We start from the raw sequence: 144,179 nt of genomic DNA, 5'->3' as shown, positions 1-144,179 counted from the left end.
TAGTCTCAGCATCTACAGATCTTTAAGGGGGTTCTTTAGGGTTAGAGAAACATGGCTGCATACTTCTAAAAACAGCGCCACTCCTGAGCCTGCTATTTAAAGCTCGGTTTCATTGATTACAAGAGTTGTGAAAACGCTTGAGATTTGTCGGAGCATGGACAGAAGCAAAGTTGCGGAACTTAATCACAAGATGGAGTCATTGGACCTTGCTCCATGGTGCATCATAAATAGTCACATGACCTAGGAGGACTTATGTGAGGCTCCTCCTCAGTAAGAAGATTATGATAGGAACACCTTCAGCCCTTGATATTTAAATAATTCCCATAATGCACTGCCTGAGTTTCTCCTTAAGTTGAATCAACGGTGCTCTGAGGTTGTCCCTGTGAGGATGCTGGCTCCTCCATGCAGAGTGTGTTGCACACTCACTGTGGGCTTTCCACGGCTGCTGTGCGTGGCCTTCGGCTTTCTATCGATAGAGGCCTGGTGCCCCTGCTGTGCCTGGCACCTGGCTGCCTACCGGTAGAGGCCTGGTGCCCCCGCTGTGCCTGGCACCTGGCTGCCTACCGGTAGAGGCCTGGAGCCCCTGCTGGGCGTGGCCTGTGGCTGCCAGTAGTGCGTATTCAGCAATGGCTGTTTAAATTACAAAGAAAAAAAAAAACCCTTTTATTAAAACCTAGACTAAAATTTTTGCTTTTCTGTTTGGAATCCCTCAAAATTTCAGCTGCTGGAATCCTGACCTAGCAGCCACGCTTGGACCAAACCAGCAGGCTCTGCCCACCCCACAGATGAGAATTACACATTTTTTTTTTTTTTTTTTTGACATTTTCCTTCATTTGATTTATTCTTTTCACTATTCACTAAGCTTAGGGAGAGTTCCAGCAAAGGATTATGGGTAATTATGCAAATTCTCAAGTTCCTATTGGTCAATTTTTCAAAATGGCTGCCAGGTAGGCGGTCCATGTCAGAAGGCAAGCACCAGCAGCATCATCCTCTGTCATACACAGGCTGCCCCTTGCTGGCCATCATCCGCTTCTCGGCTGCTAATGGTCGCACAGATCACTCATCCTAGGGATCACTTGAAAGGACACTAGAGATGACCCAATAGTATTCAATCGAATACCTGGCTGCCATAGGAATGCGTGTTAGCGGCCCAGAACTAAGGGGTTAAGGCTTAACCCTTTGGTCTTCGGCCGCTAACACGCATTCCTATGGCAGCCACGTATTACATCAAATACTATTCGCTCATCTCTAAAGGACACCTCTTGTTAGATTAGTCTCAGCATCTACAGATCTTTAAGGGGGTTCTTTAGGGTTAGAGAAACATGGCTGCATACTTCTAAAAACAGCGCCACTCCTGAGCCTGCTATTTAAAGCTCGGTTTCATTGATTACAAGAGTTGTGAAAACGCTTGAGATTTGTCGGAGCATGGACAGAAGCAAAGTTGCGGAACTTAATCACAAGATGGAGTCATTGGACCTTGCTCCATGGTGCATCATAAATAGTCACATGACCTAGGAGGACTTATGTGAGGCTCCTCCTCAGTAAGAAGATTATGATAGGAACACCTTCAGCCCTTGATATTTAAATAATTCCCATAATGCACTGCCTGAGTTTCTCCTTAAGTTGAATCAACGGTGCTCTGAGGTTGTCCCTGTGAGGATGCTGGCTCCTCCATGCAGAGTGTGTTGCACACTCACTGTGGGCTTTCCACGGCTGCTGTGCGTGGCCTTCGGCTTTCTATCGATAGAGGCCTGGTGCCCCTGCTGTGCCTGGCACCTGGCTGCCTACCGGTAGAGGCCTGGTGCCCCCGCTGTGCCTGGCACCTGGCTGCCTACCGGTAGAGGCCTGGAGCCCCTGCTGGGCGTGGCCTGTGGCTGCCAGTAGTGCGTATTCAGCAATGGCTGTTTAAATTACAAAGAAAAAAAAAAACCCTTTTATTAAAACCTAGACTAAAATTTTTGCTTTTCTGTTTGGAATCCCTCAAAATTTCAGCTGCTGGAATCCTGACCTAGCAGCCACGCTTGGACCAAACCAGCAGGCTCTGCCCACCCCACAGATGAGAATTACACATTTTTTTTTTTTTTTTTTTGACATTTTCCTTCATTTGATTTATTCTTTTCACTATTCACTAAGCTTAGGGAGAGTTCCAGCAAAGGATTATGGGTAATTATGCAAATTCTCAAGTTCCTATTGGTCAATTTTTCAAAATGGCTGCCAGGTAGGCGGTCCATGTCAGAAGGCAAGCACCAGCAGCATCATCCTCTGTCATACACAGGCTGCCCCTTGCTGGCCATCATCCGCTTCTCGGCTGCTAATGGTCGCACAGATCACTCATCCTAGGGATCACTTGAAAGGACACTAGAGATGACCCAATAGTATTCAATCGAATACCTGGCTGCCATAGGAATGCGTGTTAGCGGCCCAGAACTAAGGGGTTAAGGCTTAACCCCTTGGTCTTCGGCCGCTAACACGCATTCCTATGGCAGCCATGTATTACATCAAATACTATTCGCTCATCTCTAAAGGACACCTCTTGTTAGATTTTTCTCAGCATCTACAGATCTTTAAGGGGGTTCTTTAGGGTGAGAGAAACATGGCTGCATACTTCTAAAAACAGCGCCACTCCTGAGCCTGCTAATTGAAGCTCGGTTTGATTGATTACAAGAGTTGTGAAAACGCTTGAGATTTGTCGGAGCATGGACAGAAGCAAAGTTACGGAACTTAATCACAAGATGGAGTCATTGGACCTTGCTCCATGGTGCATCATAAATAGTCACATGACCTAGGAGGACTTATGTGAGGCTCCTCCTCAGTAAGAAGATTATGATAGGAACACCTTCAGCCCTTGATATTTAAATAATTCCCATAATGCACTGCCTGAGTTTCTCCTTAAGTTGAATCAACGGTGCTCTGAGGTTGTCCCTGTGAGGATGCTGACTCTTCCATGAAGAGTGTGTTGCACACTCACTGTGGGCTGTCTACGGCTGCTGTGTGGCCCGTGGCTGCCTACTGGTAGAGGTCTGGTGCCACTGCTGTGCGTGGCCTTCGGCTTTCTATCGGTAGAGGCCTGGTGCCCCTGCTGTGCTTGGCCTTTGGCTTTCTATCGGTAGAGGCCTGGTGCCCCTGCTGTACCTTGCTGCCTACTGGTAGAGGCCTGGAGCCCCTGCTGGGTGTGGCCTGTGGCTGCCAGTAGTGCATATTAAGCAATGGCTGTTTAAGTTACAAAGAAAAAAAAACCCTTTTATTAAAACCTAGACTAAAATTTTTGCTTTTCTGTTTGGAATGCCTCAAAATTTCAGCTGCTGGAATCCTGACCTAGCAGCCACGCTTGGACCAAACCAGCAGGCTCCGCCCACCCCACAGATGAGAATTACACACATTTTTTTTGACATTTTCCTTCATTTGATTTATTCTTTTCACTATTCACTAAGCTTAGGGAGAGTTCCAGCAAAGGATTATGGGTAATTATGCAAATTCTCAAGTTCCTATTGGTCAATTTTTCAAAATGGCTGCCAGGTAGGCGGTCCATGTCAGAAGGCAAGCACCAGCAGCATCATCCTCTGTCATACACAGGCTGCCCCTTGCTGGCCATCATCCGCTTCTCGGCTGCTAATGGTCGCACAGATCACTCATCCTAGGGATCACTTGAAAGGACACTAGAGATGACCCAATAGTATTCAATCGAATACCTGGCTGCCATAGGAATGCGTGTTAGCGGCCCAGAACTAAGGGGTTAAGGCTTAACCCCTTGGTCTTCGGCCGCTAACACGCATTCCTATGGCAGCCACGTATTACATCAAATACTATTCGCTCATCTCTAAAGGACACCTCTTGTTAGATTAGTCTCAGCATCTACAGATCTTTAAGGGGGTTCTTTAGGGTGAGAGAAACATGGCTGCATACTTCTAAAAACAGCGCCACTCCTGAGCCTGCTAATTGAAGCTCGGTTTGATTGATTACAAGAGTTGTGAAAACGCTTGAGATTTGTCGGAGCATGGACAGAAGCAAAGTTACGGAACTTAATCACAAGATGGAGTCATTGGACCTTGCTCCATGGTGCATCATAAATAGTCACATGACCTAGGAGGACTTATGTGAGGCTCCTCCTCAGTAAGAAGATTATGATAGGAACACCTTCAGCCCTTGATATTTAAATAATTCCCATAATGCACTGCCTGAGTTTCTCCTTAAGTTGAATCAACGGTGCTCTGAGGTTGTCCCTGTGAGGATGCTGGCTCCTCCATGAAGAGTGTGTTGCACACTCACTGTGGGCTGTCTACTGGTAGAGGCCTGGTGCCCCTGCTGTGCGTGGCCTTCGGCTTTCTATCGGTAGAGGCCTGGTGCCCCTGCTGTGCTTGGCCTTCGGCTTTCTATCGGTAGAGGCCTGGTGCCCCTGCTGTGCTTGGCCTTCGGCTTTCTATCGGTAGAGGCCTGGTGCCCCTGCTGTACCTTGCTGCCTACTGGTAGAGGCCTGGAGCCCCTGCTGTGCGTGGCCTTCGGCTTTCTATCGATAGAGGCCTGGTGCCCCCGCTGTGCCTGGCACCTGGCTGCCTACCGGTAGAGGCCTGGTGCCCCTGCTGTGCCTGGCACCTGGCTGCCTACCGGTAGAGGCCTGGAGCCCCTGCTGGGCGTGGCCTGTGGCTGCCAGTAGTGCGTATTCAGCAATGGCTGTTTAAATTACAAAGAAAAAAAAAAAACCCTTTTATTAAAACCTAGACTAAAATTTTTGCTTTTCTGTTTGGAATGCCTCAAAATTTCAGCTGCTGGAATCCTGACCTAGCAGCCACGCTTGGACCAAACCAGCAGGCTCTGCCCACCCCACAGATGAGAATTACACACTTTTTTTTTTTTTGACATTTTCCTTCATTTGATTTATTCTTTTCACTATTCACTAAGCTTAGGGAGAGTTCCAGCAAAGGATTATGGGTAATTATGCAAATTCTCAAGTTCCTATTGGTCAATTTTTCAAAATGGCTGCCAGGTAGGCGGTCCATGTCAGAAGGCAAGCACCAGCAGCATCATCGTATGTCATACACAGGCTGCCCCTTGCTGGCCATCATCCGCTTCTCGGCTGCTAATGGTCGCACAGATCACTCATCCTAGGGATCACTTGAAAGGACACTAGAGATGACCCAATAGTATTCAATCGAATACCTGGCTGCCATAGGAATGCGTGTTAGCGGCCCAGAACTAAGGGGTTAAGGCTTAACCCCTTGGTCTTCGGCCGCTAACACGCATTCCTATGGCAGCCACGTATTACATCAAATACTATTCGCTCATCTCTAAAGGACACCTCTTGTTAGATTAGTCTCAGCATCTACAGATCTTTAAGGGGGTTCTTTAGGGTGAGAGAAACATGGCTGCATACTTCTAAAAACAGCGCCACTCCTGAGCCTGCTAATTGAAGCTCGGTTTGATTGATTACAAGAGTTGTGAAAACGCTTGAGATTTGTCGGAGCATGGACAGAAGCAAAGTTACGGAACTTAATCACAAGATGGAGTCATTGGACCTTGCTCCATGGTGCATCATAAATAGTCACATGACCTAGGAGGACTTATGTGAGGCTCCTCCTCAGTAAGAAGATTATGATAGGAACACCTTCAGCCCTTGATATTTAAATAATTCCCATAATGCACTGCCTGAGTTTCTCCTTAAGTTGAATCAACGGTGCTCTGAGGTTGTCCCTGTGAGGATGCTGGCTCCTCCATGTAGAGTGTGTTGCACACTCACTGTGGGCTGTCTACGGCTGCTGTGTGGCCCGTGGCTGCCTGCTGGTAGAGATCTGGTGCCACTGCTGTGCGTGGCCTTCGGCTTTCTATCGGTAGAGGCCTGGTGCCCCTGCTGTGCTTGGCCTTCGGCTTTCTATCGGTAGAGGCCTGGTGCCCCTGCTGTGCTTGGCCTTCGGCTTTCTATCGGTAGAGGCCTGGTGCCCCTGCTGTACCTTGCTGCCTACTGGTAGAGGCCTGGAGCCCCTGCTGGGCGTGGCCTGTGGCTGCCAGTAGTGCATATTCAGCAATGGCTGTTTAAATTACAAAGAAAAAAAAACCCTTTTATTAAAACCTAGACTAAAATTTTTGCTTTTCTGTTTGGAATGCCTCAAAATTTCAGCTGCTGGAATCCTGACCTAGCAGCCACGCTTGGACCAAACCAGCAGGCTCCGCCCACCCCACAGATGAGAATTACACACATTTTTTTTTGACATTTTCCTTCATTTGATTTATTCTTTTCACTATTCACTAAGCTTAGGGAGAGTTCCAGCAAAGGATTATGGGTAATTATGCAAATTCTCAAGTTCCTATTGGTCAATTTTTCAAAATGGCTGCCAGGTAGGCGGTCCATGTCAGAAGGCAAGCACCAGCAGCATCATCCTCTGTCATACACAGGCTGCCCCTTGCTGGCCATCATCCGCTTCTCAGCTGCTAATGGTCGCACAGATCACTCATCCTAGGGATCACTTGAAAGGACACTAGAGATGACCCAATAGTATTCAATCGAATACCTGGCTGCCATAGGAATGCGTGTTAGCGGCCCAGCACTAAGGGGTTAAGGCTTAACCCTTTGGTCTTCGGCCGCTAACACGCATTCCTATGGCAGCCACGTATTACATCAAATACTATTCGCTCATCTCTAAAGGACACCTCTTGTTAGATTAGTCTCAGCATCTACAGATCTTTAAGGGGGTTCTTTAGGGTTAGAGAAACATGGCTGCATACTTCTAAAAACAGCGCCACTCCTGAGCCTGCTATTTAAAGCTCGGTTTCATTGATTACAAGAGTTGTGAAAACGCTTGAGATTTGTCGGAGCATGGACAGAAGCAAAGTTGCGGAACTTAATCACAAGATGGAGTCATTGGACCTTGCTCCATGGTGCATCATAAATAGTCACATGACCTAGGAGGACATATGTGAGGCTCCTCCTCAGTAAGAAGATTATGATAGGAACACCTTCAGCCCTTGATATTTAAATAATTCCCATAATGCACTGCCTGAGTTTCTCCTTAAGTTGAATCAACGGTGCTCTGAGGTTGTCCCTGTGAGGATGCTGGCTCCTCCATGTAGAGTGTGTTGCACACTCACTGTGGGCTGTCCACGGCTGCTGTGTGGCACGTGGCTGCCTACTGGTAGAGGCCTGGTGCCACTGCTGTGCGTGGCCTTAGGCTTTCTATCGGTAGAGGCCTGGTGCCCCCGCTGTACCTGGATGCCTACTGGTGGAGGCCTGGTGCCCCCGCTGTGCCTGGCACCCCCGCTGTGCCTGGCACCTGGCTGCTTACCGGTAGAGGCCTGGAGCCCCTGCTGGGCGTGGCCTGTGGCTGCCAGTAGTGCATATTCAGCAATGGCTGTTTAAATTACAAAGAAAAAAAACCATATTATTAAAACCTAGACTAAAATTTTTGCTTTTCTGTTTGGAATCCCTCAAAATTTCAGCTGCTGGAATCCTGACCTAGCAGCCACGCTTGGACCAAACCAGCAGGCTCCGCCCACCCCACAGATGAGAATTACACACTTTTTTTTGCCATTTTTCTTCATTTGATTTATTCTTTTCACTATTCACTAAGCTTAGGGAGAGTTCCAGCAAAGGATTATGGGTAATTATGCAAATTCTCAAGTTCCTATTGGTCAATTTTTCAAAATGGCTGCCAGGTAGGCGGTCCATGTCAGAAGGCAAGCACCAGCAGCATCATCCTCTGTCATACACAGGCTGCCCCTTGCTGGCCATCATCCGCTTCTCGGCTGCTAATGGTCGCACAGATCACTTATCCTAGGGATCACTTGAAAGGACACTAGAGATGACCCAATAGTATTCAATCGAATACCTGGCTGCCATCAGAATGCGTTAGCGGCCCAGCACTAAGGGGTTAAGGCTTAACCCCTTGGTCTTCGGCCGCTAACACGCATTCCTATGGCAGCCACGTATTACATCAAATACTATTCGCTCATCTCTAAAGGACACCTCTTGTTAGATTAGTCTCAGCATCTACAGATCTTTAAGGGGGTTCTTTAGGGTGAGAGAAACATGGCTGCATACTTCTAAAAACAGCGCCACTCCTGAGCCTGCTAATTGAAGCTCGGTTTGATTGATTACAAGAGTTGTGAAAACGCTTGAGATTTGTCGGAGCATGGACAGAAGCAAAGTTACGGAACTTAATCACAAGATGGAGTCATTGGACCTTGCTCCATGGTGCATCATAAATAGTCACATGACCTAGGAGGACTTATGTGAGGCTCCTCCTCAGTAAGAAGATTATGATAGGAACACCTTCAGCCCTTGATATTTAAATAATTCCCATAATGCACTGCCTGAGTTTCTCCTTAAGTTGAATCAACGGTGCTCTGAGGTTGTCCCTGTGAGGATGCTGGCTCCTCCATGTAGAGTGTGTTGCACACTCACTGTGGGCTGTCTACGGCTGCTGTGTGGCCCGTGGCTGCCTACTGGTAGAGGTCTGGTGCCACTGCTGTGCGTGGCCTTCGGCTTTCTATCGGTAGAGGCCTGGTGCCCCTGCTGTGCTTGGCCTTCGGCTTTCTATCGGTAGAGGCCTGGTGCCCCTGCTGTACCTTGCTGCCTACTGGTAGAGGCCTGGAGCCCCTGCTGGGCGTGGCCTGTGGCTGCCAGTAGTGCATATTCAGCAATGGCTGTTTAAATTACAAAGAAAAAAAAACCCTTTTATTAAAACCTAGACTAAAATTTTTGCTTTTCTGTTTGGAATGCCTCAAAATTTCAGCTGCTGGAATCCTGACCTAGCAGCCACGCTTGGACCAAACCAGCAGGCTCCGCCCACCCCACAGATGAGAATTACACACTTTTTTTTTTTTTGACATTTTCCTTCATTTGATTTATTCTTTTCACTATTCACTAAGCTTAGGGAGAGTTCCAGCAAAGGATTATGGGTAATTATGCAAATTCTCAAGTTCCTATTGGTCAATTTTTCAAAATGGCTGCCAGGTAGGCGGTCCATGTCAGAAGGCAAGCACCAGCAGCATCATCCTCTGTCATACACAGGCTGCCCCTTGCTGGCCATCATCCGCTTCTCAGCTGCTAATGGTCGCACAGATCACTCATCCTAGGGATCACTTGAAAGGACACTAGAGATGACCCAATAGTATTCAATCGAATACCTGGCTGCCATAGGAATGCGTGTTAGCGGCCCAGCACTAAGGGGTTAAGGCTTAACCCTTTGGTCTTCGGCCGCTAACACGCATTCCTATGGCAGCCACGTATTACATCAAATACTATTCGCTCATCTCTAAAGGACACCTCTTGTTAGATTAGTCTCAGCATCTACAGATCTTTAAGGGGGTTCTTTAGGGTTAGAGAAACATGGCTGCATACTTCTAAAAACAGCGCCACTCCTGAGCCTGCTATTTAAAGCTCGGTTTCATTGATTACAAGAGTTGTGAAAACGCTTGAGATTTGTCGGAGCATGGACAGAAGCAAAGTTGCGGAACTTAATCACAAGATGGAGTCATTGGACCTTGCTCCATGGTGCATCATAAATAGTCACATGACCTAGGAGGACTTATGTGAGGCTCCTCCTCAGTAAGAAGATTATGATAGGAACACCTTCAGCCCTTGATATTTAAATAATTCCCATAATGCACTGCCTGAGTTTCTCCTTAAGTTGAATCAACGGTGCTCTGAGGTTGTCCCTGTGAGGATGCTGGCTCCTCCATGCAGAGTGTGTTGCACACTCACTGTGGGCTTTCCACGGCTGCTGTGCGTGGCCTTCGGCTTTCTATCGATAGAGGCCTGGTGCCCCTGCTGTGCCTGGCACCTGGCTGCCTACCGGTAGAGGCCTGGTGCCCCCGCTGTGCCTGGCACCTGGCTGCCTACCGGTAGAGGCCTGGAGCCCCTGCTGGGCGTGGCCTGTGGCTGCCAGTAGTGCGTATTCAGCAATGGCTGTTTAAATTACAAAGAAAAAAAAAAACCCTTTTATTAAAACCTAGACTAAAATTTTTGCTTTTCTGTTTGGAATCCTTCAAAATTTCAGCTGCTGGAATCCTGACCTAGCAGCCACGCTTGGACCAAACCAGCAGGCTCTGCCCACCCCACAGATGAGAATTACACATTTTTTTTTTTTTTTTTTTTGACATTTTCCTTCATTTGATTTATTCTTTTCACTATTCACTAAGCTTAGGGAGAGTTCCAGCAAAGGATTATGGGTAATTATGCAAATTCTCAAGTTCCTATTGGTCAATTTTTCAAAATGGCTGCCAGGTAGGCGGTCCATGTCAGAAGGCAAGCACCAGCAGCATCATCCTCTGTCATACACAGGCTGCCCCTTGCTGGCCATCATCCGCTTCTCGGCTGCTAATGGTCGCACAGATCACTCATCCTAGGGATCACTTGAAAGGACACTAGAGATGACCCAATAGTATTCAATCGAATACCTGGCTGCCATAGGAATGCGTGTTAGCGGCCCAGAACTAAGGGGTTAAGGCTTAACCCCTTGGTCTTCGGCCGCTAACACGCATTCCTATGGCAGCCATGTATTACATCAAATACTATTCGCTCATCTCTAAAGGACACCTCTTGTTAGATTTTTCTCAGCATCTACAGATCTTTAAGGGGGTTCTTTAGGGTGAGAGAAACATGGCTGCATACTTCTAAAAACAGCGCCACTCCTGAGCCTGCTAATTGAAGCTCGGTTTGATTGATTACAAGAGTTGTGAAAACGCTTGAGATTTGTCGGAGCATGGACAGAAGCAAAGTTACGGAACTTAATCACAAGATGGAGTCATTGGACCTTGCTCCATGGTGCATCATAAATAGTCACATGACCTAGGAGGACTTATGTGAGGCTCCTCCTCAGTAAGAAGATTATGATAGGAACACCTTCAGCCCTTGATATTTAAATAATTCCCATAATGCACTGCCTGAGTTTCTCCTTAAGTTGAATCAACGGTGCTCTGAGGTTGTCCCTGTGAGGATGCTGACTCTTCCATGAAGAGTGTGTTGCACACTCACTGTGGGCTGTCTACGGCTGCTGTGTGGCCCGTGGCTGCCTACTGGTAGAGGTCTGGTGCCACTGCTGTGCGTGGCCTTCGGCTTTCTATCGGTAGAGGCCTGGTGCCCCTGCTGTGCTTGGCCTTTGGCTTTCTATCGGTAGAGGCCTGGTGCCCCTGCTGTACCTTGCTGCCTACTGGTAGAGGCCTGGAGCCCCTGCTGGGTGTGGCCTGTGGCTGCCAGTAGTGCATATTAAGCAATGGCTGTTTAAGTTACAAAGAAAAAAAAACCCTTTTATTAAAACCTAGACTAAAATTTTTGCTTTTCTGTTTGGAATGCCTCAAAATTTCAGCTGCTGGAATCCTGACCTAGCAGCCACGCTTGGACCAAACCAGCAGGCTCCGCCCACCCCACAGATGAGAATTACACACATTTTTTTTGACATTTTCCTTCATTTGATTTATTCTTTTCACTATTCACTAAGCTTAGGGAGAGTTCCAGCAAAGGATTATGGGTAATTATGCAAATTCTCAAGTTCCTATTGGTCAATTTTTCAAAATGGCTGCCAGGTAGGCGGTCCATGTCAGAAGGCAAGCACCAGCAGCATCATCCTCTGTCATACACAGGCTGCCCCTTGCTGGCCATCATCCGCTTCTCGGCTGCTAATGGTCGCACAGATCACTCATCCTAGGGATCACTTGAAAGGACACTAGAGATGACCCAATAGTATTCAATCGAATACCTGGCTGCCATAGGAATGCGTGTTAGCGGCCCAGAACTAAGGGGTTAAGGCTTAACCCCTTGGTCTTCGGCCGCTAACACGCATTCCTATGGCAGCCACGTATTACATCAAATACTATTCGCTCATCTCTAAAGGACACCTCTTGTTAGATTAGTCTCAGCATCTACAGATCTTTAAGGGGGTTCTTTAGGGTGAGAGAAACATGGCTGCATACTTCTAAAAACAGCGCCACTCCTGAGCCTGCTAATTGAAGCTCGGTTTGATTGATTACAAGAGTTGTGAAAACGCTTGAGATTTGTCGGAGCATGGACAGAAGCAAAGTTACGGAACTTAATCACAAGATGGAGTCATTGGACCTTGCTCCATGGTGCATCATAAATAGTCACATGACCTAGGAGGACTTATGTGAGGCTCCTCCTCAGTAAGAAGATTATGATAGGAACACCTTCAGCCCTTGATATTTAAATAATTCCCATAATGCACTGCCTGAGTTTCTCCTTAAGTTGAATCAACGGTGCTCTGAGGTTGTCCCTGTGAGGATGCTGGCTCCTCCATGAAGAGTGTGTTGCACACTCACTGTGGGCTGTCTACGGCTGCTGTGTGGCCCGTGGCTGCCTACTGGTAGAGGCATGGTGCCCCTGCTGTGCTTGGCCTTCGGCTTTCTATCGGTAGAGGCCTGGTGCCCCTGCTGTGCTTGGCCTTCGGCTTTCTATCGGTAGAGGCCTGGTGCCCCTGCTGTACCTTGCTGCCTACTGGTAGAGGCCTGGAGCCCCTGCTGTGCGTGGCCTTCGGCTTTCTATCGATAGAGGCCTGGTGCCCCCGCTGTGCCTGGCACCTGGCTGCCTACTGGTAGAGGCCTGGTGCCCCCGCTGTGCCTGGCACCTGGCTGCCTACCGGTAGAGGCCTGGAGCCCCTGCTGGGCGTGGCCTGTGGCTGCCAGTAGTGCGTATTCAGCAATGGCTGTTTAAATTACAAAGAAAAAAAAAAAACCCTTTTATTAAAACCTAGACTAAAATTTTTGCTTTTCTGTTTGGAATGCCTCAAAATTTCAGCTGCTGGAATCCTGACCTAGCAGCCACGCTTGGACCAAACCAGCAGGCTCTGCCCACCCCACAGATGAGAATTACACACTTTGTTTTTTTTTTGACATTTTCCTTCATTTGATTTATTCTTTTCACTATTCACTAAGCTTAGGGAGAGTTCCAGCAAAGGATTATGGGTAATTATGCAAATTCTCAAGTTCCTATTGGTCAATTTTTCAAAATGGCTGCCAGGTAGGCGGTCCATGTCAGAAGGCAAGCACCAGCAGCATCATCCTCTGTCATACACAGGCTGCCCCTTGCTGGCCATCATCCGCTTCTCGGCTGCTAATGGTCGCACAGATCACTCATCCTAGGGATCACTTGAAAGGACACTAGAGATGACCCAATAGTATTCAATCGAATACCTGGCTGCCATAGGAATGCGTGTTAGCGGCCCAGAACTAAGGGGTTAAGGCTTAACCCCTTGGTCTTCGGCCGCTAACACGCATTCCTATGGCAGCCACGTATTACATCAAATACTATTCGCTCATCTCTAAAGGACACCTCTTGTTAGATTAGTCTCAGCATCTACAGATCTTTAAGGGGGTTCTTTAGGGTGAGAGAAACATGGCTGCATACTTCTAAAAACAGCGCCACTCCTGAGCCTGCTAATTGAAGCTCGGTTTGATTGATTACAAGAGTTGTGAAAACGCTTGAGATTTGTCGGAGCATGGACAGAAGCAAAGTTACGGAACTTAATCACAAGATGGAGTCATTGGACCTTGCTCCATGGTGCATCATAAATAGTCACATGACCTAGGAGGACTTATGTGAGGCTCCTCCTCAGTAAGAAGATTATGATAGGAACACCTTCAGCCCTTGATATTTAAATAATTCCCATAATGCACTGCCTGAGTTTCTCCTTAAGTTGAATCAACGGTGCTCTGAGGTTGTCCCTGTGAGGATGCTGGCTCCTCCATGAAGAGTGTGTTGCACACTCACTGTGGGCTGTCTACGGCTGCTGTGTGGCCCGTGGCTGCCTACTGGTAGAGGCCTGGTGCCCCTGCTGTGCGTGGCCTTCGGCTTTCTATCGGTAGAGGCCTGGTGCCCCTGCTGTGCTTGGCCTTCGGCTTTCTATCGGTAGAGGCCTGGTGCCCCTGCTGTGCTTGGCCTTCGGCTTTCTATCGGTAGAGGCCTGGTGCCCCTGCTGTACCTTGCTGCCTACTGGTAGAGGCCTGGAGCCCCTGCTGGGCGTGGCCTGTGGCTGCCAGTAGTGCATATTCAGCAATGGCTGTTTAAATTACAAAGAAAAAAAAACCCTTTTATTAAAACCTAGACTAAAATTTTTGCTTTTCTGTTTGGAATGCCTCAAAATTTCAGCTGCTGGAATCCTGACCTAGCAGCCACGCTTGGACCAAACCAGCAGGCTCCGCCCACCCCACAGATGAGAATTACACACATTTTTTTTTGACATTTTCCTTCATTTGATTTATTCTTTTCACTATTCACTAAGCTTAGGGAGAGTTCCAGCAAAGGATTATGGGTAATTATGCAAATTCTCAAGTTCCTATTGGTCAATTTTTCAAAATGGCTGCCAGGTAGGCGGTCCATGTCAGAAGGCAAGCACCAGCAGCATCATCCTCTGTCATACACAGGCTGCCCCTTGCTGGCCATCATCCGCTTCTCAGCTGCTAATGGTCGCACAGATCACTCATCCTAGGGATCACTTGAAAGGACACTAGAGATGACCCAATAGTATTCAATCGAATACCTGGCTGCCATAGGAATGCGTGTTAGCGGCCCAGCACTAAGGGGTTAAGGCTTAACCCTTTGGTCTTCGGCCGCTAACACGCATTCCTATGGCAGCCACGTATTACATCAAATACTATTTGCTCATCTCTAAAGGACACCTCTTGTTAGATTAGTCTCAGCATCTACAGATCTTTAAGGGGGTTCTTTAGGGTTAGAGAAACATGGCTGCATACTTCTAAAAACAGCGCCACTCCTGAGCCTGCTATTTAAAGCTCGGTTTCATTGATTACAAGAGTTGTGAAAACGCTTGAGATTTGTCGGAGCATGGACAGAAGCAAAGTTGCGGAACTTAATCACAAGATGGAGTCATTGGACCTTGCTCCATGGTGCATCATAAATAGTCACATGACCTAGGAGGACATATGTGAGGCTCCTCCTCAGTAAGAAGATTATGATAGGAACACCTTCAGCCCTTGATATTTAAATAATTCCCATAATGCACTGCCTGAGTTTCTCCTTAAGTTGAATCAACGGTGCTCTGAGGTTGTCCCTGTGAGGATGCTGGCTCCTCCATGTAGAGTGTGTTGCACACTCACTGTGGGCTGTCCACGGTTGCTGTGTGGCCCGTGGCTGCCTACTGGTAGAGGCCTGGTGCCACTGCTGTGCGTGGCCTTAGGCTTTCTATCGGTAGAGGCCTGGTGCCCCCGCTGTACCTGGATGCCTACTGGTGGAGGCCTGGTGCCCCCGCTGTGCCTGGCACCTGGCTGCTTACCGGTAGAGGCCTGGAGCCCCTGCTGGGCGTGGCCTGTGGCTGCCAGTAGTGCATATTCAGCAATGGCTGTTTAAATTACAAAGAAAAAAAACCATATTATTAAAACCTAGACTAAAATTTTTGCTTTTCTGTTTGGAATCCCTCAAAATTTCAGCTGCTGGAATCCTGACCTAGCAGCCACGCTTGGACCAAACCAGCAGGCTCCGCCCACCCCACAGATGAGAATTACACACTTTTTTTTGCCATTTTTCTTCATTTGATTTATTCTTTTCACTATTCACTAAGCTTAGGGAGAGTTCCAGCAAAGGATTATGGGTAATTATGCAAATTCTCAAGTTCCTATTGGTCAATTTTTCAAAATGGCTGCCAGGTAGGCGGTCCATGTCAGAAGGCAAGCACCAGCAGCATCATCCTCTGTCATACACAGGCTGCCCCTTGCTGGCCATCATCCGCTTCTCGGCTGCTAATGGTCGCACAGATCACTTATCCTAGGGATCACTTGAAAGGACACTAGAGATGACCCAATAGTATTCAATCGAATACCTGGCTGCCATCAGAATGCGTGTTAGCGGCCCAGCACTAAGGGGTTAAGGCTTAACCCCTTGGTCTTCGGCCGCTAACACGCATTCCTATGGCAGCCACGTATTACATCAAATACTATTCGCTCATCTCTAAAGGACACTTCTTGTTAGATTAGTCTCAGCATCTACAGATCTTTAAGGGGGTTCTTTAGGGTGAGAGAAACATGGCTGCATACTTCTAAAAACAGCGCCACTCCTGAGCCTGCTATTTGAAGCTCGGTTTCATTGATTACAAGAGTTGTGAAAACGCTTGAGATTTGTCGGAGCATGGACAGAAGCAAAGTTACGGAACTTAATCACAAGATGGAGTCATTGGACCTTGCTCCATGGTGCATCATAAATAGTCACATGACCTAGGAGGACTTATGTGAGGCTCCTCCTCAGTAAGAAGATTATGATAGGAACACCTTCAGCCCTTGATATTTAAATAATTCCCATAATGCACTGCCTGAGTTTCTCCTTAAGTTGAATCAACGGTGCTCTGAGGTTGTCCCTGTGAGGATGCTGGCTCCTCCATGTAGAGTGTGTTGCACACTCACTGTGGGCTGTGGCTGCCTACTGGTAGAGGCCTGGTTCCACTGCTGTGCGTGGCCTTAGGCTTTCTACCGGTGGAGGCCTGGTGCCCCCGCTGTGCCTGGCACCTGGCTGCCTACCGGTGGAGGCCTGGTGCCCCCGCTGTGCCTGGCACTTGGCTGCCTACCGGTGGTGGCCTGTGGCTGCCAGTAGTGCATATTCAGCAATGGCTGTTTAAATTACAAAGAAAAAGAAACCCTTTTATTAAAACCTAGACTAAAATTTTTGCTTTTCTGTTTGGAATCCCTCAAAATTTCAGCTGCTGGAATCCTGACCTAGCAGCCACGCTTGGACCAAACCAGCAGGCTCCGCCCACCCCACAGATGAGAATTACACACATTTTTTTGACATTTTCCTTCATTTGATTTATTCTTTTCACTATTCACTAAGCTTAGGGAGAGTTCCAGCAAAGGATTATGGGTAATTATGCAAATTCTCAAGTTCCTATTGGTCAATTTTTCAAAATGGCTGCCAGGTAGGCGGTCCATGTCAGAAGGCAAGCACCAGCAGCATCATCCTCTGTCATACACAGGCTGCCCCTTGCTGTCAATCATCCGCTTCTCGGCTGCTAATGGTCGCACAGATGACTCATCCTAGGAATCACTTGAAAGGACACTAGAGATGACCCAATAGTATTCAATCGAATACCTGGCTGCCATAGGAATGCGTGTTAGCGGCCCAGAACTAAGGGGTTAAGGCTTAACCCCTTGGTCTTCGGCCGCTAACACGCATTCCTATGGCAGCCACGTATTACATCAAATACTATTCGCTCATCTCTAAAGGACACCTCTTGTTAGATTAGTCTCAGCATCTACAGATCTTTAAGGGGGTTCTTTAGGGTGAGAGAAACATGGCTGCATACTTCTAAAAACAGCGCCACTCCTGAGCCTGCTATTTGAAGCTCGGTTTCATTGATTACAAGAGTTGTGAAAACGCTTGAGATTTGTCGGAGCATGGACAGAAGCAAAGTTACGGAACTTAATCACAAGATGGAGTCATTGGACCTTGCTCCATGGTGCATCATAAATAGTCACATGACCTAGGAGGACTTATGTGAGGCTCCTCCTCAGTAAGAAGATTATGATAGGAACACCTTCAGCCCTTGATATTTAAATAATTCCCATAATGCACTGCCTGTTTCTCCTTAAGTTGAATCAACGGTGCTCTGAGGTTGTCCCTGTGAGGATGCTGGCTCCTCCATGTAGAGTGTGTTGCACACTCACTGTGGGCTGTCCATGGCTGCTGTGTGGCCCGTGGCTGCCTACTGGTAGAGGTCTGGTGCCACTGCTGTGCGTGGCCTTCGGCTTTCTATCGGTAGAGGCCTGGTGCCCCCGCTGTGCCTGGCACCTGGCTGCCTACCGGTGGAGGCCTGGTGCCCCCGCTGTGCTTGGCATCTGGCTGCCTACCGGTGGAGGCTTGGAGCCCCTGCTGTGCCTGGCATCTGGATGCCTACCGATGGAGGCCTGCAGCCCTCGCTGTGGCTGCCTACCGGTGGAGGCCTGGAGCTCCCGCTGTGCCTGGCACCTGGCTGCCTACCGGTAGAGGCCTGGAGCTCCTGCTGGGCGTGGCCTGTGGCTGCCAGTAGTGCATCTTCGGCAATGGCTGTTTAAATTACAAAGAAAAAAAACCCTTTTATTAAAACCTAGACTAAAATTGTTGCTTTTCTGTTTGGAATCCCTCAAAATTTCAGCTGCTGGAATCCTAACTTAGCAGCCACGCTTGGACCAAACCAGCAGGCTCCGCCCACCCCACAGATGAGAATTACACACATTTTTTTTGATATTTTCCTTCATTTGATTTATTCTTTTCACTATTCACTAAGCTTAGGGAGAGTTCCAGCAAAGGATTATGGGTAATTATGCAAATTCTCAAGTTCCTATTGGTCAATTTTTCAAAAAGGCTGCCAGGTAGGCGGTTCATGTCAGAAGGTAAGCTCCAGATGCATGATCCCCTGTGATACTGGTTGGACATCACTCAGCTCTTGGCTGCTAATGGTAGCACAGATCAGTGATCACCGGGATCACCTAAAAAGACACCTTTGTCAGAGCACCTCTATATCTTTAAGAGGTTTTTTTAGGTTTAGAGAAACAGAACAGAACAGAACAAAACAAAACCCAGCATCACTCCTATCTACAGGTCATGATTGGTATTGCAACTCAGGTTTATTTTTTGCAACAGTAGTGAAAATGGGTTATTCTTTCCACTATTCAGTAAGCTTAGAGAGAGATAGTTCCAGCAAAGGATTCTGGGAAATTATGCAAGTTCCTTAAGTTTCTATTGGTCAACTTTCCAAAATGGCTGCCAGGTAGGCGTTCCATGTCAGAAGGTAAGCTCCAGAGGCATGGTCTTCTGTGATACACAGGCTGCCCCTTGCTGGCCATCATATGGTAATGGTAGCACAGATCAGTGAGATCACTTAAAGGGACACCTTTGTCAGAGCTTAGTCTGAGCATTAATAGACCTTTACAGGGTTGTTTAGGTTTAGAGAAACATGGTTGCATACTTCAAAAAACAGTGCCACTCTTGTCCATAGGATTTGCTTGATATTGCAGCTCAATTCCATTTATTACAAGAGTTGAGAAAATGCTTGAGATTTGCCTGAACATGGATAGAAGCAAAGTTAAGGAACTTAAGCACAAGAAGACTGATGGAGTCATTGGGCCTTGCTTCATGGTGCACTATAAATAGTGAGATGACCTGGGAGGACTTATGTGAGACTCCTCCTCAGTAATAAGTTTATAATAACAACACCTTCAGCTCTTTATATTAACAAATATTCCTAGAATGCACTGCCTTCTTCTGCTTAAGTTCCTTAACTTTGCTTCTGTCCATACTCAAGCATTTTCACAACTCTCGTAATAAATGAAACTGAGCTTCAAATATCAGGCACAGGAGTGGCGCTGTTTCTCTAACCCAAAGCAACCACCTTAAAGATTTGTAGATGTTCAGACTAATCTATCAAGAGGTGTTCCATGGGTGACCATGGGTGGGCCACTGAGCTTAAGCCTGCTCCTGGTACACAGCATCCTTTTTCAAAGAGAAGGTCCAAGGCAACATAACGCTTTATAAAAATCATTTAAGTAATACCGTGTCATCTTTAGGCACAGGCAGCAAGCTTGTATAAGTAAGGAAACAATCCCCCATCAAAGGCTTCAATCTTACGTCCACCGGATAGACTTTTACAGGTTTGGCATGTAAACACCAAGCCACTCAGCCACAGCACTCTCTTCTCAGGATCTTTGCGCTATTTGAATTGATTTCTGCTGAAAGTCCGGTTGCGCACCTTTCACAAAGCGAAAAATTTGAGCACCTAGAGCAGCCTAAAAACTTGCGTGGATGGCAGTTTAGGTTCTCTGAGCTTGTACTAACGTAACTTCTGTCCGCCGTGGGTTCAAATCCCAATGGAGGCCTCCTGGTGGCCTCAGGCGGCTCCTCCCATGTGCCCCACCCATGGAGCATTGGATTGTAATGACGGTGACTGAGTGATAAGATTTCTGCTGGAGTATGAAGTATTCCCTGTCATCCCACCAGCGGCACAATATGGGGTATTTTCTGCCCCTGTGTGCTGGTAGGACAGGTGGAATTTTAATTAGCCAAGTTGAACATCTGGCTGGTCCCTATAAGAGAGCACCAAACCCCTCCCCCTGCGTGTTTTTTTCTGTCCTGTGTGAGGACTTGGTGTCCTCCTATAGGGACCTGGAACTGGGACTGACCTGGTTCCTGATGTCCTTTATTTTGCTTCAGCGTCTCCCATGGCTCCTCTCCATCTGCAAGGAGAAAAGAGATGGGAACGATGTTTCTTTCCCCCCACGCCTTTCCCCTCCGCAGCTCAGCGTCTCCTACCTGGTTGCAGCACGGTGGTATGTCTGTCCCAGCTGTAGGCGTTACCAGCTTAGCAGTCAGCTGTCAGGTGCGGGCGGCCGGCAGGCGGAACCTGTGTTCAGGTTCCTAGTTGCGGAGAGGATAGAATTTGCGGCCACACACTTCATGTGCGGCCTCCAATTCCAGTCGGAGGTAATGAATTTCTCAAAAAATTTCAGGATTAATGGGGGGGGGGGTGGATGTTAAGGAGGTGGTGAGGAGCTGATTCACCCCCCCCCCCTTTTTTCCCTCTCCCGCCTCTCTCCAGCTGTCAAAGTTGGGAGTGACGGGAGGAGTTGGGGGGCGGGTCTGATGTCCCCGCACCCTTACCTTGCAGCAGATTTAAAGGGAGGACAGGGCTTAGTTCCCTGCCTTCCTGGTTTCACTGGTGGGGCTCCTGGTCTTTGGCGTTCCACAAGACTACTGTTTACAAATACTGTTGTTCGTGCTGCCATTGCTGAGGTTGAAAACGCTTCATCCTGGTAAGACATTTCTTTGTTATTCAAAGTGTGTTTTCATTACTCCTTATTGCCCAGTAATTTGGCTTAGGTGAACTTGTAGCGGTCGCTGCTATTCCGCCTCCATGTCATCCTCCACCACTCCTCTGGGTGATCGGGAGAGAAGGAAGTAAAGAGAAAGCATTTTTCTTGCCGAGAGTGTGACATTCCCCTGTCGGATGGTAAGCGTATACAAGAGTGTAGACTGTACGGTCCTTCCCAGTTGGGATTCTGAAAGACCTTATGTGTTCCTAGGATATGATTGGGCTCGCTGCCGCTCCTGCAGAGGCCCGCCTCCTGAGGAAACTCCCTCTAGAGACATGGTGGTTTGGGTAAAGGAGTATATGGTGAGTACGGTACAGAATAATAAGTGGAAAAGTGGTTTCCTCACTTCTGGTAAGCATCCTCCTCCTTTCTCTTAGGATGAGTCTCTAAAAGACATCCGTAGCTCCATCGCCCAGCTCTCCAAGAGGAAACGCACCGAGAGGCGCTCTGCTTCTCTTCCCTCCCTGGACAGGTTGCAGGTTGAGGATAACTCCTGCCTATCTGAGGAGCAGTCGAGTGTTACCAGCAAGCCCATATTTCATTAGGATAAAACATCAGTCTTGCTGAAGTCCATCCGGTCAAGGGACCAGGACGGAATGGGGGAAGCCTCTGCGTCTACCTCTGGCAGAGGTAGGCAGAGGGCCTTTGATGTAGACACTGCTCTATCTGGTATCATGGAGCAGGAACGGAAATTTCCAGAAAAGGCGCATGTTGCTTCCAGGGTATTCAAATATATGTTCCCTGTTGATTCGGGCCAACTTGACCACTGGGGTCCTCCACCAAAGGTGGATCTTGCAGTTGCAAAGCTGTCCCGGCGTACCATTGTTCCCCTGGAGGATGGGTCCAACCTTCATGAGACAACGGCCGCAAGAAGACCCTTATGGCTCAGACCATGGAGAGCAAATCTGCCCTCTAAATATGCGCTCTGTGGTTTGCCTTTCCAACCTGGCAAGGTTGTTGGGCGCGGCTGGACGACCTCATGGAGGGTCTGGCGGAGGATAAAGGGAGATCCTTACCTCAAGCCTCCAGGAATAGAAGACCTCCCCCGATTAGGGCTCGAGGGCCCTCTCTCAGAGCCCAACCTCACAGACGAGCCAGATTCCGCTCTAGAGGTGCAGGCCGGGGGCATGCTAGGGAGGAGCCGAAAAAGAAGCCAACCTTTTGAAGGTGCGTCGCTCTCTGTGGTTGAACATCCTGTGGGAGGCAGTCTTACCCACTTTGCCTAGCCTAGCCTAGTGTGGAGTCAACACATAGAAGACCCTTGGGTTTTGTGGGTGGTGAATCAGGGCTACGCCCTGGAGTTCAATCATTACCCCCATGACCGGTTTATTTCAACCTGCATCTTACCAGCAGAACATACTAGAGGCAGCCGTCCTGGAGTATATGTCAAAAGGGGCCCTGGAAAGGGTACCCTCTCAAGAAAGAAGCCACAGTGTCTATTCCCCAGTCTTCCTCGTCCCCAAACCATCAGGGACTGGAGGATAATAATAGACTTAAGGTTTCTCAACCGGCTCCTAAAAAGAAGACCTTTTCGAATGGAAACCATAGACTCCGTGACAGCCTTCATTCAACAGGACGAGGTAATGGTAACCCTGGATCTCAAGGACGCTTACCTACACCTGCCTATATTTCCTCCACACAGAAGATATCTAAGAATAGCCATCCAGATATCTGGCCACAGAGAGCACTTTCAGTTCACCGCCCTTCCTTTCGGCATCCCATCAACCGCATACGTTTTTTCCAAAACGGTCGCCCCCGTCGTCGCTGCTCTGAGACTAGAAGGCCTTTTCGTGGTTCCTTATTTGGACGACTGGCTCATAAAAGCACAGTCTACTTCAGTGCTTCAACATCATCTTCAGATCGCCGTATCCCTCCTGCAGAAGTTAGGTTGGGTGGTCCTGGGAGAAGTCTGAAGTAGTGCCAGCCACTCAAAGAAAATTCCTCGGTTTTATTCTGGATTCCCAGAACATACAGATCTTTCTTTCCAGCCCAAGGAAACTGAAGATAGAGGCGGCCGCCCGGTTCCTCCTCAAAACTCGGCGTGTTACCATCCGGATTGCCATGAGGGTTCTAGGCCTGATGTCATCCTCGGCCAGGGCGGTCCCTTGGGCTTTATGGTATTTGCGTCCCCTGCAGAAGGAAGTGTTGAGCGCCTGGAACAGGTCTCCACGGGGACTGCAGAAGAAGATCTGCCTCTCTCACAGTACCTGTCTCTCCCTCAGATGGTGGATACACTGAAAGATGGAAAGTCCACGGTTCCACCAGAGTGGATCCTGCTGACCACAGATGCATCCCACTGGGGATGGGGAGCCCACCTGAACGACAAGACTATGCACGGATACTGGACACATCCAGAGGAAGGATCTTCCAACCTGAAGGAACTTCAGGCAATGTATCTTGCCTTGTGTCACTTCACATTATTAAGGAATAGCGGACTCTCAAGAGCCGTCCTGAAGACGTTGTCGTGTGCCCGAGCGGAATCAACTAATAAAAATTACCGAAGGATCGGTAACATATTCAATTCCTGGTGCTGGAAACACGAGGTGGACTCCTTGGATCCCCCAGTGGAGGCAATCCTGGACTTCCTTCAGGACAGCCTAGACAGGGGGCTCTTGATCGCTACCCTAAAGGTACACGTAGCCGCCCTTATTTTGTGCTTATTTTTACGGCCGTAAAAAGACGTTTCCATTGAGTTCTATAGTAAAATACGCCTGTATTTTTATGTCCGTATTTTTACGTCCGTAATTTTACGTCCGTTATTTTACGGACGTAAAAATACAGGCGTATTTTACTATAGAACTCAATGGAAACGTCTTTTTACGGCCGTAAAAATAAGCACAAAAAACGCCTCGCGTTACGCCGTGTGAATGGACCCTTATAGTGTTAAGCTCGTTTGAGCGGCAAAACCCACCCCATATTGTGCTGCTGGTGGGACGACAGGGAATGGTTGGTATGTAGATAACCTGTTTTCCCTTAGTCCCAACAGCGGCACAAGTCTCCCTCTCTAAGTGTAATTGGAGGAGAGCAGGGGAAAAAAAAAAGTATATACATGTATAATAACAACAATATCGTGTGTATATGTATATACTTATGTGTAAAGCTATCGGGCTATACTACTTTGTATTAACACGCAGGGGTAGGGGGTTTGATGCCTTCTTATAGGGACCAGCCAGGTGTTCAACTTGGCTAATTAAAATTCCGCCTGTCCTATAAGCACACAGGGGCAGAAAATACCCCATATTGTGCTGCTGTTGGGACTAAGGGAAAACAGGTTATCTACATAACCAACCATTCTAATACATAAATTCAGCTGTCTCATAACGAGACAGCTGATCCAGGGGCGTAACTACCGTGGTAGTAGTGGAGACAGCTTCCACAGGGCCCGGGACACTAGGGGGGCCAGTGACAGCTGCTACCGCTGCAGATTTATTTATTTTTTTTAACTAGGCCGTTACCTTTTGGAGTAACTCCAGCATGTAACGGGCCCTATTTACTGCAGCGCCGGGGGCTGCCTGCAGATGGAGAGGAGCTGCCTTCTCCACAGTCCAACTTTTAACAGTAGTAAAGGCAGTAATTGCTGCCTTTACTACTGCACCCAAGCAGGGGCCACCTGCTGTCTGGGCCCTGTACAGCCTGTACACCTATATACCCCTACTACTCACATTCTGCACCCTCCATTCTGCTCTATGTGAGCAAGAGGAGGGAATGGGTGGTGTAGGTTGTGTGTGAGAAGAGCAGTACATGGGCATGTAGGCTGTATGTGAGAAAGAGGGTGACCTGGGGGCACAGGCTGTGTGTGAGAAAGAAGGGGGAATGGGGGTTCAGGCTGTGGGTGAGCAAGAGTGTGGTGGAATGGGGGGTTCCCCCCTCCAGATCACCCTCTTGCTCGCACACAGCTTGCACCCCCATTTCCCCTCTTGCTTATGCACACCCTGCACCCCACGTCACCCTCTTATTCACAAACATCCTGCACACAGGGGGCCACACGGTGGCTCAGTGGTTAGCACTGCAGCCTTGCAGCGCTGGGGTCCTGGGTTCAAATCCCACCAAGGGAAAAAGCCATCTGCAAGGAGTTTGTATGTTCTCCCCGTGTTTGCATGGATTTCCATCCCATATTCCAAAAAAAAGACATACTGATAGGGAAAAATGTACATTGTGAGCTCTATGTGGGGCTCACAATCTACATTTAAAAAAAAAAGAAAAAAAACAGCCTGCACGCCTATGTACCCCTCTTGTATGGGGCCCCATGTCAAAAGTTCGCCATGTGGCCCCGCCATTCCTAGTTATGCCACTAAGCTGATCCATAAGTAACTTCCATTCTTTCTCTCTCACGCTGCAACATTTTCACCTCCCCCCCACAAACTGCATAAATAGCAGTTTCTACCCGCTTATGGCATTAAATACATTTATCCTGAGTACAAAAGTGTCATACATTTGGTATAAACTTCAGTTTGGGCACACAGCAGGGTACAGAGATTTTTGGGGGGTTTGTCTTTACATCGTGCAAGCTATTTAGTTTTCCTTCTGGTGATGAAGCCATATGAGGGCTGCTTTTTGTCGGATGTGATACATTTTATAATGATACAATTTTTGGGTACCCATAACTTATTGACTAAATTAACTCTTTCTTGGTGGATTTAAGAAAAAAAAAAAAAAAAAAAAGCAATTCAGAAACAGCATTATACTTTTCAATTTTTTTTTTGCCATACTGAGTACAGCATAAGTAACGTGACCTTTATTCTGCAGGTGGATACTATTACGGCGATATCTCATTTATATATAAATCAATTATTTATGCATCATTCAGTTTTATTGTCCTAATTGGGTTATGAACAGAGTGATACCAAATATATATTATTTTTATGAATTTTTAGGGTTTTGTTTGTGAGTTTGGATGTTTGTGGGTTTGTGTGTTTGGATGTTTGTTCCTCAATCATGCAAAACCCGCTCCACCGATTTGGCTGAAATTTTCCACAAACATAGTTACTACACAGGATTGCGCAATAGGCTACTTTTCGTCACAATAGCGCACATACGTTTTTCCCAGGACCCCCCAAAAAAACCAAACTCACATCACCATCTCTTCAATCTCACACACTTTGGACCATAGCAAGCCACAAAATTCATATTACCTACAGTCTAGCCCCTAACCCCACACAATCACATTTACACATACTTTACCATTTACACCCTCACCATAACGATACTCCAGGAGGCTACCTCTTTAACCCTCCGGAGCAGCCATGTTTGCCGACCCCCATCGCTCTGACGATCCGCGACACCGCCCACCCAGCCACTCCACTGTGTTGCCAGGAGCATGCACATCTTAGCCACCTACAGAAGGTATTTCCAGCACTCCACCATTTTGCGCCTCCACCATAGGCCGCAGCACCCGAACTACTCTCTCCAGCCCGCCACACTCCCCGACGGCACTCTCACCTCACTGCTGTTTCCTCCTCACGATCCATCTACCTTCCCTAGGTCTCCGCGCCAACGCCACTAGTAAGTTCCGATAGCATGTTTGCATTGGGACTACTTCTGGCCTGTATACTCCGATGTACCCTTTCAACACACCACGGACATGTAACAGTCGATAATAATGTCACCAGTCTGCCTTACTGCCCACCTTAGAATTACCCGGCGTCCCTTCACATAAACTACAACTCAAGATTGGCGTCCCTGTTCTACTCATGCATAATCTCGATGGACCCTGATTGTGTCATGGCACGAGGCTACGTGTCACACAACTAGGAACAAATATCATTGAAGCCACTATTCTTACAGGAGCAGCTAAAGGTGACAGTGTGTTAACCCCACGCATTCCAATTATACCAAATAATTTCCCATTTCAATTAAAACGACTACAATTTCCCCTTAAGTTGGCTTTTACAATGACCATTAATAAATCCCAAGGACAAACTCTGAAAGTAGCAGGAATACATTTGACCACACCAGGCTTCTCACATGGACAACTTTATGTTGCTTGCTCAAGAGTATCCTGTGCCCAAAACTTACATGTACTGGTGGAAAATAACAAATCATACAATGTCGTATATCGAAGTATATTAACTTGAAATACCTCTGTCCCAAAGACACTATGTACAGTTTCTCACAACACCGTATAGCAGCTGAAATACAAATTATGTTCAACACAAAAGTCTCATGTATTCTCAGAATTACAGCAAAAACAAGATACAAAGTTACATTTCATATCCCATACCTTTTACACACTACTAAAACCTTACCTGCACCTGTATTTACCCACTTCTACAATCACCGCAGACGAAGTCGCGGGTACTAGCTAGTACATTTTATATAGGATGCTCTGATAATTGATTCAGTACTAGAGGAAATCAGCCTATGCATCAACCAGGTAGTGGGACTGCAAGCAGCCCAGGGTCACTGGCCAGACTCCGGGCTGCAAAAAATAGATAGCACCCCCTCAATCTCGTCGCAGGGGTTGCGGAGGGGGTCATCTACATGGCGGAATCGCAACATCCAAGGGGTTAAAAAAGCACCAATCACAGCTCATCTCTAATCGGAGATTAATGGAGTGGGTGTTAGGTGTCAGTTACAGCTAACACCAACTCCCCATGCCACCCTCTCCTATAGAGAGTGGGCAGCCTGCCGGTGACGTACTATTACATTCATTTGCGCCAAGTACCAGGTGCCCAGGACGAGGGTTGGGCCGATCTTGAGATTTCAGGATCGTTTTCAAAATCCAATTTTTGATCATTTTCCAGTCAATACCGATCGCAATCATGAAATTTGCTCGATCGCCAATCGGGATCCGATTTTTCCTGATCCCGATTGCTCAACCCTACCCAGGACATAATAGTACATCATATGTCACTAAGGGGTTAAACACAAAACTTATTGACCAAAATTTACCACTAAGACGAAGTACAAAGTGTTTTGAAAAAAAACAAACATTCTTAACATCAGTTTGGTAAGCGTTCCAAAGTTTGAAATGTCGAACTCTTGTCTGGAAGTCAAAAACTGGCTGCAGCAAGATTCAACAAGAAACTTAAATATTTCTAGAAGTTTTCATTGCTTTTGGATACCCTGATTAGATATCTAAATAGATCAAAAATGAATGTGAAGAAATAAAAAAAATATTCAAATGTAGTCGTTCGAAGTCATACGAGAAAACAAAACAAAAGAATACTGACATCTTGTGTCTAATGTTTGTAACTACATTCAGCAGTAGAGCATCTACATTTGGCAAGAAAGGGTCAGATCAAGTCTAAATAGCTACTTACCTTGTCTAAAAACAATTCTTCATAGTACATCCTGGAAGGAGGCTGCAAGCCCCTATTCAGATGGTACCTACTTTATAATGATGTGTACAGAATTGTGTCTACTGGCCATAATGTGAGTTTGTACACTATTCCTCTGAGCCGACTGCGCATGCCTAGAAGTTTGAAGCCAGCGCCGGAAGAAGACACAGGGAGAGGTTGATCCAGAAGAAGATAGAGGCGGCGTAATCGCGCACCGTAAAAAAACGCGGCGTACACGCGCCGTAAACGCGCCACATTGCGCGGCGCATTTACTCCATGTGAACGAGCCCTAAGACCAACAGAGTTCGTGATTTTTTTCACCACCTTGAGCTTCCCAATGCATTCGATGAGGAAGCATTCAATATCATTCGCCTTCACATAGGGGTTATACATAGACACAATGATTACAAGCTCTCTATATGAAGTAATAGAAAAGTGAGCTAGGGCTACAACGAAATTTTGACTGTGACTCCTGTTGAGTGAACAAAAATCACCAGGTCCCTCATGAAGTAAATGGCGATACGTTGCAACTTCTAGTGTGTTCTAAAAAAAGGAGGATAATATTTAAGGAAGCTGTGGTCGCAGCACTATCAGGTTCACAATGTGCGAACAAGGCGACCCAGCAATCTTTGGTCGCACGACAGGAATTGCAGCCAAAATCGTAACATAGTCCTAGCCTTAATCCATCTAACTCAGGCAGATCCCACTTAAGTTTCAGGTGTCCTTGAAATTTTTGGCACGCAAAACTATTCACCCGTACCTTCCTCTCCAAGACTCATGTAAGCACAGAACATCCTTCAGGTTCACTAGCAGAACCTTACATAGAAATATAAACACAATTTTCCAGGTGGAACTTCTACAATAATATTTCACCCATATTCCTCACTCTGATTTCATTACTGTAACTAATTCAGTCTTCATAGCCAATTTCCTTTCTAAAAAACAGCTCTTTGGCTGACCAAGCTCCTACCTGTGATCCTTCCCCTCATCAGGGTACATGCAGGGTACATTTTGGCTGGGTCAGAAGTCATTCCTGGCTGAACGTAATGAAATTTTTCCAGAATTTAACTGCATGATGTGCCCAAATTGTTCCAACAGAGACACAAATAGTGTGATGACACGAGCTGAGCAGAACATATTGAAAAATTATACTTCTTGAAAAATTGTGGTTTTCACTTTTCATCAGCTGCATTTCTAGAAAATATATTACTGCAACCCTCAAGAGGGAAAAATGTTCTGCAAATGACACGGCACCCAAAACTATTATAAAATATGCCGTCAAAAAGTCAAACAGTGCTCTTTCACTTCTGAGCCCCAAATGTGACCATAAAACTGTTTACAACCACAAATGAGTAGAGATGAGCGAACAGTAAAATGTTCGAGATTCAATATTCGTTTCGAGTAGCCCCTCAATATTCGACTACTCGAATTAAATATCGAACCCCATTATACTCTATGGGGAGAAAATGCTCGTTTCAGAGCTAGGCAACATTCGAACAAATTATACTTACCAAGTCCACGAGTGAGGGTCGGGCTTTATCCTCCGAGAAGTCTTCTCCTTGCAGCGTCCCCGCGGCATCTTCTGGCTCTGAATTCACTCTGCCAGGGATCGGGCCTGGGCAGAGCCGACTGCGCATGCCCGCACTACAAGCATTCGGCCAATCAATGCTGGTTCTGCATCGAACTTTTCCATTCAAATAGTGAGTGGTACTTGATCGAGTACGAGTATTTCGAATACCGTAGTATTCGATCGAATACCTACTAAATCGAATACTACTCGCTCATCTCTACAAATGAGGTATTGCAATATTCAGGAGAAATTGCATAACAAATTATGGGGTGTGTTCAATTGTGAAATTGAAAAATGTGCCCAAAAACATTTTTTGGGGCACATTTGCAGGTTACAGGCACAACACTAGGGGTTCTGCTGTCCGCACAAAGGGTTACCCACCACTTTTTAGCACTTAGGACCAGTGCAGGTTTGTTCTCCAGTGCTCCTCTGTAATGGTACAGTGATGCAACATTTTCCTGTTAATGTTTTGTGAGAGTCCTGACCTTCTTCCAGCTTCACCTCAGACACTGGTATATCCAGGTTCAGCTATCAGACCATCTCATATGGAATGAGTTCTCATCTCCATTGTATCATCTCAGCTCTCTGAGCTGTTGAGTTCTGCACCATTGACCAGTCTCCAATTTGCAAAGGCAGTTCTTTGAGCTTCCGAATAGCCATCAGGCCCATCCTCCAGGCAAACTGTTCTTACATCTCTTGTACTTGCCTCTTTGATGCACAGGTTGTGGCATGCAGGCTTCGTTCTCCTCATCAACTGGCATCATCCTCCTAAGGTTCATCTTGCATCCCTTTCAAACAAAGCATGAAGAGGGAAGTATTTGGTGGTCGAATGCACAGTAGCAAAAAAGGAAAAATAGTGAAAACTCAACTTTTATTGACTATTTGTCACCTAAAATATTTAAGATGTACGTGTCACTTCACACTATATACTTTTTTTCTTCACTGGAATCTAGAAAAATATGTATGGTGAGGACACTAGCAATACACAGACACAGCAAGTGCCACACTTTAACCTGTTACTGTGGATACACCTGGTATAATAAGGTGTACAGTATAGTGTCTTATAACAGTCCCTAAAGATGCAGGGGACTATAATTATTTGAATGTTGGACAATCCCCCAAGTTATTCTGATAGGATATCCACCCTATAACAAAACCCAATGGTTCAAAAGTATACCCAGTGGATATTATTATAAACTCCACTCTACACTTATAGGGGAATATATAGTCAGATCTGAGGTCCAATTCACACCTCCTATCAATAGTGATCCGACAGTTAAATGAGGGTGGCGGTAGGCACCTATAATTTAAAGTCACAGAGCGATAGGGTAAGGCAAATATAGGAGCATGAGTAATGCCTATACCTCAGGTAGCCCGCTACTGGCGTGGCAAACTGCTCTCTGTTGAAATAATAATGGACGGCTGTTATATGTGCACTATGTACACTCCACGGATGCGCTGCCGTGCATACAACAGATAGATGAGTGCCCAACGCCCCCTTGCTGTTTATTCCTTCTCAACGCGTTTCCCCCAGAATAAAACGCTACCCTGGGTTCATCAGGAGAATGTTCAGTCGATGTAATTGCTCCCCAAAAAACAAAGAAGTGCGGTTATAACCGCAATTCCCGACACCCTGATGGTGGGTGCCGGTACTCGCAATGTTAAGCCATCGGGCCGGCGCACATATGTGCATTATATGGAGGTATAGAACCCCTGCTGGCCAAGTTCTCAAGTTCAGCATCACTGTGGACCATTTTTAAATTCTAAGCAAGAATATAAGAATCAGTCCAGATTTTGTACAAAAGCAATTTTTTATTCAACAAAAGCCAATGGAGAAAAATATACCCTAGAATGGCTTGTGTACTCTCCCTCAAAAGGCCGCGTTTTTTGATTTGTTTGTAAACTCTTACCAAATATTGCATCTTCTGCAACAGCATTAACTTCTGAATAGAGATGAGCGAGTACTGTTCGGATCAGCCGATCCGAACAGCACGCTCCATAGAAATGAATGGATGCACCTGGTACTTCCGCTTTGACGGCGGCCGGCCGCTTAACCCCCCGCGTGCCGGCTACGTCCATTCATTTCTATGCGAGCGTGCTGTTCGGATCGGCTGATCCGAACAGTACTCGCTCATCTCTACTTCTGAAGGGTTTAAGGATTGGAAAAACCCTGCTATCATTCATACTCATGAAAATTCGGAAAATCATAGGAATGTTATGTTACCGTACTTAACAAGAGCAAAAGGGAAAACTTTAACTTCAAAGCTAGAGGAAGAAATAAGAAAAGAGCAGCAATACTGGCGTTACGTTATAGAAAGAGTTTTCGCTGTAATTCGCACTCTTGCAGAGCGAGGCTTACCATTTAGAGGAGACAATGAAAAGTTTGGAATTCCAAATAACGGCAATTACTTTGGTCTTCTAGAACTAGTAGAATTTATTTATTATCAGTGTCACATTTAAGGTATGTATGATGCCATGGGACTGGGGGTGGGGTGCTATCAGTGGGCAGGATAGCTTAGTGTAGTTTATCTAGGGAGACAGGGAGGGGGGTGTAACACAGTGAGAGACAAGGGGGAGCAGTGACAGGGAGGTAGCGTGACAGGTACACTGGAAGTTACATAGTAGGAAGCTACACAAGTAAAAAAAAATGCAGAACATACCACAGACACCTAGAAATCACTCAACGCACTGCACTTTTAACCCATAAATAACACTAACAGATCTTAAAAAAAAAAAAAAATCCCAGAAAACCCCTCTAAGAATAATGGATTTTTGATGCTGCTGGTGACATTATGACAATGAAGTGGACCAAACTGCGCTTCACAAGTGCGGCACAAATGATTTTTGTGAAAATGGTTCTGACATGGATCTGTGCGTGTTTTATACACATCTTCGGCTGACGCCAGTGATTTGTTCTGACACGGCCTCTCCGTATCATGTTTCATTTGCTATACTGCTAATGCTGCCTGCTATCCCTATATAGCCAGACATCATTTATTGCGATTTGCTCAGTCACGTTCTATTCCTTACTGTACTGCTGCTCCTATTGCCACAGCCACCATGTCAAACGTAACCTTTGGTCTAGTCCATCATGTTCCTTTTCCGCTAGTGGTGGCGCCACAGTATTGGAGAAAAAAAAAAAAAAACTATATTAAGTAGCTTTATTGCTTCTTCCAATACTAAAATCATGTTGGTGAGGGGCTCTGTTTTGAAGCGCCGCGCTCAGACACGTGTATACGTGTCTAAATGAGCGGCGCGCTTAAGCCGTGAGAAGGGGCCCTTAGATAGAATTCTACGAGGACACTCTGTTTTAAGTCATAGCCATTTTTCCTTTTTTTGTTTTTCATTTTTTATTCTCTGCCAACCCATGATGCATCTTGAGACTAAAATACTCAAACCCAAAACAAATCTTCAGAGGATTCCCCAGCTAGTCATTCTGTATAGGCAGATTTTATATCTGTTGTGATTGCAGGCAAAACTTGTCAATGAAGGAGCAGTGAGATCCTGGCGATGATGTACTTCAGGTTTGGGGGCTACTTACCGTATTTTTCGGACTATAAGACGCACTAGACTATTTAGAGGAGAAAAATAGGGGAAAAAAATTTTCAGGCAAAAAATGGTAAAATATTTAATGTGTGGGAGTTGTAGTTTTGGAACAGCTGCAAGGCCACATTGACAGGTGACCCTGCAGCTGTACGGGGATGTATAGGGCGTTTTTTTTTTGTGGGGCCAGGTGTACTTTTTAGTTATACCATTTTGGGAAATGTTTATTGCTTAGATCACCTTTTATTTAAATCAGAGGCAAAATGGTGAGAAAAAAAAATATTAGTAGACCGGGCATTTTCAGACACAGGGATAACTAATGTATATGTTTCACAGTAATGTTATACTTTTATATGTATTCTAGGGAAAGGAGGTGAACTTGTATTTATTTTATTTTTTATTATATTTTTTTAAGTGTTTTTTTTTTTTTTTACTATTTTATTATCCCCCGCTTAGGGGGCTTGAACCTGCAATCATTTGATTGCAAGTCCCATAGACGGCAATACAAGTGTATTGGCGTCTATGGGAGATTCTATACATTACTATCGCGGAGTGTCATAGACCAGCCGCGATAGTAATTAGAGATGAGCGAACACTAAAATGTTCGAGGTTCGAAATTCGATTCGAACAGCCGCTCACTGTTCGAGTGTTCGAATGGGTTTCGAACCCCATTATAGTCTATGGGGAACATAAACTCGTTAAGGGGGAAACCCAAATTCGTGTCTGGAGGGTCACCAAGTCCACTATGACACCCCAGGAAATGATACCAACACCCTGGAATGACACTGGGACAGCAGGGGAAGCATGTCTGGGGGCATAAAAGTCACTTTATTTCATGGAAATCCCTGTCAGTTTGCGATTTTCGCAAGCTAACTTTTCCCCATAGAAATGCATTGGCCAGTGCTGATTGGCCAGAGTACGGAACTCGACCAATCAGCGCTGGCTCTGCTGGAGGAGGCGGAGTCTAAGATAGCTCCACACCAGTCTCCATTCAGGTCCGACCTTAGACTCCGCCTCCTCCGGCAGAGCCAGCGCTGATTGGCCGAAGGCTGGCCAATGCATTCCTATGCGAATGCAGACTTAGCAGTGCTGAGTCAGTTTTGCTCAACTACACATCTGATGCACACTCGGCACTGCTACATCAGATGTAGCAATCTGATGTAGCAGAGCCGAGGGTGCACTAGAACCCCTGTGCAAACTCAGTTCACGCTAATAGAATGCATTGGCCAGCGCTGATTGGCCAATGCATTCTATTAGCCCGATGAAGTAGAGCTGAATGTGTGTGCTAAGCACACACATTCAGCACTGCTTCATCAAGCCAATACAATGCATTAGCCAGTGCTGATTGGCCAGAGTACGGAATTCGGCCAATCAGCGCTGGCTCTGCCGGAGGAGGCGGAGTCTAAGGTCGGACCTGAATGGAGACTGGTGTGGAGCGATCTTAGACTCCGCCTCCTCCAGCAAAGCCAGCGCTGATTGGCCGAATTCCGTACTCTGGCCAATCAGCACTGGCTAATGCATTGTATTGGCTTGATGAAGCAGTGCTGAATGTGTGTGCTTAGCACACACATTCAGCTCTACTTCATCGGGCTAATAGAATGCATTGGCCAGCGCTGATTGGCCGAATTCCGTACTCTGGCCAATCAGCACTGGCTAATGCATTGTATTGGCTTGATGAAGCAGTGCTGAATGTGTGTGCTTAGCACACACATTCAGCTCTACTTCATCGGGCTAATAGAATGCATTGGCCAATCAGCGCTGGCCAATGCATTCTATTAGCGTGAACTGAGTTTGCACAGGGGTTCTAGTGCACCCTCGGCTCTGCTACATCAGATTGCTACATCTGATGTAGCAGTGCCGAGTGTGCATCAGATGTGTAGTTGAGCAAAACTGACTCAGCACTGCTAAGTCTGCATTCGCATAGGAATGCATTGGCCAGCCTTCGGCCAATCAGCGCTGGCTCTGCCGGAGGAGGCGGAGTCTAAGGTCGGACCTGAATGGAGACTGGTGTGGAGCGATCTTAGACTCCGCCTCCTCCAGCAGAGCCAGCGCTGATTGGCCGAATTCCGTACTCTGGCCAATCAGCACTGGCTAATGCATTGTATTGGCTTGATGAAGCAGAGCTGAATGTGTGTGCTTAGCACACACATTCAGCTCTACTTCATCAGGCTAATAGAATACATTGGCCAATCAGCGCTGGCCAATGCATTCTATTAGCTTGATGAAGCAGAGTGTGCACAAGGGTTCAAGCGCACCCTCGGCTCTGATGTAGCAGAGCTGAGGGTGCACAAGGGTTCAAGTGCACCCTCGGCTCTCCTACATCAGAGCCGAGGGTGCGCTTGAACCCTTGTGCAGCCTCGGCTCTGCTACATCAGAGCCGAGGGTGCGCTTGAACCCTTGTGCACACTCTGCTTCATCAAGCTAATAGAATGCATTGGCCAGCACTGATTGGCCAGAGTACGGAATTCGGCCAATCAGCGCTGGCCAATGCATCCCTATGGGAAAAAGTTTATCTCACAAAAATCACAATTACACACCCGATAGAGCCCCAAAAAGTTATTTTTAATAACATTCCCCCCTAAATAAAGGTTATCCCTAGCTATCCCTGCCTGTACAGCTATCCCTGTCTCATAGTCACAAAGTTCACATTCTCATATGACCCGGATTTGAAATCCACTATTCGTCTAAAATGGAGGTCACCTGATTTCGGCAGCCAATGACTTTTTCCAATTTTTTTCAATGCCCCCAGTGTCGTAGTTCCTGTCCCACCTCCCCTGCGCTGTTATTGGTGCAAAAAAGGCGCCAGGGAAGGTGGGAGGGGAATCGAATTTTGGCGCACTTTACCACGTGGTGTTCGATTCGATTCGAACATGGCGAACACCCTGATATCCGATCGAACATGTGTTCGATAGAACACTGTTCGCTCATCTCTAATAGTAATATATATCTATGACAGGCCTGGGAGCCTTCATTAGGCTCCTGGCTGTCATTGGAACAGGTCGGCTCCTGCGGCCTCGCCGTGCAGGAGCCGGCCTGCATCACTAAAGGTATGGGGCCAGTGGGGACCGGCCCCGGGGCTAACTTTAAACTGCCGGGACCTGCGGAGGAGGAGCGGATTTGCAGCATGGCCGCGCTACTGCCACCGCTGGTTTTCTTCACCGGCAGGAGCGTGGCAATCTGCAGGCCCCGGCAGCTAAGACAGTCCCCGGCATCTGCTGTAATAGACCGGCGGATGCCGGGGAGTGTTTTAGCTGCCGGGGCCTGCAGTATTGTCACTCTCCTGCCGCAGAAGAAAACCAGCGGTGGCAGTAGCGCGGCCATGCTGTAAATCCGCTCCTCCACCCACATTCGGACTATAAGACGCACCCTCATTTTCCTCCGAAATTTTTGGGGAAAAAAGTGCGTCTTATAGTCCGAAAAATACGGTATACTAAGGGAGATGAGGAAATGTCGATTTTAAACAATCATCTTTTTTAATACGATCTGTAAAAATACAAACATTTATACTCACCTTTCCTAGGTGTCTGGCTACCCAGCATCATAATCTTGCCTGTAACTGACATCACACGTTCCAGACGTCACTGCTGAAACCTGTGACAGCTGACGCCCAATCAGGGGCCTCAACGGTGACATACAGGAGGCATGACATCAGCTGCAGACCTGAAGAGGAAACCAACGGAGACAGTGGAGCAATGAGGAAATGCCCAGGAGAATGTTCGTTATTTTGCATCACCTCCTCTGGGTCTCCGATTATTAGATCTGGGGTCTGCAGAGATGCTCCTCCCGCCATATTTAAATACCCGACATCCGTTGTACTATAACACGGGATAAACACTGCAACTTTTGCCATTTTTTCCCTAGTATCTACTTAGACCAAAAAATGGTGCAACCTGATATTAGCTACAGGTCCAGTGGCGTAACTACCGCCATAGCAGCAGAGGCAGCTGCCACAGGGCCCGGAACATTAGCATACCTCCCAACTTTTGAAGAACTGAAAGAGGGACAAAATGTGCGGCAAATTTAGCCCTGCCCACTTTTGTGTTGACTCCGCCCACTCATTAATTTTTCATGTGCCTGCACACAGTATAATCCTCCTACAGTCACCCGTAAATTATATGTCCCCAATCTATCTCTCCCCCAGTTTCATATTCACCCTTCATCTGCCCCCAGTTTCATGTCCCCTCTCCATCTCTGCCCCCAGTTTCATGTCCCCTCCATCTCTGCCCCCAGATTCTTGTCCCCCACCTCTGTCCCCAGTTTCATGTCCCTCCATCTCTGCCCCCAGATTCATGTCCCTCATCTCTGCCCTCAGTTTCCTGTCCCCCCATCTTTGCCTCCAGTTTCTTATCCCCCCCATCTCTGCCTCCAGATTCATGTCCCCTCCATCTCTGCCCCAGATTCATGTCCCCTCCATCTCTGCCCCCAGATTCATGTCCCCCATCTCTGCCCCCAGATTCATGTCCCTCATCTCTGCCCTCAGTTTCCTGTCCCCCATCTCTGCCTCCAGTTTCTTGTCCCCCCCATCTCTGCCTCCAGATTCATGTCCCCTCCATCTCTGCCCCCAGATTCATGTCCCCCCATCTCTGCCCCCAGATTCATGTCCCCACATCTCTGCCCCCAGATTCATGTCCCCCTATCTCTGCCCCCAGATTTATGTCCTCTCCATCTCTGCCCCCAGATTCATGTCCCCCCATCTCTGCCCCCAGATTCATGTCCCCTCCATCTCTGCCTCCAGATTCATGTCCCCCCATCTCTGCCCCCAGATTCATGCCCCCTTCATCTCAGCCCCCAGATTCATGTCTCCACATCTCTGCCCCCAGATTCATGTCCCCACATCTCTGCCCCCAGTGTCATGCCGTCCTCTCCTTCATCTGCCCCCAGTTTCACGTTCCACCTTAGTGTACTCATTACACTTACCTTCTCCTTCGCTCCCTCACCACTCTCTGCGCGCCTCTCTCTCTCTCTCGCTGACACAGTTGTTGACGCGATGTGACTTCATCACATCGCGTCTACACAGTCAGTAGGCATGTGCAGCGCCGAAGCAAGGAGCTGACCTGTGTCAGCTCCTTGCTTTAGCCGCATATGTGTTCAACTCAGATCTGCGTCCTCTGGGATAACTGCGATAAGAGCGGGGAAGAGTGGGGAAAGCTTGTAGGACCTGTAGGACCTTGTGTGACGTCATCCGTCACATGACTAAGTGGGCGTGTCTATAGCCCATGCAGTCCTGGGAGAGAAGGAGAAATGTGCTGCTAGGTACTGAAGGGGAGGGGGAAGGGAGATGCAGGATGGAGAGTGTCTGTCTGTGTGTAAATGTGTGTGAGTGATATCTGTGTATTAAGAGGAGAGGTCTGTGTACTGAGATCTGTGTATTAGGAGGAGAGGTCTGTGTACTGAGATCTGTGTATTAGGAGGAGGGAGAGGACAGTGTCAGTAGCTGGATCAGTACTCTACACATTGTTTGTATTCAGACTTGCCTGCAACTGCTGTTACTAATGACTGTCTAATAGTAGTCAGGAGGCGCTCTGTGTATTGTATTGTACTGAAGGGGAGGGGGGATGTGAGATGCAGAATGGAGAGTGTGTGTCTGTGTGTGAGTGTGTATGTATGTGTGGTGAGGAGCAACAGTAACCTAGGGGTAGAGATGGAGGGGAGGACATGAAAATGGGGGTAGAGATGAGGGGTGCATGAAACTGGGAGCAGATGGAGGGAGGGCATGAAATGTCACACGACATCCCTGCATTATTAAAGATGGCCAACACCACCAAAGACTGCAGCGGAGCCGGAGACAGGTAAGTAACTTTTTTTTTTTTATGTCTGTATCTCCCCTCGGTCTCCGATTATTATACTCTGGGGTCTGAAAATACCCCAGAGTATAATAATTGTTTGTGGGTGTATAATACTGTGCGCAGGGGCCACAATGGGGTATAATACTGTGTGCAGGGGCTACTATGGGACATAATAGAGCGTTCAGGAATGCGGCGTTGGGGGGGGGTCAGTCGGTCAGGCTCTTCGGTGTCGGTCAGGAAAGGGGGGGCCCCATGTCAAAAGTTCACCACGGGGCCCTGCCATTCCTAGTTACGCCACTGTACAGGTCAATAGGTGATTATGGCATCCACTACAAATAGTGGGGATAACCTGGTGAGGTGTGGATTGCAGTTCTGACTGTTGTGGATGTCATTGGGCTTTTCAGACATGGTGACACGTCCTCTTTAAGCTATGTTTACAGCACTGAAACTGCTTCAAAATAGGTCACATTGCTTCTTATATCCGAGGACATGGGAACTTAATTCCACTTGTGAGAAAACTTATGCCATAGTTTGCCATGGTGAAATTTCTCATTCAGAAGCTATGGTAGGCACAATAAGCAGAATCGCACAGATCTAATCACACCAACATTAAAGTAAAAAAGCTCTGTATGACTATAGGGATTACGTCATGTTCATGTGCACTCCAGGTCTGCACTGACAACGACTCCTACAGCACATACACCCATGGTAGTAATGGGGCCATGCATACTTCCATTTTTTCAAGTGGACCTTGTGCCCACATTTTTGCACTATTCTAGTATATTTTGAGAACCAGAATAGTCCATTTCATTGTGCAGTCCAAATTTTCTCAAGTTTTTGATTCAAAGACCATTTTATTAAGTGATGTTCACACATAGGAATTTGTAGAGGAATTTAAGGCAAACTTCCAGCTCAAATTCTTCAGATACCGGTCCTGTGGAACTTGCAGCCAAAAGTTGAAGCCTTGTCTCCACTTTCTGCTGCAGGTTTGTACGCTGACTAGCCTCAGATACAATGGAGCTAAGGAATCCAGAGCCTTGCGCCATAGGTTCTACCGCTGAATCATCTATGGCGAGATCGATCAGAATGCTTCTTTTTTCAGCATGTTGAAAAGATCCATTTGTTACTGCCATTGACAATGGGAGGCAGGTTCCATATGGAAATTGGAGTTGTCTTTGAGCTGTAATCTGCCTCAAAATCAACACTAAATTCCTCCATGTGAACATACTGTAAACTGGAATTTCAGTAATAATGCTTTAACCCCTTCCCGACATCCTACTAATATTACAAATGTGAAAAATGTTTGGACGTTTGTGTGTTTGTTACTCGATCACGCAAAAACGGCTGATTTGGATTAAATTTGGCAGATAGATAGTTTGTAACCTCAATTAACACATATGCTACATTTTATCTCGCTAAATGACATGACTTCATGACTGTTATGAATTTAAGTTCATATACTATATTAAACTGCTCTTGCCAGCAGCAGTATCAGCTAATTGGAGTTTGCTGATAAAGCCAGGTCTGTTATTTCTCTATGTAAACACACAGCTAACACTGAGTCCATTATGTACAAGCATTTGCATATTATCTGATCTACTCCAGGAAGATACTGACAAACCCTTGACAACACCACGCTCATTATATAGCATCCCAGAGAACTGCTGAGATGCCAGAACAATCACGGACATGTGCTCGAGGAATGAGTTCAGTGGCAGGCCAGTTTGACAGCTGCTGAAATGCCAGAGCAGGCGGATCATCAACGCCAACAACACGCTTATTATATGGCATCCCAGCCAGCTGCTGAGATGCTAGAACAGTCACAGATACAGTGTGAGTAACAAGTTCAGCAGCAGAACAGCTTGAGAGCTGCCAAAATGCTGTAGCAGGCGAACCATCGACGGCAGCAATTTGCTGAATATAGATGGATCATCGACACCAGATGAAGATGAAGTCGCAGGCAGAGGCTAATCCTCTATAATAGTATATTTCGAGTATTTGTTGGGTATTTGAATATGACGAACGTTCAGGAGATGAGCAGCCACCATAGCTGCTGTGTCTCTGCTGTATTATACAGCAGAGACCCAGTGCTAATACCTGCAATTAGTGCTCACAGAGATTGCAGGTATTAAAGCCCCACGGCACCTCATTCAAAGTTTACCAAGGCACCATTTGTTTGGTGGCCACTGCCATTTTGGGGAGGATTGATGGTCCCTGGAACAATATGGGGCTGGCGATTCATTGCCATAACAGCAGGAAGCCTGTTGAAAGCTCCTAAGCTTGTCTAACATTATGTTCCATTACAGGCTTCTATATGCAGCCTGTATAGAGCTGCCAGCAATTTGCAATGCATTGCATTAGTGTTCAATAATACAGTGAAATAAATACAGCAAAAAAAAAAAAATATATAGAATCACTATAAATATATATTCAAACCATCTCCCTTTCCCTAGAAAACATAAGAGTAAAAAACAAGTAAAACACATACACATTAGGTATTCCAGTGTTCGAAAACACACAGTCTACAATCATTTTTTCCCATACCGTGAACACTGTAGTGGGAAAAAACACAAAAACTAGGCCATCGTTTTTTAAAAATCTTAATAAAAAGCGATCAAAGCAATAGATATTCCACAAAATAGTATAACTAATGTTTACATCTGGCCCTGCAAAAAAAGCACTTTATGCATGACACTGAAATGTAAAAAAGTTACAGGTGTCAGAATATGGTGCCTTTAAAAAAATTTTTTGCAAAGTTTAGAATTTTTTTTTTGAAGTGGTTAAAATGTAAATAAAACTATATAGTAAACGATATAGTAAATGTAGCACCCTCAGAATCGTTACAACCCATAGAATACAAGGTGGTATGTCATTTTGGCTGCACAGTGAATACCATAAAACAAAGCCCATAAAGAAGTTTTAGAACCCATTTTTTCTCCAATTCCACCAATTTCTGAATTTCCCAGTACATTGTATGGAATATTAAATGGTACCATACAAAGTACAATTTGTCCCACAAACATTAAAGGGATTATACCATTAAAAACTTTTTTTTCTAGTTCTCACGTCAGAAAGGCTATTCTTCTCCTACCTTTAGATGTCTTCTTCGCCCCGCCATTCGGTTAAAAATCTGTTTTTCGTCGGTATGCAAATGAGTTCACTCAAACAGCACTGGGGGCATCCCCAATGCTCCGAGAGAACTCTCTCCAGCGACGCCTCCATCTTCTTCAGGAACAGGGTCTTCACGCGTCTTCTTCCGGGGGTTGGCATCAAACTTCTAGGCCTCGGGCCTAGGGCAAAGACGGCACATGCACATTATTGTAAGTGGCCATTTTCTTGTGGCCGGCGGGCATGCGCAGTCGGCTTTGCCCTAGGCCTAGAAGTTTGAAGCCGACCCCCGGAAGAAGACGCGTGAAGACCCGTTCCTGAAGAAGATGGAGATTTCTCTTGCAGCATTATGGCTGCCTCCAGTGCTGTAAGAGAACTCATTTTCATACCGTCGAAAAACGGGATTTTAACCGAACGGCGGTGCGGAGAAGACATCTAAAGGTAGGAGAAAAATAGCCTTTCTTAAGGCTATTCCTACGTTATAGACAGAAAAAATTGAGTTTAAATGGTAGGATCCCTTTAAACCCTCATATGGCTCTTTGAATGGAAAAATAAAACGTTATAGGGTTTGAAGGCCTGGATGTCAAAAATTAAAATCGAAAAATACCTGCGACGGGAAGGGGTTAAGATCATCTTTGAATGGACTTGTTCAATTACACTACACACAATAGACTTCAAAATAAGGCAGAAAAACCTGTAGGAAGATCCCAACAATGCGGATTATATGGAGCTGCCGCTGACGAATGGCCAGGCCAGGCTCTTTCTAGGTTAGCTAAACTTTATAGCAATATACTAAAGGTTGCAACAACTTGTAAGTGGTTCATTGGTCAATCACATGGCAGATGTGAGGCTGCAAGGAAGCCGGGCAGTAACGCATGAATGCTATTTATTGCAGGCAACCCTTATTTTAACAAGACTGTGGGGACAGCAGTAAATAATCATTTGCTAGAAAAGCATGCGGGTGAAAAAGAGTGACAGAAAGAAATGACTTGTAGTGAACACTTGGGGCTGCTCTGAGACAAAGCTAACAGAGGGGTCGTTGTTCCTAAGGATCCCTGGAGAAGGGAAGGAAGAGGGGAGGAGGTGGTTGGTGGTGCTGCTGCTTCTATGGAGGAGGGGGAGCAGGATGGGTGTGGAGAAGTAGTAGCTGATGGCTTTGGGGAGGAGAGGGAGACATGAGGGGACACAGAGGGTGGTGAGAGGGGTGGGGGATCCTTACCAAGCTCCTCCTGAGGATGATGCACTTCAGCCTCCATTCAGGACCCACTCACCAACTTCTCACTCAGCTTCTAACTTCAGACATTGAGGGGATGTTACAAAGAATCAGTTAGAAGGAAGACTGCAAAGTGCCTGCTGTGCTACTGCTTAGCCTGCATAAGAAGCCTTGAAGGGCAGGAATACATCTGAGAGCTACACTCCAAGGAAGGAACAAGCTGCAGAGATGCCTGCCCTGCTGCTGCTGACTAAACACCCCCGGGCTCACCGTCACCCGGCTTGGATCTTACGTTCACACTAGCCTGCGGTACCGTCTGCGAAAAAAGCAGTGGAAGGAAGCCGGCCTCTTCATAGTAAGTACACGTTTTACTTTTAGGAGGGTGCAGGAAGGGGGCGATCCGGCATGGCAGAACTTTAGATTCTTCCTCCTGTGCTGGAAGTCCATCGATATTTGGAATCTTATCGAAAACCGGTGATTGAAGAAGGTTGTGCCAAGTTAGAGAACATCAGAACACTCTAATATTATATATTATACATATATATCGCTCGTAAAGAACCAAATATTACATATCATCTGCTATACCTGCCTCCTGGTAACTCACAGCCAATTGCCATCTCATACAAGGACTATCATTTTTGTGTCTGATACAAAACGTTACTGAAAATAAGTAGCAAGTAATATTTTACACATTTGTTAAATATTGCGGTTGTTTTCTGTGTATTTATGGCATCTATTCCGCTATTAAGGGCCAAATATTTTTACGTTTTTTTGTTAGTTGTTTTATTTTTAGTAGCCGCCACGTGTTTGGCTATATGATGTGGCGTGAACAGTAATGAATTGTGATACACATTGACTGTATTGGTTGTGGATTTCAGCAGCAGATATACACATTACAGTTAATAATACTCCTTACAGTACACTGCCAATCTGAATTCATTGCAGGAGGATAAAAAGCGCAGACGTGATCTCAATGGACAGATTTACTATGTGTGACTGCTAGTTTGACAGCGTCTCATAAAATGCTTATATTTGGCATCTTGCGATAACGCCAGCCTGGTTCATGTGATCTGTTACTGGCAGCAGCCATTCACACTTCAGCGAACAGGGAAATCTGAAACTGATGTGAGACTAGGGACCTTCTGTGTGACTGGAAGTCTGTCTCATATGTCTGAATGTGCATGGTGCCCTGCAGACCCCAAGACGGTATGGGCAACCATCATCTCTAAATAGAACTTGTGCAAAAACTTATAACCAGATCTAAAGTGCCCTAAAACCTTTTATTTGCATTTGGAAAGGCGAATTTAAAAAAAAAAATTCTGTTTGAGCTTGGACGAAAGTTACAGTATGTTCCTTTAGGGAGGAATGACAGATGTCACCAGGTGTTGAAGCTGCCTCCAGTCTTGGTAAAATGACATTAGATAGTGTCTCATATATTTTATTGACAATATTTTGCGTGAATTGGGAAATTATGAGACGTAGTTTGCTATACCCAGCTTTCTCAGACCCCTGAATGGCTGGGTGAGTAGTAGGAAATATAGAAGCTGATGATCATATCAACCCTGTAACTAAGCAACTTAGAATGTTGGAGGTATAATGGCAGCATTATTGCAAACCCTTCCAAAAATAGGTATAACTAATGTTGGCCAAACCTGGACCTGGACCATATAATGTTTATGGGGGACTCCCGACTCTTCGTGGATGGCAGATGTCAGGGAAGATAAGTTGCATTTCAATTGCTTGATCCTTATGTACTTGGAGAGGTTAGCTACGCCAGAGGTATTCATGCATATGAGGTTGTCAATGAACAAAAAAAATGCCTGCAGGGAATTGACAACTTCAACGAAATTTTTGCTTTTTAAGAATTGACTGTCCTGTCAACGTCTGCCAGAAGGAAGTCACTGTTCTCCAGTGTATCTGTTTCATTGTGTCTTACTACTTCATTATTTAAAGGGCTTCATCTATTATCCACAATGTCAATTAAACATCACATATTTGAAGCACTTGGGGTAGGGGATGAGACTCAGATATCTGAAGACATAATTGACTCCTCGCAGTGGCGATGCTTGGAGTACAGATCTGTACCACAGAGCAGTCTGGGCTTGAATGGAGCTCAGGAGATGTTTGCTAAGCATTAAAGCCCTGCGCTTACAATTCACATTCACTTAGAACATGCCAAAAGCAAAAGAGACTTCAAAGCCCAAGGCAATCAAAAGTGCAAGGCTTTCTGTTTCCTTTGTGAGTATATCCATGTGTCTGGAAGATTCACATACAGCAATACAGCAGAAGCTCATCTAGCAAAACCCAAAACTGCTGTTTATAACCACAGGAAACATGTACTATCTCCCAGCATGTGTTCAATGGCTTCACCGCTCTGAAATATAAGGCAATGAAAAGGGAGAGCCCCCGAGGTATCACAAAAACTACGAGAGGATAAATATTTTCTGTCACTGTATAGAAGAAATAACTGTTTTGTAAACAATATATTGTATAAGTGTCTCCGCATGTTACTATATACAGCCTGCAGCTACATGGATCTTATATAGATACTGTAGCCCTTATAGGATGGTAACATATAAGCAACAGTACTCTTCAGTGGTGTACAGAGGAGCCTCTGTATACCCGATGGATGACTCAAGTTATGTCATGAAAAGATTTTATTATGTCTTTTCAGTGCTGAGATGATGCATGCCCTAGGAGGGGTAAGAATTCAGAGGGTTAAAATAATAAGGCTATCTTGTGTCCAAGCGAAAATTCTCAACAAATCTAAATTCTGTATTTTGCAAAATCTATACTTGCACCATGCACATAGCCCATAATGGTCATGATCAATGGAACGGCCTGCACATGGATGGCATCCATATGCAGTCTGTCTTCTTTCCATAGACCCGGAGAAGAATAGGACCTGCTCCGTTTTTGCGTGCAAAAAATACAGCCAAGCACATGGGGCTAGTGAAATTAATGTGATTCGTTATTACTAGTGATGAGCGAGTAGTATTCGATCGAATACCTCACCGGCATAGGAATGTGTGTAATCGGCCGAAAACCAAGGGGTTAAACGCATTGAATATTTGAAGCGTTTAACCACTTACACGCATTCCTATGCCAGCAAGGTATTCGATCAAATACTACTCACTCATCACTAGTTATTACAGATCTAAGACAATGGATCGCACACGGAGCAAACGTGGTCGTTCACATGGGGTCATACTATTAAAAATAAAAGGAGCTGTCGGGTAAAATTTCAGATTTGTTCACCCCTGTTCACTTCACCAACCAATGTTCAGCTTTGCTGGGACTCCATGGAGTAGCAAACACATGGCATCATGAACATGGGCGAATATGTCTACAATTTTGTTTCATCTTTTCTTTTGCACAGTGGTTCAATTGTGATCCTGACAATAGGCAAACTCTTTGGGATAAGAAATTGTAGTAATAAGTCCCTTGTCCCCCTTTAGGTTTCCCATATGAACTTGTAAATGCCCAATGGACCTTCTATATTACTGATCAGTTGTGCTTTACGGGCTTGAAATGCGCTGGCTGTATGTAAAAGGACCCTGGGGATATGTTCACAAATAGGGATTGGCTGCGCATTTGGGAGCGCATTCCACCCCCAAATCTGTAGCAGATTCCGCGCAGAATCTGTCTCCCATTGTTTTCAATGGGAGGCAGAGATCACAGCAACATGCTGAAAAAATAAGGAACCTGCTTGATCTTGCCACGGAATCCACGACTGATTCAGCAGCGATTCCAATGCTCGGAGCTCCCTGCTCACTAGACCCATGTATCTGGGCCTAATGAGCAGCAGAAATCTGTGACGGAACGCCGATTACCATGCATCTGTATCCTGTTGTGCCGGCGATTTTCTTATAGGTATAATGGAAGCAGAGAGCTCTGCAGGAAAACCTACGATGTGTTTCTGTCGTAGTTTTTCCCATAGCGCTTTTTGCGGTGGCCCACTACATGGAGCTTTAGCGTAAAGGAGGTATTCCAAGCCGATCATCATTACAACAGTGAGTGACATAAGTGTATTAAAGGATTAGGATGTTTACTGATTTAGATAACTTTGATCAAGACAACCTGATACAACCTAAACTGATGGGTTAGGCCCAGTTCACATCTACGCATGGGTTTCCATTAGAGGAGTCTGCTTGGGGACCCTCCGAGCGGAAACCTAATCCTCATTAAAAAAGCGGTTACCTAAGGAAATCCATGGACCCCATAGACTATAAAGGGGTCTGTGTGAATTCTGCTTGGTTTCTGCGGAGAGAAAAGGGCTGCTTGCTATGGTTGAGCGAACGGGATGGCGATCGAGCAAATTTCACGATAGTGATCGGGATTGGGATCAGCTGCAAAATGATCGGTAATCGGATTTTGAACTTTTAAGATCAGCTCAACCCTAAAGGTGACTTTTCCCATACAGAAGCATTGACTAGGGTTGAGCGATCGGGATCAGGATCGGCTGGAAAATGATCGGAAATCGAATTTTAAAATTGATCCTGAAATCTCAAGATTGGCTCAAACCTAATGCTTGCAGGACTAATACTGCTCCATATTGTGTACCTTGGTAATACAGCATCTGTAGACTGTACCCCTGTTTGTTGGTGAGGGCACAGATGTATTTTTTTCGCACAAATTTATATTAAAACACATGACAAAAATAAATGTAGCATTGTTAAATGACAGGTACAGCATTCTCCCCACAGAAGCTTGGTTTGTTCCTCCTATAACCTCTTTCAGCATATAAAGGGTTACGTAGATTTCCAGAAGTATAACACTTTCACTAAAATTTAGCATTCCTTCCATGTAGGCATTGACTCTTCTGGCAGTGTAACACATAGGTGCGATATTACACTTTGCCATGTGTGCTAATATTCATTATCACTTTCCTGCTAGGCTGCGATTATTGCGTTCACATCATTAGGAAGGTTGGAGGGTAAATGTAAATTAGAAAGGCATTTGCATGTGACAAATGAAGTGGAAATGAGTTTTACAGTATGTCTAGTATAGGTTTGCTACTCTTACCCCATTTGGCTGTGATCATTATAACTAGTAGTTTGCATTAATATAGGGATAGGACTTAACCATACAGAGTTATGGTGTTGTATGTAGAAATCTGGACAGCAGACTTGTAAATCCCGTATACACACATATGTATGTTTCAGATGGATGTGCAGACTAATCCACTTACAGGCAGCTCCAGCACAGGTTTATCTCCTATGACAGTGATGGCGAACCTTTTAGAGACCAAGTGCCCAAACGTCAACCCAAAACCCACTAATTAATCACAAAGTGCCAACACAGCAATTTAACCTTAATACTGTGCAGATCCACAATTGCACTCAATGACAGATCTGCAATATATGGTCATACGAATGGGGCTTTATAGAGCTTTCTGCTCCACTGGGACCCCCACATAGTCCTTCACAGTGACCCCTACACAGTACCTTCAGCTCCACAGTGGCCCCCACACAGTATAATCTGCTCCACAGTGGCCCCCACACAGTATAATCTGCTCCACAGTGGCCCACACACAGCATAATCTGCTCCACATGGCCCCCCACACAGTATAATTAGCTGCACAGTGGCCCCCACACAGTATAATTTGCTCCACAGTGGCCCCCACACAGTACATTCAGCTCCACAGTGGCCCCCACACAGTACAATTTGCTCCATGGTGGCTCCCACACAGTATAATTTGTTCCACGGATGGGTGCCCAAAGAGAGGGCTCTAAGTGCCACCTCTGACACCCGTGCCATAGGTTCACCATCACAGTCCTATGGGAACAAAGGGAAACCCAACATGGCGAACCATGGCTACCACGGGCAACAATTTTATGATGCCCTCATAAATTTTCAGTGTTTGGTGGTTGTTAGGGATGCTTTCTTGCACTGGAGAGTAAAGCATCTTCGGAAAGTCTAGAAGCCGCCCCACAAGGTACTGACATTAGTTTCATACAGATTTTCCTGTTGACAGACTCCCTGGAATGGCCAGTTTTACCCTTCATTCACATCTGCGTTCGGTATTCCGTTTGGGGAGTCCGCATGGGGACCCCCCAACGGAATTCTGAACGCAACTGCAAGCGCTGTGCAGTAAAAGCACACGGACCCCATAGACTATAATGGGGTCCGTGTGCTTGCTGCGCGCTGCCTGCACGAATCATGCGGACAGGAAAGTAGATTGTGAACTACTTTCCTGTCCGCATGACCCCTGCTGAGATCTGGCGGCAAGCACATGGACCCCATTATAGTCCATGGGGTCCGTGTTCTTTCACTGCACACTAATTGCTTATTCGGAGTCATGTGGACTCCCCTGGATGGAATACCAACGCAGATTTGACCCAAGCATTAGCCCTATACAGATACATTTGTTTCTCAGCAATTATTGTACATAGCACCTTCATGGCTGGAGAATGACTTGTTAAAGGTGTGTACACATGGAGACTATCAGTTCAGATTTTCCAGCTGTCACTTTCTTGCAAGACGATTACTAAGCTGCCTGTTTGATTTCTTCAGATTTTCTTTTAGTTGCTAAGTAATGTCTGGATCACATAGACAAATAAGCTGCAAAGTTCCAGGAACATGTTAGGCTATTTGATATATTTGCTCGACTTATTTCATAATAAACACACCATTGAGATTTACTAGCACTGAGGAAAGGTGCAGTCATATAGCATTAGATAGGTGAAGGACTTGGTATGGTCAAAATTTTAGAATATTTTTTTTACTTCTGGGTATAACTGCAGGCTCTTCTGTCAGTCACTGGTAAGGCCGCCCACTAGACTCTGAAACCTTGAAGGAACAGGAATTTCACTGAATCAGTGTCTGCAGCTTCTTCAACATGCTGTCCGCAACTCAGACTGCACATTCAGTGCAATAGGTTTCCTTTTCAAGGCCGGCGTCATACGTGAGTGGGAGCTGAGCTGGCACTACAAAGTCTATGGAACTGCTTTCGCCTCTGTATACTTTGCAGATATCAGCTGCTCAGTGAGGGTGCCAGGTGTCGGACCCCCACTGATCTGATCAGTGGTGTAACTAAAGTCTTGTGGGCCTTGGTGCAATCTTTTGTCTGGGACCCCCTACCTCATCCTTCCAGCAAATTCTTTATAATGATGATTATGGGTGCTAAGGAGTTTAATTCACCTTAGTGTGGTTAGGGTAATCTGTGGGTCTCCTTGGTTTATGGGCCAGATGGAAGCTGCAGTCTCAATACTGATGCCAATGCTTAAGGCTTCTGGACCCCGATGCGACTGCACCCCCTCAAGTTACGCCCCTGGATCTGATATTGATGACCTAAACTAAGGTCTGCATCACACAGCCAGTTTTCACGCCAACGAGAAACATGTTGATCATCACTTCTTTGCATTGGCCTCACTAGGAACTGAACAGGGGAGGAACAATCTCTTCTGCGATTATCGCGGGATTATCAGAGGTACTGCCCTTATTACCCAGTGATATGCTGCCCATATAATATTAGTCTGCCTAAGGGTCCATTCACACGGAGGAAGTTAGCACTGATTCTAGGACGTAACCCACGTCAGAATCAGCGCTGAAAAAAAAGGCTCCCATTGATTTCAATGGGTTCCGTTTTCCACGCGGAACCCATTGAAATCAATGGGAGGCTTTTTTTTTCAGCGCTGATTCTGACGCGGGTTCCATGCCAGAATCAGCGCCAACTTCCTCCGTGTGAATGGACCCTAATAGGGGCTTTAGGGTAGATCATCAGTATGTGACCATGGACAACCCTTTAAAGGGCATTGTTGCCAGCAAAGACAATATTGCACTTTTATAAACGTGCCCCAATAATATCAACATTATAAAAATAATTTTCACTCTGTGGCTTGAAGAACGATACGAAAAAAGAAAGAAATAGTTGAGCATAGTCTCGCCTTATAAGGATGCAGAGCATTGCTTCTTATCAGCTAATCTCACCGGCCATTTGTCATTGCCATAGTGTTTTCCTGCTCCTGCTTAGTGTGCTAAATACTGTATGTGACTGCAAAGTAACTGGTGGAGATATGCACCGAGGCCGCTCTTCTGTATCCATACAGGATTGGCACACATACAACAAAACTAGGATTATGAGATAGGAGACGTATGTCCCAAATTTCTCACATAATTGTGATTTAATGTAATTGCTTTATTTGTTAGATATGACGTGACCTTTGCCTAGGATATTTATGGAGTCTTTCACCCAAGAAACAGGGAAGATACAGAATCTCATAAAATGGGTTTACGTTTTTTTTTTTTTTAATGTGTTCATTTACAAGGGAGTTTTGTCGCAATGTATGGTATATCAAGTGCAAACTTGGTGTAATGGGTATAAATGGGATATGCTTATGATGCTTATTATCCAGATTTTTGTTATATTTTCAGCCCTGTTCTTTCTGGCTACACCTGGGCTGCTAAGGCCCTGTTCACACGGGGCACGGGACTGCGTATTTTGGTTCTGATACTGACGCGGGAAGCCGCATCAGACTAGGACCAAAATGTGCCTGTCGCGACTTCCCACTCCGGAGTATGCCCAAATGAATAGGCCTAGTCCGGAGAGTGCTGCTGCGAGGCGGCGCTGGGGCTGAATCAGCCACGGAATCTGCCTGAAGAAAGGGCAGCTCGCTTCTTTTTTCTGCTAGTGGGAGCAAACCGCTAGCGGAAAAAAATGCTAGCGGTCTGCATAGACTTCTATCGTGAGGGGGCAGATTTTGAGGAGGATTCAGTGCCAAAATCCGCCACCTCTTGCCCCGTGTGAATGAGCCCTAATAGAAATGCTTGCACCCTTGTCCAATCTAGTATCTTGAGCTCCCCTGGGTCTCTTCTATGTGACATCCCTTATGTTGCAATTCCTATATATGTTTTATATGTGTCTTAGGCTAAGGCCCACGTAACAAAATGCATTAAAAAACAGAGCAGGAACACATTGCGCTTTTCTCCACAATGTTGTTCACTGTGTTTTTTTTGCAAGTTCCTCTGCGGACTTTCTTCCAGCAAGCATTTTTAAAAACGCAAATTTTCAACTGCCAATTTTTTTTCTGCAATGCATGAATGGGATTCATCAAAATCTCTTTCACTTTGCAGGTACATTAAAATGCAGCGTTTTTTTACCGCAGTAAAAATGCTGTGTTTTCACAACAAGTGTTTTCAGCCTTAGGCTGTATTCACACAGAGTAACGCCAGGCGTTTTTTGTGTGTTTTTTGCACATAGCGCCGCGTTTACGCCGCGTAGCGCCGCGTTAACGCCGCGTATACGCCGCGTTAACGCAGCGCTATTTAGCGGTGGCGTTGCCCGGCGTTAACGCGGCGTATACGCGGCGTAAACGCGGCGCTATGTGCAAAAAACACACAAAAAACGCCTGGCGTTACTCTGTGTGAATACAGCCTTAATGTGATATTTAGCACAGAGAACTGGTTACAGCATGAGACCCCATCAGGGTATTAAGATAAGGTAAGATAATCCTTTAATAGTCCCAACATGGAGAAATTCAGTGTGTTACAGCAGCATGGATAATACAATAATAATACAAGAAAAACCACATACAAAAAGCTCAGATAGAAAGATAAAAAGATATAGGAGAGAAGATTGTAGGAGGCATAAGGGTAAGTTCTCACGGGGTTTTTTGGATCGGAACCTGAGGAAGAGGCCGCCTTAGGTTCCAATCCAAAAACCAGGTAACCGCAGCTGGATGCCGGTGCAATGAAATGGGCCTAGCCCGGAGAAGGGAGTTTCTTTAGGCCAAATCGCGAGGCGACTCGGCCTGAAGAATGAGCATCTCGCTTCTTTTTTCCGGAAGTCGGAAGAAACGGCTCCTGGAAAAAAGAGCTGAGCGGCTCCCATTGATTTCAATGGGAGCCGTCTTTTTGGTCAGGGTTTTGAGGCGGATACGGCCTCAATATCCTGACCAAAAAACTCTGTGTGAACTTACCCTTAGAGTTCTGTATTTAAGGCTTCTGGGAGGCTCTAGATATATGCAAAAAATAGGCCTTGTATTTGCAGGCAGCTACTAATTGCCATGAGTAAGGGACGGATGTCCTGAAACGCGTAGGCTTGTCTGCTGACACTGTTGTGCATATATCTATACAGGACTAACTTTGTAAGTTTTTTCTATATTTTTCTATTCCTGTATCTGGTACCTATTTTATGCTTTTATGAATAAAGGCTAAGTTTTATTATATTACACTTTTTTGTGCTGAAAACTTCTTAGATTTTTCCTGAGCTGCAAATCATATATAGAATGTGCTGTGACTTGTTCCATACAGTGAATAAATGGATGGATCCCTATCTTTTGTAACACATGGATTGGCCATCTAGGCTCTATTTTATTTTCCTAGACCTGTTCTAGCATTACTATAGGTAGTGTTTTGTTGGTTTCCAGCGTGTGCAGTTCTATCTCGAATGACTGTTCTTCGATTTCTATGCATATATCTTCTGTAGATAAAGACTTCTTTTAAACAGCTAGAATTCCTGCCGAACCTATTTCCTCCTATTTACCAATGCCATTCATTGCAAAGGAAGGGAAACAACATTGTGAAATGTAAAAGATCCATGAATAAGTGGCTCGGATCCCTGCAGTGAGCAGATTCTGGCCAATAATTTCCAGCTGTAGAATTCAAATGAAGAATTCACAATGGGCTTTTTTTTAACTTTGACATGAGTGACATGAATAAGGAGTCTTAGAGTCGGCACTTTGGTTGAGGTCATTCATTATTAATGTATGGAGGAGTATTGATTACACCGGCAGAAAGTTAGTTAGATGCAGATCCTGATCATTGGTACATAAGCAAATTCTCTCAATGGACTGTAAAAGATTTATTAAGGGGCATCAAAGTACCCTATGGCAGTTTTAATTATTTACAGAATTTTGGAACAAAAATACAATTGGACAGCAATGGGTGAATATACCCTCATTGCAGATCTGCAGCTATTTATGAAGGAGTTGGAGTCAGACTGTGGAAAGTCGGTGCTTTGGTCTACTGACTCTACAGCCTTGATTTATCTTGCTTATACACAGTCCAGTCATATTAATGTGACCGCCGCCTACTTTTGATGTCAACGTTAAATAACCAATTGCAGAAGGCATGTGTCATCAGGGTGCACTCATCATTGTGGAAGGCACGATGGATGAATACAAGTATGCATCTATCCTTGCAGACCATGTTCACCCCTGCATACAAATAGTTTTTCCTGAGGATGATGGCATCTACCAACAGGACAATGCGACGTGTCATAAAGCTCACATTGTACGTGCGTGGTTCGAGGAGCACCAGGATGAGTTTACCGTACTACTTTGGCCAGCAAATTCCCTGGACTTGAACCCGATGGAGAATCTGTTGGACCACCTCGATCGGGTTGTTCACGCCATGGATGCTCAACCGCGTAACCTAGCGCAGCTGGACACGGCACTGGAGTTGGCATGGCTTAACATCCCAGTGAACATCACCACAGCATCCCCTCTCTTCCTGCACGTCTACCAGCGGTCCGCTCTGTGAAAGGTAGATATTCTGGATCTTGACATGTGGTCACATTAATGTGACTGGACTGTGTATAACACCAACATATACCACAGTGCTTTAAAGCACTATGAGGAAACCAACGCAAGCAAGTAGAGAACATAGAAAACTCTTGAACAGATTCAAACCCACAGACATAAAAAAAATTGCTGCAGATCCCACTTATACTTGTCAGTCAAACTGCTTGGGGACCCTAAAAACGGAAACTCACGTTACCCGTAGAAAACCCACAGACCCCATAGACAGTAATGGGGGCCACCAGGTTTCCACCCAAAAAATGCAGAGAGAAAAGTCCTTGCTTTCAAGTGGAATGGGGAACGGAATCCCTGATGGGAATTTAGGCTTAGGTCTAGACATCACATAAAAATTATATAAAAATTATATGGCTGGTGTGCCCCACCGAAATCGGCAGTTTTATAGACGGTCATATTGGGAGTTTGGTGAGATTGCAGCTGCTGGAACCTCTATTCATCATGAGAAGAGAAGAGTTAGAAACTCTCTGGGGCCTTGTGGTGGGGTAAAATAAAAAAAGAAATAATATCAAATCTAGATCCTTTATTCATGCTGTACCATCCGCCATTCCCTGGTCCAATTTTTGCCTTCCTCTAGGTCAACACTGTAGCAGACTGTAGGTTGGACTTGATGGACTGATGTCTTCATCCAACCTCATCTACTATGTAACTACGTAAACAGGTTTCCATATTCCTTTTATTGCTTGGGCCAATTTCACAGTCATTATTTTACATCAATATTTGTATGTCAAAACCAGAAGTGAAACCTATACAAAGGAACAATCTGATAAAACGATTTGTACCTCTTGTGTTTTGGAACCACTCCATGGGTGTTGTAAATATGCCAATGAGTAATGTTGGCAATATTCAAGAACCCTCTGGCAGTGAACAACAGATTTTAGAATTGAATTATCATGCACAAATGAGCTGAATAAGTGCCAGACATGAATACATATGTTGTCAGCGCATTATGTTACACGCAGAGGTGTAGCTAGCGGTTCTGGGGATCCGTTGCACTATGGAGAAGATCTAATGCAAGCATCTACCCCGGTTACATAAATGAGCCCCCTTTCCGCACTTCCTACATCTCTGTTTAGGACAGATTGTATACGTCAGTATCACCATTGTTAGAGCTAACTTTATTATTTATGTTGCTTGGACATTTTTATTTTACAGATATTGGGGTTAATGAATGGCCAAATTAGGTAAAATTACTAACCATAGTCTAAGCAAGAAAAATGCAAAAAATATGGGGGATAATCATTAGGGTTGAGCGATCGAGATCAGAAAAGATTGGAATCCAATTGGCGATGGAGTAAATTTCACGATCGCGATCGGAATTCCGATCCCGATCTTTTCCGGCAGGATCAAGGTCAGAGGTTATCTCAAGATCGGCTCAACCCTATTCATGTATATATTATAAATAGCGTTGAGCGATCGGGATGGGTAAAGATTGGATCCCAATCGGCAATCGAGCAAATTTCTCGATCGGGATTGGCAGGAAAATCTCAAGATCGGCTCAACCCTAATAATCATAGCTTTCTGCCACGTGACTCCAACGAAATCCTAGAAATCAAGGTAACTATTCATATAGTTTATGTTCTGAATATGAAAAGATGTATTGAGTCGATTATATACTATGCAACCTTTCAGACTGCCCAATGCTTGGCTAATGTCTTGCCAGTGTTCAGATCTCACATGTAGCCAGTGTTTAAAGGCACGTTTAAGCAACAGAAAAGGCGTTTAAAGCTATCATGTTACGTTTTCATGCAGTAAAAAATGAACTTTTTATGTCTAAAGTTTCCAGATGTTAGGCAAACTGCTTCCCTTCTGACATCAGGTTTAACATCCCAGATGTGGAAGATTTCCTCCTTTACATCTTATTCATTCACTAGAAATCCAGACTAGAAAATTCTGTTAAACTTTGATAAATTGGGCACAATTTGCTCCATTTTCATCCGCTCCTAAATGCGTGGCTTTGGATAAATCTCCCTCAACGCTAGATTATGTATTAAAGGGATTCTACCATTAAAATCTAATTTTTTGTTAGGAATAGCCTGGTAATAGCGTGGTATTCTATCGAATAATACTCACTCATCTCAGACCACTGGTTTAGTGTTCCAGATCTGCCAATTGTAACTTTGCCCACTCCTGGGTATATGATGAGCCCACTGTTTGACTCATCTCTGGTGCTCCTGGTGCATGCACAGTTTAGTCATTAAGCCAAGGTTATTACACCTTGGTATGACTGCCTTCTCATTGAGTGGAATGAAGCCAATTTAGCTAGGACTTGCCAAACATCTAATGTGTATGCCCTGACTTTCTCTTGACAGCAAATGTTGTGGCCAATAAGGGTCACGCATTTCAGATTTCAACATGACCAAGTCATTGCTCTCATTGAAAATAAGCCACTACTAGGGTTGAGCAATCAGGAAAGATTGGATCCCGATTGGCGATTGAGCAAATTTCACTATCGGGATTGGCTGGAAAATGATCGAAAATCGGATTTTAAAAACGATCCTGAAATCTCAAGATCAGCTCAACCCTAGCCTCTACCTAGAAGAGGTTTATTTGACTCTTCCTATTAAGCACACATATATGTTTGCCCAACCAATGTTTGCTTGTCTGTGGGGAAGGGAAGTCCAAAGGAACTGGAGTGTTCGTCCAATATATGGTCAAGCTTAGCTTGCTCGATCAATATTTAATCGATAGGGATCCAACTATTGGAGTCCCTTTAATTAACACCGTGAAGGGTCTTCTCTACCTGGCCCATCATTGCCTAGGCCATCATTAAGTAGGGTGTGAGCTCCTTAGCACGCAATAAGCGACTATTAGCCTACACTAGGGTGTCACCCTATATAGTCAGGTCATGTTACATCTATTTATTTTGAAGGCATTGCAAGTGGAAATACTTAAAGGGCAGCCAGCCAATGGAAAACATCTTCACGTGTCCTACGCCATAAAGACACATTCATTTTAAATGGCTTAACTTTATTCCCACCAAGGTGTGTAAACGGCTCAGCAAAATAAGAAAGTCATCGTTTACAATGTTTGAATAAGGATCTGTTCACACTTGCATTGAGGTTTCCGTTTGTAACGGAAATCATGACACATTGCCGGAAAACGAACACCAGCAGCCCCTGACGGACCCCACTAACTTATAAGGTCTGTGGAGTTTTGCTATGGTTTTCATCATCTTGACATGAAGAATAGCACTCTTCCTGTTAGATCTGAAGGAATCGACTACAGAAGCTCCAAAATGATGTAGAGGGAGCCTTATGTGATATGTTTGGAACTATTTTCTAATCTGTTACAGCAAAAAATCTTCTCCTCCTTTTTCTATTATTTATATATAATTAGATTATAATATATTAATATTGTTATTCCTGTCTGTATCCTGACATAATATGGCCGCTATGTGTATGGCTAACAGGGTAACAAGTTCCATTACATCATAGGTGCGCGTAACACATTGAAATCAATGGGCGGCTTTTTAATCCATTATGTGTCACTAAGCAGAATCCATTGAAGTCAATGGGATTCTGTTTTGCAGCACTGATTCTGACACGAGTTTACGTGTCAGAATCAATGTCGCGGTACATCGTGTATTCATCCCTTACTCTGGGATGTAGGAAGTACATACATGGCACAACCTTAATCCTCACCTTTGATTTGATTTAATGTTTTTCGGGAGTAATATTTTGTGAACTGTAAGGGTAGGCTTGCGCATTAAAAAACTTCTTCATGTCTTTAAAGCAGATTTTGAAGCTGTTTGTAGGGGAAGTTAAGTAAAGTCTATGGGGCCCGTGTCCAGACAGTTAATACAATGAACGCTGTTAGTGAATGAGCCCTAAGAGTAGAGTTTAAGTCTTAATAAATTAATAAATAAATCTTAATAAATTTCCTGTTAGGTCTAACTATGTACCTATGTATTTGAATTGTCGATTGGTCTCCAGTGAGCACGGATCCCCGGTTTATGGACACAGTTCCGCAGGGTTTGCTTCCTTCCTATGTACCTCAGTCATTGTAAAGCTAGTATTTAGGCGGACCATACACATTAGATGGTTATATGACTGACAGATTTTCCTTCCAGACCCCATATACTTGTATTATTTTGCCATATTCCTGCCAGGTATTTTCCCTCTTCTCAATAGGCAGACATGAATAACGCTGCCAACAGAACTCTGGTTTCTATCCCTTGAGAATGTCTTAAAACTAGGGTTGAGCGATCGGGATCGAGAAAGATCGGATCCCGATCGACAATCAAGCAAATTTCAGTTGGAAAATGATCGACTATCAGATTTTAAAGACGATCCTGAAATCTCAAGATCGTCAACCCTACTCCATAAACATAAAGTATCTAGGGTTGAGCGATCAGGAAAGATTGGATTACGATCAGCGATCGAGCAAATTTCACGATCGGGATCGTCTGGAAAATGATCGAAAATCGGATTTTAAAAACGATCCTGAAATCTCAAGATCGGCTCAACCCTACTTAAAACCAAACTACCTGATCCTTCTGCCATCCCCATACGTAACTACTACGTTACTACTACCAATATGTGGAAACTGCCTGGCTCAAAAGCTACAGCTTTAGACTGTAGTTTTTAGACACTCAAATAAATATTAGTTTCTATTGGCAAAAGTACAATGCGTCTTTACTTATAAAGGGGTCATCTTAGACATTTATGCAATGGGGTTAATATTGGGTAATGGAGTTTCTGGGTGATAGCGGGTCATTTGCTTGTCATTGCTTGCAGTACTGTACTGTGTGTGGCCAGCTGAACATGCAGAATATGTGTGTCTAATTGGCTTGCGTACACATTGAGAAAACAAGATTAGTCACACACAATACATCAACTTATTATGTTTTTTCTTAGAAAAAATAGACCTAGTAAGATACTGTAAGTGAGCACAATAGCCGGGGAAGCAGCTGTGTGTTGTTATCACAGCATAGGCTAATTGTAGCCTTCTGTTTATTGTCTTCTGATGCTTCTTTCCCATTCATGGCCATGTAAAGGAGAATGTTTACATTGGGGAATGGTAGAAGGACATTTTCCTGAGCCTAATGGATGTGATGCAGGAATTAGCATCTGGACGAGTACAACTGTGTCAACCATCTAAAGACGTAAAAGTGACAAACTATGGAAAACAACCCTAAGCTTCATATCCGAGCGTATCAATCGTAAGCCGATCATTCAACACACATCACATGGCACTGACGTCACTAGCTGGGTTGCTAAGTTCTGGCAATCTTTAAACCAGATTTCATTCATTTGTTTTATGATTCATAAGAGTCCAGTCTTTGTGGTTTCTGGAGTGTCTCTATTCAGTATGGAAATTTATATTCATGTTTGGTTTAGCCAAGGAGGAGGAAGGTCAATGACAAAAAAAAAAAAACTTTGCCAATGTGAAAAGCCAATTTTTAGCTCAACCTATGCGTCGTAGTAACAAAGTGATTTATCACTGCTTTTTTTTCCCCTTGATGTAGTTACTGCCTATCGATCTTTGAGACCCATATAAATGCCCAATAAATTATTTAAGAAAAAAAGATAGCAGTACTAGAGATGAGCGAGTAGTATTCAATCGAATACCTCGCTCCCGTAGGAATACGTGTAAGCGGCTGAACACCAAGAGGTTAAGCGCATTGAATATTCACTGCGCTTAACCCCTTGGTGTTCGGCCGCTTACACGCATTCCTATGGCAGGTAGGAATACTACTCGCTCATCTCTAATCAGTACCCAGTAATAATGAGGACTATATGACCATCAGATCTGACAGCAAACATGTCTAGAGCTTTGCCCCTTGCTTCATTAGACTGCAGGCTATAAGTTTCCTTTTAACTTCTTGCATTGACGATATTAGAAGTAAGCATGCCGCCATATACAATCATTATAATGTAGCAATTATTGTATGTGGAATACTTAGAATACGTTTTGCATTATAACAGTAGCATGTACAGAGTTTACACAAGGGAATAGGTTCTATGCTTGGTCAATGACAAAGTGTTTTATTGCTGGCCAGTGATCACGACAGACATTTATAAGACTGGCCATTCAGGTGACCGTTGTCCATGTAGAATACCCGTAAGTCACAGGTGAATTTTCCACTTTGTCTAGATATATAGACTTGTTGATGTGAGGCCAGCAGAGATAGCTGTCACTGGAGCGAAGCACCTATAATTTGGATAATATGAAGATAATTGCCTAAAATGGGTCACTGCCAAAAGACTGAAGTCATTGAATGTCCCCTCTCATCGTACAGGAAGTTTACACATGTACGGATGACATCAGCACAGAGAATCTTAACCCTCTATTGGAATTTGTCTCTGAACATCCAGAATAGACTCATTTATACTACCTTACTATGTGGCCTCTTTTATTGCAACCTCCTGAATGCATTTCCTTTACTAGACAATGGAAGCAAATGCACTGTCCAGTAAATACAAGGGCAAAACACAGCTGGAGGCAAATCTCAACCAAAATAAACAAGCAGGGAACCAGAAACCTTCCATGAACAGATCACAGCAAACAGGAGTCCCAGTGGTCTCAGCCTCCGCTATATACTTTAAATATAAAAAAAAAAAATTTGAGGAGTCTTCAGTAGTTGATAGCTTTTTTAATGGCTAACTAAAAATGATGACATATTGCGGGACTGCTATAAGGTCCCTTCATCAGGCTGGTATAACACAATATACAGCCTGATGAAGTGACCGTCTTAGCAGTTGTGAAAGCTCGCAATAGGTCATCAGTTTTATTTAGCCATTAAAAAAAGCTATCAACTACTGAAGAGTCCTTAAAAAAAAATTTTATATTTCATATCCACTGGCTAACACGGTACAAAGATATTTTTCTATATACTTTGTATATCCCTATCCTGTCTGGCCTGAAACATCAGATACCTCCTGTTGTGACTTACTTTCCTGATCTGTTGTCCTCCTAGGTTAACTCTTTATGGTAGTAAATAATAGGCTTTGTTTAATCTCCATTACCATTCTAGATGCTGTGTATAGCTATTGGCATGCAGATGTTTTAGCTTATGTTGTAGTTTAGAGAACCTCGGAGTCCATATTACAGATTGGACAGGCATCGATTCATGTAAAGCACTGTACTTGCTGACACCGTAGACATGCTATGCTATAGGATTTTTACCGGAAGGAGAAAATCCATGAATGTGAATATATTTAGGACCTGCTGTTTAGACAAGATCATAACTTTAGTCTAGACTGTGAGATTAGTGCAAAGTATAGAATTACCAGAAATATCAATAACAGATTTCTATATATGTAACATGTGGCAGTGTTATCCATACCACCCAACTTTCAAAGGAATGAAGGGGGGACAAAAAGAGTTAACTCCTTGCTATGATTGACAGGGCCAGACCGTGCACATGTCCGTCATGGTAGGGAGGTACTGGAAAGCATAGCTCTTTGGTGCGATGAGAGCAATGGAGATACCCTTGTTACCTCTCCAAAGCATATTCAGCTGTCAAAACTGGGTTACCGAGCACATTACAGTGATAAACAGCGTAACTCAGTTATGTATATTTTGTCATTTTGGAGAAAAACTGCTTAGAAGTCATATGCAATTGAAGAAGGTGGTGCCCTGGGGGCGGGCCTTCAGCCCCGGGAGCACTGCTCTTGCCACCCAGACCTCTACCATCTTCGATCTGTGCTGTTGATTCTCTCACAGCTATGACATTGTCATGACCTATCCTACTTGAGCTTGGAGATGAAGGCCCGCCCCCAGTGCACCAACTGCCTCATTTGTGTAAGGGCTAGTTCACACGGGGGGGGCGTATTGGCCGATTTTGGTCCTGATTGTGACGCGGGAAGCCGTGTCACAATAGGGCCAAAATGCGCCTGCCACGACTGTCTCGGCTTCCCGTTCCGGAGTAGGGCCAAATCAATGGGCCTAGCTCGGAAGTTGCTGCCGTGAGGCGGATGCCGGGGCTGAAGAAAGGGCAGCTCGCTTCTTTTTTCTACATAGACCTCTATTGTGAGTGGGTGGATTATGACGTGGATTCAGCCCCCTCTTGCCCCGTGTGAACGAGCCCTAAGGCTTCAAAGTTGTATTTCTCCAACTGTACAAAAGTGACCTACATAACAAAGGTATGTAGTCTATCACTGTGCTCTGTAACACATTGGAGGCAGCTTAATATGCTCGGTGAGATGGCAGACTCTCTTTAAAACATACATTCATAAAAATTTATCATTTTTGAAAAAATATTTAGTGCCAAAGTATTTTATTTTCCCAGAAACAGCGCCACTATTGTCTGCGTGCGGTACTACACTTCAGCCCCATTCACTTGAACTATGAACGTATGTGCAATGATTCTGGGAAATGAAATCAGTGTTTATTTGTGATCACCCACAACCCCTTTAAATAAGGGTGTTGGTCACCGCAGCAGAACATATATGTCACTGGCCTCTCCTTTTGTAAGGGATTTCAGGCTGATTCATAATGTAACGTCACTTACATAGCTAAGTACTTCCACATGCAGAGCGCCCCTCCATCCGACAGATGTGAACATAGTAAAAAGATATAGATACAGGGGACACATAAGAATCATGGCATTATTACCTCGATCAAGAAAGGACAGCATTGGAGTAGGACTGACTTGTCCTCTGCTGAACTCTGAATCTTGGGAGAACCATAAGGAAAATCCTTCCATTTCTATTTCAGTACAGTTCAGGGAGTGGGAATGGAAGAAACAGGCAGATGGCCAAATTCCATAGCTATGGATAAAGCCTACAACAGTTCTGGTCTCTGCGACAAGATGTTTTCTACACTCCTTTGGCTGAATTTAGCAACTCAGCTCTGAAGTTATGAACGTAGTGATGGCTGACAAGCCAAAATGTGGTTATTTCTACTAATTTCATGTCCATTGTTTATAAGAAATCACTTATTGGCTTTATACGGCTAAACCGCAAAACATTACAACAAGCTAGTCAGTATGTGGAAGTCATTCCGGGATTCGAGCCTAGTTTTTCCTTTCTTTTCTTCTATCTCACCTGCTAGGTACCTCACTTATTGTTTTACTGAGGCACAAGGCTCCATTGACATGTGGTCCAAGGGTCCAGTCACACGGAGTAAAGTGGCGCTGATTCTGGCACGATAATTCGCAGCAGAATCAGCGCTGATAAAAAAAAAAAAAAAAAAGACTCCCATTGATTTCAATGTGTTCCGCACGGAAGACGGAACCCATTGAACTCAATGGGAGTCTTTTTATCAGCGCTGATTCTGCCGCGAGTTATCGAGGCAGAATCAACGCCACTTTACTCCGTGTGAATGGACCCACATAGTGGGCTAAAAAAAAAGACCCCAGTCCTTAACGTTCAAGAAGCTGTGATTTCCAAAACCATCAATTATACCAACGGAAATGCCAGCACAGCAGTTTCCCTATAGGTATAATTGAACAGAAAAGCGCCGCGGGAAAAGCCACATTACGTTGGACCGCGGTTTTTCCATCAGTGCTTTTTCTTACTGCGGCCCGCTACATGGGACCTTATCCTAATAGTCAAAATTACTGAACTTGTGCTAAAAATGAGTTGTAGAAATCACCACATTCAATAAGGGGCGCTGGTACCACATTGTTACAACCCAGAATAACAACAAGGCATAAAACTGCAACAATGATAGCAGAAAAAAGAACCCATTGAAATCAAAGGGAGACGTTTTTTTCAGCACTGAAATTCCACACCATTTTCCTCTGTGTGAATGGACCCTTATAAGGTTGAACCAGTGCTTTGTTGGCTTTGGACGTAGAAGACTGGCGTCGCATACAATACTTCAGTGTATGATGAACACTTATTCCCTCACCTTTATCCATTGAACATTCATCCAATAGAGATGCATTTACGGTATAACTAATAGTATTTTTTGACCCAAAATGTAAAACCTTAGACTTATTAACATTGAATCTCATCTGACATGGCATTACAACAAGCGCCGGTGGCATCCAGTGCATGCGCACTAAAGCAAGGTGCACTGCCCCCAACTTCATTTGTGCATTGCATATGGGATGGATGATGCTACCACTGCCATGGGCTTATTCACCTGGCCATAATATAGCTCCATTATATGGATCCTATAAAGGCTGACTTTGGGTCTGACTAAATCCATTTGATGCAGCTAGTTCAAGTGTAACGTGAACATATTATGGCAACCTGAATACAGGACTGCATGACTACTCCCAATTAGAGATGAGCGAGTAGTATTCAATTAAATACCTCCCCGCCATAGGTATTCGTGTAAGCGGCCGAACACCGAGGGGCTAAGCGCATTGAATTTTCAATGCATTTAACCCCTTGGTATTCGGCCGCTTACACGAATACCTGTGGCGGGGAGGTATTCGATCGAACACTACTCGCTCATCTCTACTCCCAATATTGGAATCACCCCCATGACTATTCATAAGTAAAACTTGCAATGTTATTTTTTCCTTTATGTTCTAAGGCCAGAGAGTCACATCTTTAGAAAGCTATTACCACCCGGGAACAGTTTTTTAGTGATGATTTATCTGATGACATGTTCCCTTTAAGTTTGCTTACCCATAAATACAGTCTTGCTGTGTCTATAGAGGGAATAAACAATCAATGTTGCTGACCTGGATTGTATGAATCAGCCAAGTTAGGGATCCCAATAATGCACCCTATGGCTCCGCTGCCAGGACTTTACCATCTTGTGTTGTCTTTAGCTTTTTTATTGACTGCGTAGTGTTCCACTTCGGTGTTCTGCTTCAATGAGAAAAGGCAAACATAGTTAAATTGGTTTATTTAACTAATTTTATTAGCATTTCACATATTTATTGTCATTACTCCCACCTAGTAAATCCTGACATCTAGGTGGATTACAGCTTTCAGTCCTTTGGAATAAAGTAAGTTTTCTGAACAATAGTGCCTATTTAGTTCTGGTGCCTTTTACATTAGTCTCTATACACAAGTTAGCCATACTTATATTTGTGGAACCAGCCAACACACACCTTGAGGATCAGGCGAGTTGGACCTTTTTACATCATTGTTCCTCCTGGAGATAATTCACCACCAGTGACTTTCTCTCCGCTTCTTATTGAAAACACATGCATTCTTTGCTGAGTCGGCTATGTTTGTGTAGGGGAGTTTGGAAGGAATGGAGGTGTACTGGTACAACTAGATTTTCAGATGCAAGTCAAGGAAAACACAAGGAATGTAGAAAAACTACAGCGGATTTTATTAAAAGGACTTGTACCATGAAAACAGTCCCTATCAATATATGCTGCCTATCGCGCAATACTGAATTCCCCGGCAGTCTGCAGCCTTCTCCAGCAAAATCAGATGTCCACAAATGCTCCCTCCCTAGAATGTATTGTATTAGTATCTTAATTAGAGATGAGCGAACAGTGTTCTATCGAACACATGTTCGATCGGATATCAGGGTGTTCGCCATGTTCGAATCGAATCGAACACCACGTGGTAAAGTGCGCCAAAATTCGATTCCCCTCCCACCTTCCCTGGCGCCTTTTTTGCACCAATAACAGCGCAGGGGAGGTGGGACAGGAACTACGACACTGGGGGCATTGAAAAAAATTGGAAAAAGTCATTGGCTGCCGAAATCAGGTGACCTCCATTTTAGACGAATAGTGGATTTCAAATCCGGGTCATATGAGAATGTGAACTTTGTGACTATGAGACAGGGATAGCTGTACAGGCAGGGATAGCTAGGGATAACCTTTATTTAGGGGGGAATGTTATTAAAAATAACTTTTTGGGGCTCTATCGGGTGTGTAATTGTGATTTTTGTGAGATAAACTTTTTCCCATAGGGATGCATTGGCCAGCGCTGATTGGCCGAATTCCGTACTCTGGCCAATCAGTGCTGGCCAATGCATTCTATTAGCTTGATGAAGCAGAGTGTGCACAAGGGTTCAAGCGCACCCTCGGCTCTGATGTAGCAGAGCCGAGGCTGCACAAGGGTTCAAGCGCACCCTCGGCTCTGATGTAGGAGAGCCGAGGGTGCACTTGAACCCTTGTGCACCCTCAGCTCTGCTACATCAGAGCCGAGGGTGCGCTTGAACCCTTGTGCACACTCTGCTTCATCAAGCTAATAGAATGCATTGGCCAGCGCTGATTGGCCAATGTATTCTATTAACCTGATGAAGTAGAGCTGAATGTGTGTGCTAAGCACACACATTCAGCTCTACTTCATCGGGCTAATAGAATGCATTGGCCAGCGCTGTTTGGCCAGAGTACGGAACTCGACCAATCAGCGCTGGCTCTGCTGGAGGAGGCGGAGTCTAAGATCGCTCCACACCAGTCTCCATTCAGGTCCGACCTTAGACTCCGCCTCCTCCGGCAGAGCCAGCGCTGATTGGCCGAAGGCTGGCCAATGCATTCCTATGCGAATGCAGAGACTTAGCAGTGCTGAGTCAGTTTTGCTCAACTACACATCTGATGCACACTCGGCACTGCTACATCAGATGTAGCAATCTGATGTAGCAGAGCCGAGGGTGCACTAGAACCCCTGTGCAAACTCAGTTCACGCTAATAGAATGCATTGGCCAGCGCTGATTGGCCAATGCATTCTATTAGCCCGATGAAGTAGAGCTGAATGTGTGTGCTAAGCACACACATTCAGCACTGCTTCATCAAGCCAATACAATGCATTAGCCAGTGCTGATTGGCCAGAGTACGGAATTCGGCCAATCAGCGCTGGCTCTGCTGGAGGAGGCGGAGTCTAAGGTCGGACCTGAATGGAGACTGGTGTGGAGCGATCTTAGACTCCGCCTCCTCCAGCAGAGCCAGCGCTGATTGGTCGAGTTCCGTACTCTGGCCAATCAGCGCTGGCCAATGCATTCTATTAGCCCGATGAAGTAGAGCTGAATGTGTGTGCTTAGCACACACATTCAGCTCTACTTCATCAGGCTAATAGAATACATTGGCCAATCAGCGCTGGCCAATGCATTCTATTAGCTTGATGAAGCAGAGTGTGCACAAGGGTTCAAGCGCACCCTCGGCTCTGATGTAGCAGAGCTGAGGGTGCACAAGGGTTCAAGTGCACCCTCGGCTCTCCTACATCAGAGCCGAGGGTGCGCTTGAACCCTTGTGCACACTCTGCTTCATCAAGCTAATAGAATGCATTGGCCAGCACTGATTGGCCAGAGTACGGAATTCGGCCAATCAGCGCTGGCCAATGCATTCTATTAGCCCGATGAAGTAGAGCTGAATGTGTGTGCTAAGCACACACATTCAGCACTGCTTCATCACGCCAATACAATGCATTAGCCAGTGCTGATTGGCCAGAGTACGGAATTCGGCCAATCAGCGCTGGCTCTGCTGGAGGAGGCGGAGTCTAAGATCGCTCCACACCAGTCTCCATTCAGGTCCGACCTTAGACTCCGCCTCCTCCAGCAGAGCCAGCGCTGATTGGTCGAGTTCCGTACTCTGGCCAATCAGCGCTGGCCAATGCATTCTATTAGCCCGATGAAGTAGAGCTGAATGTGTGTGCTTAGCACACACATTCAGCTCTACTTCATCGGGCTAATAGAATGCATTGGCCAGCGCTGATTGGCCGAATTCCGTACTCTGGCCAATCAGCACTGGCTAATGCATTGTATTGGCTTGATGAAGCAGTGCTGAATGTGTGTGCTTAGCACACACATTCAGCTCTACTTCATCGGGCTAATAGAATGCATTGGCCAATCAGCGCTGGCCAATGCATTCTATTAGCGTGAACTGAGTTTGCACAGGGGTTCTAGTGCACCCTCGGCTCTGCTACATCAGATTGCTACATCTGATGTAGCAGTGCCGAGTGTGCATCAGATGTGTAGTTGAGCAAAACTGACTCAGCACTGCTAAGTCTGCATTCGCATAGGAATGCATTGGCCAGCCTTCGGCCAATCAGCGCTGGCTCTGCCGGAGGAGGCGGAGTCTAAGGTCGGACCTGAATGGAGACTGGTGTGGAGCGACCTTAGACTCCGCCTCCTCCAGCAGAGCCAGCGCTGATTGGCCGAATTCCGTACTCTGGCCAATCAGCACTGGCTAATGCATTGTATTGGCTTGATGAAGCAGTGCTGAATGTGTGTGCTTAGCACACACATTCAGCTCTACTTCATCGGGCTAATAGAATGCATTGGCCAATCAGCGCTGGCCAATGCATTCTATTAGCGTGAACTGAGTTTGCACAGGGGTTCTAGTGCACCCTCGGCTCTGCTACATCAGATTGCTACATCTGATGTAGCAGTGCCGAGTGTGCATCAGATGTGTAGTTGAGCAAAACTGACTCAGCACTGCTAAGTCTGCATTCGCATAGGAATGCATTGGCCAGCCTTCGGCCAATCAGCGCTGGCTCTGCCGGAGGAGGCGGAGTCTAAGGTCGGACCTGAATGGAGACTGGTGTGGAGCGACCTTAGACTCCGCCTCCTCCAGCAGAGCCAGCGCTGATTGGCCGAATTCCGTACTCTGGCCAATCAGCACTGGCTAATGCATTGTATTGGCTTGATGAAGCAGTGCTGAATGTGTGTGCTTAGCACACACATTCAGCTCTACTTCATCGGGCTAATAGAATGCATTGGCCAGCGCTGATTGGCCGAATTCCGTACTCTGGCCAATCAGCACTGGCTAATGCATTGTATTGGCTTGATGAAGCAGTGCTGAATGTGTGTGCTTAGCACACACATTCAGCTCTACTTCATCGGGCTAATAGAATGCATTGGCCAATCAGCGCTGGCCAATGCATTCTATTAGCGTGAACTGAGTTTGCACAGGGGTTCTAGTGCACCCTCGGCTCTGCTACATCAGATTGCTACATCTGATGTAGCAGTGCCGAGTGTGCATCAGATGTGTAGTTGAGCAAAACTGACTCAGCACTGCTAAGTCTGCATTCGCATAGGAATGCATTGGCCAGCCTTCGGCCAATCAGCGCTGGCTCTGCCGGAGGAGGCGGAGTCTAAGGTCGGACCTGAATGGAGACTGGTGTGGAGCGACCTTAGACTCCGCCTCCTCCAGCAGAGCCAGCGCTGATTGGCCGAATTCCGTACTCTGGCCAATCAGCACTGGCTAATGCATTGTATTGGCTTGATGAAGCAGTGCTGAATGTGTGTGCTTAGCACACACATTCAGCTCTACTTCATCGGGCTAATAGAATGCATTGGCCAGCGCTGATTGGCCGAATTCCGTACTCTGGCCAATCAGCACTGGCTAATGCATTGTATTGGCTTGATGAAGCAGTGCTGAATGTGTGTGCTTAGCACACACATTCAGCTCTACTTCATCGGGCTAATAGAATGCATTGGCCAATCAGCGCTGGCCAATGCATTCTATTAGCGTGAACTGAGTTTGCACAGGGGTTCTAGTGCACCCTCGGCTCTGCTACATCAGATTGCTACATCTGATGTAGCAGTGCCGAGTGTGCATCAGATGTGTAGTTGAGCAAAACTGACTCAGCACTGCTAAGTCTGCATTCGCATAGGAATGCATTGGCCAGCCTTCGGCCAATCAGCGCTGGCTCTGCCGGAGGAGGCGGAGTCTAAGGTCGGACCTGAATGGAGACTGGTGTGGAGCTATCTTAGACTCCGCCTCCTCCAGCAGAGCCAGCGCTGATTGGTCGAGTTCCGTACTCTGGCCAATCAGCACTGGCCAATGCATTTCTATGGGGAAAAGTTAGCTTGCGAAAATCGCAAACTGACAGGGATTTCCATGAAATAAAGTGACTTTTATGCCCCCAGACATGCTTCCCCTGCTGTCCCAGTGTCATTCCAGGGTGTTGGTATCATTTCCTGGGGTGTCATAGTGGACTTGGTGACCCTCCAGACACGAATTTGGGTTTCCCCCTTAACGAGTTTATGTTCCCCATAGACTATAATGGGGTTCGAAACCCATTCGAACACTCGAACAGTGAGCGGCTGTTCGAATCGAATTTCGAACCTCGAACATTTTAGTGTTCGCTCATCTCTAATCTTAATACAAAATCAGAAATTTTCTCTAAAGGGGGCCTGCATCTAATTTGATATCCTCCACTATTGTCCCATGAATCTGTCTGCAGGCTATAGCCTGTCCTTTAAATACATTGCCTAAATGTGTTTGTTGTCTGCTGACATGATGGCAGGAAATAGTCCATGTTTAGGGTTGAGCCGATCTTGAGATTTCAGGATCGATTTTAAAATCCGGTTTCCGATCATTTTCCAGCTTGTGAAATTTGCTCGATCGACGATCGGAATCCGATCTCTTCCGAACCCAATCCTGAACCCTAGTCAATGCTTCTCTATAGGAAAATTCCCTTTTAGGGTTGAGCTGATCTTGAGATAACCTCCGACCTCGATCCCGCTGGAAAAGATTGGGATCGGAATTCCAATCGCGATCGTGAAATTTACTCAATCGCTGATCAGAATCCGATCTTTTCCAATTCTTCAACCCTATCCATGTTACATTATCAGAAATCAGGGGCTGCATAGGTAGCAGCTGTGCTGCAAAAGTTTCTGAAACAGAATAGTTGTTGTATGCATATACCTTATGTAGATCAATAAAGCTAGCAGACATACGTCTCTGTATATAGTGAACCACTTGTGCAGACGTAGTATGAGAAATATGAAAATAGTTTCGCTTAGTATGTGTTTATAGACCGGATGTATATACAGATGATTTATGTACATGACCTGGTGCAGATTTCTAGCTGGAGGCGAATACATTTCAATTGTAACAAGTCTGCTCTCAAACCAATTTCGTGAAATATGAAGTAATCCAACACCTTCTATATCTGGTCTAATATGTGTCAGATCCTGATGCTTTACATATGTCAGTCTGTCATCCCCTGGCAGATATACGCTGTAGTTACATGCATAACAAGATGTGTTATTTCCTGCCATGACCCACGCACTATTATTCATGCATCTGGTAACTGTACTGCTTGTCTCTCTTACACTGAATACATTTCACTTCTATTATTACTGTCATAAGTATCACTTCCAAATTAGTGTGTCACACTTTATTGTAGAGAATGGCAGGGTTTTACGATGTGAGGATGGAAGAGCATTTGTCTTTAAGAAAATCTCTCTGATAGAACATTAGAGGTGAAAAAGCTTTTGGGGAATTGTATTACTGTGCCCTTTCCACAAAGTGAATATGCAAACAAGTTCTCCATGATGGGAAAAGAAAGACTTGCTCTATTGCCACCCTTTGGAAAGTATTTATAGGTATTGTCCAATTTTCTAAGAAGTCTAGTGTCATTGTCTGGGATCAAAGTCAAACCACAACAAAAAGGAAGAGACACCCATCTGCAAGCAACCGTCCCAGGGTTATTGCCCTTCGTCAGTGTGAAACAGGGTAGAGGTTTGGCTAGGTGAGAGGTCATAGATATGGGTCAGAAGGGGTACTATGTCTCCTTAGGCCTGGTTCCCATCTGCATTTGGTATTCCATTTGGGGAGCCACTACTTTTCTCTAAGCATGATTCGTGCGGAAAACACACGGTCCCCATTATAGCATGCAGTATTCTCTTTGAGGGTCCCCAAACGGACTCACCAAACAGAAACCTTTGCAGGCCACCTTTCTTTTAAAATCGATGAAGGGGCAAAAACCCCAAAACAGACCCATCTTGAGACTCCTCTTTCCCCTTTAGAAGAGATGTTCTGATTTGGCTTTACTCCCAGATGATGTTACTAGGTTTCTTAGAAAACCAGGCATTGATCTATAGGGATCTACTTTTCAATATATGGCACTAAAGCAAGTTTTCCTTTTCTATCAAGGAGAATTCATTTACATAATCATCTCTGAGAATTCCTAGTAAAGCACATATGGTCTGTAAGACTCTATACAATAAAGAGTGACCTCCTAAGGAAACATTGCATCAAAAGGACCAAAACCACAGATCAGTGATGTATGAAGGGAACCGCGCTCACCAAGTGACTTGATATAAACGGTTTTTATTCAGTCACTTCAAAGCACTACGTGTTTTGGGCGTATACCTCACCCTTCTTCAGGTAAAATAATTTGAAAGTAAAAACGGTTCAAGGTAAATAAAAACGTTTATATCAAGTCACATGGTGAGCGCGGTTCCTTTCAAACCACTTGGTACATCACTGATCTGTGTTTTCGGTCCTTTTGACGTAATTTGCATATGCCCCTGTCGCTGTACTTAATTCAGAGGGAACCTCTGCTAAATACTGTCATTGCTACTATAAAGTTGTGTAATCACAACCTTCCAAGGTGAGCCTTACTTCTGCTACATTTACTTGCTAAACAACGGATTCCACGTCAAAATCCGGTCCAAAAAAACCTGTCTGAACCCGACCTTAGTGTACCACAAAGAAATTATATATCTGTAAAATACCCTAAAGCGTTCCTGCATAGTGTTTCAAGCTAATCTTAGGGATGAGCTGTTGAGTATTTACATGAGTAGTAACACTATTCCTGGCCATATGAGCGGTATCCTGCATATACCAACAACTTTACTCTCCAGAATTCTTAGCTTTCCCTTACTAATATATAGAATGAGCAGACACTATCCGTATGATATCTCCTATACACAGCACCAATTAAAGGAGTCCTATTAAACTCTTACAGTGTCATACGTAGGACATTGGTTCCCCTTATAAAAAATGTATACCTTGCTATGTTTTTGTCTGTGCCTGTTTTCATCTGTATAGGATAGAACAGCAGTCTAGCTTTCCTATACAGCAGAGAAAAGGTATATGCATACTAGCCAAGCCTTGTAATATTACCATGTGATACATACGTTTAGTTTGCAGGCTTTGGCACCAATGTAGAATTGAGGTTAAACATATGACTAATGGAAACATTCTTTATATTCTTCCATAAAAACTCAGTTTGGCAAAGCTAAATCTTTGGAATTCATCTATTCTTTGATGATGCAACCAAAAAGTTCGGCTTGCGTAGGTGCAGACACAGGAACAGATGATCAAATAACTAAAAGGAAAAGAAACAATGAGAGTGGGTGCAAGACTTCATAGATAAGCATAAGACATCTCATAGTATGTATAAGCGCAGTCCATTATCATTAGATAATCCTATACATGTGATTGTGATCTGTCAGATCCATGCACATGTTTCATAAACCACTCCATTCAGATGTATAGTATATTATATTTGTGCATTAAACCTGGGAATGTGCTTCCCATTTGTGCCTATAATAATAATACATTTTATTTATATAGCGCCAACATGTTACCCTTGGTTCAAACCCACAGACGTAAAAAAAAAATTGCTGCAGATCCCACTTATACTTGTCAGTCAAACTGCTTGGGGACCCTAAAAACGGAAACTCACGTTACCCATAGAAAACCCACAGACCCCATAGACAGTAATGGGGGCCACCAGGTTTCCACCCAAAACATGCAGAGAGAAAAGTCCTCCTTGCTTTCAAGTGGAATGGGGAACAGAATCCCTGATGGGAATCTAGGCTTAGGTCTAGACATCACATCAAAAATGATATGGCTGGTGTGCCCCACTGGAAATCGGCAGTTTTATAGACGGTCGTATTGAGAGATTGGTGAGATTGCAGCTGCTGGAACCTCTATTCATCATGAGAAGAGAAGAGTTAGAAACTCTCTGGGGCCTTGTGGTGGGGTAAAATAAAAAATAAAAATATCAAATCTAGATCCTTTATTCATGCTGTACCGTCCGCCATTCCCTGGTCCAATTTTTGCCTTCCCCTGGATCAACACTGTAGGGTTATAGGTTGGGCTTGATAGACTGATGTCTTCATCCAACCTCATCTACTATGTAACTATGTAACTACGTAACATATTCCACAGCGCTGTACCATTTGTAGGGTTCAAATACAGACAGAAAGATACATAACAAAGAAAGTCATTTCACACAATAGGACTGAGGGCCCTGCTGGCAAGAGCTTGCAATCTATGATGTAGAGGGGGTGACACAAAAGGTAGCAGGGGCGGCATTGCTTATACAGAGGTCAGACAATGTTGTAATAGAGGTTACTGTCATTATGCTGCATTAGTTCAGCAAGCTTTAATATGTCGACAGTGAGTCCATTACTCACACAATGGCCACATCTCCCTTCATTTAGCATAGGACGCTCCATTTAAACGTTTGCTTAACACAATTGTGGGACCAGAAAGCTCATGGCAAGCTGTTTCTGGCATGGTATATCCGGACTGTGGTTGTCACACTAGTGAAAAACACGTGCCAACCCTCCCTGTCTCACAAAACCTAGCCCCTCCCACTCACTTACTAGAGATCCCTCCCATTACTAGCCCCTCCCACCCTCCCCATCTCACTAAGTCTAACGATCCCGCCCATTACTATCTCCTCCCACCCTCCCCCCGTCTCCCTAGTTAAGCTATTCTACCCACTACTAGAAGACAGGTAGGAGCCGTCCCGGACACAGGAAGGCTTGATAAGTATTGATGGGGATAGGGGAGGGGGAAGAGTGGTGGTGACATTCCGTTTAGGAAGCGGTGAAACGGAACATCACCAGATTATCAGGAAGTATTCCTGGGGTAGTCACATGACTGCTCCAGGGATATGAGTAATTATAGATTTTTTTTAAAAAATTAAAATAAATTAGAAGTTAGGTGGGGTGGAATGAGTTATTATCAGTTTATCCTGTACAACTCCTTTAAGGAGCCATTCTAGGTGCATTGTCTGCATTGCCATTGGGTTTTGTCCACGTGTCCATTACTTTTACTCCTGCTTGTTACCTTTTATCTGCCTGTTCCAATGAGGTTAACCTGGGCTATAAAAAGCTGCATTTGTGGTATAGCTTCCCTTGGAAGTTTCTAACTAGAAATAGCAAATTACACGTGTTAATATACATTTGTGTTGGCACACTGTCGGCTTTTGGTCTCACCTCAGTAAATTATTTGTAACATTTGTTCACTGTGTGTTTTCCATGACAGCCTTTTCCAGGTTCAGAGTGTTTAATGTCTACCTTGTATGTCACTGGTCGCCGTGGCTCTGCACGCACAGTAATGAGTAGGTGTTTTTGAGCTGTGTAGTTTTTCGTCTCACCAACCATCACCCCGGCTTCTAATCTTACTGAAAAATAAGAAATGCCTGTAAATAGACTGCTTTACCATCAATACCAGGAACTTGTCCAGGAAAAAATGACAGGTTGTGGATTCAGCGGAAGGCTGGAAAAGTAAAAATAAGCAGGTGCAGAGTTATTCTTGTACAGATTTGAAGAAACCGTGTTACTTGTTTTAATTTTTTCCAAAATAAGCAGTAACAACTCTCAGACGCGTACTATGTAATGCAGACATAACATTTGTGACTACGGCCTCCAATGAATCGTGCCAGTTAGGAGTGAGTTGAGCAAAAGGTAGAGCTATAACAGATTCCTATTAGAGATGAGCGAATAGTATTCGATCAAATACCTCGCTCCCATAGGAATGCGTGTAAGTGGCCCAACACCAAGGGGTTAAGCGCATGGAATATTTGATGCGCTGAACCGCTTAGTGTTCGGCTGCTTACACGCATTCCTATGAGAGCAAGGTATTCGCTCGAATACTATTCTCTCAACACTAATTCCTATATATTTCCCATTCCTTTTGTAGCCACTCCTACGTTTGCTTCAAAAAAACGCTGCAAAATCTGCAACAAAAGAAGCTGCTTTTCCACGACATAGTAGTCATGTAGTGCCAGGATAGTAGAGTCATAATATGTCCAGAATATTTAAGTAAACATTGCTTGCACAATACCGGTAAACACCCTTAAGGCTAAGGTACCACGTTGCGGAAAAGCTGCTTTTTTTTGTAGAAGATTTTGCTGCTTTTTTTTTAGGCAAAGCAAGGAGTGGATTGAGCAGAAAGGAGAAGTATAAGTGGCTACAATAGGAATGGGAGATGTATAAGAAGTTCTTGTACTTCTCCCTTCTGCTCCAATCCACTCCTGGCTCAAAAAAACCGCAGCAAAATCTGCAACACAAAAAGCTGTGTTTCCGCAACGTGCGGCCTCAGCCTAAAGGTATATAATAGAGGCTTAAAGTTTGCAGAGGAAAACGCTACGGGCTTTCAGTGAAAAACACTATGGAAAAAAACACTACCACCATATTTTTCAGGTAATTTGCTGTGTGGGGCCTTAGCCTGGTCTGGTTCACATCTGGGTTCGGTAATCCATTTGGGGAGTACACATGGGGCTCCCCTGAACGGAATACTGAACGCATTGGCAAGCGAAGAGCTTATGAAAGTACACGGACCCCATAGAATATAATGGGGTCTGTGTGCTTTCCACGCAGTGTCCGCATGGAACATGCGGACAGAAAAGAATTTCATAAACTATGTTCATGTTCGTATGACTCGTGTGGACAGCACACGGAAAGCACACGTACCCCATTATAGTCTATGGGGTCTGTGTGCTTTCATTGCTCACCACTTGTCAATACATTCAGTAGTCCATTCGGGGGGTCCCCATGCGGATTACCAAACACAGATATGAACCAGGCCTCAGGGTCTGTTCATACAGGGTAATGGGTTCTATTTATGCAGGATCCCTGGTGAGAATAAGGTACTTGTTGATTTTTTTTAAAGAATTTTTTTTATACTAGACGTGCACGCAAAAAGACACGCGTTATACGAACATGGCATTGAACTCAATGGCTAACTATATTTTACACGTGTAAAATGTACAGAATACACCGAGCGTACACAGAATACATGGAGCGTAAACTCCGTATGAAGGGACCCTAATTAATTCTGTCATTTTGGGCAGAGTAGTGTTAACCACATACACAGCTGTAAATTATTAATTATATAGAGCTTTTCCCATACAAGATACTGACATTCCTTTGCAATGATCTGTGAATAGATAAACCTTTGAGTCAGAGACTTACAAACTGAGATCACTACTCATGGCGTGCTTTGGCCTGTATACTTCATGTATGTAATGTTGCTCTGTAGTTTTTTTTTCTTGATTTTGACTTGTAAAGTTACATTTTGGCCACAACACGACTTACAGTCGATGAGCATAATACTTGTTAGCACAGAGAAATTCCTATGTGAAAATAATAAAGAAATTTCTCCAACATCCAATATCCCAAGATCTCCAGCCATCAGAGGAGGAAATGTAACTGCTGCCAGGGCAGGAAGTCAAGATGTTATGAGCCATTGGAGTCCATAATTGGTGGGGCGGGTGCCTGGGATCTTGTGTCTTATGAAAAGTAGATGTTCCCATGACAGTATGATCCTAGGTTCTAATCTACAAGTGGCAGTAACACGTCCCTTATTTTATCTACAGTTCTGCCTTCAGGCCTTGAACTTGGTTAAAAATGGTTTTCAACAAACAGACAAATAGTCTATCATTGCTGAGATGTCTGGTTTATGTAAGTCTAGCGTGTTATCTTATGAATAATGAGCGTTAAATTGTTTTACTGCAATATTACACATAATGGGATAATTACCCTGGTGGCCACAATGTGGTTAATAAGTGAAGCTGTAACCCTTTAAAGGGATTCTATTATTAAATTGTATTTTCTCTGCCTACCATGTCGGAATAGCTTTAAGAAAGGCTATTCTTCTCCAATCTTTAGATGTCTTCTCCAGGCCGCCGTTTGGTAGCAATCCCGATTTTCATTGGTATGCAAATGAGTTCTCTTGCAGCACTGGGGGTGGGCACCAGCGCTCAAACAGCACTGGGGGTGTCCCCAATGTTGCGAGAGAAATCTCCAGCGCCGCCTTCATCTTCGTCTGGAAAGGCCTCTCTTTGCGTCTTCTTCTGGAGTTGGGTTCAAACTTCTAGGTACAGTAAGTGTAAGCGGCCATTTTCTTGTGACCGGTGGGCATGCGCAGTGCCGGAAGAAGACACGCAGAGAGGCCGTTCCAGACGAAGATGGAGGCGTCGATGGGGATTTCTCTCGCAGCATTGAGGTTGCCCCAAGTGCTGTTTGAGCGCTGTGGCCCGCCCCCAGTGCGGCGAGAGAACTCATTTGCATACCGGAAAAAAAACAGGATTTCTACCTAACGGCGGCGCGAAGAAGATATCTAAAGGTAGGAGAAGAATAGCCTTTCTCAAGGCTATTCCGACGTGGTAGGCAAAAAAAGAAAATTTTAACAATAGAATCCCTTTAAGATGTGACTACAGAGAATGCACCATGTGATTGTAATGGATATATGGTAAATAATGGAAGATGTAATTTCTAAGGCAACATTCCTTTTATGGGATAAATTTTCATCCTATAATGAGCACCTGCAGCTGTTCGGCCCGGTTCACATCTGTGTTCGGTATTCCGTTCAAGGTATAATTGACATGCTGCAATTTCCAAAACTGCAATGGTTTTGGAAATCTCTGCATGTCTGCTGCGTATGTTTTTCCGCAGTGTGTGGATGGGGTGCGCTAGAATCCCATCCACTTTGCAGGGACGGTTTTTGCTGGCAAGTGAAAGAGGAAATGAATAACTGTGAAGTCCCCCCTACATCTTGCATTTCATCTACCAGTGTTAAAGGGGCCCTAGACACATCGCCATCAACCCACTCATTTGATAAACAGTAGAAGCGGAAGTAGATCAAAGTGAGGCCTACGTAACTGCAGGATCACACTACACATGGTGCAAAGGCACATATGGCCCTCATTGGAGCTGTATACATAAAACAGTACAATATTTAACCACGGCCACATGCCAAGAGTTTTACTTTAGATACAATGGAGCAATACAAAAGTATTGCTTGCAAAATTGTACATAACCTTTAAGCATGATTTTGGCATGTGAGGGGAATCAGAGTATCAGCCAAAAAGTAAAAACATCAGTAGCGCAAGCCAATAATAATAATAATAATAATTACTATACCCATAAATGTTACATTTTGTTAGATCCTGTCAAAGCAAGCTTATGTTCTCTGCGGGCCTGATATATCTGTATGTAGAAGACACAATTCAGTATTATGCAATGTTCACGCCTGCGCCCGTGTTTGCCCATAAGGTTTCAGTCCTAATCCTTGGAGAAACTGGACAGGGGACAGCTTGCCGGTGGTCAATTTTAAAACCCATTCTCCGGGGATTAGGACACCAGCGGCGGTAGTGTGAACGCCCCCTTATTTAGCTTTTTGAAATGACCATTGTGTTCTGTTTTATTGTATAAAGAAATTCATTTTATTTGATGTTCTAAGATCAATATAAGTAATAAGCAAGATGCAAAAATAACTAGAATCTTTATGTGTAAGCGTTAACAATGTAGCAATATCCTGTATTATGTGATATTAAGGGATTTTCACAAGTCCCATATTAATTAACCAAGTAAGACATAAAAGCTTACTCCATAGACAGCGTGCCGTAAGACTCCGCTACGTACAGATCTTCTCCTACATGTTGTACTATTAGATCACTAATGGCCATGTTCCCCCTCCGAAATTACCTTTATTGTGTCAGGATGTGATTGTAAGTGTTTATTAAAGCTTGTTAAATCTTAAGGGTGTCTTAAAGCTTCAGTATTCTGCAGAGTAACCGGAGACTGGCATGAGAATGAATAGTAGTAAAATAGAAAAACTTAAAGAAACGTTTACCATAAATAAGACATACAGATGCCCCCACTGTTTGTCAGGCTGCAGCAGCTTCTACTCATCTGGAAACAAGCAGATTTTGTAGAAGTTCTGCAGAGAACACAGGGGTTATGAACCCACTGACCGAGTGATAGGGTGATGCCTATAAGGGTAGTCTAGTTCATATTTGTACCACATAGCCAGGCTTAAAGGGATCCTATCATTAAACTCAATTTTTGTCCCTAACACGTAGGAATAGCCTTAAGAAAGGCTATTCTTCTCCTACCTTTAGATGACTTCTCCGCACCGACGTTCCGTAGAAATCCTGGTTTTCGTCCATATGCAAATGAGTTCTCTCGCAGCACTGGGGGCGTCCCGAATCCTGCAAAGCATTGGCTTTGGCCTTGGGCAACCGATTGCACATGACCACCGGCCACAAGAAAATGGCCGCTTACAATACTGTGTAATCCGGAGCGGAGTGCAGCGGCTTTCAGTCGTGGCTACCTGATTTTTGGTCCGGAACCTGAGGCGGCCTCCACCTCAGGTTCCGGACTAAAAAAACCCGTATGAACTTACACTAAATCTAAGGCCCCACGTAGCGAAACAGCAACAAAAAAAAATACCACTTTGGAAAAAAAATGCAGTGGAAACACATCTCATCTATTTCCGCAAAGTTTTTAATTGCATTTTGACTGAGTTTTCCTCTGCAGATTTTTGCCTCTATTCTACCTATGCAGAATACGCCAGTATGTCTACAGGTATAATTGACATGCTGTAATTTTCTAAAAATGCAGTATTTCTGCTGCAGATTTTTTTCTACAATGCGAGGATGGGATTAGCCAGAATCCATCCACTTTGCAGGTACTTTAAAAGCACCACGTTGTGAAAAAGTTGCTTTTTTTATTCCAGTTTTTCAAGCCAACCCAATAGTGATTATAAAGGGAAAGGGAAATAAAGGAAGCTCTTATATTTTGTTTTTCTTCTGCTCGACCCTCTCCTGACTTTAACTCAAAAACTGCACCAAAATAGCTGGGGTTTTTTTGCAAATTGTGGCCTCATCCTAAAAATATTTGAAGGTAAATAAAGGGTAATGTTTGAGATATACGGTACGATGTTTAATGTTAAATTTAATAATAGATAAAAATGGGCATGCTGTATATTTCACAAATATCTCTTAACATGTATTGCAACTAGGGTTGAGCCGATCTTGAGATTTCAGGATCGTTTTTAAAATCCGATTTTCAATCATTTTTGCAGCCGATCCCGATCGTGAAATTTGCTCGTTCACCGATCGGGATCCGATCTTTCCCAAATTGCAACCAGATCATGCATACTTTCCATAGTGTTGTCCCAGACTGGTGTGACTAACTTCTGAATAACACAATCTTCCCATTCTTAGAATTCTTGCCAATAAAGAGGAAAAGCAAACGCTTGATCATTCGGAGTTACTGAATGAAAGATCTGTTTTCTAGTAATAACAAAAGTGTCTTTTTTGATGGTTGTGTCACGACGGGGTACTTCGAAATGTGTGAAAAAAAAAAGTTCAAACAGCAAAATTACATTAATGAAATATAGAATGTTACGGAGCCCAGACTTGTATGTTGAAATCCCAAAGCCTGATCCTTCTTTGCCCTTACATCATCTGTCTTAGGTTGGGGTACGTGTGTCCTTGGAGTCTCGTCGTTCTGTGTGAGTGTTGGGGGTACATGTGTCCTTGGAGTCTCGTCGTTCTGTGTGTTTTGGGGGTACATGTGTCATTGGGGTCTCGTCGTTCTTGTTTGGGACGTGTGGGTATGGGAGGGCGTAGAGTGGGTGGGTGATGGGTGGGGGTGTGCACTGATCATATCCCTGTCTACCCCTTCAGTGAAAGTATTGGGGTCACTTTACCCTTTCACATCAGCTGTCACTATTCTGAGACTACTCCTGATGTAGACACCAGGTGGATCCCTGCGGCGAAGACCAGATCCTTGTGTAACAGCGTAAGGGCATAGTGGCTCCTGCCATATTACAGAATATCTCTATCTACAACAGTTATAATCAGCATTATTTCACAACATGTACGTGAAGAAACAGACATGAAAAACGATATGATGTGGCACAACCACGCAATGTGGTCATAGTCACGTTATCAGCTTAAGTTATCACAGTAAGTTTAGGTGCAATAGGTATTGCCTCACATTAAATGAGATGAGAACGTTTTTTCTTAGCTTGTTACATACTGCATGATTTTTACTCTGTATCTTTAGGGTCAAGTGATAATGACTAGTGTTGAGCGAGTAGTATTCGATCGAATACCTAGCTCCCATAGGAATGCGTGTAATCGGCCGAACACCAAGGGGTTAAACGCATCAAATATTTGAAGCGTTTAACCCCTTGGTGTTCGGCTGATTACACGCATTCCTATGCCAGCGAGGTATTCGATTGAATACTACTCGCTCAACACTAATAATGACCCAATAAGACATAAGGTCTTTGTGGGTCAGAAGAGTGAGACTTGTACAGGGATTTATTAGACCATGCATGCCTTTCAAGACAGCTGTCTGCAGATGAGAACCTCATTCCTCTGGAGGATTATACTGGCCTGGTTAGTATTCCCGGATTATGCCCTTAGGTTTCTTTGAAAACCAAATATTAGGCTAAGGTTCCAGGTAGCGGGCCGCAGCAAAAAAAAATGCTGTGGGAAAGACAGCATCAAAAACACATAACACGTGTCAGAGTGAGCGCTTCAAAACAGAATTCCATTGACTTCAATGGGTTCCATCCTACAAGCGCTACATATTTAAATCAATGGGAGGCTTTTTAACCCATTGATTTCAATGTGTTACGCGCGCTAAACGGAACTCATTGAAGTCAATGGGATTCTGTTTTGAAGCGCTCACTCTGACACGTGTTTATGTGTCAGAATGAGCGGTGCGTTACTCCGTGGGAACGGGGCCTAACACATAGGCTTTTTATCCAGGTAAATGACATGGTTTCACGACTGTTATGAATTTATGTTCATATACTATATTACACTGCTCTTGGCAGCATCTTATCTCAGCCAGGTCTGTTATTTCTCTCTGTGTAAACACTCAGCTAATCCTCAGTCCATTGTGTACACTTATTTGCAATTTATCTGATCTGCTCCAGGCAGTGCTGACACACTGGATGGGAAAACACCTTTAATCCAAATTGGCAGTTTGCTTCTTATAAACATGCCGGGAAAAAGAAAATCTAATTTGTTGCAAAATTCTAAAACAACGACAGCTATGAAGGTAGCCAGAAGTCAACAGAGTTCTCCTCAAGAAGAGCTGACGGGGATCATCAGCGACAACAACACACTCATTATATGGTGTCCCAGCAAGCTGCTGGAACAGTCACGTGCACAGCGCGAGGAATGAGTTCAGGGACAGGTCGGCTTAACAGCTGCCGAAACACCGGAACAGGTGGATTATCATCACCAACAACACGCTTATTATACGGCTTCCCGCCGAGCTGTAGATATGCCGGAACAATCACAGGCATGGTGTGAAGAACAAGTTCAGCAGCAGGACAGCTTAAGAGCTTCTGAAACGCCGGAGCAGGCAAACCATCGACGACAGCAATTTGCTGAATATAGGCGGATCATCAACGCCAACAACACGCAGACAAAGTCGCGAGCAGAGGCTAATATTGAATAAATGTTGAAGAAGGTTTGCCCAGTAGGCCCTGTCAATGTCTCCAATATGAGCAGGGCAGAACACTTGATACTTCATATCAGCCTCATTGTATACAGAATAATTCCTGGCCGTGTACTTTATTCAACCGACAATGTTTATTCATAGTTTGTAAAATCTGGCAACTATTTTCTCTGGTGCAGTCATCTGCCAAATTTCCAGCTACATTCCTCCTCTGAACTCAATGTGGGGCGAAAACTGTAGACAAAACCTCCAAATATGAAGCAGTAGAAAGAACAATTATAGCAATCAGGTAACCAAATTACAACCTTGACTTCTCCAGGGTTAACCCATTAAAGGATGCAGCACAATTTATTTGGCTTCACTGTACTTCCAAAAAGTCAAAGTAGTAGTTTTGATGATAGTATTCTTGTATACCTTATCTTTGAATACTTCACTCCTGCTTGTGCCTTAGGCCTGGTTCACATCTGCGTTGGGTATTCCATTCAGGGAGTCCACTTGAGGACCCCTCAAAGAGAATACCGAATACAATAAAAAGCAGTGAGAATGAAAGCACATGGACCCCGTACACTATGACGGGATCCGTGTGTTTTCCGTGCGGTGTCCACATGAATCATGCGGAGAGGAAAGTAGTGCTTGAAGTACTCGTGCAGACACCGCACGGAAAACACATGGAACCCATTATAGTCTATGGGGTCCGTGTGCTTTCATTGCTCACTGCTTTTTAATGCGTTCGGTATTCCGTTCGGGGGGTTCCCAAGCGGACTTCCCGAACTGAATACCGGATGCAGATGTGAACCGGGCACTCACAAAGTGCTCATTTTCAGGAACGTGCTGTCCACTCAGCTGTGAGAAAGCACTTTATTGCGGCCAAGTGTACACATAAGCGTAAGACGCTTTCATGGATCCCTCATAGACTTGAGTCTTTTGAAGAATCTGTTAAAACGACTCTGGAAATGGCGTGTTCTAATATTTAATAGATCGGTCTCATTGATGCAAAACACTGGCAGGTGAAAAAGCAGGAAGGGCTTGGATGGCCAAAAATAATTTAGGTTTCCACAGACATGAGAGTTTTCACACAAGATCTCATTGCATTAAATACCCCCTACACTCCCTTCCTGTTAGTTTTTTACCTGTCTGATCCTGCTGGTTGTCCTGAGGATTTTATAACCTCTGCCTCCGTGTTATTGTGTATGAGTAGGGTTGAGCCGATCTTGAGATTTCAGGATCGATTTTAAAATATGATTTCCGATCATTTTCCATCTGATCCCAATCGTGAAATTTACTTGTTCGCCGATCGGAATCCAATCTTCTCCAATCGCTCAACCCTAGTTACTTGTTTATGGGGTAGGGTTGAGCCGATCTTGAGATTTCAGGATCGATTTTAAAATCCGATTTCGATCCTTTTCCATCCGATCCTGATCGAGAAATTTACTCGATTGCCGATCGGAATCCGATGTTTTCCGATCCCTCAACCCTATGTATGAGAGATCAGCCAAGCTTCAGGTGTATACATCATCAGTTCTGTTTAAAGGTGCCCATATACCTTTAATATCTTTGGCATGAACACTCATTTCATTATCAGCTATTCCATCTGACCTCCACCGAACATGCATGTGTGCTTAGTGGAGAATATGTCGTATGCTGTCAAATACCCTTAGAGCAAAAGGATGAGGCATTGAATTCATCAGCTCATTCTACTCTATCCCATCATCATCTTCCAACGGAAAGTCAAGAGCCCCCAAAGATAAATATCAGGTTCAGACGACTTTCTCTTATGTATATCGGGAACTTAACAGAATATATATACAGAGGCAGTGTGTCCTTCATTACATCTGTGACAGTGCAAAACAAGTAAAGATATGGTCACAGGTCAAGTCTATTCCTCCCATGTGGCCTCATAGGAATTGCACTGATGAAACAGTTTTTGAACCCATTTTTTCTTTTTTTACGACTTCCAAAAAAAGCAGCTTTATTAAGCTAAAAAAAGAGATGGCAATTCATGCCAAAACATACAAAGAGTATATATTTTATTAGTAGGTCATGAAAAGTACCGCTACTACACCATGTGCTTGTGATGGGAGATGAAAAGTGAGCAGACAGATTAAAATCCATCATGTGAAAACCAGGAGCCCACTATGAAAGGGGAACCAAATACCATGTCAAGAGAACATTGGAAAGGACATGTTTGAGGTCTGGCACGGTTGCAAGCCTTGAGAGGAATATTTCTTGTACTATCTCTAGATCAGGAAGCTTTGTTCACATAAGTTTCCTTTAGACCCTACTATTAAAAGAAACATGAATGCTACCGAATGTGCAGTTCTTTCTGTATTACAGAATACTTGGGACTGGATAACTGGATTTTGACTATTTTCTTGTTTGGTTTTAGGAACATGATACGAATAGGGCGAAGGTAAAGTCCTTGACATCTGACCCCATCACAGACATTACCTGGGTAATTCTCACAATGCAGAAACTAATAGTGAGCAGCTGTCAGTAATAAGGCTATCACTATTTTATTACACACTCTGATAGATTACAGGGGCTTGTCTGGACTCCTGGTCAGAAAGCCATAAAAAACTAATGGGAAAAATATGCAAATCTGTTTTCCAAGATGTAAATAGGAAAAAAGCACCTCTGCTTGCTGCCCTCTAGGGGCAGCTCCCTTAAACATCATTCTTGTTGAAGAAGCTGTGCATGATGTTTAAGGAGGCTGCCTCTAGAGGGCAGCAAGCAGAGGCACTGTTTTCCTAATTACATCTTGGAAGACAGATTTGCATATTTTTTCCATAATCCCCTAGTGGAGCGAAAATGACTTTGTAAGTCTCCATACGCCTGTGAACGTGCTCACTAGAGATGAGCGAGTAGTATTCGATCGAATACTATTCGCTCATCTCTAGTGCTCACTCCTTAAAGGGATCCTGTCATTAGAATACCTTTTTTTCTAACTAACACGTAGGAATAGCCTTAAGAAAGGCTATTCTTCTCCTAGCTTTAGATATCTTCTTCGCGCAGCCGTTTGGTAGATATTCCGTTTTCCATCTTTATGCAAATGAGTTCTCTCGCAGCACTGGGGGCGGGCCCCAGTGCTCAAACAGCACTGTGGGTGTCCCCACTGCTGCAAGAGAACTCTCCAGCGCCGCCTCCATCTTCTTCAGGAACCGGCCTCTACGCGTCGTCTTCGAGCCTGGCTTTCAATCTTCTACGCATGCGCAATCGGCTCTGCCCGACTGCACCTGCGCGTGGCCATTTTTTTGTGGCCACTTTCTACAAGAGCTCGCGTAAGCGGTCCATCTCTCCATTGTTCTGGTCCTCCAGTGGACCAGGACAATGGTAAGCCAGCGCTTGTGGGAACTTAATGTCAGTCAACTAATAAGTGCTGCAAAGTTAAACTAAACTGATGAAGATACAGCAGATTTATATTCCCATAAGGAAACCGCTGGCGTTTCCATAGGTATAAATGACATGCTGCAATTTTCAAAACTATCACGTTTTTTTTTTCTGTTTTCTGCAATATGTGGATGGGATTTGCTAGAATCATTTATACCACATGGAACCCGGGCCTTAAGATGTGTTCAACTGACCAGCAATTGATAGACTTGTGTATGAAACATACTAATAAACATGAAAATAAAAGCTATCTTTAAGTGACCCTGTAAGGTCCTGCTGGTGCAGGTTAAATATATATTTTGGAGATAAACAACAAAAGAGGTGAATTTTCCTCCATTCCCATTAATGGGGAGTTAATTCTAAGCATCAGCTAGATGTTTGTGCTATGTAACAGTTACACACATGGCAGACTGACTCACTGCAATGTAATTGCCTTATAAGACTGCAATAATGACTGTAACCAAACATGGCCACATACTTCTCCTTGCCAGAGACGCACTAGATCCACAAATAATTCAGTTACTTCTTCTTATTTAACCTTATTTAATCTCCCAATTAACCCCTTAAGGACCAGGCCATTTTTTGGTTTCGCATTTTCGTTTTTCCCTCCTCACATTTCAAGAGCCATAACTTTTTCATTTTTCAGTTCACAGAGTCAAATGATAGCTTATTGTTTGTGGGACAAATTGTACTTTGTAATGGCACCATTCAATATGCTGTGCAATGTACTGGGAAGCTGGAAAAAAATTCAGAATAAGGTGCAATTGGAGAATTGCAATTGGAGAAAAAATGCATTTGCGCCATTTTTTTACTACAGTATTGCAGTGAATAGGAAAATCGCAGGACTTCTATTAGACGATGCCTCTGGCATCGTCTAATAGATCTCGTGCAGAGACAAGCCTGTAAGCCTTCAATAGGCTTCCGGCTGTCATAGCAACCGATCACCGCCCTCATGTGACGTTCAGGAGGGCGGTGATCGGCGAAACATGGCGGCGCCCGTGCCGCCGGCGCCGTTTACACACTGCGGTCACGTTTGACCGCAGTGTGTAAAGGGTTAACAGAAGCGATCGGCTCGGGCCCCGACCGCTGCTGTTATTGGCAGGTCCTGGCTGTATGATATAGCCGGCATCTGCCCTGTATGGAGCGAGCTCAGCGTGTGAACTCGCTCCATACATCCCCATGCGACCCATGACGTACAGTTACGTCAAGGGTCGCTAAGGGGTTAAACACTTTGTAGAAGACAAAACTGTAGAATTGTATGGTGTATAAACAATATTACAATTACAATATACAAACTTATTAAATTCAGTTTAGGTAAATCGTAAAAGTAATAATTCAGAAACAAATCATAAAGTCAATAATGAAAATGTCCAACCATACGTTCAGACCTTGTCCAATACAGGGGGTGGATGACAGAAGGACAGTATGAGACAGTGACAGTACTGTCAGTGACCGACTGCTCTACCCCAAGTGCGAGAAGGAGCTATCGGAGAGGCTGTATAATCTACATCAGGCTAAGCGGAAATCACTCCGCACAGAGAACTAAATGATCCTGAAGTCTTTCTTTTCTCTTAGTTGCTATGACTCCTAGTATCTTCGGTATCTGCTATGAGCTTGTATGTGTTCTTTCCTTGTAATATATTACTGTATTATCCATGCTGCTGCAACACACTGACTTTCCCCAAGAATTATCTTTATCTTTATAATTATCTTTATCTTTACCAAACACCATGACAAGTGAGACCAGCTTGCTTGCTTGATTATCACTTTAAACAGGAAACGGCAAAACCAGCCCAAAGCCTCGGTACTCATGACCCACCGGTGCTAGAACCTTCCATACCTAATTCCAGTGCACACCTTATCTGATGAATGGGGTTGAGCCGATCTTGAGATTTCAGGATCGATTTTAAAATCTAATTTCCAATCATTTTTCCATGTGATCGTGAAATTTACTCAATCGCCCATCGGAATCCGATCTTTTCCGATTCCGATCGCTCAACCCTACTGATGAACATTCTGGAAAACTATAAGTGCTAGTATGGGGGCAAATTGTGACCATCATTATCATTACATTAAGTAGGAAAGAAGTAGAAGAAGTAAGAGGAAACAAAAAGGAAAGGGGCGAGGTCTCCATGATCCCATATGCCTCTTTTGCGTAGTGCTTAAGAAGAGGAGCTGAACGTTTGTCTACACCACTAGGCACTTATTTTGTTAATTCACTTGTACCTCTAAAATGATGTCTTGTGGTACTAGCTGACAGAATTAAAGTCAACTTACCTGTCAATTACAACAGGAATGGTCAGTGACTTGAGTGGGAGATACTTGAATGTCCCAGTTAGGTATAAGGGATCAAACATGTTGGATTTCATGGTATCCAATCCTTTGTTACCGGATGACTGGCTTGGATGTGTATCCTTTTCCATTAAAGGGATCCTATCATTAAAACTCAATTTCTTAAAAAAGGCTATTCTTCTCCTACCTTTAGAAGTTTTCTCCACGCCGCCGTTCGGTATATAATCCGGTTTTCGTCGGTATGCAAATGAGATCACTTGCAGCACTGGGGGTGGGCTCCAGCGCTCAAACAGCACTGGGGGCATCCTCAATGCTGCAAGAGAACTCTCCAGTGCCGCCTCCATCTTCTTCAGGAACGGGTCTTCTTCGCGTCTTCTTCCGGCGGTGGCTTCTAACTTCTAGGCCTCGGGCAAAGTCAACTGCGCATGCCCACTGACCACAAGAAAATGGCCGCTTACACAGTATTGTAAGCAACCATTTTCTTGTGGCCGGCAGGCATGCTCAGTCGGCTGCCCGAGGCCTAACAGTTTGAAGCCAGCGCCGGAAGAAGACGCGAAGAAGACCCGTTCCTGAAGAAGATGGAGGCGGCGCTGGAGAGTTCTTTCACAGCATTGGGGATGCCCCCAGTTTTGTTTCAGTGCTGGGGCCCCCCGACAAAAACCGGATTATATACCGAACGGCAGCGTGGAGAAGACAGCGAAAGGTAGGAGAAGAATAGCCTTTTTTAAGGCTATTCCTGCGTGGTAGGCAGAAAAAAATTAGTTTTAATGATAGGATCCCTTTAAAGTAAAAATGGCAAACTGAGCAGACATGTTTCTGGTGGTCTCAGGACACTAGGTCAGCTGACACTCTTATCCTGACGCTACCATGAATATCTATAGCTGGCATGAGTGCTAACTTTCCAGTTACGATGCACTTACGCCATTGAGATGTGCTGACAGTTTTGCTGCTCCGCAGCATTTGATGTCTCCATAGCTGGGCCAATAAATACTAAGGGAAACATTTGTCTATGCAGCTACTAATGTATGCAAAGTGTATTTGGCTCCCACCGTGCTTTAGAATAGCTATATAACTATTTCATGGCAATTGGGTACTGAATAGGTTATGCAGTATAATGGCCACTCTATGGCCAATGCACTCTACCCTCTAAAGTATAGTATATAAATAGAAATGTGGCGGAATAATACAGTGAAAAGTTCTACAAAGATATAGTAAGAATCTGAATTACTGGTGCTTGAAAAAAAACATGTATAATGTGTAGTAGATTTTCAGGTAAAAGGTCACCAATAATATCTTTGCAGTTGGCACAGGAATATTATTACCCCAGGCTATAAACAATGGCTCATTTAGTATTTTACAGTCACTCACTCCGGATAAGTAAATAACCTGAAAGTCAGTTTGAACCTAAAAAAATACATTAAGCAGGTCATAAAAAATAATGGAGCACAGCAACAGCACCGTCAGAATAACAGCAGAGGCTCAGGTATAAAGCAACGTAGACGTCTCAGGAAGCCAATGTCAGAGATCTCCCCTTACCCCGGCAGTAGAAATAATCGAACTAGTGGTCACTGATATTGACCCCCAGAAAAATTTTTTTCCTATCAGTATGTCTTTGTAGAATGGGAGGAAATCCAAGCAAACACAGGGAGAACATACAAACTCCTTACAGATGCTGTTCCTGGCAGGATTCAAACTGAGGACTCCAGCACTGCAAGGCTATAGTGCTAACCACTGAGCCACCATGTTTCTCCAACCCCCTGAAATATTTATTCATTCTTTTTGCATGAAGGGTAATATTAGGCAACTAATTCAGTGAGTTGGATCACTACTAAAGAGAAGGAAATAAGTATTTGACCCCTTGCTGATTGTGTAAGTTCGCCCACTGACAAAGACATGAACAGTCTATAATTTAAGGGTAGGTTAATTTTAACAGTGAGAGATAGAATGTGAAAAATAAAATCCAGAGAATCACATTGTATAAATTTTATAAAGGTATTTGCATTTTGCAGAGAGAAATAAGTATTTGATCCCTCTGGTAGACAAGACTTAATACTTGGTGTAAAATCCTTGTTTTTGTAATTGATGATGAGGTTTGCACACGTCAAGAGGAATTTTGCAGATCATCTTTGCAGATCATTTCTAAATCATTAAGATTTTGAGGCTGTCCCTCGACAACTCTGATCTTCAACTCCCTCCATAAGTTTTCTATGGGAAGGGGCCACACGGTGGCTCAGTGGTTATCACTGCAGCCTTACAACGCTGGAGTCCTGGTGTTCAAATCCCACCAAGGGCAAAAAAACATCTGCAAGGAGCTTGTATGTTCTCCCTGTGTTTGCATGGATTTCCATCCCATATTCCAAAGACCTACTGATAGGGAAAAATGTACATTGTGAGCTCCATGTGGGGCTCACAATCTGCATTTAAAAAAAAAAAAAAGTTTTCTATGGGATTAAAGTCTGAAGTCTGGCTAGTCCACTCCATGACCTTAATGTGCTTATTTTTGAGACACTCCTTTGTTGTCCTGCCTTTGAGCAATATACAGAAAATACTGGGTACAAGACACATAGAGGAGATACCTATATACAGAAAATACTGGCCCCGGGACACATAAACGAGATACCTATATACAGAAAATACTGGCCCCGGGACACATAAACGAGATACCTATATACAGAAAATACTGGCCCCAGGATACATAGAGGAGATACCTATACAGAAAATATTGGCCCCGGGACACATAGAGGAGATACCTATATACAGAAAATACTGGCCCCGGGACACATAGAGGAGATACCTATACAGAAAATACTGGGTGCAGGACACATAGAGGAGCTACCTATATACAGAAAATACTGGCCCCGGGACACATAGAGGAGCTACCTATATACAGAAAATACTGGCCCCGGGATACATAGAGGAGATACCTATACAGAAAATACTGCCCCGGGATACATAGAGGAGATACCTATACAGAAAATACTGGCCCCGGGATACATAGAGGAGCTACCTATACAGAAAATACTGGCCCCGGGATACATAGAGGAGCTACCTATACAGAAAATACTGGCCCCGGGATACATAGAGGAGATACCTATACAGAAAATACTGGCCCCGGGATACATAGAGGAGCTACCTATATACAGAAAATACTGGCCCCGGGACCCAGTATTTTCTGTATATAGGTAGCTCCTCTATGTATCCCGGGGCCAGTATTTTCTGTATAGGTATCTCCTCTATGTATCTCCTCCTCCTCTACTGGCCCCGGGACACATAGAGGAGATACCTATATACAGAAAATACTGGGTGCAGGACACATATTGGAGATACCTATACAGAAAATACTGGCCCCGGGACACATAGAGGAGATACCTATACAGAAAATACTGGGTGCAGGACACATAGAGGAGCTACCTATATACAGAAAATACTGGCCCCGGGATACATAGAGGAGATACCTATACAGAAAATACTGGCCCCGGGACACATAGAGGAGCTACCTATATACAGAAAATACTGGCCCCGGGATACATAGAGGAGATACCTATACAGAAAATACTGCCCCGGGATACATAGAGGAGATACCTATACAGAAAATACTGGCCCCGGGACACATAGAGGAGATACCTATACAGAAAATACTGGCCCCGGGATACATAGAGGAGATACCTATATACAGAAAATACTGGGTGCAGGACACATAGAGGAGATACCTATACAGAAAATACTGGCCCCGGGACACATAGAAGAGATACCTATACAGAAAATACTGGCCCGGGGACACATAGAGGAGATACCTATACAGAAAATACTGGCCCCGGGATACATAGAGGAGATACCTATACAGAAAATACTGGCCCGGGGACACATAGAAGAGATACCTATACAGAAAATACTGGCCCGGGGACACATAGAGGAGATACCTATACAGAAAATACTGGCCCCGGGATACATAGAGGAGATACCTATACAGAAAATACTGGCCCGGGGACACATAGAGGAGATCCCTATACAGAAAATACTGGCCCAGGGACACATAGAGGAGATACCTATACTGGCCCCGGGACACATAGAGGAGATACCTATACAGAAAGTACTGGCCCTGGGACACATAGAGGAGATACCTATATACAGAAAATACTGGCCCCGGGATACATAGAGGAGATACCTATACAGAAAATACTGGCCCCGGGACACATAGAGGAGATACCTATATACAGAAAATACTGGCCCGGGACACATAGAGGAGATACCTATATACAGAAAATACTGGCTCGGGACACATAGAGGAGATACCTATATACAGAAAATACTGGCCACAGGATACATAGAGGAGATCCCTATACAGAAAATACTGGCCCCGGGACACATAGAGGAGATACCTATACAGAAAGTACTGGCCCTGGGACACATAGAGGAGCTACCTATACAGAAAATACTGGGTGCAGAACACATAGAGGAGCTACCTATACAGAAAATACTGGGTGCAGGACACATAGAGGAGCTAACTATACAGAAAATACTGGCCCCGGGACACATAGAGGAGCTACCTATACAGAAAATACAACAGATGTAGTTGAGATCATACCAGCTCACTTTGCTACTTGATACAAAGGGCTTTTATGCTTGGATAAAAAAAAAAAATCCATAATTCATAATCAAACATCGCAATCCTGATCATGTGCTTGTAATAAGCAAAGGCTTGATCAGAAGACTTTAATGACAAGGAACAATATCACCATTGAGTCCACAGCACCGGATTCTCTTCAGTCTATACTTCATAAACCATGTACGGCCCTCATTTGTAATAATGTAATTTTAGCCTCCCTGAGTAAATACATTTTAGTATAAAAATCTGCACCTTATACAAGGTATAATGCGTATAAATATCATGGAAAAATAACTTTTAGATAGTTTGCATCAAATTTATGACTATGTTAGTCACATGTAACATTAAATAGTCATAAATCATAATTCTGTGGCATTATGATGAATTTACCCTCAATGTATTTCTACATCAAGATCTAGAATGTTCATTTTTAAAGAATCCGTATTCTTTGGAGGAAGTTATGGATTGTGCAAGTATGTCGACAGCATGTTACAGTTTAGATAAAGGAGATAAAGGTGGTCGTATCACTCGGTCGTATGTAACACCACAGTTAGAGTTGCTTAAACATTCTGTATAGATAAGATAAAGAACAGTTGAAAGTTTTCAGCCATGTACTCTGCATAGACAAACGTATTCAGGCACCTATATATTACACCGACAAAAATCTTTGACATCCCATAGGTGGGATTAAAGGTTCAAAAACTTTGCAGATATACCATATTACTTATGTGGGACTGTCAAGATTAAAGGAATCCTATCATACAAACCCTTTTTTTATGAGTAACACGTCGGAATATCCTTAAGAAAGGCTATTCTTCTCCTACCTTTCGTTGTCTTCTCGTCGCCACCATTCCATAGGAATCCCAGTTCTTGTCAGTAGGCAAATGGGTTCTCTTGCAGCACTGGGGGCTGGCCTCAGCGCTCAAACAGCACTGGGGGCATCCCCAATGCTGCAAGAGAACTCTCTTCAGTGCTGCCTCCATCTTCATCAGCAGCATCCTCTTCTTCCGGCGCAGGTTTCCGACTTCTAGGCCTCGGGCCTTGGGCAGAGCAGACTGCGCATGCCCACAGGCCACAAGAAAATGGCCGCTTGCACAGTATTGTAAGCGGCCATTTTCTCGTGGCCTTTGGGCATGCGCTCGTGTTACGACGTAAAAACGGTTTCCATTATAGGATCCCCTTAAGCATGCATTTAATAGGAAAGTGTTGCCAATTTTTTTACTTACTCACTAGCAGATGATATATATCACTATTTTCTAATCTGTTTTTATTTTCATATTGTAAATTTTTTATTCTATTTTCTGTGCAGGATTTTTGGGCTGTCATCTTGTCTTTGAGCTGCTAACAGCATTTAGTGATAAGTCATGGGCAATAGGCAGCAGTAGACTGGAGACAACTCATTGAGGCCTACGGATGAGTTTTCTAGGCATGCTCTGTGCAGGGAGGGGGGGGAGTAGTAAGATGTGACGTCATCTATTATCAGTTCAGAGGTCACTGCTGTAACGAAACCCTTTACAAAATTAACAAATTTTACTATTATTAAAATATCATAAATCAGTCTCTATAAGGGTCAGCAACCTAGGGTACCTGTGTCGTAGTCAGCACCTCAGGTATATGTACCCCGCACAAAGCTCTCTCAAATCAGTCAGCATTGCACACGAGCCACTTTTGCCTGATTCGACATAGATTGGGCTGGGAGGAAGTAGGTACAACTAGAAAGGGTTAACGTCACTAAGAACAGTCCAGACATGCCACATCAAGTATCTCATCTGTGTTTTTTTAAACCAGCAGCCATGCAAAAAAAGTCTACTGCTGCTCTAGTATATGGTAATTTGGAGATATTAATCCTAATACCACAGGAAATTATGACTGCTATGAAGGTAGGGCATCGTAGAAATTGAGAGCCAGTGGAGTATCTAGGAGTGGCTGGGCCCAAAGGAGAACATTTGACATACCTCCCCTCTTCCTGTGTGTGCATCCTGCACATACTATTATGCCCTACAGTGACCCCTGCACACAGCATTATGTCCCATAGTGGCCCCTGCACACAGTATTATGCCCGATAGTGGCCCCTGCACACAGTATTATGCCCCATAGTGGCCCCTGCACACAGTATTATGCCCCATAGTGGCCCCTGCACACAGTATTATGACCAATAGTGGCCCCTGAACACAGTATTATTCCCCATAGTGACCCATGCACAAACTATTATGCCCATACGGGCCTCTGCGCACAGTATTATTCCCCAATGTGGATCACCCATGTACAATTATTATACTCTGGGGTCTTTTCAGACCCCAGAATATAATGATTGGAGACCCAGGGGAGGATACAAACATAAAAAAACACTGTTACTCACCTCTCCTGGGCTCCAGTGCATTTGCCGCTGATGTTGGCCATCTTCAATAATGTAAGAGACGTCACTTGAGCCGGGCTTGTGTCGCGACACATAATGACGCAAGCCCGTACCACGTGACATCTTGGACGTCACCAAGTAGGGCCGAAGCCTTCGTGAGCGTAGTAGAGGTAAGTAACCATACTTTTTTTTGTTCCCTCACCTCTCCTAGCCCTCCGACCATTATGCTCTGGGGTCTGAAAAAACCCTGGGGTATAATGATAGCAGTGTTTGTGGGGTTCACAGGCCCGTGGCCTTACTTACCGATCCCGGCTCCTGATCACAGCCACCTCGGCAGAAGGGCCATTGGCCATGAGCATGAGTCGGATAAGTAAGTAAAAAGGGCCTGCTATGGCCTAAAAAAAAAAAAAATTATAAAACAGCAGCAATAGTAGCTGCCGCTGGGCCCCCTAATGTCCTGGGCCATGAGATAGCCACTACCACTGCTACACCAGTATTTACGCATCTGCTACGAGCAGTCTATTCAACCCTTTATTATTTTCTCAATCTGAAAAAACAATGAATGAGATAAAACAGCAATAGGGGTAGAAAAAACCCCAAACTATCATAATAGTAACTTGCACATTTTCTTATAAGAAAAACCGTAAGAAGCCATGAAGCTACTGTCCGTGCGCAAATCATATAAAGCTTTTCGGACAGTCCTAAACATTAAGGGGCCATGCCGTAGGCTTAATGTTCAGAAGAGGAAAACGACTGCATTGGGTTAAAGCGATGAGGCAGGAAGTAAGGTTTTCAGCGTAAGCTTAGTGACTATTTTTATGCTAGCTGAATGGTCTAGCTTCGCTCTGAATAGGAACTTGCTGTTTGGCAGAAACATTGAATCGGAGACGCGCAGCTGTGTGTGCTCTTGTGACTTTTTTTTTTCTTTAAATTGCAGGTGCCTCTATTCCCATGCAAATGATAACAAAAATGAACTTCCAGCTTACGTAATGGGTATGTAAATTTCATTTAATTATTAAGAATTTTAATGTTGTATAGTTACTATGGCTCCTATACCCTAAAAAGTACATCAGCAAGGCAACAACAGGTCTCTGTGCCTCGTGTGTAACAATTCCAGTAAAGCATTTCCCATAACTTGCCCAGCAAAGTACATTCAACTTTATTACTTATAGGTTACAAAATGAAAGATTTTATCTCATTATCTTTAGTATTGTCAGTGGTTTAGCTACCGCTATAGCAGCAGAGGCAGCTGCCACAGGGCCCAGGACATTAGGGGGCTCGGTGAAAGCCAGTACCGCTGCGTTTTTTTGTGTTTTTTTTAATAGGCCGTTACCAGCTGGAGTTACTCCAGCCCGGTAACGGACCCTATTTATTTACCGATCCTGGCTGGGCCGGGATCGGTAAGTGACACCGCGGCCCCCACAAACACTATCATTATACTCAGAGGTCTTTTCAGACCCCCTAGTATAATGATTGGAGGCCCGGGAGAGGTAAGAAACAAAAAACACTGTTACTTACCTCTCCACGATCCGGGCAGGCCTCAGGCCTAGTTGTCTGACGTCTCTGACGTCACATTAACCCGACCTGCGTCCCTGCAACAGTGGTTTTTTTATGATTTTATTCCCACGGGGTCTCTGATTATTATACTCTGGGGTCTGAAAAGACCCCAGAGTATAATAATTGTTTATGGGTGTCCACAGTGGAGCATAATACTGTGTGCAGGGGCCACTATGGGACAAAATACTGTGTGCTGAGGCCACTATGGGGTACAATACTGTGTGCAGGGGCCACTAAGAGACATAATATTGTGTGCAGGGGCCACTAAGGGACATAATACTGTGTGCAGGGGCCACTAAGGGACATAATACTGTGTGCAGGGGCCACTAAGGGACATAATACAGTGTGTAGGGGCCACTGAGGGACATAATACTGTGTGCAGGGGACACTAAGGGATATAATAGTGTGTGCAGGGGCCACTAAGGGACATAATACTGTGTGCAGGGGCCACTATGGGGTATAATACTGTGTGCATGGGCCACTGAGGGACATAATACTGTGTGCAGGGGCCACTGAGGGACATAATACTGTGTGCAGGAGCCACTAAGGGACATAATACTGTGTGCAGGGGCCACTAAGGGACATAATAGAGTACGCAGGAATGCGAAGGAGGGGGTCGGTCGAGGTCTCCGGCGTCGGTGGGGGGGCATGTCAAAAGTTTGCCACGGGGCCCCGCCATTCCTAGTTACGCCACTGAGTGTTATTATTCATTTGGGGATACTTTTATGGATATGGCTATGTATACAGTATTATACATGATCATTGCAGGTATTCGCGTGAGATATCTACTATTACTGTCTAATTTCAGGGTAGTACCAAGTACTCGTGAAAACTAGAGGGGAGGGGGGGGCATGTCAAAAGTTCACCACAGGAAGGGGCCACACGGTGGCTCAGTGGTTAGCACTGCAGTCTTGCAGCGCTGGAGTCCTGGTGTTCAAATCCCACCAAGGGCATAAAACCATCTGCAAGGAGTTTGTATGTTCTCCCTGTGTTTGCATGGATTTCCATCCCATATTCCAAAAAAGACATACTGATAGGAAAAAATGTACATTGTGAGCTCTATGTGGGGCTCACAATCTACATTTAAAAAAAAAAAAAAGTTCGCCACGGGGCCCCGCTATTCCTAGTTACGCCACTGAGTGTTATTATTCATTTGGGGATACTTTTATGGATATGGCTATGTATACAGTATTATACATGATCATTGCAGGTATTCGCGTGAGCTATCTACTATTACTGTCTAATTTCAGGGTAGTACCAAGTACTCGTGAAAACTAGAGGGTGCAAGTAAAACTTGGGGAGCCTGAATTTTTTGTGAGCTTTGTGGGTGCCTACAAGATGTTGTGTCATATAGTAGATGGGATATATAATGTTGTTTCTTTGTAAATAAATTTCTTTACCCTTAGATATTCAACCAGTTCAGAGAGGAAAGGTTTTTTTTGGTTTTCTTTGTTGCACTGAAAGAGCCACGACTAAGGATGAGCTGATATTGAGATTTCAGGATCCAATTTCCGATCATTTTCCATTCGAACCCGATCCCAGTTCCAATCCTAATGCAAGTCAATGGGATTTTCTTAATAATCGAAGATCGGATTTTAAAAATGATCCTATTCACTACACAGCATGGAGTCCAAAAATTGAACGCTTTAATTTTTCAACTCCACGCTGTGTAGTGATTAAAAAAAAATCCTCTGGCTACTTAGTCCCCCCTGGTGTCCACTTACCTGCACAGATCCGCTGCCACTCCCCGTTCTTCTTGGTCCAGTCTTTCTTATTTACAGGCCTTCAGAGCGCTGTGTGCACCCCCGCCTCCCTAGGCTAGTTTTTGAGATGCTGGGAGAGGGTGGGGCTTGTTGTGGCTTAGGAGAGTGTGGGCAGGTACAGGGCGGGGAGATGTGAGTGCATCACTCACGTCTCATCTCCCAGTACCAGCCCACACTCTCCTAAGCCACTAGCCCCGCCTTCTTCCTAGGTCTGTAACACTAACCTGGGAGGCAGAGGCACGCACGGTGCTCTGAAGGCCTGTAAATGAGAGAGAACCGGACCAAGAAGAACGGGGAGCAGCAGCGGATCTGGGCAGGTAAGTTGAGCGATTGGGATCAGAATTCCGTTCTCGATCTATTTTAGGCGGGATCGGAACCCGAATGCGATCGTGTAATTTACTTGATTGTCGATCAGGATCCGATCTTTTCCAATCCCGATCGCTCAACCCTAGCCATGACATTTTTTTTACTGTTGATGTAGTTGTATGAGGGCCTGTTTTTTGCAGGGTGATTTGTATTTTCCACTGGTAGCATATTGGAATATAGAAATGTATTGATCAGCTTTTTTCCTCCCCACTATGTAATGCAGTAAAATAAGTCAACTTGATTCTACAGGTTAATACAAATGCAGTGAGTTTTTTAGGTTTTAGTTTTAACCAAATGAGGATTTATTTTTTGTGGGGTAATTCATAGTTTCTATTATTCACATTTTGGGCACATATCATTTTTCTTTTTTTTCTTTTTTATAAATTCTTTATTTATGAAAACAAGATAAACAAAGAGATAAACAGAGTGTAGCAACACCCAATCAGAAAACAAGACCAAACCATAAAGGCCCAACACAACAGCAGAGGGCCAAATACATAACAAATAATAAGAAACAATACAGGGACAGGGCCTCCCGTAAACAACCGGGCCAGAAGAGGCCCCAACCTCGCCTTAAATAGACAGGGGAACAGTGAGAGGGAAAGGCGAGAAAGAGCAGGAGAAAAAGGGAAAAAAGGAGGGGAAGAAAAGGGGAAAAAGGGCACATATTTTTCGTGGGGAAGGCGTGTGCCATTTATTATGCCATGTGCTGTGTGACAAAATAAAGCATTCATTTCTATGTGTTTTTATAATTTTACTGGTGCCATATAGGCTATTTGTTAATTGTATAGCAATAGGCTTATATCTTTTGTAGATAATGGAGAATTTAAGCACTGATTGCTGGCATTTACTCTGTTGCTTATTAGATTGTACTAAATTCCGCTAGTGGAAAAAAAAGCCAGCAGAACCCTTTGGGAGGGTTCACACGGTGTAACGTGCCGCATGACGTGGCACGACTACGCCGCGGGACCCTTTGCGGGCTGTAACGCTCCCATTGATTTCAATGGGAGCGGGGATCGTATGCGCTGCGCTAGTTTGCGGCCGTGATGTTGCGGCCGCAACATCACGGCCGCAAACTAGCGTGGCGCATACGATCCCCGCTCCCATTGAAATCAATGGGAGCGTGTACGGCCCGCAAAGGGTCCCGCGGCGTAGACGTGCCATATCACGCGGCACGTTACACCGTGTGAACCCTCCCTTTTTTAAAAAAATCAATGGGAGGCTTTTTTTTCAGCGTGGAAAATTCCTCACCATTTTCCTCCGTGCGAATGGGCCTCCCTTTGCTCCCTAAATTTGGCAAATTGACTAGATGGATAGTGAATAATCATCCATAACACATCACTCAAATAACAAATGAATGCGCTTATCTCACACAAAGGAGTAAAACAGGGAGAGTCAAGGGTTGCCATACAGATGTTCATCCTTCTAAACCTCATTTCATGTAAAGACTTGCATTTAGTTTTCGATGGATGGATGGTGTGTGATAGAGCTTAAATGCTGTAGATCAAAAGTAGCTTGAGAAAATAGAATGGTCCTGCGGTGTTCAGGGATTTGTACAGGGGGGTTGGGGGGACCTTTGTGTAGATAGAACAGGTGTCTCATGTCTTTGTGTGGTTTCCTGTCTATGACACACCGCGACATGTTAGTGAAGTAATATGTGCTTTAAGAAGGTTTATTAGATCCAGTGTATATATACAGTATCACCTAAATATAGAGGCAGCTTTCCCTGACACCTCAGTATCCCTGAAAGAAGGTTTAGGCTCTGAGGTTGAGGCTCCTGCATATGTGAGGTCCAGCCCTGGCCAGTATTATGTGGGGCTCTTGGTTACTTATTTCCTTGTGGCTCAATAGCTGACTATGGGATATCCAGTGCCTATCGATTATTATATTGCTGAGCATTGGGTTCTCTGTCAGTGTTGCTGGCAGTAAGGCTGCCTGTTATTTCCAAAGAAGTGAACTGTACTGACACGTTGTAACTGAAAAATAGCAATAAAAAAAATCAGACAGCTGGATTGTGTAGATAATAAGGAGTCTCCAGCTGTGTTCCATTTTCACTATCTGTTTATTTAGAATTGGTTGCCATATATGCTGGGCCAGAAAGTAATGTTAACTCCTCCAAGATAAACCTCAATGACTTACATTTTGTTTTTTTGTTTAGCTTAAAGGGATTCTACCATTAAAATCGAATTTTTTTTCTCGTTGACACGTAGGAATGGCCTTAAAAAGGTTATTCCTCTCCTACCTTTAGATGTCTTCTCCACACCACGGTTTGGTATAAGTCCCGCTTTTGTCGGTATGCAAATGAGTTCTCTCGCAGCACTAGGGGCGTCCCAAATGCTGCGAATGAACTCTCCAGCGCCGCCTCCATCTTCTTTCGGATTGTCTTCTTCAAGCGTTTGCTTCCAGCGCACGCGATCAAACTTCTAGGCTTCGGGCCTAGGGCAGAGCGACTGCGCATGCCCCCAGGCCACAAGAAAATGGCCGCTTACTTACTGTGTAAGCGGCCATTTTTCTTGTGGGGCATTTCTGTCTTGTAAAATGATGGTATATCACTATAGCATGCATTTACTATATAATCTGTGTGGGTACAACCTCTAGGATCCTCACCAGTCCTGAGCATAAGTGGGCAGTAATGCAACAGTTACCGATATTGACAGTTACCTATATTTGCCCTGTTAAAGTAACGTTCTGATCAGATTGTTATTATTTTATAAGCAATGAAATGGTGGACCATATAAGGTTACAAAACTGGCTCACAGAGTGCTGTGGTGCATAAAAGCCCCTAACGTTCTGCTGGCTAAGTAACTGCAGAGTTCCTCAGGCATTGACATCATCACAAAAACTGTGCACTGGGAGCTTCATGGTCGAGCAGCTGCATGCAAACATTTACTTAAAAAAAACACAATGTCCAATGTCAGATGCAGTGGCAACAAAGTACAACACCTCCACTTGACTCTGGAAAACCTGTTTTGTAGAGTGAACAATCTGGCAGTTTGGTGGGCGACTCTGTTCTTGGCAAATGCCAGGAGAATATTACCTGCTTGACTGCAGTGTGCAAACTATAACATTTGTTGGATGAGGAATAATGGGAACATTTGGGTAAATAAGCAAAAAAATCCAACAGACGTACTCCAGAAATCTTGTCGGAAATAGGGTTGAGCGATCAGGATCAGAAAAGATCGGATCCCGATTAGCGTTTGAGTAAATTTCACGATCGCGGTTGGGTTCCGATCCTGCCTAAAAAAGATCGGGAATGGAATTTTGATCCCGATTGCTCAACTTACCTGCACAGAACCGCTGCCGATCCCCGAAGCTCCAGGCTGTTGTTCTCGGTCGTCTCCTCTCTCATGCACAGGCCTGCAGAGCGCCGTGCGCACCCCCGCCTCCCAAGGCTAGTGTTACTGATGCTGGGAATGCGGGGCTTAGAATAGTGTTGGTGAGTTCAGGGAGGGGAGATGTGAGTGATGCTGGTTCTGTGCAGGTAAGGGGACAGCAGGGGGACTAAGTAGCCGGTGGATTTTTTAATCACTACACAGCGTGGAGTCCAAAAATTGAAGCGTTCAATTTTTGGACTCCATGCTGTGTGTTGAATAGGATCATTTTTAAAATCCGATCTTCGATGATTAAAAAATCCCATTGATTTGCAACAGGATTGAAATTGGGATCGGGTTCAGATGGAAAATGATCGGAAATCGGATTTTAAAAACGATCCAGAAATCTCAAGATTGGATCAACCCTAGTCGGAGACCTTTTTAGAAGATTGGAACCCGTTTTAGTTGCAAAAGGGAGACCCAGTCCATATTAATGCATTTGGATTTAGAATGGAGTGTCATATAATCTCCTGTAGGTGTAATGTGTAACTGTCCCGAATCCTTTTATCCAATATATATATAATTTCAGAAATTACAGAAAGTACAATATAGATTTTCTAGGTGCCTGTTTAAGCTCTAGTTAGCAATCTCAAAGAACAAAAAAAAAAAGTCAAACTGCGGACTTGTACCCAAAAAAAAGCAAATGTATGTTTTGGCCCAGCGCATGCTGACGTTTTTTTGGCCTGATGCAATATTTGGCATCCGTTTCTGTATCAGTGAGCAGGACTAGTGCAAGTCATTAAAGTAACCGCTCCAGCAATTCTTGGATCTATTCTGAACAACTGCAGCGAACACAAAGAACAAGTGTATATCATTTATCTTGTGATAAAGAGGCATCGTCAGGGATACTGGAATATAGACTTTTCTTCCTTTCCAGGTGCACGGTGAGATTTATCTTCGCTGAGGCATGCTTATTGCAGGTGCCAGCTCTCAGAGAAGACTTTGTATGGAAATAATGAGTCTTTCATTGAGGATGGGTTATTAATAATACAATATTCTGACATTATTATACACGGTAATTTCACATTGTATTACCTGGTCTAATTGCCAAGGCTGCAGAAAACGAAATCAGAACTTTTTGCTGAAGAGAATGGATACAATTACTAAAATGTGTAAATTAAAGGGGTTGGCCACCCTTAAGCTGAAAAAATCAAAGTGCCCCAGACAACTCAGAAAGATGGTTATAGGACAAATGTGCTATAAAAATGATTTTTATCTTACCTGTTCCTCATTAAAATGAGATTTTACAGTGTAAGCGCAGCCGGCCTGTGTGGGCGGGACAATCAACAAACTGAAAGTAAAGCTCCTGCCTGCATTCCATTGGTGGAGCTGAGGTCACATGACAGCTCTGCATCTTTCCACACATAGGATGTGATCACATGAGACGTCTCCCCGCCCAGTACCCGCCCACACTCTCCTAAGCCCCGCCTTCTCTATAATACTAGTCGGGGGAGAGGGGGCCGGGCACTCTGAAGACTGGACAGAGGACCGAACCGGACCAAAGAAGAACAGGGAGCTGCAGGTAAGCGGACACCGGTGGGGGGAGGGGGTTAATCACTACACAGCGTGGGGTCCAACAATTTTTGGACTACATGCTGTGTAGTGAATATGATCGTCTTTAAAATCCGAGCATCGCCCACTTAGTAATGTCCGAACTGCACACTCAGCTCAACTATTCCGGATGTAGGAGAGCAGGACTGCTAACATCGGCCAGCTCTGTACATCTCTGGTGTAGCAACTCCGCACTACTCCCAACCATCCATCCAGCTATTCCTCCTGTCACACACATCTCATGTGTAGCAGAGCTCAGCACACACTCAGCTCTACTACATCTCTACAACAGAGTGTAGAGATGTAGCAGAGCTGAGTGTATGCTGAGCTATGTTACACCAGAGATGTGTGTGTGACAGGAGGAGTAGCTGGAGGGATGGTTGGGTGTAGCAGAACTCTTTCAGGAGTAGCCGAGATAACCACACAGCTAGCTCTGCTATATCTCGCCATAGGAATGCATTGACCAGCATTGATTGGCCACTGTACGGCATTCGGCCAATCAACGCTGGTCAATAAATTCCTATGGGAAAAAGTCAGCTCGCGCATATTGCAAGCTGACAGGGATCCCGGCAAGATAGAGCCCCAAAGAGCTGTGAGAGTGACATCCCCCCCTAAATAAAGGTAATCCCTAGCTAACCCTGCCTGTACATCTGTCCCTGTCTCACAGTCACATAGTTCACAGTCCCAAATTAAGCGAATGGTAAATCCACCATTCATCTAAATTGGAGGTCACCTGATTTCGGCAGCCAATGGACTTTTTCAATTTTTTTCACTGCCTCCGTTGTCGTAGTTCCTGTCCCACCTCCCCTGCGCAGTTATTGGTGCAAAAAACGCGCCTGGGAAGGTGGGAGGGGATACAAATTTTTACTGCATTTGCCTCGTGGTGTGCGATTCCAATTGAACACCTCGAACGGCCTGATATTCGATCGAATATATATTCGATCGAACGGCGTTCGCTCATCTCTATTTATTACCCATCTGAAGTTATATGTATACATTCAAACATACAGTATGCTGTGTAATGTATACAGAATAATAATATATATAATAATAATATAATAATATATATAATATATATATAGCTGTACTAGCATCTGCTCTGCTCACGATTCCGTCTGTGGGTTGGCGTTGGCGCTGAGCCACTTCTATTTAGCCAAGTCATGTTGGTTACAATCCGCCGTGCGCCCTCACCTCCCTTGGCCCTCGCCCTTGGTCCAGCCTCTCTATCTACAGTATTGAAAAATGAAGTGAATAAAAAATCCAGCGCCAAGATTGTAAAATTAAAACTTCACCTTTACTTCATCCAAATAAAACAATTATAAAAATGGATCCACTCAGTAATACAAAAATGCAGCTTACGCGTTTCGGGGCTGCATAGTATGCCCCTTACTCATAGCCTGCTAGTTATCAACTGAACCCACATTATATAGCCAGTTAAGTCCTCCCACATTTGGGTTTAATTTAACCCTGTACGTGCTATATATACAAGAACACTAAAAATTGTATCTACCGCCTGCTCCTGCTTTCTCCCCTGTCCCCCGCGCATCCGCCCCCTCCCATCCCCGCGCCTATGGCCCTGCTTCCGTTGGCGCCCCTGGCCCCCCTTCTGTGTCGCGTGCCTCTGGCCCCCAACTTCTCATCCCGGGGCACCCCCCTTCACAGGCGCCATTTCCCTCAGCGGCTCCCCACCCCAATCTCTCGGCCCCCCCGGGCTCCCTGCCCGCGTCCCAACCCCCAACCTCCCCTCCCGCGGGCCACTGGCCCCCCCTCCCCTTCTCAAGGCACCCACCAACCCCTCTTCACCCCGGGGTCCCCCGCCCCATCCACCCTGTGTGGCACTCCCCGCCTCCCCCCTCCACTAAGTCCCCTTGCTTTCGCTTCCGCAACCCGCGCCCCTTGCTCCCCCTCCCCCGTGGCCCACCTAACCCCCTTTCTCCCGTGACCCACGGAAGAGAGGGGCCTGAAGACATACAGGATTCCAGAGGGATCATTATATTTACAAGTATAATAATAGTAGTTTCAGTTTGAACGTCTTTGGTCCGAACAGAACCACCAGGCAAATCTTATAAAATACATCTCATGGGGTTTGCTAAACATATTCTCATGCTGTGGGCTCATGACCTTACTCACTGATCCCCACTCCTACTTCTGCCCACCTCTGCTTCCCCTTGTTCCCTTCGGGGGCCCTGTGTGTCCCATATCATGTTGCTGTCAGCACATGATATGAGGCTCACAGGGCCCCATGGAGGGAACAAGAGAAAGTAGAGGTGGCTGTGAAGAGGAACGGGTATCGGAAAGTAAATAGGGCCAGTTATCTGCTGGGTTACTCCAGTAGGTGATGGCCTATTACAAAAACAAACACAAAAAAACAAAACACAGAGGCCCATGGAGAACCCTTCCGTCGCGGCATCCTGATTAAGCCCGAATGAATAGGAGCGTCAGTGCTGTAAATGCAGATAATTATAGCACATGCATGTAGATTGCAAGGATACACAGCTGCAAAAAATGCGATTGTGTGTCTGGGCCCATAAAAATGCATGTGTCGTTACTGTGACAAGACATTGAACCCAATTTCCCACTAGCTACTATAAGTTGTGTTCTAATGATTAGGCGATTTTTGGGTTTTTTGTCTTCACATTGTATAAGCTAAATTTTCGTTTGTTTTCTGGCGATGTCGCCATATATGTTTGTGATATGAGGTGTACTTTTTCAATGCCACCATTTTGGGGTACCTGTAACTTATTTTCTAAATTTTAAATTTCTGACATTGCGTTTTAGCATTTAATTTTTTTTCCCGTGCTGCATACAACATAAGTAACATGTGACCTTTATTTTGCGAGTCGGTATGATTACGGCGATACCTCATTTATATTCTTTTTCCATTTGCTGCTAATTGTGCAGAATAAAATTCAAATTAGGGAAAAAAATCTATTATTTTTGCATCGCCATCTTCTGAAAGGCATAACATTTTTATTTTTCTGTTCAAAGAGCTGTTGAAGGGCATTTTGGTCTTCATCTGACAATTATGACCTGATTACTTGTTATTGAACATTTTGTGAAGCAAAGGTGGTGAATAATAATTATTTTGTTTGTTTTTTCTACGTTTATGTCGTTTAGCGTGCAGGTTAAATAATGTTTTATTTTTATTGTTCGGGTTTTTACGGACGTGGTGATACCAAATATGTATTTAAAGGGATTCTACCACTAAACTAACATTCTTTTCTAATGACCTCGTCTCCTACCGTCGCGCCGTTCCGTAGAAATACTGGTTTTAATGTAAATGAGTTCTCCGCAGCAATGAGGGCGGGCCCCAGCGCTCAAACGCCGATGAGCGCGTCCCCATTTGCTGTCTGAGAAAGAGCTCTCGGGCAGCAGTGGGGACGTGCTCATCGGCGTTTGAGCGCTGGGGCCCGCCCTCATTGCTGTGGAGAACTCATTTGCATACCGGTTAAAACCGGTATTTCTATGGAACGGCGCGGCAGAGACCACATCTAAAGGTAGGAGACGAATAGCCTTTCTTAAGGCTATTCCGACGTGGTAATTAGAAAACATGTTAGTTTAGTGGTAGCATCCCTTTAAAAAAAAAAATCTTTATTTTTTCATAATAAAACATTTTATATGGGAAAATTGGATTTTTGGAGCTTTATTTATTTATTTTTTTTAACATATTTTTAACAAGTTGTTTTTTTTTTTTTTTTGTATTTTCTGTCCCCATGGGGGATTGAACCAGTGATCTTCTGATCACTGCTTCAATACATATACGCTGCAATACACATGTATTGCGGTGTATAGGAGGCTGTCAGCCCGTGCAGACACATGGGCTGGCAGCCTCCATTCCTGGCAGGGAACACATGGAGGGCAGACCCGGGGTCACTGCACAGACCCCAGGCTGTCCATTAGGGACACTGGCACCCCCCGAAACCGTCGCGGGGGGTGCTGATTGGGACCAGAGCGCATACAGAAACTCCCTGAGATGGCACGGTCATGTTTGACCATGGCATCTCAGGGGTTAACACCCACGATCGGACCCAGTTCCGACCGCGGGTGTTGAGCACAGTGTCAGCCGTGTCAGTCTGTCATACGGCTGACACCTGCAAATGTATAGGAGGCTGTCAGCCCGTGCAAACACACGGGCTGACGGCCTCCATTCCTGGCAGGATCAACCGGGTAAGTGGAGGGGAAGAGATGGGGCAGACCCAGGGTCAGTGATTAGACCCTGGGCTGCCTATTAGGAATACCGGCACCCCCCGAAACCATCACGGGGGGTGCCGATCGAGACCCCAGAATATAAGGAAACTACTTTGTGCGCGCCTGCGCTGCTCTCCTGATTCATGTTGACCCCTGAGATGCCGGCAAATCAGGAGAGCAGCGCAGGCGCGCACAAAGTCACATGACATGGTCAGACAATGTCACATGTCCCTCCATGTCACGCGCACGGTGGTCAAGGGAGGCATGTCAGGGAGCCGGCAGAGCCATGTTAGGGGGGGGGGCGTGGCTTTAAAAATAAAGGGACAGAAGCAAAAATGAAAATGAATGTCTATTAGTAAATTTATTATTTATCGTTGGGCTACACATTGCAGAGTTTTAGTTATAAAGTGGCCAACCCCTTTAAGTAAGAATCTCCTAGATGCTATGTACTGAGCTTAAAGTGCACAAATCCTAGCACAAATATTAATTGCATCATGCTAGGATATGTCCTCAATACCAAGTATCCACTGTGACCTCCACCGACCACTACCACAAAGTGGAGTGACTCCGTAAAAGTCTTCGGTCAGCTACTCGGGTATCTCTTCACAATAACTGACCAGTTATTGAATCATGTAGGATTTGTTCTTTAGTAAAATTTGTTTTATGGCTTAGTTTAGAGCAAAAAAAAACTAATTTTGGTAGCAAAGCCTTGTGTTCCAAACCTGTTTATCTTAAACTTGCCATGAGTTCTTGAATGGAAAAAACATTCATTACATATCGGGAGATAAGTCTGCAGTTTGTATTCAGCTTATCTCTCATGTTCCTGGCATATGCACAGTCAAGTGATGAAGACGAGGCCAGAACACTTCAGCGTTACTGAGCATATATAATCTAGGTCCAGGGATCCGATAAAAGTGACGTATCTTTAGGGTAGGTCATCAATATTTTTAACCTAGAAAACTCCTTTAAAGGGATTCTACCATTAAACACATTTTTTTCTCATTGACACGTAGGAATAGCCGTAGGAAAGGCTATTCTTCTCCTACCTTTAGATGTCTTCTCCGCACCACCGTTCAGTAGAAATCCCGTTTTTGTCGGTATGCAAATGAGTTCTCTCGCAGCACAGGGGGCGTCCCCAATGCTGCGAGAGAACTCTCCAGCGACGCCTCCATCTTCTTCAGGAACGTCCTCTTCACACGTCTTCTCTCGGCGCAGGCGGTCAAACTTGTAGGCCTCGGGCAGAGCCGACTATGTAAGCGGCCATTTTTCTTGTGGCTGTGGGCATGCGCAGTCAGCTCTGCCCGAGGCCCTAGGCCTACAAGTTTGACCACCTGCGCCAGAAGAAGACGCGTGAAGAGGACGTTCCTGAAGAAGATGGAGGCGGCGCGGGAAGAGCTCTCTCACAGCATTGAGGACGCCCCCAGTACTGTTTGAGCACTGGGGCCTGCGTGCTGCGTGAGAACTCATTTGCATACAGACGAAAACCAGGATTTCTACAGAACGGCGGCACAGAGAAGACATCTAAAGGTAGGAGAAGAATAGCCTTTCTTAAGGCTATTCCTACATGTCAACGAGAAAAAAAATGTGCTTTAATGATAGGATCTCTTTAATTTTTTTAGGTTATATTATACAGTTCTCAACATAGCATCATGTATCATTAGATGCATAGCTTCTTGTATGTATACTTTCATAGGAATACAATCACTAGCTTTTCTCATGTGATAGAGAAGCTTTACTAAATTTTAAGACTTTGGCTATCAGCGGTTTATGAAGAAGTCAGAACACTTACAAATAGTGATGTTAGTATGAGAATTGGATTATAGGTGATCTGATAAATCACATTTTGTTTGACATCATGTGGATGCCTATTATGCCTATGTATCTGGGCAAAAGCTTACACAAGAACTCAATATGGGAAGAAACCAAGCTAGGAGAGGCAATGTTATGCTGCTGGTAGTGTTTTTCTAAGAAACCCTCTGCCCTGGTAATTATGTGGATTTTAGGCCTGGTTCACACCTGCGTTCGGTAATCCGTTCACGGAGTCCACATGGGGACCCTCCCTGAATGGACTAGTAAATGCATTGACAAGTGGAGAGCTTATGAAAGCACACGGACCCCATAGACTATAATGGGGTCCGTGTGCTTTCCGCGCGATGCTCTCACAGAACATGCAGACAGAAAATACTCCACAATCTACTTTCATGTCGCATGACTTGTGCGGAAAGCACACGCACCTGCACACAGCTTGCCAATGCGTTTGGTATTCCATTCGAGGGGTCTCCATGCGGACTCTCCGAACAGATTACCGAATGCAGATGTGAACCAGGCCTTATTAGTTGACATATCGCACCTACCTAAACATTGTTGCAGGACACGCACAACCCTTGGCAATGCTATTCCCACATGTCTAGGATCTTTCAGCAAACCTCTAGAGGTCTTATGGAACCTATGCCTTAATAGGTTTGAGCTGTTTTCCAAGATGAATGGCATCTGTACAGAAATAGGTGAATTTGTTATTATGGCTCATCAATATATACAGCAGGCTCATTAATGTGTCCGAATATGGCTTTATAGGCTATATGCATGCAACAAAAAACTTGCCTTATGATCCCCATAAAGTTGTATTATGAAATGAATCAGCAGAGAACTTGGCTCTAAAAATGCAATAGCGCTAAAACGTAACTGGCATAAGGAATGATGAGAGAAATTTCCTTCTCTATGGATTTGGTGGCTCACAATATTTCAGTGGAAAGAATTTTTACGTTTCTGGTTATTCTTTCTTCCTCTGTCTAATAATAAGCCTAAACTACATGGGAATTAAAGGGAAGCTTAGAATTTCTTATCTGTAAATAAAAGTACACGGATCGTTCCCGGATGCCACTGGGATACCGTCTTATATGTAGTTAGCACTCTTTGATATGTTTGCTAGCTCATGGTCGCAGGCATGGTATATGCTTGGGAATTCTATGATTATGATCTAAACATAGAGGGAAAGGCACATTATGACTAACGTCCGGTCTTTGAACTACACAGCTTGGCAGAACAGCCAAATCCCTATTCAGAACAGACTTGCTTTCCCAAATGCTTTAGAAAATTGTTACAATAAGTAGCGGAATAAGAGCAGTTATGATTCTAGAACATTGGTTAGATCAACTCCATCAAAACCAGATTCCCCATAGTAATTATTCATCAGTGACCATGCGTAACTTGCTGATGAATCAATGTATATTGAAGGTACATTGACATCTTGATCCACATCACAATCTGGTAGAGCATATGGATGGATACATACCAGTGGCAACACTGAACAAGAATGGCCAAGTACTTCCAATGTACAAGCACTACAATCAGAAGTGATACTATGATGGAGTATCTGTGTGAATCATACACACCAAATGTACAAGTGAGATTTCTCCAGGCATTAGTTTCGTTCCAAGGTCCTAAAACGCACTGTTAGGTTAATTGACTTCCTATCACATGATCGCTTGTGTATATGTGTAGGGAAGTGAAATTGTAAACCAATATGGGGCAAAGATGGCTGTGAAAGAGGACAAATTTTGCAGAATATCAAAGAGATGACTGAATATACTTATCCTACCAATATTATAAATGTGGAAGTTTGTGTGCTTGTGTGATTGTTCCTCAATCATGCAAAAATGGCTGAACAGATTTGAATGAAATTTGGCACATAGATAGTTTGTTTCCTCCATTAACACATATGCTACTTTTTATCCCAGTAAATGACATGGCTTCACGTCTGTTATGAATTTATGTTCACATATTATATTACAGTGCTCTTGCAGCAGCCTTATCTCAGCTTCTGAGAAAGCCAGGGCTGTTATCTCTCTGTGTAAACACACGCTAACCCTCAGTGGATCGTGTACATATTACCTGATCTGCTCCAGGCAGTGCTGACAAACTGAAATGAACAAAGACTTTTAATCAAAATTGGCAGTTTTCAATTTTAAACATGCCTGGAAAAAGAAAATCTAATTTGTTGCAAAGAACGAGAGTTATGAAGTTAGCCAGAAGTCAACAGAGTTCTCCTCAAGCGGAGCTGAGGGGGATCATCGACGCCACCAACACACTCATTATATGGCGTCTCAGCGAGCTGCTGAGATGCCAGAACAATCACGGGCACAGTGCGAGGAACGAGTTCAGCGGCAGGCCAGCTTGACAGCTGCCGAAATGCTGGAGCAGGCAAAGCATTGACAACAGCAATTTGCTGAATATAGGCGGATCATTGACGCCAACAACACGCAGACGAATTCGCGGGCAGAGGCTAGTGATGTATAAATAAACTATGCAATTCATGTTCTCAGTTGTAGTGAATCAGAAGGGGCCTGATCCGATAACATGGCAGGACATAAGCTCTTCATATGTTCTCAGATGTTTAATATGAAATCTGAGAGTCCCCAGTGATGATTAGGAAAGTGAGTCACTAGGTGAAGCCATTAATCCGTCGCTGCTTTCTTCATAGTATACATGTCATTTTGGGTTATTGGCAAACTTTGAATGCTTAGCTTGAGAAGCCAAAATCCTAAGAATTACATAGAACGTTTGATCTTGGCAAGCAGTCTCCAGCATTTCGTACAACATATGTTTCCAAGATGACCACAGTCCTAATGACAAACCACGCTTCAGCTTCTGTTTTCGTTACTGAAGTGTCTTTCTGGTGAAAATCTAAGAAACGTTCCTATTTTATTTGGAAACACCGGCGTCTTCACTCATGGTCTGTGACAAAGTGGTGGAGCGGAAATCCCTTCCTAGGCAGTTGGTATTTGTCATGTCATTATCACCAAAGACTTGCTTAATTGACTGTTTAGATTGCAGCCATTAATGGGGCCCCTATGACATTAAGTCTAATAAGGCAATTTGCCTAAATGGGCAATAGTATGACATCTTAGTACTATACCAGGGGAAGTCTTTAAAGGGACTGGATCATCTACAATTATTCACTAATTAAATCCAGATAGTAATAAATAACCTTGATGTGACCTATTTCTCTTTATTTTTTTTTATTTTTTTTCTATATATCATTATGGGGACCTGCCATCTTGTCTAAGCCACTGTAAACAGCATTTCAGAGTTTTGCATTACAGCAGCAACATGGATCACAGGAACCCATAGAGTGTAAATTTTTTTTCTATAGGAGAGTGTTTTAAGGATGTTCTGAGACTTGTGTAAGGAAAGGGTGAAAGTGACCTGTGACCATTAGCTGTTGTGAATGGTGGATACTGTGTTATCTGTATATTGGCGTTATCTTTTAGTGTAATCCTGTCTGTAATGATAATGAGCCGACTGTTTAAAAGTGAATTTACTATATACCGTAACATACTGGAATGTCACAGTTGAGCAATTCCTCAGTACTGCTGCTTAAACCTGGGAGGAAGGGAAAGACAGAGTCCTAAACTTGACCCAGTGCCTATCCTTATCTACTTGCCTCAACTGTCCTAATGAAAGGGACAACTGGGCGACAAACCCTTCTCTACATAAGTGTAAACACAGAGCGTGGACAAGACAACACAACACAGAAGAGGAGTCAGCAAGCCAAGGGTCAAAGCCAGAGAGACAAAGCAGTACCAAATCATAATCCAAAAGAGTAGCCACAAGGAAAGCCAAAGGTCAGAAGTCACTAAATACAATACAATAGAAAAGAGAACCTTAGCGAGGACAGAGTCAGGCCCGATTCACATCTGCGTTCGGGTTTCCGTTCGGGGACCTCCCAAACAGAAACCTATATGCATAGAAAGGCAGTTACCTGGGAAACATGCGGATCCCATAGACTATAATGGGGTCCATGTGGTTTCCACATGAAGCCAGCAAGTCCCGAATACTTTAGGCAGAATAATAGTGTTTAATGAATAACAAAAACAGATTATTAGAATATAAAATATGGGTTTAAAGTTTTACTTTCCTTCTTTTCTTTGAGCCAAGAGTCATTGGTGACATAGAGTGGTACAAGAGGTTCATGTCATACTCTTTGTTCCACTTGTGAATAGTACATAATGGGCCTTCAGGCACCAGTAGCCCCGAAACAAATACCAATTGTGCAAGATAAACATATTTGTTTCCAGACATTATGTACAGGACCATATTTTATAAAGTTGACAATAGTGTTCTGATAGCTATTCAGATAGAGAGTACAGGTGCTGGGAGAAATCTGCTTCTTACCTCCACTGAGAACAAAAGAATCAGGTAGTCTGAAACGACCCCATTTACCTCCCAAGATTTGCCATTAGGTTGAGTCTGTCAAGGTTGCGTAAGTCATGCTAGGTCAACATCAATCAAATGTGTATGGTCAGCTTAAGCCTAGACCGTGGTAGAAAATGGACATGAAAATTGTACATTTTGCACCTGAGGAGCACCAGCTGTTACGGATTCCTCATATGTTTGTCCATAAAAATGGTCAAAAATAGAACATGATCTGTTTTTTTGATTTGTCAGATGAAACAGGCTGTCAACAATTACCGTATATACTCGAGTATAAGCCGACCCGAATATAAGCCGACCCCCCTAATTATACCACAAAAAACTGGGAAATCTTATTGACTCGAGTATAAGCCTAGGGGGGAATGCAGCAGCTACTGGAAAATTTCCAAAATTAAAATAGATAACAATACAATTACATTAACTGAGACATTAGTAGGTTAAATGTTTTTGAATATTTATTTAAAAGAAAAACAGTAAACTATTGGAAAAGAGGGATAACAAAAACAATATTAGCAACCAAGCTAAAATATGAGTTAAAATCCTTCAAAACTGGATTCCTCATCATCTGTATGTCCAAACAGAGCTTCAGCATTTTCTGCTGTGAGGTTATCAGCATAGACATTGTCATCATCGCTGAGTTCACTGTCATCACCATCATTGGTGTCGTCCTCAAACAAAGCGCCATCTTCACTGCCATCCATAGCATTACTAATGCCACATTTCTTGAAGGCATGTTGCACCATGTCCTCTGGAATCTCTTCCCATGCATCACGAACCCACTTAGCAATCAACTCTATGTCGGGCTTCATTAAATTTCCAACTTTGGTCAGTCGGGCTTGACCAGATGACATCCATTCATGCCACATCCTTCACACACGGTCTTTGAATGGCTTATTTAGACACACATCCAGAGGCTGCAATACAGATGTAAGCCCTCCTGGAATAACGGCCAAAGTAACTTTAGAAGACTTTGCCAATTTTTTTACGTCCTCACATGTGTGTGCTCTGAACATATCCCAAACTAGCAGTGAAGGTTTTTTCTTTAACGCTGCTCCTGGTCGCCCATTCCAAATTTCTTCCAGCCATTTTTTTGTTCCCTCTTCATCCATCCAGCCTTTAATATGTGCACGCACTGTAATCCGTGGTGGGAATTTTACCTTTTTAGGCAAGGTCTTTCTTTTAAAAATAATTACAGGCCGTAGCTTGGTTCCATTAACCAAACACGATAAAACAACTGTGAAATGGTTTTTCTCATTTCCTGTTGTTCTCAGTAAAATTGTTTTTTTCTCCCAAACTTGCCACAGTAATGTTGCTTGGAAGATCAAAGGTCATAGGTGTTTCATCCATATTCCCAATATCTCCCAGGTCATAGTTATGGATCTTTCTTTGTTTGATGATGAATGAATGGAATGATGTCACTTTTTCATCAAGGTCTTTTGGCAACTTCTGTGAAATCTTTGTTCTTTGCCGCAAACATAAGGAAAATCTATTCATAAAGCGGCTACACCATCCTGCTGACGCAACAAACTTTGCACTGCCTGGTGCTTTTAATGTGTCATCTTTAGCCAACTGAAGGGCACGTAAGCGAATTCCCATGCGTGTTACGCAGTAACCATTTTGACGACACTCCATAACCCATTTATGCAATTCAGTCTCTAGAGCGTCATATGGAGATGTCAAACCACGTCGAGCTTTTTTTGCCTTTGGAATCTTTTCCAAATCAGCTTTCATTTTCCACCACTCTCTCTCGTTTTTCGTCAACACAAAATTCCCTACTTGCAATACAGTTATTGCTTTCCTCTGCTCTTGCCACAACCTTAAGTTTAAAACCAGCTTCATATGATCTGCGTTTTTGTTTTGGTCCAGGATTAGAAATATTGGGCTCCATTTCTATCAGGATAAAATTTAAAAAAAGACTTTGATATCATAAACTGTACTCCAAAAATAAGCAGTAGTTATAGTTCTTAAGGTACAGGTCAATTTACTGTAATAGTAGGCCGGCTTCAGGTTTGTGTGGGCCCTTGGGCGATGTACGGGGATGCATAAGGTGTTTTTGTTTTGTTTTGTTTAATGGGGCTGGGTGTACTTTTCAGTTTTACCATTTTGGGGAATTGCTTTTGCTTTGATCACTTTTTATTCAAAGTTTTATCATAGGGAAAACGGTTTGGCACTTTTGACTTTTTTTCCCCCACTACAGCGTCTACTGTATGGGAAAAATATTTTTATAGATTTGTATACTGGGTGTTTTCGGACACGGGGATACCTAATTTTATTTCTTAGACCCCCTAGGGGTCTTGAAACCTAGGGGATCTGATGGGATGGGTAGGGTGGCCGGAGTTTTTGGTTGCTGGGGAAGGGGAGGGGGTGTTTTGGTTGTCTGTCTGCCCCTTCCCTGAGCTTGAGAACTGGACTTTTTTTCCCCCACTTGGAATTCAGCCTGGATGAATATAGGGGACCTGCAGTGCTCCTATTAACCCCCTCCTTACGGAATAGGAGTACTGCAGATCCCCCTATATTCAGCCTGGCTGTAGTCAGTCTGAATGCCAATTGGGGAGAAAAAAAAAAAGTCTCAGGAAAGGGGTAGTTAGCAAACCCCACCCCCCAAACCAACCTACCCCCCCAACACATACTGCACCCCAAAACCCCATCAACATTTTTTTTTCATTTTTCAAAAAGGAGAAGCGTGACGGTACTTACCGTTACTTCTCCTACCCGTCCAGTCACTACAGTAACCCAAGCAACCACAAGCTCCTCCCATGCTTGGATGGGATCCTATCAGTTTGCGAGGGGTGTGGTTGCCTAGGTTGCACTGTCGGCCAGTGGCAGTCTGGAGCCGGCGGTGAGCGGAGGAGGAGCCAAGCAGCGGGCCAGGTAAGCCTGCATTCCCCACCCCCCCTCTCCCCCGTACACAGCTTACCAGTATGTATTCCGTCTGGGGGAGTCTGCATGAGGAACCCCCTGGACGGAACACAATTGCAGCACTGCTTTAAAGCACACGGATCTCATAGACACTTAAAGTCTATGGGGTCCATATGTGCTTTAACAAAACTGTGCGTGCAGCTGCCATTTTAGAGCAGCACGCGCAGTGAGCTGAAGCGGGCTGTGCGCTGCAAGCACAACGGACCCCATTATAGTCTATGGGGTCCGTGAGCTTTAACTAAACAGCACGTCTGAAGTCACGGAGCGCCGCCGGAGTCACGGAGCCGTGTAGACACCACTTGGCGGCCCGGGAGACAGTCTCTCCTTGACTCCATGACTCCTGCTCCTTGACCCTTGTATAAGCCGAGGTGGACTTTTTCAGCTCAAAAACCGGGCTGAAAAACTCGGCTTATACTCGAGTATATACGGTAGTCATGTGAATAGCCCTCATTCACATACAGTGAATTATATGTAGCCATGTCACAACCATTACATGTAAAACAGTGATGTCTCCGTAATGGAGGTGGCGATTCACAAGGAGAAAACACTTTCATTCTGGTCCGCCTGATGTATCCATATCTGCTACGCTGAGCTTCCTTTAAAGGGGCTCTATCATTGGGAAAAGTCATTTTTTAACTAAGCGCATACATGCATATCCTTTAGAAAGGCTATTCCACACCTACCTTTTGTATGTAAATCACTTCAGTAGTTTTTGAATGAGCCCGTTTTTATGCATATGCTAATTAGCCTCTCGGTGTACCAATGAAGTCTCATCGTGCACCCTCTGCCCATTGTTTCCTATGTATGTGTACAGTACAGGCTGCTGCTGACTTCCTGTTTGCACACACAGATAGGAGAGAATAGCAGATAGGAAGCTGCTGGGAACTTCCTGTGCTGGCTGGAAGCTATTTAGCATATGAATAAAAATGGGCTCATTCAAAAGTCACTGAGGCAATTTACATACAAAAGGTATATGTGGAATAGCCTTTCTAAAGGCTATGCAGGGAAGTAATTAGTTAAAAATGACTTTTCCTAATGAGCCCCTTTAAGGTTTCCCTATAGAAACCAGGTCTAAATTGACCTAGCAAACATTACAAAAAGTCTTAACCCACTGGATTTTCAGAAGGTGGATTGTGACCTTGTTTGCCTTTGTTTGCAAATAGTTTGCGGTTTCTCAGGTGACAAAACAGCAGATAGTCCTGCCATGACCCTTATCATATAGTCATTCCTGAAGACACTGAAGTATTAGGCAATACCCTGTAACTGTCCTGCATCACACCCCTACCAATGTAAGTCTGCTTTCATCCAGGCACTTTCATAACATTTCTTTGACGTCTTCTTCTACAGTAACCAGCTGCATTTCTGTAAAGACTCCATTTTTATCTGCTTAAAGTTAAAAGTGGGCTGAAAGTGACCCCTGAATTTTTCTGTGCTGGCCAAGAATGACTGACTCGGAGGATAAGCGTGCCTCCAACCGACTCTTGGGGATTTGTGCTATTTGAGGAATAAATGTGACATGAACGCATGACTTTTTCAGTATCTTTGCAGCTGTTGTTTACTTGCAGGATACTTTTTTCCCTGTTTCTGTGACCAATTTGTGGTGACAGATAAAGAGACAACAAGCATATGTTACTACTTTTTTTAAACTTAAGATTAAAGTCTGTATTATTGGAATATGTCAGTATTTTTTGTTTTTATTTGTGTGCAGAAGTTCATAGTGTACAATATTTTTGGCTTTATTGCAGCTTCAACGCATAGTAGACACCTTGCAACATATTTGCACTTTATTGCAACTATCATGGGAGTAAGCATAGTCGTTTCTATTATGCACCTTTAAAGGGGGTGTCCCATCTCAAGGATCCTATTTATACTGGTAGCTTATGTAAATTGAAGACTTTTCCTAAATATATTGCTTTAGAAATGCTGCTTTGTTTGCCTGTTATGTGAACTTATTACGCCCATTGTTTACACAGCATTGTTATAACCACGGACCTGGGAGATAGGACAAGTGATATCACTTACTCAATGACAGCTAATTGCAGTTTGCTGATAAGCAGAGTCTATATGTAAACACACAGATAACACTGAGTCCATTCTCTACAAGAATCTGTATATTATCTCATGTGTATAAGTGTTGTGAGACTTCTCAGGCCCCTTCAGCACGAGGTGGGGGGAGAGGAGGAATACAGGAAGTGAGAAGAGACAACAGGCAGATTGCTGAAACACTGAGATGGCAAAACTCCTTTAAAGAGGACCTTTTATGTCATCGGGCACATGTGGTTATATATATTGATAGAAAACCTTGTGCTGTCTGAAAACTCTCCAGTGATGCTTCTGTCTTCTTCTGCCGGACACCTCTTCACTATGTCACCAGCCACATCTTCATCCAAAAGCGCTGACTGCGCATGTCCATTGGCCATTTTCTTGTGGCCGACCGGCGCTTGTGTAAGAGGCCACAGGTAAATGGCCATCGACATGCACAGTCAGAGCTTGTTTTTGGACAGCACAGGGGATGCCCCCTGTGCTGTCTAATAACTCATTTACATATGGAAGAAATAAGTAATTTCTCAGGAACAGTGGCACGATTCAGAATAATAAAGCTAAGAGAGGAATAGCTTTCTTAAGGCTATTCTGACATATTCTTATCTAAAAAAAAAAGGGGGAGGGGACTCTAATGATAGAATCCCTTTAAATATTGTCAACTGTCTAGACAATATAATGGCGATGTGCAGTGAATGACTGCCTCCATGTGTTTTCATTGTGAGCCCTGGCTCTCTGTTCATCCTTCTACTTTTAAGTTTCTGTGTATTATGCAGCTATTACGAGGACGTCTGTACATGTCATTATATTTCTCTGCACATAGGGCGAGCGTGTGTGGCTGTACGGCAATAGGATCCATATGTTTGTTGTCTTTCCAGGAAATCGTTGATGGAATAATTGAAAACTTACATTAGCTCTCCCATACGACGCATAAGTTAGCTCAAGACACTGAGCCTTCTTTTGGCAAGTAATCAGTTGCTTCCTCCTCAGACAGTGACAAATGGCTTTATACACAAAGTAGCCACATCTTAGTTGGTTTAATTCACAATAAAAAATTTCAATTTGTTGACAACAAACACATAACCGAAAATATATTATACATAATGTAAATCACTCAAGGCACCCTGAAATGTTTCCATTATACTAACGAAAGAATTTAGACAACATTTGGCGGATTTGTTGTAGACATTTTTTGGAAAATGAGTACTGCTCATCTAACTGTAGTTGTTTCAGCAGCAAGCTCCATACTGATAACCGGAACAATTCACCACCATTTTTTATATGAAGCAAGAATATAAAATATGGGTGTAAAGTTTTACTTTCCTGCTTCTCTTTGAGCCAAGAGTCATTGGTGACATAGAGTGGTACAAGAGGTTCATGTCATACTCTTTGTTCCACTTGTGAATAGTACACAATGGGCCTTCAGGCACCAATAGCCCTGAAACAAATACCAATTTTGCAAGAGAAATATATTGGTTTCCAGATATTATTTACAGGACCATATTTTATAAAGTTGACAATAGAGTTCTGATAGCTATTCAGATAGAGAGTACAGGTGCTGGGAGAAACAACTGAGAACAAAAGAATCAGGCAGTCCGAACGGCCCCATTTACCTCCCAAGATTTGCCATTAGGATTGAGTTCGTCAGTGCTGTTATAAGTCATGCTAGGTCAAAGTCAATCAAATGTGTATGGTCAGCTTAAAGGGATTCTACCACTAAACCAACATTTTTTCTAATTTCCACGTCGGAATAGCCTTAAGAAAGGCTATTTGTCTCTTTCCTTTAGATGTGGTCTCCACGGCGCCGTTCCTTAGAAATACCGGTTTTAACCGGTATGCAAATGAATTCTCCGCAGCAATGAGGGCGGGCCCCAGCGCTCAAACGGCGATGGGGCGTCCCCACTGCTGCCCGAGAGCTCACTCCAGCGATGCCCCCATCTTCAGCTGCAACCCCGCCTCTTCTGTCTTCCGTGTCGATCCAACCTCCGACGCCTGAGCAGTACGCTCCTGTATTGAACTACATGAGCAAGAGCGGCCTCCCAAAAATGGCCGCCGCCGGCTCTTGCTCTTGTAGTTCAATACAGGAGTGTACTGCGCAGGCGTCGGAGGTTGGACCGAGCTAGAAGAGGCGGGGTTGCAGCTGAAGATGGTGGCGTCGTTGGAGTGAGCTCTCAGGCAGCAGAAGGGACGCCCCCATCGCCGTTTGAGCGCTGGGGCCCGCCCTCATTGCTGCGGAGAACTCATTTGCATACCGGTTAAAACCGGTATTTCTAAGGAACGGTGCCGTGGAGACCATGTTTAAAGGTAAGAGACGAATAGCCTTTATTAAGGCTATTCTGACGTAATTAGAAAAAATGTTGGTTTAGTGGTAGAATCCCTTTAAGTCTAGACTGTGGTAGAAAACGAACGTGAAAAATGTACATTTTGAACCTGAGGGGCACCAGTTGTTACGGATCCCCCATATGTTTGTCCTTAAAACAAAAATAGCACATGACCTGTTTTTTTTTATTTGTAAACTGTAATTAACCGTAGTTTAGAGTTGAGCAAGTAGTATTCAATCGAATACCTCACCGCCATAAGAATGCGTGTAAGCGGCCGAACACCAAGGGGTTAAGTGCATCAAATATTCGATGTGTTTAACCCCTTGGTGTTCGACCGCTTACACGCATTCCTATGGCGGTGAGGTATTTGATCAAATACTACTCACTCAACACTACTGTAGTTGTTTCAGCAGCAAGCCCCATACCGATAACCAGAACAATTCACAGCAATTTCTACAACAAGCAGAATAAGACCCAAGTCACCATGTTTTTGATGTGAATGTCCTGTTTAGAGGTTTGGGAATGAAAGGTTCCTCGATTATACACAAGCATTGCCAGTTTGTCTATTCTTTGAATGGAGAGAGGGGCGTAAACCACTGCCAAGACCATTGGTGTCAATTTACCTCCCCTGAGAACAAAAGGATTGGGATTAAAATTAACATGTCCAAACCTTCCTCCCCCACCCACATCATCTGTTGAGAGGATTCCATGCACATAAGCCAGTTGTCCATCGAAATCACTGCGTTTGGCTGATTTTGCTTTGCTCTTGTGCATGGAGACGGTAAGATCTACAATCTTGTTTACTGTAATGATATGTAACTGGATGTCAAAAGATTTGCAGGTATTTGTTTTAGTATTTTTGAGCCTATTATTGTATCAGTTCTACAAAAACAGTGATAACATTTTCCTTTTTTTTCTTTGTAGGAATATAGATAAGGATGCAAAGATTCTGGAGACATGTCTTTGTCCTAACACCTGAAGAAGGGGAGACAAATTCTCGAACCAAAAAATTAAGAAAGTGATGTTCCTTTGGAAATCTTCTCTGCCATGGACAGATTGCAGTACGTCCCCATGGATCTCAGAGATGTGCTGAGGACAATCAGGATGAAAGCCAAATATGCTCTCTTCTTAGTCTTAGTGGTGGTTCTGGTCATTATCGAGAAGGAAAACAAGATCATCTCAAAGTAAGAAAATGGGGAAAAAAGTTTAGGTAATGAGAAGGGAAGACGTGAATGTTTATATAACTCCTAAGGCTTTGTTCACATAGTTGATGTGGATCTTTCAAAGAGTCAGTGGTAGGAATCCAAAGGTAAAACTTTGAATTTCTAACACTGGTGTGCAAAGGATCTGCATATGGATTAGTCCCATTGTAATTCAGTTGGGCTAATCCACAGCTTTTACCCCATTTACTTGCTTTAGCTGTGGGATGCGGAATCCATGTCAAAATCCACACAATTTCCATGCAGCCTTATTATTCACATCATATAGTTATGGACTAGCTTAAAGTTGAGTAGAATTTTCAGGAAGATCCACTGCATCAAATTTGTTTAACATCTTACAGAACACAAAGAAAACTTTATAAATCACATAAAAAAACAAACTATGGGAATATGGAAAGTCAGCACTATGGCACATCTGTTGACAAATATATAATTTTCCCATGAGCACATTTTCTTGTGATATCTGATAGCTAGAATGCATGTGCTCTTCCATTGACACATTCAAAAAAATTCTGTTTAGATTGGTCAATTTCCAATATTCCATACATTCAGTGTTTTTGAGATCCAAAAAATACAGGATTTAATTAAAATATTTGACAACTAATTTTTTTTTCTTTTGTTTATCACTTGCAGGGTATCAGACAAACTTAACCTGAAACAAATGCAACAGAACATAGAGATCAACAGCACAGACTCCAATATTGTCTACTCAGAAAATGGTTCTTTGCTGTCCCTTAGTGAGCTGGACTCTGCTTTTTCTCAGTTTAGGAAGGAACTGGTTAACGTCACCCTACAACTCGGTGGGAGTAACCCATTTCTTGCAGACCTTCCCAAAATGCCTCGAAGGCATATACTGCTGATGGCCACCACACGCACAGGCTCATCTTTCGTAGGCGAGTTCTTTAACCAACAGGGAAATATCTTTTATTTGTTTGAGCCCCTTTGGCACATTGAAAGAACAGTCTCCTTTGAATCTACTGGTGCCAATGCAGTCGGTTCAGCAATTGTTTACAGAGATGTTCTCAAGCAACTTCTCCTCTGTGATCTACATATCTTGGAGAACTTTATATCACCACCTCCTGAAAACCACCTCACAAGGTTCCTGTTCCGTAGAGGTTCTAGCAAGTCATTATGCGAAGACCCAGTGTGTACTCCAGTTGTGAAAAAAGTCTTCGAAAAGTATCACTGCAAGAATCGCCGATGTGGTCCTCTTAATATGACATTAGCCATAGAAGCATGTTTGAATAAAGAACATGTGGCTATTAAGGCAGTACGTATCCGACAATTGGAGTATCTACGAACTCTAGTAGAAGATCCAAGACTTGATATGAGGATAATACAGTTAGTGCGTGACCCAAGAGCTGTACTGGCATCTCGCATGGTAGCCTTCTCTGGCAAATATGAATCATGGAAAAAATGGGCCCTAGAAGGGGCAGCTCCCATACATGAGGATGAAGTCCAAAAACTAAGGGGAAACTGTGAGAACATCCGTATGTCTGCTGAAGTGGGCTTAAGTCAACCACATTGGCTTAGAGGACGCTACATGCTCATACGATATGAAGACATCGCTAGATTCCCTCTTGAAAAGGCCAAAGAAATGTATAAGTTTGCTGGCATCACACTTACCCCACAAGTGGAAGACTGGATCATCAAGAACACGCAAGCTTCCCAAGAAAATAATGGCATCTACTCTACCCAAAAGAACTCTTCAGAGCAGTTTGAGAAGTGGCGATTCAGCATACCATTCAAGTTAGCCCAGGTGGTTCAGGAGGTGTGCGAACCAGCAATGAAACTTTTTGGCTACAAGCTGGCTAATGATTACGAGACACTCACAAACAGATCGATAAGTTTGCTAGAAGATAAGGTGAATTTTTGGGTGACGTAGTGTTTTGCTTTGTAAATTATTTATATCCTGCATTAAGAACTTCCATTGAACTTTGTGCTTGAAATATGGGAGGCAGATGGAAGAGGGCTATTTTTGCACCTGCTGAGCCGCAATGCGCCATCTTTTAAGCCTGTGTGCATTTGTCAATGTATTACTTCCTAAATTAGGAAGTCTTTCTTATAGAAGTATCAGGGGAAGAAGCTGAAGATGCCGATTATCCAGATTGGTTTTTATAGTGGATGATTCCTGCTGATGTACAGAAAATGTCTACTTTTCCAGGTACTAAATGAGTCGATGCCTGGAAGAAGAAGTTATTCTCTCTGCACAGTACAAGCTGTTTTCTGAAGCCGAATAAAGGATTTTCTGCACTACAAGACATCCAAAGAGTTTGAGGACTCTGCAAACTTAAAATTGATCAAAAATACACAGCACATACATGATGATGTCACTTTTCCAGAGGATACAAGCTTTACCTTTTCGGGGTGGCTGAATAAAACAATAGGCTTATGATTTTGTGTTTCTTGCATATAAAGACCGTGAACTGCTGTATAAGCATTGCTGCCGATGAAAGCCAATATAGTCTTACGACGCGGAGAGAGACACGGCAATGCAGTGTATCTGAGTAAGAACAAGCTTGTGCACACAAAAAGAAGAAAAAAATTATATATGAGAAGCTGCGACATCCTTATTTCACACAAAGATTCCCAGATTTATAAAGTGTCCTTTCTTACAAAGTTTCAACACACGTGGCTTTGCACGTGACATCGAATACTTTATTCCGGAGGAAGTCGTTTTGTTTATTTGAGGCTGCACCAAGTGTTTCTCACTCCAGATTGTTGTAACACTCCATAAAGTGTGAACAGACCTCTCACCTGTCTTCTCTGTTCACCGGGGTCTGTAATGAGATAATGAATGCTTTTCAATGGGACTGTGTAGTGCTCAGAGCAGAGTAGCGGGCAGCTGGTCTTGTCCACACATTTATTAGTTTAGTGTAGAGATTAGACTATAATTTAAGATCAACATGAAGGAGCTTTTGTTAGACGAGATGCAAAAAGACTGGTATACAACACAACTGGGCACTGGGTACCAATACCAGTAATTGAAAGTTTTCCTAGGTATTTCTATTTCCCCTTTGATTTATTGCACAATGTTTCTTCATTAAGTTATAATGACACCAAAAACTGGACTCTCAGGATTGGGTAAATGTGGCTAGTTAAGAATTGCATATTAATCTTATTATTTCCATGGGGTTCTGTGATGACTAGACAACAAGCTAGACCAGTATTGGGGCTAATCCTAATGTACTAAATGTGAATATGCAGGTTGAAAGAGGTATTCTCATCACAGACATTTATAGCATATGCCATAAATGTCTGATGGATACGGGAAACACAATTGCTTTTTCCTATTCCAACTTTTGCCATGGCCATCCTAAATCGAGAGGTGGAGGCTCATGCGTTCCCATTTCTATAACAGACGTGCTCACTGGCTGCAAATCTGAAGACACAGCAGGTCCTAGATATAGAACTTGCATCTATCGGATATTCATGACATATCCTGTAGCTATAGAAGTGTCTATGGTGAGAACACCCCTTTAATCATAACTACATGTGTGACTACATTACAAAAAAAAAAAAAAAAAAAAAATTACAATAATTTTCTGTTCCAATGAGGAATCCTGTGGTGCAATGACTGGGCATACCTGGGCCTTACTGTAGAGTTAGAATTGGAAGATTATTTATACCTATAAAAGAGTTAAAGCCATTTGCGATAAAGAACTGTGTTGGTTAAAAGTGCACTTTACAAATAGAATTTCGTACAGTATGTTATAAGATTTCCGACTTGTAGGAACTTGTCCTTCTCTAGGATTAACAGAGTGAATGGCGCTTTATTAATAGTCACAGCATAAAAATGTTCAAACATGACAATAATTTGTTCTGACAAAGTACAAGCGTGTAGTGAAATGATCAGGATAGGTTCTTCCAATATGCTTATTACCTTCATTGAAATTCCTTAGAGCGTTACTGTCTGGATACCTTTGAAAGACTCAAACATTGTTGTGGCTTTTGGAGGGAGATTTATCAAAAATGGCGTTTCCGACGTCAACTAGGGTTGAGCGATCAGGAAAGCTCGGATCCTGATCGTCGATCGAGCAAATTTCGCGATCGGGATCGCTGGAAAATGATCGGAAATCGGATTTTGAAATCTCAAGATCGGATCAACCCTAAAAGTGACTTTTCCCATAGAGAAGCATTGACTAGGGTTAAGCGATCAGAAAAGATCGGATCCCGATCGGCGATCAAGCAGATTTCACGATCGGGATCGGCTGGAAAATGATCGGAAATCGAATTTTAAAATCGATCTTGAAATCTCAAGATCGGCTCAACCCTAGTGGTAACCTCTACAGTCATAAAATAGGAAATTTTGGGGGGGATGTCCACTTGATGAGAATTCCACAAATTTATCTTTAGAATTCTTTGCCGTACCCCATAAATTGCTAGTTTCGACCAAGGATAAATAAATCCAACCAAACTCAACATGACAGTGATGCCAGAACAAAGTAGCTGCAAACAAAACGTCTTGTAACTGAGCCATTTACAAGACTTTGTGTTCTTATGGTTGACTTAAATTCATGAAAGTTCATGAATATGAGATGTAACTGGGAAGACTAGCAGTTGTAGCATAGGAATGGTAAGGAATTTTGAAAGATACAGTAGGTCTGTTGAGTCAGTCTTACACTAGACAACACTTTCAATGGTTTGATATAGCTTTATTACTGGTTATATGGTCCATATACCGGATGCTGTTGGCATATTGCAAATACTGTGCACTAGATCACCAGAAGGAACAAACTCATAGCAAACTCATGCCAATGAAATGTAACCCAATTCATAAGGAATAAGAAGATGCTAACATATATGATTTGATATAATATGATTTTTTTTTCACGAATCCAGCTCAATAATTAGAGATAGAAAATCTCTGTAATTTACTCATATTTATTTAACTCACAGCCAGACAAGATCACATGGCACGTATATAGCACTTGATCTTGGCTGCCTGGTATCCTCCTCCCACGTACAATTCATCAGCATTGATGTCACATACATGGGCTGGGTAACGTCGTAGCTACCACATTCTATATGTGGTAGATAGACTATGCATATGCTTTGACTCATGTAGCCAGAGAGTACAACCATGACTTTGATAGAGCACATGACCGGCCCATGAGCAATTTATTACGAGAACTAAGCAGGCAATGTTGGGACTAGAGAGATATACTTCGTGAGTGTTAAAGGGATCCTATCATTGGATACCTTTTTTTTCTGACTAACACGTTGGGATAGCCTTAAGAAAGGCTATTCTTCTCCAGGCCGCCGTTCGGTAGAAATCCGGGTTTTCTCTGCAGAAGAAGATAGAGGCGGTGCTGGAGAATGCTCTCGCAGCATTGGGGATGCCACCAGTGCTGTTTGAGTGCTGGGGACCGCCCCCTGTGCTGCGAGAGAACTCATTTGCATACCAACGAAAACTGGGATTTCTACCGAACGGCGGCGTGGAGAAGACCTCTAAAGATAGGAGAAGAATAGCCTTTCATAATGGGAAATACAGGTCAGGGCTCACTTCCTAAACTCCAACAAGCCCATAGATTGTAAGCCCCCTTGCAGATGACTGTGGGCTAGTTCAGTGGGCTATACACGTTTATCCCGGATAGCCCACTGACCCATTCACTTCTATGGGCCTGTACATACGACTGTGAATTACACGGTCACGTATGTAGGTTGACACTCCAGGCCGCAAAACATAGAACCAGTCCTATTCCTGTCTAATTTTGAGGCCCTGCTTCATTAAATGAAAGAGAATTGGAAGAACGGTCGGTACACGGATGACATCCACGTGTCGCCCGTGCCGTTCATTAATGGCAGCCGGTTAGCACACGGTCGTATGCCATCGGCTGTATTGTATAAAGAAATCAAATGGTATGAGTGAGTTGACTGGAATAAAACATGCTTTTGAGGGTAATAGATTTTCATTAGTACTTTGGTTTTCGAAGTTAGTTGGTATTTTTGATCTTCTGGACAATCCCTTTAAGCAGACCGTGACAATGGATATTATAACCAGTTATATGGTTAAATGAAACAACTATATGTTGAGCAAACCAATTTGTATATATTAATGCAAGAAGGGGACAACCCATCAGTAACCTACATAGTGTATTAGAGAACATCCACTGAAGGTTTGCCTATTCCGACTTTACCCCAAAAAGGTTACAGAATACTGAGTTTTACAGGAACGAAGCCATAATGATCCATTCTGTCCAATAAATGACCCTTTATGTTATTTCCCAGTAAAGCCTTATTGAGGTCATTCCTGGCAGTAAGTAGGCCTCTGATTCAGAGAACTGTATATACATTGCTCGGTTTAGATTCACACTTCGCTACATGCCATAAATTACTAGCAAGATGGGTTTGCTACTTTTGGCTCATTATTGCACTATAATGGCTTCTGTGTACTCCTGACACCAAGACGTCCCTTAAGACCTCGACAACTCAGAATGAGGACAAGGTAGTATAGCGCAGGTCTGTTTCTATGAATTAGTGAGTAGAAAGGTGCAAATCGCAGAATATTATTTTCATTCAGTGTTCTCAACATCACACTGTACATAAATCTTTAGCATACAGAGCGCAGGTATAGTACTCTATACATTAATTTAGTACCTTGTCCTCAAAAAACCCAGATCGCCTGCCACAGCTGCTTATATGTATACTTAGGCGTGTGTCAGACTTGAGATTCAGCCTGACATTTTTATGCATCACTTTCCTTTCTGTGACGCTGACACCTAGTAATGAATAGAGGTCCAGAAATGGTGGTCATACACTCCACAAACACGAGCTCTTATACTCCATTCATTATTACATGTCAGCTATCAGCACCATATACTAACCCAGTGATAGCAAACCTTTTAGAAACAGAGTGCCCAAACTGCAACCCAAAACCCACTAATTTAACACAAAGTGCCAACACGGGAATTTAACCTTAATAATGTGCAGATCCACAATTGCACACAACTACAGATCTGAAAAATATGGTCATACGAATGGGGCTTTATAGAGCTTTCTGCTCCACTGTGACCCTCACACAGTTCAATCTGCTCCACAGTGGCCACTACACAATACAATCTGCTCCATAGTGACCCCCACACAGTACAATCTGCTCCATAGTGACCCCCACACAGTACAATCTGCTCCATAGTGACCCCCACACAGTACAATCTGCTGCACAGTGGTCCCCACACAGTACAATCTGCTGCACAGTGGTCCCCACACAGTACAATCTGTTGCACAGTGGTCCCCACACAGTACAATCTGCTCCCCAGTGGTCCCCACACAGTACAATTTGCTCCACGGTGGCCTCCACACAGTACAATCTGTTCCACGGATGGGTGCCCAAAGAGAGGGCCATAGGTTCACCATCACGGTACTAACCCATCAGACTTTTACAGAGCCTCTTCTTTATGCTGCTGACTTGTTATGGATCCTAGAACCTCTTCTAATGATATCAGGTAGAAGAATAGCAAAAAAAGAGCAAGAGATGGGAACATGTCCCGTCTCAAGTGAGCCGTCACACGCGACCCGTCCATGCATTACACTATCCAGCTCATGTAGGGTACCATACATTGTTTTCTGCTTCGTTTTGCTATGTAGGGCCTTAGCCTAAAAAGAAGGTTTTTATTCTCGGTCAGATGTAGGAGAGTTAACCCATAAACTGCTGCATTGTGATATAATCACAGAAGACAACAAAAAGCAATGAAAAATTATTGGAAAAACAATTTGGCAACTTATGACCAGGCCAAATAATACAAAACATGTTTAACGTAGTGGACTCCATGAATGTTAACATTACAGTCATACTTACTGAAATCTATAGGAATTACTGAAGTGCACTTGTAACCAACATATTAAGGGTGCTATTGCACGTGCTGTATATACTTGTGGTAATGTATGTGTTTGCAGGTTTGATCAGTGTTAGTCGTGTTTATTGAAGAAAGTTGAAGCTATTTTCATTGTAAAAAACAAAAACCAGCATGTGCATTAATGTGAGTATAAATGTATAATAGTGCCCTTAATGTAATAAAAGGGGTGAAGAGGATATAACTTGTCAAACATGGCAATCAACTTGCACTAGATTAAATATATATATACACATAGAGTATACATATATGTGTTTTATATATATATATATATATATATATATATATATATATATGTATATGCACACACTTTTTACTTGAGTGCAATTGGAAGTCTTCCATGTTACGCTAGGTTCACACCAGCATTCGGGTTTTCCGTTCCCCAAGCCTAACCTAATCCACTTAAGAGAGTGATTACCCGCGGATCCCATACGCTATATTGGGCCCATCCAGTTTCTGCCTGAAAAGGGCAAAAAATATGGAGAGAAGAGCGCTTTTCTCTCCGTATTTTTTAGGCCGGGGACCCACGGGTCGGAAACACAGTGATTTTGGGAAAAATTGCGGCGTTTTACAGTAACTGCAAAGTGGACAGGATTCTTGCAAATCCTATGCCCACTTTGGGGTAAAAACCGCAACACGGACACGCTGCGATTTCCAAATCCGGCACGGTTTTGGAAATCGCAGCATGTCAATTATATCTACGGACACGCCGGCGGCTTTCCCGTAGATAGAATTGTAACAGAATGTTTGCGGGAAAAAACTCTGCAAACCTTCTGTTCAAAGCGCTGTGGGAAGAACCGTGATGCGATCCAGCCGTGTTTTGTCTCGTCCCATGGGGCGTTAGCCTTAAGCGGGTTCAGGGATGGAAACCCCGACCAGAGTTCAAGTGCTGGTGTGAACCCAGCTTGAGTCTTACAGGTGATTTGCTTCATCTTCTTAAAGTTCAAGTGTTTCCTTTGTTTTATTTTTTTCTTAATAGAGGATCCAGTTTTTGGCTTATATTTTATTTTGTCTTAATTATTTGTTTTAACAAAAAAAAAAAAAAAAAAAAAAAAAGATGTTACAGTTTCCAAGCAATTTTATTTATTTATTTTATTGAAAAGAGGGGAAAACAGAATATATTATTTTGCAAGAACTGAGCTGTACCAAAAAATAAAAAAAATAAAAAATAAATAAAATAAAAGATTTGTCAGTATTTTATATGGTGTCGAGTTTTTGCTTATCTATATGTATAAAACTCAAAATCTGTAGTAGTCTGCTCTATAGAAATCCACAGTTCTCACCTGATTTGGGTGAAATTTGGCACGCCCCCTCTCCACCCACAGGAGCAGAATACTGCGCAGGTTACATCTCGCTAGAGTTCCCCCGTCATAAGATTGAGGCCCCCAAAGTTAGGCCCTATACTTATAATGGGGAAAAGTGAAAGCGAAAGTGCTGAGGGGAAAGCAACAGTTGTGACTGACAGGGACGGATCATAGAGCCGGTGCTAAAGAGTCGCTGCTAAAGGGGCCGCAACACCACACACAAACACCATATAAACATCACGCAGACAGCACACATATACCAACCCACAAGCACAACACCACACAATCCCACAACACACACACAAACTCCAGACCACTCTAGACACACACAACACAAACACCAGACCACAAATACCACAACACCACTCCATAAATACCACATGCACATTACACACGCATGCACGTAAGGACCACACATGTACACAAACACACTCAGATGGATGCACAGTACGCACATGGACGAACAAAACACACAACTACAGCACGCATGGACGCTAGCACTGCACACGCACAAACACATGAATCACATGCGCACATACACTTATACATATACACGTGCATGCACACACGCATACATACACATGGATCACAGGCGTTCACACATACACACAAATACATGCACACACACACACATACATACTTATACACATACCACACATGTGCATGTACACACGCATACATACACATGGATCACACGCGTACACACACACACACGCGCACCCACACACGCACTGAAAAAACATGTCTGGTATCATTAGTGGCTGCTTGAACACTATAGTATTTTTCACGGAGCTCCGGACCATGGATTTGGCGGTTCCATAGACTTCTTTGTGCACAAAGCTGTGAATTTTGCAGGCTCCATAGAAGTCTATGGAGATGTAGCATCCACGGCCCGAAGACTGTAGTTTTACTGTAGTGTGCAAGCCACCTTACTGAGCAGCAATATTGGACAGGCGAAAACTGCCCCATAGTAAGATTGTCAGTATTGCTTACTATACATGGAGCTTTCATGACTGAAGCACTACAATAGATGGTTGTGTAACTGGAAACTAATTTTACTTTTTGGTCTGTGAACTACTTATAAATTACACTGCAGGGAGGGGGAAGGGTTGCACTATGTTGTTAATTGGGTGTAAATGTTTTATATGTTTGTGTAAGGGGCAGAAATTTGTAAAATCAATAGAACATAGAACTGGGGCAGAGATGGAGGGGGACATGAAACTAGGGAAGAGATGGAAGGGGGACATGAAACTGGGGCAGAGATGGAGGGGGGACATGACACTGAGGCAGAGATGGAGGGGGGACATGAAACTGAGGCAGAGATGGAGGGGGGACATGAAACTGAGGCAGAGATGAAGGAGGGACATTAAACTGGGGCAGAAATGGGGGAGGCATGAAACTGGGGCAGAGATGGAGGGGGGACATGAAACTGGGGGCAGAGATGGAGGGGGGGACATAAAACTTGGGGCAAAGATGGAGGGGGGCATGAAACTGGGGGAAGAGAAGGGGGACATGAAACTGGGGGCAGAGATGGAGGGTAGACATGAAACTGGGGGCAGAGATAGAGGGGGACATTAATCTGGGACAGATGGAGGGGGGACAAGAAACTGGGGGCAGATATGGAGGGGGGGACATGAAACTGGGGGGCAGAGATGGAGGGGGCATATAATTTATGTATGGAAAAATGAATGAGAATGGGCGGAGTCAACATAAAATTGAGCTAAATTTGCCACGGCGCGCATAGTGTGTTCTTCAAAAGTTGGGAGGTATGTTTAATTGGAAAAAAAAGATTTACTGTAGCTCTGAAACTGTCAGTTACAGTGATACTGAAAATTTTACTTTAGCCAGCATAACCAAGAATTTAACATATTCTCTGCGAGCGAAGCCGCGTGTACTCTACTAGTTCATTATTATATATGAGTTACAAAAGCTGAAATAACATAGTTTATGGCAAAAAAATTTAAGTACCAAAGTTTACCAGCACACAACAGCCATGAGAAATAGTAACAGTTACCTTTTCGCTGGTTACACCACATTTTATAGAAGTCGTTGGAGCAAAACTTTTCTTTTTTATGAGCAACTCTACAGTTTTATTTTTCTTTGAGATTCCTTCTAATTCTGAGAAGTGCTATGTCCATTAGAGCCGGCGTATAAGGGAGAATAGCCTGTAGAGAACCCATATTAAAGACCTGTACAGTCTTGCTTCCACTGCCATACCGTTTGGTGCACAGGGCTCTATTGTGTGCACGATTCCTAAATCTGATACCATGGTTGTATGATTCACTGGTTTTTATGTGAAATGTTTTGTTTTATATCGCACAATAGATCCTTTATGGTCTATAAGTTTCTACTTCTGACTCATCTGCCCATAGACCATTACAAAAATGGTTTATTTTCCAGCTTTTTCCTTTTGTATTAAACAACACTGACAGCTTGCAATAGTTTGCCCAACATTAATATTCTGCCATTTGATCAGTGGCACAGCTTTTGGGATTGCAACTGCCAAAACTGTTGGACACACAAGACCTTTTCACCCCACACCAGTGGCATCAATTGCATAGGGAATAGGTAGGTATATAATTATAAATGTGAAAATATGGATGTTTGTTCTTCGATCACGCAAAAACGACTGAACTGATTTGGATGAAATATGGCACATAGATAGTTTGTAACCTCAATTAACACATAGGCTTCTTTTTATTCCAGTAAATGACATGGCTTCATGACTGTTATGAATTTATGTTCACATACTATATTAAACTGCTTTTGGTTGCAAGCTGATAAAGACATGTCTGTTATCTCTGGGGTAGTTCACACAGAGTAAACTGGCGTGTATTTTGGCGTGTAATTTTACACGTGTAAAATAAGACTCCCATTGACTTCAATGACATTTTACACGTGTATTTTGTTGTGTATTTTGACGTGTATTTTGGCATGTTTTTTTACACGTGTAAAAAAATGGCATTGAAGTCAATGGGAGTCCTATTTTACACGTGTAAAATTACACGGCAAAATACACGCCAGTTTACTCCGTGTGAACTACCCCTCTCTGTGTAAACACACAGCTACCCCTCAGTCCATTGTGTACATGCATTTTCATATTATCTGATCTGCTCTAGGCAGTGCTGACTCACTGGATGGGAAAACATCTTTAATCCAAATTGGCAGTTTGCCAATTTTAAACATGCCGGGAAAAAGAAAATCTAATTTGTTGCAAAATTGTAAAACAACAAGAGCTATGAATGTAGTCAGAAGTCACAGAGTTCTCCTCAAATGGAGCTCAGGGCGATTATCGATGCCAACAACACACATTATATGGCGTCCCAGCGAGGTGCTGAGATGCCAGAACAATCACAGGTATGGCGTAAGGAACAAGTTCAGCAGCAGGGCAGCTTGAGAACTGCCAAAACGCTGAAGCAGGCAAACCATTGACAGCAGCAATTTGCTGAATATAGGCAGATCATTGACCCCAACAACGCGCAGACGAAGTCACTGGCAGAGGATAGTGTATAATATATTTCTTCAGTTTCAGCCATTTGACCAGTTTACAGAAACAGATACTGCCATTTGATTGGTCACCAGTAAAGTTGGGCCAGTTGGGTTTCTAATTCAGTAACAACCTCTTCAGCAGGAACCAGATATCAAACATGACAATTTCAAAGAAGATCCTCAGTTTTGGCCACCTCTTTATGGTTTCTTCAGTATACATAACAGTACAAAACTACCTTATACAGTGCTTAAAAGCCTGTGAACCCTTCAAAATTATATATACAAATTGTGGGGAAGTTAGCTCAGTAGAAGCAGTGGTGCGGACCCAAATCTTGCAGCAAAGCGGGTTTATTTTATAAACAAAAGCAAAATAAATAAACCTTTACGTCAGGCACAAAAATTAGCAAAATAAAATACAGCCTTAACTTCAGGCAAAATAATGACTAATCAAAATCCTGCTCGTCCGAGCTACTAGAAAATGATGTAATCTCACATACCTGAGACTAGCAAAAGTATGTGATAATTTGAAATGAAATTAGAGCCAGGTACTTTCAATCAATGGGATTATAATCTGGTGTCAGTGGGCGTTCTGTTTTATTTAAAGACCAGGAATCTATCAAAGTCTAATCTTAACAACACATGTTTGTGGAAATAAATCAAGGAACTAACAAAGGAGATTTCTGAGGGCCCCAGAAGAAGAGTTGTTCATCTTCTTTGGGCTGGAGAAGGTTATAAAACATCTCTACGCACAGTGGCTGAAATGTTAATCCGTCCACCATATAATGTAAAGAATTTCAAAGCCAAACATTAAGAATAACAAATCTCATAATTGGGCCGTCAATTGGGTACTCAAATTGCTTACAAAAACAATGTTTTAAAGAGAGTCACTGTGTCCAAGGATTATTCAATGGCTGTTTTCAGAAATCAAAGAAAGCTTGGTCTGTGCTTCAGAAAGGGATAGTTCCTGATGTCTCACAAATCTGAACACATAGATTTAAGGAGTTACTTTTAATAAGAAAAATACATGTCATGGAAAAATACAGTCTAGCACCAGAGAGCAACGGTTGTAGCAGAGAAAAGTTTTACATAATTTATTAGAACAACTAAGTAGAAAAATTTAAATTTAAAAACAATGGCAACCAAGCGGGTTACAGGATTGGTCTTCATTGTCCAATACAGAAGACCCATAATGATATCCAATCTATGAAGAGATAGTGAGACTAGATGTATTCAGAAAAGAGAACACAGGGTAACTTTGCCATCTACCCCGCCATTATATTTGCCATCTATGCTTTTAAGAACTTACTAGGGATTCTCGAGAGTCCACCTTCCACCATGGTCAACAGCAATTAGAAAAGACAATGGCTCGGGGACAGTAGGCCTGACTGCGGCTACTGTGGACTGAACTTCTGGTCACTGCTCCTATTTGGGGAGGTATATTGGACCTGACTAAAGGTAACTCTAGCACCCTTATCTACTGAGTCACTGTGGAGTTTCACAAGTTACATTGTTGCATTTTGTTTTTCATGCAGTGGCACGTTCTTAGCCATAGGTGAATGAATACCATTCTTGTTCACATTATGCATTTAAAGCTATAGATTTCATGGTTTTACATTGCTTTTTGGAAAATTTTCCCCAATGACATTAAGAGAAATAGTGCCACATTGCAAAAACATTTCCTCTTCTTTCTTTAAAGGGATTCTACTAGAGATGAGCGAACACTAAAATGTTCGAGGTTCGAAATTCGATTCGAACAGCCGCTCACTGTTCGAGTGTTCGAATGGGTTTCGAACCCCATTATAGTCTATGGGGAACATAAACTCGTTAAGGGGGAAACCCAAATTTGTGTCTGGAGGGTCACCAAGTCCACTATGACACCCCAGGAAATGATACCAACACCCTGGAATGACACTGGGACAGCAGGGGAAGCATGTCTGGGGGCATAAAAGTCACTTTATTTCATGGAAATCCCTGTCAGTTTGCGATTTTCGCAAGCTAACTTTTCCCCATAGAAATGCATTGGCCAGTGCTGATTGGCCAGAGTACGGAACTCGACCAATCAGCGCTGGCTCTGCTGGAGGAGGCGGAGTCTAAGATCGCTCCACACCAGTCTCCATTCAGGTCCGACCTTAGACTCCGCCTCCTCCGGCAGAGCCAGCGCTGATTGGCCGAAGGCTGGCCAATGCATTCCTATGCGAATGCAGAGACTTAGCAGTGCTGAGTCAGTTTTGCTCAACTACACATCTGATGCACACTCGGCACTGCTACATCAGATGTAGCAATCTGATGTAGCAGAGCCGAGGGTGCACTAGAACCCCTGTGCAAACTCAGTTCACGCTAATAGAATGCATTGGCCAGCGCTGATTGGCCAATGCATTCTATTAGCCCGATGAAGTAGAGCTGAATGTGTGTGCTAAGCACACACATTCAGCACTACTTCATCACGCCAATACAATGCATTAGCCAGTGCTGATTGGCCAGAGTACGGAATTCGGCCAATCAGCGCTGGCTCTGCTGGAGGAGGCGGAGTCTAAGGTCGGACCTGAATGGAGACTGGTGTGGAGCGATCTTAGACTCCGCCTCCTCCAGCAGAGCCAGCGCTGATTGGCCGAATTCCGTACTCTGGCCAATCAGCGCTGGCCAATGCATTCTATTAGCCCGATGAAGTAGAGCTGAATGTGTGTGCTTAGCACACACATTCAGCTCTACTTCATCGGGCTAATAGAATGCATTGGCCAATTAGCGCTGGCCAATGCATTCTATTAGCTTGATGAAGCAGAGTGTGCACAAGGGTTCAAGCGCACCCTCGGCTCTGATGTAGCAGAGCCGAGGGTGCACAAGGGTTCAAGCGCACCCTCGGCTCTCCTACATCAGAGCCGAGGGTGCGCTTGAACCCTTGTGCACACTCTGCTTCATCAAGCTAATAGAATGCATTGGCCAGCACTGATTGGCCAGAGTACGGAATTCGGCCAATCAGCGCTGGCCAATGCATCCCTATGGGAAAAAGTTTATCTCACAAAAATCACAATTACACACCCGATAGAGCCCCAAAAAGTTATTTTTAATAACATTCCCCCCTAAATAAAGGTTATCCCTAGCTATCCCTGCCTGTACAGCTATCCCTTTCTCATAGTCACAAAGTTCACATTCTCATATGACCCGGATTTGAAATCCACTATTCGTCTAAAATGGAGGTCACCTGATTTCGGCAGCCAATGACTTTTTCCATTTTTTTTCAATGCCCCCGGTGTCGTAGTTCCTGTCCCACCTCCCCTGCGCTGTTATTGGTACAAAAAAGGCGCCAGGGAAGGTGGGAGGGGAATCGAATTTTGGCGCACTTTACCACGCGGTGTTCGATTCGATTCGAACATGGCGAACACCCTGATATCCGATCGAACATGTGTTCGATAGAACACTGTTCGCTCATCTCTAGATTCTACCATTAAAATCAATTAAGAAAGGCTATTCTTCTCCTACCTTTAGATGTCTTCTCTGTGCCGCCATTCGATATAAATCCTGGTTTTTGTCAGTATGCAAATGAGTTCTCTCGCAGCACTGGGGGCGGGCCCCAGCGCTCAAACAGCACTGGGGGCATCCCCAATGCTGCGAGAGAACTCTCCAGCGATGCCTCCATCTTCTTGAGGAACCGCCTCTTCACGCGTCTTCTTCCGGCGCAGGCGGTCAAACTTCTACACAGTAAGTAAGCGGCCATTTTCTTGTGGCCTGTGGGCATGCGCAGTCGGCTCTGCCTGAGGCCGGAGGCCTAGAAGTTTGACCGCCTACTCCAGAAGAAGACGCGTGAAGAGGACATTCCTGAAGAAGATGGAGGCGTCGCTGGAGAGTTCTCTCGCAGCATTGGGGACGCCCCCTGTGCTGTTTGAGCACTGGGGCCTGCCCCCAGTGCGGTGAGAGAACTCATTTGCCTACCGACAAAAAACGGGATTTATACCGAATGGCGGCGCAGAGAAGACATCTAAAGGTAGGAGATGAATAGCCTTTCTTAAGGCTATTCCTACATGTCAATGAGGAAAAAATTGATTTTAATGGTAGAATCCCATTAAAACATTGCCAACTTTGGCATAGCCTTATATATCTGTGCAGTTGAGACAGTCCGACTTTGTAACCTTGACATAGATGCACAAGGATATGGAAGACTATGCTCACAATACTGCTTTGTTCCAGTTTTTACACTTTTTTGTGGTGAGGTTTTAGATCAGCCGATAAACTATTGGGTTTGTGGGTGTAAGATTTTCCAAGTTGATAGGACTTCTTTTGTATTAAAAAATTACAATTTTGTTTACTGGTTAATACTGCTTATATAGCAATGTTTATTTGCAGATCTGTAGGAAACACGTCACAGTTCCAAAGGCATTTAACAGCCAACACAACAGTACAGTTCCCATATGAAATCCAGATGTGGCATACAAACTAATCTATTCTAAGAGGAAATTGGATCAATAAGAAGAGAATGACTTCAAAGAGAATACATCATCATGAAAAATATATTAAAGAAGAATATCAATAAGATTGTCCAATACAGTTATACTAATGGGTTCAATTACACCAAGTTTCAGATGGATGTATTTGGTTTGTGAAGTATAGAACGCATGTTGGCCACAGCACCTGGGAAGAACATCGAGTAGGACCCTGGACACCAACCATCGTAGTCATCTCTAGTCCCCACAGGACTACTGTTCTAAACTGAACACTTGAATAAAGTATGCCGACCATAGTCCATGTGCCTCGGATCTAACAAGGCCATCCGAAATCAGTCTTAGGCCCCACATTTTAGAAAAGCTACTCTTTTGTAGCAGTTTTTGCTGCAGTTTTTTGATCCAAATCAAAGAGAGATTAAATAGAATGGAAAATCTCAATGTACCATTCATATGTCTCCCTTCTGCTCAATCCAATCCTGACTTTGGCAGAAAAAAAAGAAATCACAGCTAGGGTTGAGTCGATCTTGAGATTTCAGGATCGTTTTTAAAATCTGATTTTCGATCATTTTCCAGCCGATCCTGATCGCGATCGTGAAATTTGCTCAATCACCGATCGGGATCCATTCTTTCCCGATCGCTCAACCCTAGTTACTTTATGTTTATAGAGTAGGGTTGAGCCGATCTTGATTTTTCAGGATAATTTTTAAAATCGGATTTTTGATCATTTCCCATCCGATCTTGATCGTGAAATTTGCTCGATCAGGATCCGATCTTTCCCAATCGCTCAACCCTAGTTACTTTATGTTTATGGAGTTGGGTTGGGCCGATCTTGAGATTTAAGGATAATTTTTAAAATCTGATTTTCGATCATTTTCCAGCTGATCTCGATCGTGAAATTTGCTCGATCGCCGATCGGGATCCGATGTTTCCCAATCGCTCGACCCTAATCACAGCAAAATCTGTAACAGAAAAATAAATAAATAAAAAGCAGCTTTTCCACAACTTAGCCTTAGGCCCCAAGTTGTGGAAACACAGCTTTTTTGGTTGCAAAATTTGCTGTGGTTTTTAGAGCCAAAGAAAAGAATGGCTACAAAAGGAATGGGAATACATAGGAAGTTCTTATACTTCTACGTTTCTCGCAATCTACTCCTGATTTTGGCTCCAAAAATCGCAGCAAAATTTGCAACAAAAAAAGCTGTGTTTCCGCAACGTGGAGCCTCAGCCTTAGGTGAGTTTTTACCACAATTGATATCTATGACCATATTTCGGGGAACTATGTTTCCAAGCCTTCATTTCTGCCTTGCTGTACAAGTTCAGTTAGCAAGAGTTCAAGTAAAGCAGTGGTCAACCATGCCATGTTTTTACATTGGGGTCTGGAAGTTTGATTGATTCATTGATTGATTGATTCATCTATAATGGCTCCATGTTACCTGTGGTGGGGAATTGAATAGTTGCTACTAGATTAAGTTTACATCTGATCACTTCTTTCATCAATTTATCGGAAGGGATTTTACAATAAACCACCGGAGTATTATTTTACTTAAAAAGAGGAGAAATTCCATCTGAATCGATCATTTTAGCTGCCGTAACTTTACAATGAGCTTTTATTTGAAACGAAATAGAAATCTGCTCTACATGAGTATAACAAACAGTTGTAAATAACCTGATGGGGTAATGACATAATATATACAACATAAATAATCCAAAGTAACTGCAAAGTCACGGACACAGCTATATTATAATTCCTCATGTTGACACTACCGACCTTATACCTTTCAGTTGTTTTCTAAAAGATTTGCCATTTCCTGGAGGCCTAGAAAAATTACAGGATTAGGTTCATTTGGGAATTTAAACGTCTGTATTACATCTATCAAACACAGCCTCCTGGGGGCGCAACTCATGAATTGAGTGGCAGATTTTATTATTTCACTGTATTTTGTACGTGTTAATACTGTATTAGCAAACTGTCCTCTGACCCTCAAGGGTGTAGGCCTGCGGTCGACAAGACAACGAGAACACGGACAGACGTCTGCTTCTCACCACAGGCGGCGCAATAATGTCATAGCATCTTGCCGCCTGTGCTGAGACAGACGTCCTGCACGTGGACATGGAGCATTCATCAGTAACGCATTGTAGTTTTTCCCACAGTGCTTTTCACGGAAGCTTTCCTCTGCTGACTTTTTGCTCCCATTTTTATAGGGAAACCACATTTATACCTAGAGGAAACCTCTGCAAATTTTCTGTGCAAAGGGCTGCAGGAAGAAACGTGATGCGTCACCATGGCGGATTTTCCTACAGTGCTTTTTTGTGGCAGGACGCCACATGGGGCCTTAGGCTTAAGGAGTTTTCCAACTCATTTTTATTGATGCTCTATCCTCAGAATAGATCATCAATAAGAGATCAATGTCCCCCTCTGACCAGCTGTATGAAGGGGCTATGGCACTTGTTTATATCACACCCTGTCTGTGTATAGTGACCATGTGATGTAATTCCAGCCTTGTCGCATAGACGTGTATAGGACGAGGCTGTAGTTACATTACATGGCCACTATGAGATGAATGACACTATATAAACAGAGAAGGAGAAATGGCGGTTACCTAGGTACCACGGTTCATTCAAACAGCTGATCAGTGGGGGTCCTGGGGATTGAAATCCCACAATTTTTTTTTACTTTTTAATTAGGAAACACCTGGGGCATTATTAATAAGGGGCACCATTTATGGGGTTACACAGGGAAGCTGTTAATTTAAAGATGCACTTGGGGGTATTATTCATTAGGGGGGATTATATTATATATTTTACAATTGAGGGTAGCAGCAGCATGGGGGCTTTGTGTAGGTGAGGACAATGTGGGTCGGGTGCCTGGAAAAGTGAGAAGCCAAAGATGTCTGTGCTGCAAACTTTACAGAGGCTGGAAGAAGTGGTCATGGCGGTCCGGATGGAAGAGATGAGAAATGTGAACAATTAGTAAGAGATTCACCGGTAAGTCACAAAATGTAAATCATATAAATCGCGGGCAGAGCCTTATGTAGAGCTTATATATACCTCTATACCAGGGGTAGGGA

At 44.0% G+C, this 144,179-nt stretch overlaps 1 protein-coding gene across 1 annotated transcript; it reads left to right on the top strand.

Moving 5' to 3' along the window:
* Positions 1-43,344: 43,344 nt before the first annotated feature.
* Positions 43,345-127,982, top strand: CHST3 (carbohydrate sulfotransferase 3). The gene is made up of 4 exons (XM_075257846.1): positions 43,345-43,642; positions 97,461-97,516; positions 123,737-123,996; positions 124,666-127,982. The coding sequence occupies exons 3-4, from the start codon at positions 123,860-123,862 to the stop codon at positions 125,915-125,917; spliced, it is 1,389 nt and encodes a 462-aa protein (XP_075113947.1). The 5' UTR covers positions 43,345-43,642; positions 97,461-97,516; positions 123,737-123,859; the 3' UTR covers positions 125,918-127,982.
* The last annotated feature ends 16,197 nt before the right edge of the window (positions 127,983-144,179 follow it).

This window comes from Leptodactylus fuscus, chromosome 10 (genome assembly GCF_031893055.1).
Source record: "Leptodactylus fuscus isolate aLepFus1 chromosome 10, aLepFus1.hap2, whole genome shotgun sequence".
In the NCBI taxonomy this organism is placed as follows: domain Eukaryota; kingdom Metazoa; phylum Chordata; class Amphibia; order Anura; family Leptodactylidae; genus Leptodactylus; species Leptodactylus fuscus.
Note: the sequence above shows the minus strand (reverse complement) of the source record. Positions and strands in the feature narration are given on the sequence as shown.

Bases quoted from the DNA above. Each gene is read 5' to 3' on its own strand.
- CHST3 (XM_075257846.1), top strand. From the start codon at position 123,860: ATGGACAGATTGCAGTACGTCCCCATGGATCTCAGAGATGTGCTGAGG. The intron at 123,997-124,665 runs GTAAGAAAATGG...TATCACTTGCAG, and splicing joins GAAAACAAGATCATCTCAAA to GGTATCAGACAAACTTAACC.